Below are 141,625 nucleotides of genomic sequence, written 5' to 3' on the forward strand. Positions count from 1 at the left end.
GGGAATTAAGGAAATTAAGTGGTCAGGGCAGAAACAAAAATGCATTATACTGCTCCAGAAGGCGAGAGAGGGGGGGGATCTATGAGAGAGCAAGAGCTCAGGGAAGTGAAAGATAGCAAGTGAATGTGCAGGTATGAGAAAATAGGTGGCGGGGATTATAATAGGTTTGTGATTTGTTTGTTCATCGCAGGTCTGCTTTAAATGCTCCGGCTTTTCTGGGTATAGCTGTTCTCATGTGTACTTAAGCACTGCTTTAGCACACAGTTTAGTTGTCTGGGTGCCTTTTTTGGCAGCCTTTTACGTTCATAAAGACATTTTTGTACTGAATCGCCTATTCATAAACCTGCCCTAGGAAGCAAGAAGGAACTTGGTTTGCTACATTAGCACCTTGACTTCATAATAAAGAGAAGTTTCTCAATGTATACACAACCTTTTAAAGATACATTTAAATTAAATAGAAATAATAAACAAAAAAATAAGTAATAAAAAAATGGAAAGGGAAAACATTACTTAGCTCTAAAGCTCTAAATCTCAGTCCTATACATTTGTCTACTTAGGGACACCTAACAGAATTTGGTTGGGAAAACTTGCTACAGTTACGTCACACTGGAGTGACGTTAAACAATGAATACAACCCTTTAAAAAGTAAAGAAAGAGAAAAAATGAGATTTTTGCCACAAGCCACTGGTGTTAGTCATGAGTGTACCATGAGTGATGTTTAAAAGAACCCTCGGTGTGAACCTTAAAGCCTTCTTCATCTTTAAAAGAACCCTCATTGAGAACCTTAAAGCTCTCTTCATCTTTATAAGAACCCTCATTGAGAACCCTAAAGCTCTCTTCATCTTTAAAATAACCTTCTTTGAGAACCCTAAAACTCTCTACATTTTTAAAAGAAACCTCATTATGAACCCTAAAGCTCTCTTCATCTTTAAAAGAAACCCTCATTGAGAACCCTAAAGCTCTCTTCATCTTTAAAAGAACCCTTATTGAGAACCCTAAAGCTCTCTTCATCTTTAAAAGAACCCTTATTGAGAACCCTAAAGCTCTCTTCATCTTCCGTTCTCTCTCTCCCATGTAGAGCCAGGCCCACTGTTAATCACTTAAACGTAAGCAGCATTACAAAGCCACACACTTCACAGGGGCATACATAAACATTAGCCTTGCCCCAGTCTGAAGAGACAACAGCAGCCCTGCCGGCTAAATGGCTTCGCACATACAGTCATGTGTGCTGGGTTGTGTGTGTATATCACAGGCCATGATATGAGTCAGTGACAATCATGTGTGCTGACTGCATATAGCATGACGCATTGCTATAACGACCTCCTGTGCTTCCCCTCGCCTTGCAACATGTCCATGTCATGGAAAGTGTGAGCGTGACCAAACGTGTGCTGCGCTCCATGGCGCCCCCTGGAGAATCCAGGCACTAACTGCAGCTGAGGAGCTTTCACCTTGGCCAGCCAGGGCTGAAGGTCATGACTCAATTTGACCACATCCCCTGATGAGATCACAGCCCTTTTTTCCCCCACCCATCACCGTGGTAAGGGAATGTAGGTTACAACGCCGGATTCAATACTACAATTTCCATTTCAGCCCAGATGTAGCCATTCCCCGTGACCTCGACATGGTAGCTGACTCAAAAACACCTGTCCCTGATCAAGCATAGATTGGGATTCAGAGTCAGTTATGTAATCTGAATAATGACAGTCCACACAATTAATTAGGATGAATGGCGCATTGGCCAAACCTGTCTGCGCGATGGACTGATTAAAACCCTTCAAAGCTGGTCTTGTAATTGAAACTGCATTTAAAGCCCTCGCCATCCATGCAACAATGAGTCATCACGAGGGCTGTTGCTAAATTTGTCTCCATCTCCATCTCACAAACACGCGGAACCTAAAAGCAGTACCAAAACAAAGCGTGTTTTATCTGTTACAAATTCACTAGGTATTGTTGAAAAAACTGTTTTCATTTTTAAAAGGTCGGTTTGATGATACACCGGAGACATTAGCTCTGTAATTGTCTTAAAGGTGTAGTGTACAACCAATGCCTCTAGACTCCCGGTATCTCTATGTTTTTTGTCTTTTTAGTTGCATGTGTTTGCATTTTCTGGCCCTGAAATGTAATGTATAGAACCCCTTTTGAGAATCTGTAACTCCACTAAGGTGGTATGATTTCTTGCATGACTGAGTACCTGACTCAGTGACTGACTTGTTGACTGACTGGTTTAATTAATTGCTTTATTGTCCATGTGATGAAAAGAGACAGTCATCATCAGTTTTACAATAAGATTTTCACTGAAAAAAAAAACACTTTTTGCAAGAATGGTTTAAAGATTAACTTTTCTAATCTCCTCAGAAGCAAATCAATCAACCAGTCAATATCAGTCAGTCTATCACCACAAAGGTCTATGTCACCACACAAGTACGTCATGAATAACAAAACATGACAGTCAAGGAAGGAAGATGACCTGAAAGAATCACGTGTTTTTAGTTTTTTTGGAACTTAATGTGTATTGATCCAAGGTAGTCAGCACAAGACAATCAAAAGAAAAGAGTTCTAGTTACATTAACATCCATTACAGACACAGCAAATGGAAAACTCCTCAGCACACATATCCATACATATAACACAAAAGAAAAACATAGACCAAAAACAAAGACAAAAAAAAAAAGGCAAACATTGGTTTTAAAAAATAGATACAAATTCAGTGTGAAAACATCCAGTCACGTGTTTGAACTGTACGGTTGCATGAGTTTTACTGCAACACAGAACCCAGCCTAGTCTGCTGCTCCACAAACAAGCCTGAATGGATAGATATTCTCCGCAGGTCCCAGCGCAGCACGACTACCCCTACGCACTGTATGGTAATGGCCCAGACCGCAGTTGAACGGCGTCCAGGAGGGTATCCTCTGATTGGCCTTTAAAAAGGATTCCCCATGCGGTCCATTGGAGGAAGACTAAATATGAGCGTATGACCTTGATAAAGAGGGAGTTTGATTAAAAACAAGGCAGACTATGAACCGTTGTCAGCGCAGCAACTGGCACTGCTGCTACTGCTACTGTTACTGCTACTGCTGCAGAGGTGGAGAGACGGTAATGACTACTGAGTACTGTAGCTGCAGTAGTGTGGCTGCAGTCTTTTTTTTTTTAGGATGCTGCACCTTACTCCTTCTCTCGCCAACACCCCCTCCCCTCCCCTCAACCCCCCCCCCCCCCCCCTCCCCTTATCTCTCCTCTCCTCCACTCCTCTCCCTCTGCCCCCCCCACTCCCCTCTCCTCCCCACCTCTCCCTCTGCCCCCCCCCACACACTCCCTTCTACTCCCCTCCCCTTCCCTCCCGGCTTCCCACGCAAAGGTCGCTGAGTGCACGGTGGCAGTAAACAGGGGAAGAGAATCACTGGCTTTTTAAAAACCTTCACCAGGCTGCCACTGCTGCCTGCATCATTACGCCCCCCTCCGCCTCCACCACACACACACACACACACACACACACACACTGCTGTCCAGTCTGCCTGCTAGCGCTCCCGCCCCCCCCTGCCCCACACACACACACACACACCACAACCACCACAGCCCCTGTGTCTCTGTGCGAGATTAATCAATGCGCATATCCGTCCGCCGCCTAAGAGTAATTAATTGCGCTAAAGGGCAATAAGCAACGGATCTCTCTCAGGCCCTGGAGATCCAGCCCACAGCTCTGCCCTTGCATGCTCATTAGAGGCACTGCGTCGCTGGGCGAACCGCCTCAGTGCACCTGCTTGGAGCACATCGGCTGGGTGTAGGCGACAGTGGTACAGTGGTAGAGAAGTTGTTTAGTAATCAGAAGGTTGCTAGTTCGATTCCCTGTCGAAGCGTCCTTGAGCAAGACACTGAACCCCTAATTGCTCCTGATGTGCAGTGTGCCATCAGTGAAAATGTAAAATGTGTATACATTGTAAGTCGCACATATGTAAGTCGCTTTGGATAAAAGCGTCTGCTAAATGACTAAATGTAAATGTAGGCCTTCGTATAAAATGTGCGTAGACCACTGTGTAAAGCTGTGACGTAAACCTGTGGGTCTGGTGGTCCCTGCATCGTGGTGGAAAAGTGAACCACAGTACCGAAGCAGTGGGCCTTTCCTGGAAACATTCGAGCTGTTTGAAAGTCCAACAAAAGGAACCTTGTGTGTCTATAAGAAACCGGCACCCAGAATCCTCTGCTCTGTTCTGCACCACCTGGAGTGAGAGAGAGAGAGAGAGAGAGAGAGAAAGAGAGAAAGAGAGAGAGAGAGAGAGAAAGAGGAGAGAGAAGAGAGGGAGAAGAGAGAGAAAGAGAGAGAGAGAGAGTTGGTGCGAATTCCAGCCAGAAGCTCACTGAAGGGTGGCAGGCCTGTGTATGACTTTCAAGGACAAACACTGGGGGCCCAAAATTTGATCGATGCGCACTGTGGGTTCTTATGTGCAATTGCGTAAAACTATTCATGGGTCATTTCATAACAGGCGCACAGACCTAAGCAGGCCAACCAACGCCTCATTTGTGTGTGTCTGATCAAAAATAACTTGTAACTTATAACATAGACTATAACTATAATGTGTGACAAAGTGTAGTAAAGGCAGTGGAGGTCGGAGTGGAAAGCTTCGACTCCCAACCCGTCTCCGCTGGACCCATATCTGCCCAGGACGTCTTCTGTCTGTCCCGGTTCTTCATACCTCACTGGACTAATCGATCGCACTCCTGATTAGATGAGCCCACTTGATCCAGCTAATCAAGATCATTTAAAGCAGTGACTCAGCCTGGGAGCAGATAGAAGGCGGTCAGTGCTGGGGAGGGCGGTCAGTGCTGGGGAGGACGGTCAGTGCTGGGGAGGGCGGTCAGTGCTGGGGAGGGCGGTCAGTACTGGGGAGGGCGGTCAGTACTGGGGAGGGCGGTCAGTGCTGGGGAGGGCGGGGAGGGCGGTCAGTACTGGGGAGGGCGGTCAGTGCTGGGGAGGGCGGTCAGTGCTGGGGAGGGCGGTCAGTGCTGGGGAGGGCGGGGAGGGCGGTCAGTACTGGGGAGGGCGGTCAGTGCTGGGGAGGGCGGTCAGTGCTGGGGAGGGCGGTCAGTGCTGGGGAGGGCGGTCAGTGGGGGGGAGGGCGGTCAGTGCTGGGGAGGGCGGTCAGTGCTGGGGAGGGCGGGGAGGGCGGTCAGTGCTGGGGAGGGCGGTCAGTGGCGGGGAGGGCGGTCAGTGCTGGGGAGGGCGGGGAGGGCGGGGAGGGCGGTCAGTGCTGGGGAGGGCGGTCAGTGCTGGGGAGGGCGGTCAGTGCTGGGGAGGGCGGTCAGTACTGGGGAGGGCGGTCAGTGGCGGGGAGGACGGTCAGTACTGGGGAGGGCGGTCAGTACTGGGGAGGGGGGCGGTCAGTACTGGGGAGGGCGATCAGTGCTGGGGAGGGCGGTCAGTACTGGGGAGGGCGGTCAGTGCTGGGGAGGGCGGTCAGTACTGGGGAGGGCGGTCAGTGGGGGGAGGGGGGAGGGCGGTCAGTACTGGGGAGGGCGGTCAGTACTGGGGAGGGCGCTAGGGTGACCAAGGTGCAAACAGACCAAATGTGGGACGGGGAGTAAGGGTCTGTGGGACATGTTACCAATGCCAGGAGGTGACCTAAAACTAGTATAATGGCTATTTAACTGAATAAGAAACCACCTGATTACCCTAGTGGGAGGGAGGAGAGAGGCAGGGAGGGGCAGAAGTAGGACTGAGACCACCTGCCCTACAGGAATGTTAAAGTGGAACTTGTGATATTTCAAAAGTACATGCCTCAAACAGGTGCAGTGACAATGCTTCTGAGTGAGTACATAAATTCTTCACAATTCATTCAATCAATCAATCAATCAATCAAACTGTATTTATACGGCGCATTTCATACCAGGAGGTAACAAAATGCGCTTCACAGAAGGAAAAAGGGAGGGGGTTACAAACACTCTGGAGATAAATAAACAGGAAATGACGTACTAACCACACTGGCACCGTAAAGGACTGCTCAGTATGGTTATCGTCCAACTAAGAGACAGCTGCTGGGGGGGTGGGGGGGTGTCGGGGTTAACAAACACTTGTAAAGACATACAGATTTTATAGAGATAAATAAACAGGAAATGATTTACTAGCAACACTGGCACCGTAAAGGACTGCTCAGTATGGTTATCGTCCAACTAAGAGACAGCTGCTGGAGAGAGTACAACACTGAGTCTGAATCATGTAAGCCAAATTGTCTGGGGTGATTATAAATACAATAGTTGTGGTTTAATTAAAGGGCATTGAAGATGTCTGTAGCTGATTAATCCAAGCTAACCAGTGTTGCATTGCAGCAGCTCAGAAGGCTTTAAGGCTCTGTAGTGCCCCTGCTGTCTTGGAGTATACTACTGGTTTGTCAAGTCTGAAGGCTAACACAGATGTAAAGGTAGGATCATCCACAGCCATATCATTTCAGGACAACAGTTAATTTTTATAAAACCAAGAATTTCGTAACACTGCAACAGAAGGCCTTTGGGGGATTTCTGAGGTCAGGGCACTGAAATCCACTGACTTGTAGGTGAATTTGGATTTTAATAATCTCCTCTAAAGTGGCTTAACTCCAAACGTTTTCTTTTCTGGGCTATAAACAAATTAACAATAATGATATATGGCAATGTGGGGAATCAGCAGAGTTTCCCTTTAAGTGTTCAATATTGTACTTCAGCCCGAGTGGCAAAAGGCATTTATCTGAGTCGGCAGGCCCTGTGCCATCTACAATCTCAACACTGCTGTCGCTGGGCAAAAGCACTGCCATGGCCCAAGACAACAGGCTGCTGTGGGCAGTAGTCCTCCATCGTCAGTGTTGGGAAGTGCGCCCGCCTGTTGTTGTGTACTCGTTTTACTAGACACTGCTGTTAAATTAAGTTGGACCTCTGTTCGTTGTGTATTGGATTATTTATCTTATTTGTTATATGTCTGTTTAGTTGTGCTTTAAATTATTTTGAATGCTATTTATTGCATGTGACACTTCTGAAAATGAATCTCCCATCAGGGACGCATGAAGTGAATCATAATATTAACTAGTAGGGTGTGGCCAGAACTCAAATATTTTTTTGCTTGGATTATTTCATTATTATTATTATTATTATATAAAATAATAATAATCTGGAAACTTTCAAATGAGAAACAACTGGTCAGATACATGTCTGTATTACTAGTATATGAGGAGTGGTGTTGGTCATTTTTCTAATACCAAAAATCAGTCAGAGAAAGATCAATCAGGAAACGGGCTCAAGGGAAAGAGGAAGATTTCAATCAGCAGATTCACCCGTGTCTCTGATTAGACATTGAAACAGTCCAAGTTTAAGTATCTTAAACAGCAGAATGGGTGTCAACCAATAGCCCCGACCCTCCATGAATATGAATCAGTCTTCTCACTTTGATACGGGAACTGCCACAATGTTGGTTCACGGGGGAAGTTGAAGGATCCAGCTGTGAGCAAATGTTTCAGAGGCCTGTATTCATGGGTGGGGGTATAAGGAATACAATGACACTTCAGTGGTTTATACCATGTTAATATAACACTCATTTACCACACCCTTAAGACCTAAATGGAGTGTACATGTGTATCCAAACCATCCAACAAAAGACATGAAATACAGCTAATCTGAAAATGCTAGCCTTCTGCTCTTTTTCAGAATGCAGAGCGGTAAGTGGTGTTACAGTTCCGTGTCCTCTTGCCGTGCTCCAGATACCTAGTACTGCTAACAGTTTAGCAGAAACTATATTCATCTAAAAACCTGATGCAGTGGCCAGGATTTTTGCTTTTCTGTGGGGGTGTATTTGCTATTTAGTCAGTATTTTACAGTCACCTACAAGTACCTTCATTGCCAACGACCGCTTGTACGGTCAATCTTTTGAAAGTGTACCACCTGGTGGCCAAAATATACACTGTTTTTTTACCACCATGTTGGTTGGGTGGAGCTATCACACAGAAGGGAACTGTAACGTATACCCCTCTCATAGTCTTGAATGAGCAGCTTGTGCTCATATAGGGGAACTGGATTTACCAGCTATAGAAAATAAGAACAAAAAGTTTAAAGGGTGTGATTTAAAATGACCCGTTCCAGTGCTAGGGCGATTTATTTCAGATTACCAGTGCAGTTGATTTCAGATTATCAGTGACATCAGATCAACATAATGATTACTGCAGAAACACAACATTATAACTGCATATAAAACAGTGTATTGAATCATAATTCTAAAAAAAAGGACATTCTCATACTAATTACTGGGGAAAATAAAGTTTGTAATGGAACCTTTAAATGGACTATTCACCAGAAGCCACAAACTCTCCATAAAAATGATGGCTTTTTGATTTTATAGACATTTTTTGGGGTAAATAAACAATGATCTATTGCTATGACAACTACATACTAAACAAAAGAATACATATGGAATAACATACAGTATTCTAAGATCAGACTTTTTCTCATTGGGATCACTGGGCTAGATCTTTCCTGGGAACTTACAGTTGCTGAGGGTGGCAAACACCAGTGCAGTATACGCATACTGGCCGATGTTGCGGTTAAGTGCCTTTCTAGATAAGGGCTCTGTCGCGAGCATAATGGAATACAAGGAGCCAGTCTTTAGGAACCTGGCAAGATGCCAGCCCGCCCCTTGCTTCTATGTGTGCATTAGACAATGTGTGCATCTGACAAAAACAATTCTCCTTCAGCGTGCTCTGCACACCAAGCTGAGGCCCTCGGTGACAATGGGGCAACCACGCCAACCATCTCGCACAGGGGGTCAGGGGGGTGCATTTGAGGCAAGCTTGACTGACTTTGAAAGGAGGTGTTGGGTAGATGCTAATTCTGCACTCTATCTGATCAGACAAACCTTTGAACAAATTCATGATGTACAATAAGCTTGTCACCTCTGTTTTGCACAGCATTTGTCTCATTTTACACTGCAGGTAATTAGTGGACTTTATAGACGTGTTCATTTGCGCTGTGCCACCCGGTCAAGTGTGCTTACCCAAATAATATTGACACACGTTTCTTTTCAGGAAACAGGAAACATAAAAATGTGTTACAATGTACTTAAATTCACACAAACTTTCCCTGAAACTCGTAAGGAGCCTACATTTGTAAACATGCTTGCTTAGTTAATGGTTAATTAGTAGTCAACCCCTTAATTATCCTGGAATCCATAGGCTATGCAGATCTACTTACTATTATTTAAAAAAACTGCCTATAAAATGAAAGGCATGTTTCACAGTGTGTTTGCATAATTGTAAATAGCAGTCTGTAGTCTGTAGTTAAAGTGCCCTCAGGCTAACCCACAGTGATGCAGCCCTGAAAGTAAACAGTATGAGCCTCACTTTCTTTTTCAAGCATTTCATTGCATTTGTTTATAACACCTTGAACCAAGGAATTTGGATGTGCAGTCTGCAATCCTTTCACTTGGAGATGATGGTATTAACCTGCTTTCTGTAGACAAGCACCAGCATCAAACTCAAACTCTCAACTTCGGGCACGGGAGGCAGGTGTGCTAACAAGGAGGCTAAAACCCATGGGTGCTAGCTTCTGTCACTAGCATGTCTCTTAATGTGTCTCTTACTCACTGCACACACACACACACACACACACACACACACACACACACACACACACACAGACACACACACACACACACACAGACACACACACACACACACACACACACACACACACACACACACACCTGTCTCCAGCATGTCTCTTAATGTGTCAGGGAGCGAGGTTCTCACTGCACACAGACACACACACACACACACAGACACACACACACACACAGACACAGACAGACACACACACACACACACACACACACACACACACACACACACACACACACAGACACACACACACACACACACACACACACACACACACACACACACACACACACACACACACACACACACACACACACACACACACACACACACACACACCTGTCTCCAGCATGTCTCTTAATGTGTCAGGGAGTGAGGTTTATTCACTGCACAGCACTGTACCTGCTGGCTACTGTTACATTACCACCGAAAAGACTAAAAACTATGAGAATTAACATAAACCAGGAGGCGCCCATTGTTGTTGAGGGGGCAAGCACACATTGTTGTTGAGGGGGCAAGCACACATTGTTGTTAAGGGGCGAGTCCTAGAGCATGTAGAGACATAGAGTAGTTTGCCACCTTGGGAGCATTGTTAGCAAGACCAGAGGAACAGATGAGGATGTGAAGGCTAGGATTGCAGGAGCACACCATGCCTTCACTACTCTAAGGCCAATCTGGAGAAACAAAGAACATCCACTGGAAAACAAGACTGTTCAACACAAATGTCAAGTCGATGTTGCTCTATGGAGCAGAGACATGGAGGCAAACAAAGGATTTAGGATGCAGGCTGCCTGCAGGCTTTCACCAATAGTTGTTTGACACAGATTCTGCCAAACCAAATATCAAACCAGGAGTTGTGGCGTAGAACCTCTAACTAGTACTTAACACGCTCTTACAGTAGTTACATTCCTGCACTTCTTTCTCATTATGTAAAGTAGTATTTATTGTTACACTAGGTCTCTAGTGCTCGTAGCTTGATTGTTTTCTCTTTTGTACGTCGCTTTTGGATAAAAGCGTCTGCTAAATGACTAAATGTAAATGTAGAACACAGCAGAAGCCCATTTCTGAGACTATTAGGGGGCATAAAGGGATATGGAGTCGACGTATCTTGCGCAGGGACTGGCCCAGCATCACACACCAAGCCCTCGACTGGAAAAAGAGAGGCTCCCCAATTACAACTTGGTGAAGAAGATTCAGAACTGCATTTACATGTCCTGGGAATATCAAAAAAGAGATTTAAAAAAAATTGAGATCGCTGGAAGAAAGCAGTGGCGACCCTATTGTTCCCATGGAACTAAAATGACTCACATGAAAATGATTCACAGAACCTTCAGAATTACACCTTTATAATATTGTAATATATTGAAATATCTTACATTTCTCTCTCCCTGTAAACAAATGATACATATTGTACCAACATCAAATCATTTTCTAATCAGATTTATATAATTTTTTGAATGGAGGAGCCTTGGCCTACAATGACCCCCGTCCAGAAGTTAGTGGCGACCTGGCCTTGATCAAGCCCAGAGCCACTGAATCCACTCTCAGCACTGAGCAGCTGGCAGGAATGCTATAAAAATGGTCAAATCTACAGAGCTATTTTGTGACTCATGCATTGTCCAATCAAGTGTGTTCCAACTATGGCTATTTGATTGGTGTTCCCACTGAGAAAATGGGTTCAGTTTGAGGTTTGGATCTCAAGGGGTATAGGCCACAGACCAATCACAGATGCACTATGTTTCTGTTTTGGCATCATAACATCAAAGGATACATCACAATGTAAATACAGGCAGCAAAGCCACACCCCCTTTTGATATCACTATTTATGTAGGCTATGTTATAAGGAAGAACAGAGTAGTTTGAATCCTGAAAACAATAAAATGCTTTTAAGGGGAATTATAAATAGCTCATGATTGTGCTCCAAAGAATCAGCCTTTCCTAAGAGGAGAAATATGCAACACATTCTTGTTCGTAAACAAGTTTAAATTGGTGTGGCAGTCGGCTGTGGTTTTGAAATTCCGCTCTTGTGCCAGTCGTGCTTCTCCTTACCACCATTACTTTCGGTAGAGCGGCAGCTGCCAAATTTTAGGTCAGTTTCGCTCTCCTCACTTAATCCCCTAAAGCAATTTTCTAAGTCCACCTCTTTCAGACCAAATTAATTAAGGCAACAAAAGCTTGTCACTCTGCATCACTCGTTCGTGCACGCGTGTCGTGGCAACAACCCATTTTAATACAACAGTGTAACGGGCACACGCATCCTGTTGCATAACAGAAATGAATTAGGATGAAGCCCACATGCATTCCATGCAAAACGAGATGAACTAAAGTGCAGAAATGTTTTTGGTTATGCGTTTACACATAATCCCCCAGCGAGCTCACATTCAGAGTGCCACAGAACAAAGACAGGCGGGTGCAATGATCTGCCATGATCTCAACCCCGCTTTCCGGTTAGCTCGTGTTGAGAACGCTGCTTTTACCGTACACGAGTGTCAAGCGCGCACCAAAAATGTTGGTTTCTTGGAGGGGGGAGTGTCCCTTGAGCCGTGACCAAGCCGTGTGAGAACGAATGCAATGCCTATTGGAAATGATTTAAACTACTATCGCAAATAATCCTATGCATGGTATCCGTGATCGTAAACTAGAAGTCGTTGCTGCCAAGTGGGGGAGAATTTCACAGCGTGGCAGTCTTCAGCTGGTAACACTGCAGTCTATATTTACCACGCCTCTCCACCAGGAGCTACAGAAACTGCTCACCTAGCCTACCTTACTTACCATTACGTTAGTTACTTAACTATTACATAACCCGCGCCTGCTATCGATCAGAAAATAGTTACGTCAAATTACACAACCATGTGATGGCAGCGGCATAGCCGCGCGTGTCATTGAGGTTTAGCAAGACGTCCGGTTACTTTAGCAATTGCGATTTTTACCACAGAAGAGGCATAATCTGGACAGGCTAAGCGCTGTGTGCCCGAGGAGTAGAGTAGGAAGGTCATGATAAGTTTATCAAATTCTCTCCGGAATGCAAAGGATCGCTACAATGTTGTAGCCTACAACAGTCTATGTCTGTTTATTTTATTATGAGAGTCCACTCAGATTAGGCTATGTGTATTTTATGTTTTAGCGGATTGTCACGATGACCTGGGCAAACAAAAATGGATTCGTTAAGTTAATGATGGATCATCCGACCTAGTTGCTGTGGCCTACCAATTTCCACTTGGCACACAAGCCAATGTTATTATTGTTGATATTATTAATAATAGCCCAATAATACAGTACTGTACAAAATAGCCTACCTACATGGGCTGCACGCCATGGCATTTCATTTAGAAATACCTGACCATATGCATTCATTCTCGCTCGCTTAGACATGTTACTCTCTGCTCTGTATAAAGATGATTCGTTGTAAAAGAAAGTTCTCTGTTGGAGCAAAATGGCGTACAACTACTGGTGGCCCATGCTGCAGAAAGCTTGAAATTGGTAGATGCCAGGAATAGTGTTGCGTCTTCACAAGGGACAGTACGGTAGCATCCAAGGGGTGTACACATGATGCGTTGAAAGAGGAGGTAGTTCTTCATTTCAATCAGTTGTGTGTTGAGTTCTGTGTATTTTCCATTTCTTTTTCGGGGAGAGGGGGGAAGAATGAAAGAGGTCTTCCAACAAAGCGGACGACATCATGAACGGCGCACTGTATATTTCGTTTTTCCAAGGCCAGCTCGAATCTGCGCTGGAGCAGGTAGTGCAACTCGCGGTTCAGGAAATAAGCAAGACTGTTGGTGCCACCTTGAATTCTATGTTGCTGGAAACGGCTGCCAAGGACCAAGAAAACCAACGACTGAGAGTGAAACTTCAGTCGACGGAGTATGAATGTAATAAAGGACATGGCAAAGCTGGCACTTGTAAAGGCGGGAGAGAAACGAATGTGGCCAGCGGAGAAACAAAGCCAGAGCAACACACCCCCAGCCCGAGTCGAGAGCGCAGCATGCAGGCAGACACTCTCAGGATCGAACAGAAAGGGCGAGCAGTGGGTAAGGTTATTTGCACGCACTTCGCTCGAGACCCTTCTTTTCGTATTCAGCTCAGAAGTGTTGTGCTATCACGCAATCCAGATGTGTCAGCTACCACGGACACATCCAAAATATTTGTTTGCGTCTTTGGGCAAATGCTTCTTTTAAAGGGAACCTAATTATTTTTTTGCCTAGCCTAATGACTAAGCCTAGGAAACAGGACAAAACCCACCAACGGACAGAAAGAAGTCACCACAAGTATGCTTAGATTATTGCTTATTTGTTATTCCATCATTAGTGCTTGTTAAACGCCATATTAAACACGGTCGAGTGAATGACGCATGGCTTTTCTGTGCCATGCAGATACTTCGTTTTATGAGTTCATGGTAAATCAAGGAGCTAAGTGTTTATTACTCATGGTAACACCCCCCTCCCCCTTTAAGCCCCCATTATCTGCTTACAATGCATTTTTACTCTTCCTTTTTCTTACGACACAGTGACCAGACCAGTATAAACAACAAAATTAGAAGCACAAGTAGGCCTATGAGTTGCTCACGATTCAAAACAATCATCATATCAAAACATTGAAGCCTTGCGCACAGGGCCATAGGGTGTAATGGTTTTGGGACGGAAGTAGCTATCTCTTGTATTGTCTGTGAGACAGCATTCACCATGGTCAGTATTATTGTGTTTTGTATGTGACCAGGGGGTCATTGAGCAGTATGGAAATAGTGTTTCAGCTAGAAGGCTGTTTATTGTGGCGGAAGGGTGCTCTGAATAGGAACAAATCAGCCAGGCTCACTTTGGTCTATATTAGACATTCTTTTGTAGTCTCTCTCTCTCTCTTTCTCTCACACACACACTCTCACTCTCTCTCACACACACATACACACATAGAGGCTTACACTCACACAGAGGTCTCGCACACATACACACACACGCACGCGCGCAGACTGCAGTGCAGATTAGGGGGCATGTTGTGACGGTTGTCAGCGGTGGGTCGGTGCAGTGATGGCATTGTTGTTGAGCGTCGCTTAAGCACTGCCTCTTACGCCGTGGTAACGGTATCCAAGGAAAGGGTGACTTTCCCCCCCATTAATCAGCCAATAAGATTAATTTGACGAGGCCACACCTACCCATGCATGCAGAGATTATCGGCCGAACAGGGTGGGGTAGGGTGGCTCGGGGAGGGTATGAGGGTGGCTCGGAGAGGAGTGTGTGTGTGTGTGTGGGGGGGGGGGGGGGGGCGCACCTTCAGAGTCCGTAAATGTCATTGTCCTCCAGTGGTGAGACACAAAGCACTGCACACAAAAGTTTCTCCACGAGCCTGGATGAGAGAGGTCTTATGTTTAATTAAAGCCTCGGATGGTTCCCACACACACCATTGAGATAAGTGGCATCCATTTTGGGTTCCACATAGCAACTTTCGGGGAGTGGCCATTTTTGATCATGGCCGTCTATCCTGTGCAATGTCTGAAACGATTGTTTTTGTGACTTGAGCAATTCAGGGTACTGACCAACCTTTCCTGACACTTTTTGAATCTGTGAATCAACACACCTTTTAACCATTACAAACTCAGGAAATGGCAGTGCATGGTCCAGCAAACCCTCCCTTGTTCCCTGAAGTCCTTGATGATCAGTCACCCCCGTGGCGAACCCAGACAGCCCCTTAATTATTTCCTAGTTCCTTTGGGCCACTGAGCCAGGAAGGAGTTAACTGCCTTAAACAATAATAATCTGATGTGTTGTTTTCTAGATTCACAAGCCAGTCGTTTGAAATAATGTTCACACGATGCCGCCATTGTTTTTGGTGTTGTTTGAGTGCTCCAGGGCAAGCCAGTTGAGAGAAACACACACACACACACACACACACACACACACACACACACACACACACACACACACCCACACACACACACTCAGACACTCCCCATGCAAAGACTTGTTCAGGGTGGCAGTGATCTGTCAATAATCCGATCAGGCAAGTATGCAGATACTCTAAGCCACCTTGGCACGATTGCATCAGACCAGTGGTTTCAGGCTGCTGGAAGAGGAAGGCCTCGGCTGGCAAACCCACAGCCCATCCGTGCCAGTCTGCTTTGATTGTCACGAACAGGCCAAACACAGAGGGAAGTAGCATAAGCTCATGCTATGAAAGGCATCTAAACAACAACAGATGGAAAAAGCAAGCAGAAAAGTTCCCCCCCTGAAAACAAAGACAAACGGAAAGAAAATGAATTGATATTCTGGTATTCTGGTGTGTGTGTGTGTGTGTGTGCGCCTGGTGTGTGTGTGTGTGTGTGTGTGCGTGCCTGCGTGTGTGTGTGCCTGCGTGTGTGTGTGCCTGCTTGTGTGTGTGTGCCTGCTTGTGTGTGTGCCTGCGTGTGTGTGTGCCTGCGTGTCCCACAACACATTTACCAGTGTGCTGTTGGTTTAATGCCTGTTGTAAAAAAGGTGTTGAATCTGACAGGTTTTAAACATTTAAACCTCCCATTTGTTTCCTTTTTAAAGCATCACAGTAGAACTCTGTAGAGAGGGAGAGAGAGAGAGGGAGCGAGAGAGAGAGTGATAATGTCCTATAATTTTGCCCAGGGTTTCACTTAACATTCCAGCAGGGACTGGCTACTCTTCTGCGTCTCTCTCAAGTGACTGGTTTGGGCTGTGCTCCCTAGAGAGAGAGAGAGTGACTGGTTTGGGCTGTGCTCCCTAGAGAGAGAGAGAGAGAGAGAGAGAGAGAGTGACTGACTGACTGGTTTGGGCTGTGCTCCCTAGAGAGAGAGAGAGAGACTGGTTTGGGCTGTGCTCCCTAGCACAGATGGCTGCCATGATCCCTCAGAGATCAGGCCTCACTAACTGTCCTGCCTATCTCGCTCTACTGTAAAATGCAACACAACACAAGTACGGGGGTGGAATAAACTTGACTAGTATTTCGTTATAATATTTCCCTAGGCTAGATGTTCGTCTTGAAACTCCCACACATTACCTAATTGATCACATGAAGGGGATTGCCGAACTGTTAGTTTCATATAGAGTATAACGGATGCCAATTCGGCCTGCTAATGGGGTTATCAGTGTTGTAACTGCATGTTGTTGAGAGAAACTACTTGGTCGGCAGTTGAGTCTGAAGCAGGTCTTGCGCTGACCTGGAGTGAGTTTGTTGAATTTTTGCCCAGTCAGAACTAGGGATAGGCATTGCAAACAAAAATACTGTTTAATAATCGCTGCAAACTGTTTGGCATTTTTTTTCGAAACCCACCGCCGAATGCACACACCATACCTGTTAAGTCTCACGTCTTATCTGTAAGACTCACAGATACTCTTCATTTCTCATGTAACACAAATGTGACACTGAATGTCACGGATCTCACCGATTTACACACTCAGTAGCATAGAATAATAATTATAAGTCCAATAGACCGCCGCACACAAGAGACTGCCGTGTTTGCGCTGCGGCGCTTGGTACATCTGCGTAGCAGTTCCAGCCTATAGTCAACTACGTATACTTCAGTATTCAGCAGATCAGTTCCAGCCTATAGTCAACTACGTATACTTCAGTATTCAGCAGATCAGTTCCAGCCTATAGTCAACTATACTTCAGTATTCAACCTATAGTCAACTATACTTCAGTATTCAGCAGGTCAGCACCTTCAACACTGAACCACTTCTTATCGCTGTGGGGCAGACAGACCTGTTGTTTAGGAAATGCTATGGAAATGGGTCAAAGTGCTTGCATATGTTGTTGCATTACCGCCATCCTCTGTCTGTAATAAATGCGTTACTCACTAGCAGGCGTCAATTAAAAAACAAGGGAAAATATATTTTTTTTACCTCTGGGATAGCATGTGAGGTCACATCATATGTCAACATGCTTTTGTCTTATGTACACATTCGCCTCACATCAAAATCAGACTGGGTATTCAGTGTGACTGCATTTCTTGTCTTTTCTCTGGCAACGCGGATGGTTTTACATGAGGTGGTGGTTCTGCGGTTTATTTTTGACTTTGAAGTTCTGTGTGTGATGTGAGTTCAGACGAAGCAGGAAAAGAAGGGGAAATATGTTCTGTCAAGCAAGTGGACCAAAACTAGTGTTTTTTTTTCCCCATGCGACTTTCGTCGAGCCGTCTATAAATTGTATGATGTACTCCATGTATTTTCAATAGATTTTGAAAGTTTTGCACTTTATCTAAACTGTTCTCCCCTTCTGTAGGGCAGCTTAAAGCAGTGATGGAGCAGGTGCTGGAGTTCGCTGTGACGGAGCTGACTAAAATTGTGGAGGACAGCTTTGACGACCTGCTCCTGGAACTGACCAAGGTGGACCACGAGAACGAGGTCTTGAATGGCCGCCTGTGGGCGGTCAAGAAATGCCACGATGACAACGGCAACAGAAGTGATACCACAACAGTTGGAAGGCATGGCGTTACCATGGTGAAGAGGGAGTCCGACAATGACTCTGACTCGCCGGGCAGCTCAGAGGGCGTGCGGCAAGAGCCGCGTCGGGGGCGAGATCGGGCTGCCAAAATCACACGGGCAAAACAACAGACATCGAATGAAACGACAAACGGTGGGTACCATGCCGTGCTTGTGTCACATTGGTAACTAATTAGTAACGAATCGTAATTAGTGGTGAAATGGTGTCAATGGTGGCCAGCAGGTATGGAGCTGTACAGAGAGCAAACACACAAGCAAAGAGCTTAAACCCCTCTTCACTTTCGAATGCGCAGAGAGATCTTGGTTTTAACTTCTTGGCAAGCATGCTCAGCTCGATGTCCAAAGGCTGTGGGTTTGAGACCAGCGTGGGAATGCGCTTTACACAATACAGGTTACACTCACGTCAACCAAGGATCCCCAACCGTAGCTTCCACGGTTTGATTACATCACCTCACCACAGGCATGGACACCTTTTGACCTTTGGCCTACACAGATAGCAGGGACGGGGCTTTAGAGCATGAAGACACTACCTGGTCGAGTTTCCACAGCTCAAGCAAACACTAGTGTGTCTACTGTGTTTTCAAATGCACCAGTCCATGGCCTGTGTGACACATTTGAAGATGTGAGTGCTGGTTCTATAAACGGGACCTTGATGCACTTTCATGGCCAATATTAGTCTTTGTGTGTGTCTGTGTACCACGGTGCATTACTTATGGAGAAATGTATAAAAGCTTAATAAGCATTATTAGTTAAGTTGCGGCCTGTAGGCAGGAATTTAGCCTATGCCCCAGTTTACGTGTGCCTACAAAGTGTCTGAATAAGAGCCCTTTGTCGCCTTGAGATGTTCAGGTAATGTATAGTTCGCCGACACTCACCATTTAAGGTTAACAATTAACTATGCTCTTGCCATATAGCTGACCTAGTTGACGTTCTGCAAAAAAAAAAACTGTGCCCTGTGCGTCGTCATGCAAAACGTCTTGTCTCTGTCTTCTGTTTGGTAACAGTGGAACCAGTGTCACCCTGTTACATTGTTTTTCTCCTTCCTATTTTTATTCCCGCCGAAGCGCTCGGAAAAAGCGAACAAGCCCACGAGCAAACTGGCTTTGGCACTCCTTTCGCCTTTGTGGTGTCATATCTCACAGCCATGTTACCTAAAGCCTTTGGTGTGACTCCAGGAGTGCATACTACAGCGTCTGGCCTCTGTTCTATATGGTGTGTCTGTGTGTGTCTGTGTGAGTTTGTGAGTTTTTCATGCCGAAGGTGATGGTTTAAGAAGAATGTACTCAGCATTTTGCCTGTGTGGAGAGGACGAGGGTGAGTGTGTAGAGAAGGAAACTGATGACTGAACATCTCAAGTTTAAACCTGTCTGAGAACAATGTTGACGGGTAAACCAGTGTGCATTTTTAGCCTAGGACACAATCAGGCATTCACTGCGCGCTGCCAAACTGCCAGAAAATACACTCTCATATGTCAAAAGTGGTTATGCCTGTCGGGGAAATGTGTGCCTAGTAGTGTAGTGTGTTGTGTTGTGTAGTGTGTTGTGTGTAGTGTTTGTAAATGTAGTCATTATTCATGTGATTTATGTATTGCGTTTTTGTGTTTGCTTTTTCCATCAGAGACGGACAAGCAGAAGGTCTTAGCCGTGGCCCAGGACTGGGTCCCCATCCTGGACAAGGTCTTCGGTCAGAAGTGGTGCAGCGACGCGTGGCACATCAAAGAGGTGGCCACGGTGGTGAAGACCGAGGCCAACGCGGCGGACCACGCTCTCAGTCCGCTGGGCTCGGGCCACATGTCCCACGCGGACGCCCTCATCCGGGAGACCCTGGTGCCGACCCGCCCCCCAGGGGGCCAGAGGGAACCGGACACGGGCCAGTCCGACTGGCTGCAGCCGGAAGACCTGGAGGTTCTGTCTCCACCTTCGGTGGTGAGCCCCACAGGTAAGGAGAAACCGCTGAGCTCCACGAAGTGATGTTTAGGTTTCCCTGTTAATCTTCCCTGGGCTGTTTTGGAACAACTGTTTTTTGGCAGCATTGTGTGCTATGTCCCTTCAACTGACACAACATGTTCGACTGGACAGGTTGCTGCATCTGCTTCAGTACCAACAACATGTGAAGACTTGATATTTGCCAGGATTACTGTCACCATATCAAAGGCAGCATTGTCATCTGACTTTCTGTCTGTCTTAAATTCTTTCCGACTGTCTGTCTATCTATCCTTCTTTCTTTCTTTCTTTCTTTCTTTCTTTCTTTCTTACTTTTCTTTTTTTTTGCTGCTTTGTTTCCTCCAGGTGGTATTTCTGACATCACTCACCGTTCCATGCTGCACAGGCTTCTGACACTCCCCTCGCAGTTGCTAGAGGGCGATGAGGAGTCGATGGAGGCGCCGCCTATCTTCTTAGAGGCTCCTACCGACTCCTCTGAGACAGCTCTCGCAGCCACCTCTCCCAGGCTAGCCTCCCCGCCGGCCCTGATGGCGGAAGAGGAGGAGGAGGAGGAGGAGGAGGTGGTGGCGGAGGAAGAGGATGAGGAAGAGGAAGAAGACAAAAGCTCCGACACGGACCACGGGTTCTCCCCACGGGGCGCTCGGAGCTCGGGCAAGAAGATGCACGTCTGCAAGCAGTGCGGGAAGCGCTTCAGCCGGGCGCACCTCCTCAAGGCGCACCGGCAGACGCACGAGACGGGCTCTGCCGTCCGCTGCCCGGAGTGCGGCAAGCGCTTCACGCACCCCTCACGCCTGCAGGCTCACCTACGCACACACCGCGAGCACCACGTGAGGAGCCGACGAGAACCTCAGGAATGAGGAACCAAAAAGGGGGAAGAGAAAAAAAAACGAAAAATGGAAAATAGAATACATATAGATGAACTTTACAGTGTTTTGTTTTTTTATATATATATCTCTGACTGTGAGTGATATTGTGTGCATCTCCACACAAGTGAAAGAAAAAGAGATGAAGAGAGGGAGAGCAAGTTTAGCAAGATTTCAATTCATCACTCCCATGACTATGAAATGAGCCTTACATCATTCTGTGCTGGGAGTTTAGAAGACCACAAAAATGTTTCCTCTTCTGTTAAGGTACTCTGGGCTTTGAACCAGAGCAGTGTAAGGAGCTTCATACTACCTGCTGTTTCTTTTTCAATTTTTTTTTTGTTTTTTTTGTTTGTTAAATGTGTTTTTAAAACTTTTTTTTTTTTTTTTTGCCTCAGAAATTGGAGCCAGCTGAAAAGCTCTCACTGAATTTTGGGTGCAGACTTTACGGATTGGAATGGCTATGTGAGACAAAGCCGCCATGTCAAATTCACGTACACCCAAGCGTGGGGATAATGTAGCCTAGCGTAATGTCACGATAGGCAATGAAGTGAACTTTTTTGAGAAAAGGAAGAAAAGCACCTGAGAATACGCCCCTGAGAATACTCCCCTGAAACCCGTCATACCCCACCCCAAAACAACGGGGCACTTAGGGTGCCCCTGCGTAGTGCATTATTTGAGCAGTTGATTTGCCTTTTGGGATCAAAGAAGAAATCCCTGTAGGCAGAACAGGTTTTCTTTGGTAAAAGAAACAGAAAGCCAGCCTGGTTCACGAAGAAGTTGGCGGAAGAAGGGTAAAGTAGCACAGTGTGAAAATGAATGTGAATCACTTTTGCCATCTCCAGCCAGACAGCGCTAGCTGAGACTGACATTTGAAAAGGCCTTAGTGCCTGTGTAGGGAACGTTAGCATTGAAGCTACCATTAGCCATGGTCAGAGGCATGGCCTGATTGATTTTTTTTTGCCCACCTCTGAATGTGATTTAAAATATATATATATTAAATGAACCAGGGATTTTTAATTCACAATCCACTTTCTACAGGCGTTAATGACACAAATCTTCTTTTTTGTCTTGTATTGAGCCAAAATACCTCATAAGTAACAGAATTTCAGATGCTTACTCGGATAAAAGGGAACACCTTTTTTTTATTTTTATTTTTTTTATATATATATATGTAAAGCTCTTGGCTGCACGGCACAACTGCATACTGGCCATGGATTGGCAGATGGTCTGTGGTTGCTCTGTGACTTGGCCATTCAAAGACACCACATCCACTGCTGGGGCCGACAACAGTCACGGTCGTTTGTGTACATTTGACAGAAGTCAAAGCCCCAAACAAGAGGCGCAAGGAAGGTAGAGGGGTGAAAAAAAGTGAACGTGACTACAAGAAGCTCGAGGAAATGCTACTGTATCTCCTGCAGTTGTCATGGTGTGTTGCTGTCGTAGACAGTCTTGTCAGTATAGTGTCAAGAATTCAGTCCTCTTATTTTTGTTCGTTTTAGGTGTTCAGCATCCTTCTTGTTTTGTATTTTATATTTGTTTTTCTTTTGTTGGGGTGGGGTGGGGCGGGGCAGGGTGTTTACTTTGAAATCCTGACACCTTCAGGATTCCTGTTTGCCTTTCCACTGGTATTTCCCAGAGGCATGCACTCTTTTTTGAAAAAAAAAAAAAAAAAAAAAAGACAAAACAAAATCTCTTCTGGGCAGCCTCCTTGGGTTGCGTAGTGTCTTCCTATACTCTCTCAATATGCTTGGTGTCACTATGGATGTGTGTAGTGTGTTGGCTACAGAGATTGAGGACCACAAGCAACACTGCCTACTTTGAAGGCCATGGTTAAGCCAATTGCACAAGGAAGCTGAAAATATATCTGAGCTGTACATGTAGGCAGTCTGATTCAATGTAGGCAAGGGCTTCCAATAACGCCCATGTTTCTCAGAGACCACTGGAACATTAGAGGCCATTTGTTTTTGTTTTCAAAACACACACTTCCCATATATTGATGTAGTAAGGGATTCAAACAATGGATTCATCTGGGAATTGATTTCCCATACACTTGTACAAACAAGTGAGTGTTTTTAAGTCGTCTTGGAGTCAGACTTGATAACGCGTCAGCCATGTTCTGAATAGAATAGAATAGAAGTGTGTGATTTTGAAAAAAACAAAATGGCCTGATCCCTGATTTATTTTTTCTTTTCTTTTCTTTTTCTGTACTCTTATCTCCAGTGCACTGGGGCAAGCAGTGTACCTTCCGTAGTTCTCAGCTGCACGGGGTTGCGTCCTAATCCACTGTCACAGGTGCCCTCCTCTCTTACTCTTTTACCTACAGAGCTTTCGTTTGCTAGCATAGGAGAAACAGGAAGGATGAAGTCAAGTCCGCTCAATACCTCATTTTCAGGGAAAAAAATAAAACGTCAACAGTGGCGTGCAATAACGAGAGGAGTCGCATTTGTTGGTCTTGGTTGGGAAAAAAACTGAACACCTCTATCACAGTTTACAAGGGCACTCTTTGCAGTGGATTGAATCGAAACCTCATTTTTCTACCGGTAAGCTAGTGTATAATGTGCACTGACTTAATATTACCTACTTTTCTATAGGTCGACTGTGTCAATAGCGAGATAAATCATTATCAGCCTTCTTTTGTGTCAGCACTGGCATTAACAGACAATAACTCACAGGGCTTAGATGCTTTTCACTCAGTCAAAGTGGTCACCTGCAACCTTAACCTTGCAAATAGCTGAGTTGTGCATCACTATTGCTAGGAGCAAGCTGGATTTTCAAACTTTGGATCAGTGTAGTAGTTCTGCTGCTGAACAGCACTTGTGCTGTGTCCTCAATGTCTCTGTGAGGCATGATTGCCGATCTACTTCTTTTTACATGTTCTTGTAGAGCCTGAGGCATATTAGCATGTACGTCTTGGGACAACCATGGCTAAGTTTTGAGGCATATTAGCATGTACGTCTTGGGACAACCGTGGCTAAGTTTTGGGTTGTATTAGCATGTGCGTCTTGGGAGAACCATGGCTAAATTTTGGGTCTAAATGTGGAAAGAAATGACACGTGTATTTTAGTTTGTTGGACATTTCTAAATCAATCCAGCACCTTGAAGTAGTGGTATATAAGGTGTGTGGTGCCTCAGAGAATCTGTGAGTGGGTTTTAAAAGTGCGGTCCGTGATTTCTAATTCACAACACTTTTTTGTTAAGTTCAACTAATTGCTCCTCTAGCTGTCTGTTTCGTGTGTGAGCTAAAAACAAGTCTTTTGGACCAAGCCATACACAATTCCAGCCAATCAGCTTCAATGTTGCTTCAGGAACACAGAGGGGAGGGGTGTAATTTGATTGGCTGTTGAGCTCAAACATCAACAACCTTTCACCAGAATCACAGACCTCACCTTTTAAAAATAAAACTAGTGCTGTTAGCCAGATTCTCACCTCTCTCAATACCAGCATTGCACTGAGTTGTCCCCAGATGTCCACTCTAATGACAACGTTATGCCTGCCCCCCCGCAAGACTACCCTTACTGCATCAGGACAAATATATGGACCAGTTTTACGATTCCTGTGATTAACTATTGTACCATGTCAACAGTTCACTGTAAATAACAATTTTACTTTTATTTGATAACATTTGCATTTAGAGAGTATGCGTGGCACTATAATGGCGCAGAACACAAGTGCAGTACGCCCCGTCATGTTTCCGAAATCTACACGGAATCTATGCTTGAAAAAAAAGGTTCTTTGAGTGTTGACTTATCCCCATGGAAACACCGTGAAGGGACTTCTCTCAGATCACTTCATGCCAACAAAGGGTTCTGTATGTGGATGAGATTCTACACAACCTTTTCTTGTGCCATGGTTTTTACACAGAACTCTTTCTTGGCCAAGAGCGGCCTCTGCCAGAACGTTTATGGTTCATATATGGTATGGTATGGTTCCCTAAGTGGTTCCTAGAGGAATTCTAAGGTTCTCGCGTAAGGTTCTCAAAGGTTCTCTGAGAAGGTTACTAAGAACCTATTTTTTCCAAGAGCACATTTCAGCACCTTTAACTTTAACACCTGGCCTTGCCCCTGGAGGTCCTACCATAATGCTATATAGATGAGACCACAAACTCCACTCCAACCTGGTGGTTTTAAATAGAACCATTTAAGGTTTCTTCATCTAGTCTCCATTGATGAACCATTTGAGGTTGTACCTAGAACCTTCTGATGAGACGTTCTGTAAAGAACCATTGAGCCATTTCAGCTTTTAAAGTTCTAGGTAGAACCTAAACATTCTTCTATTGGCATAAACGGCAGAACCTTTTCTTGTAAAGGTGTCCCACATCTCTGTGTGGCTTATGTTGGGGACATCAGTGGGTGTCGGTGCTTGTTGATGAATGTTCCTATCCAGTGGTGGGTTTTTTTTCTCTGTATTCCATGGTGCCTTCAATGGCAACTAGAGGGAAGCTCTTGCCTGTTGTTGTTCATATCATTTGTTGCCTCAGTGTTATGTATAGAAATATGTATGCCTCAGACATCAGTGATTTTTAATGCCTTTTTTTGTAGACGAAATGCATTCATGGCTGTGAATTTTGGCAAAACTGCAACGTTGCTTTTTATTTACTAGAGATGCTTTGTCTAATGCTGTAGCATGCAGCTCAGCTCATGTAACTTACTCTACATTTTTTCAGATCTTAGTTAGGGAGCAATAGTGTTTTATATATTGCTTGTGTGTGTGTGTGTGTGTGTGTGTGTGTGAGTGTGTTTTAGTCAAGCTTTTTGTCTTTCTCAAGCCAAGCTGATCAGCTTTTTGAGTTTTCCTAACTGCCCGCTTTTCAACAAATGCCAAGTATTAATGCTACACTTAAAGTCTTTTTTTTGTTTTACAGTCGACAAGTTGCACTTTTCCTTTTTTTTCTGTTTCTCTCTCTCAAACCGCATTACCTCATGAGATGGGTAAGCAAGATTTTAATGTGGAATTTGATTGTTAAACAGACATTACCTCAGGATGTGTTGATGCATATCAGCACGTTTACATTTTGACTGGTTGATGGAGCATCCGTTTGTCATTATTACAACGGATGCTACTTTTCAGTCGCATTGACGTACAGACTTGGACCGCAATAGGTTTCTCGTTCATCAGAGAGTTATGATTTTGTTAAGTAACGGTAAACTTTAATTGTCTTAATATTATGATAAGGCTGCATTGATCTGGTGTCATTAGGTTGGGTTGGATAGGACAACGGCAAGCAAGCTGATACACTTTTCTTGTAAAATATTTTGAGGGCTGTGATGGAAATCTCAATTATCTGATTCCAGACATGTGACATATTCATTTTGGCTATTCGCTGAAAATGGGCTGAAGATGATAGTTCTATAAATATGACTTTGTTCGGAATAATTCAACCCTTGTATACCAAATTTGCACATTGGACAGAAAATCAGGGAATCAGAATTAAAATGAGGGAATTTTTTTTTTAAGCAGTCATACTGTAGGTTTAGATGAAATTATGTTTTGGATTTGATTTTAAATATGTATATTTGTTTTTATTTTGTCTATTGTTCTGAGAAATATTTCCTCCGCAAAACTCTACATTCAGATTTGTCAGTCTGATTGAACCTGGTTTTTAAATCAATTTAAGTCAATTTATTTCATTTCTCATCAGGAAGATGTAAGCAATTTAATTTGTATGCCCCCAATAGGTAAATTGCCTATGCACACATTCGATTGGATACTTTGCTAGATTTTGCCAAATCTTTGATCATGAATGAATGTTTTACGCCCGAATATGAGAGCTCCTTCCAAGCTTCTGTTTCCCATTAAGAAGTGCGGGAGTGTTCTAAATTCTCCCCCAGTCATGTTACAGGTAACATTGCCAGAACAATGTAATTACATAAGCCTTGTCTTCATTTTATACATGTTAGATGATGAAAATGGGTACTTACTGTAAGGAAATTAAACAAAAATAAACCAAAATATGTTAACAATCTCCTTGTACAAAAAAACCTTGTATTATTTCATACCAGTCCTGGCCTATCCGAACATTTTAATTATATTAAAGCTGTGGATGATGTATTTGGTATAATGCATGATTATTAAATGTAAATTAAAGTTAAATTTGAAAAATAGTTAAGATGTTGTTCAGATATAAACAAATGCCTCTAAATGACCTCTTGGGACTCTTCTTTTGTGCTGATGGGATCTGTTGGGCTGGGTTTTTAACCCTGACGCCATCGCCCAAAATAAGCATCCGTGCAGGGACCTCACTATTCACGTAGGGTGCACAGATCTTCACACTTCATGGATGCATTGAGATGCCTTTTGCCACTAACATGACTTATTTGGTTCGTTTAAGTAGTTAAAGCCAAAACATAGGATCCCCATGCCGATATGTTGTGTCTAGGCAACACTTTGCATTGATTTAATGCTGTGATTTTTAGATTAGCTTTGACTTCAGTACGACTATAGTAGCATTACTATATGTTTGCCAATGCTCATGTTATTGGTTTATTCATGTTGCTAAATGAATTGAGTAATAGTTTTTTGACATACGATTCAAGTTTGTGTTTTGTTAAACAACATACTTTAGGTGTTACCAGTGTGTTTATGTTTTTGTGCTGATTAACCCTTCCCTGTTTGTGTTGTGCTTGCTTGCCCCATCCCCTTACATTACCAAGAATCAGCTACACTAAGATGCCTCCACACAACTATATTGGTGGAATACAGGTTTATAGAGAATATTGCACCGAAGAGGCTTTCACAAAAGTTTACTTTCTAAATTGTATTTATATAGCGCCAAAACAATGAAAGTGTCTCAAGGTGCTATACAGAGCCCATGCAGTGCCTGAACCCCCTGGGGGTGGGGGTGGGGGGGGGGTCTGCTTGAGGCTGGCAAGGAGGGGGGTGGGGTCGTGTGGCAGTAGGGGAGGGGGAACAATCAGCAACATGGTAAATAATTGTAATGTAAAGTATGAATAGAAGTGTGTTCAGTGTACTGTGTGCCACATCTACGATGCAGCTGGAGAGCTTTGGTCTCATGTCCTGTCCTGCTGGTTAGATCATTTCCTGTCCTGCTGGTTAGAGATGGCATGGCTGGGATCGACCCGGACGTGAAGACTGGGGCCAAACTGGTTGTGGTGATGTTGGAGGAAGGGAACATCATAATGTCCATCTACTGAAAGAGGTCAAAGAGGTATCCACGACCTGTCTATGCAAAGGCCCCCATCAGACCAGCTCTTGGTTTGGAGTAGTAATAGTAATAATAATAATGATAATAATAAACTATTATTATAATAATAAGTGGAGTAATAATAAAAATAATGAATTATTATTATTATTATTATTATTATTATAGTAATAATAATAATAAATGAGCAACTCACTGTAAGAGTCCCTCTGGTAAAATGAGTGTCCTTTGCCAAAGATTGTCTGATAATATTTCCACTGGCCACCTGTAAAGTTTGCCATGGAAATAACTAATTAATCAATATTATTGATTATAGATAGTAATACCCCAGGATGGACAAGAGTCCGATGGACCAGTGCCTCTTTTAGAGAGGAGAATGCAGGTTATAAACACTTAAAACCTTTGCTCTGTCAATCTGGAAAACCATTAGGAGACACTTCAGGTGCCAAAGGTCTGCGAAGAAACAACCAGTGTGAAAGGTTTAAAACTCAAGCAGTGTGAAAGGTTTAACACTCACACCATCAGTCAACCCAACAAAATCTCAGATGAAAATGCATCATCAAACTGAATAGATGTAGGAGGAAAAAGGAATTGTGGCAAACTAAGTCTAAATGCATTCAGACCAATAAACGGCCCCTCCCCCCTCACCTCAACTGTGGTTTTACGCCCCTGAGCTGCCTTTACCTCATCCTGAGCCTAACTGCACTCTCTCTGTCTGAGTGCACCACAAACTAACGTCTTAGAAGATGACTTGAGAGAGAAAAGCTCATGTCTGTCAGCTGACACACTCACAGAAGGCCTCCGTGACATCAGCCCTGGTGACAGCAGGTGGCGCAGGCCTACTCTCGCTAGTCCAACATTCACAGCTTTTACAGATGAGACGCCATGTCCCTGTGACTCAGAAGGATGGAGCAACCTGCGAAACCGACGAATTTTCCCCCCTTTCAAAATCAGAGTGGCCAGTATTCGTACACAACATTTCACCAGTAACCCTTTTTTAAATCGATCACATCATTTTGCGCTTAGAGGCATATGCTGTTATTTCCTTGGAAATCCGGTGCAAATTGGGGCCTTCTACATTGACTGCAGGTGGCTGGAGAGAAGGACACGAGGCTGAGGAAAGTCTGTTGCAGTCCCACGGGGTCACACAGGCAGCTGACAACCGAGTCATACAGTATTGTGGACTCAGCACAGTGCATTCAACTGAAGGGACATTTTGTGTAAATCAGTCTGTCAGGACAGCTTTTTTTTTGTTGTTGTTGTTGATGATGCACGTTGCTGTTTGTGTGATCGCAACCTGAAAGGGCAGATGGACAAACAACGTTTGTTTAAACAAATAAACAATTTTTTTTAACTAACTCAAACAAAACAAAGGCATGAAGAGAGCGTCTAGGGAAATATGAAATCATGCATGTTGGCAGGGGATGTATGGATGTCGGCATGGCATAAATGTTGTGGATGTGTGTGTGTGTGTGTGTGTGTGTGTGTGTGTGTGTGTGTGTGTGTGGTGTGTGTGTGTGTGTGTGTGTGTGTGTGTGTGTGTGTGTGTGTGTGTGTGTGTGTGTGTGTGTGTGTGTGTGTGTGTGTGTGTGTGAGTGAATGAGAAGGATCTGAGGGTGAGATTACACATCCCTGTCCCAGGCGCGGGCAATTAACCAATCATCTCCCCTGTGCTGCCTCCAGACCACACGTGCCCACCTGCCGTGTGGACTAATGGGAGTGCCCTTGAGCAAGACACCGAACCCCCAACCACTCCAGATGTGCAGGTTGGTGCCACGCATAGTAGCCTCCGCCATCGGTGTGTGAATGAGTAGATGTCTGAGGCATTAATCCGTAAAGCTTTTTGAGTGCTCTATGAGTAGAAAAGCGCTATATAAATGCAGTCCATTTACCATTTAACATACATCATCTGACCCTGGAGCAGATGTGGGCATTAACCCACAAACATGATGACATGAACCCACAAACCAGTATCAGTATAATTAACCTGTAAAACATAGTCTGGTTCATTTTTCCCTGTTGAGACAATTTCCCGTTAGCACTAACCTGGGACACACACCCGGGTAGCCCCCTGCCTAGACCTCTGTGTGTGAATCTCTTGGTTTCATTTGTGGTGCAGGCAGAGGGGTTGTTAGGATCTTGATCATTGCAGGGCTTAGCCCAGCCCAGTAACCTTGAGATTTTCACCCGATAATTGCACCATTTTCAAGTTATTTCAGAATAACAAATAGTACGAATAATGAATATAAGATGTCAGAAACTGTACTCGGGCAAGCCGTCTTTCACAATTTGAGATCAGAATAAACCAAAATGAGAGAAATCTGAGTTCTCATTCAACTTCTCAGCAGCAGGAGTAAAACCCTAAGACAAAATAAGAGCCTTGAGGTCAATGAAGTAGTCATAAACTAGATTGCATGTTGCCAACGCTTTTTTCAATTTTGAAAATTGACCAACCTCAGTCTCAAACCTTTGCTGCTGTGGTGTGAAAAGGCCTCCTTTTGAACTGTGACAATCTGTGCCTTCCCAGTCGATCTGATACTCAAAAAAAAAAAGTGACACTGACTGAGTAGACTCATTTTTTTTGCTGTAGGATGTAATTAAGTAATTTATTTTGTAAACAGTTTAATATTAAAATTACAACAATAGTAATAATAATAAAATGATTACAAGCATTGATTACCTTTCTAGATACTAGTATAATTATTAGCTACATACAATATATCAATTATGTTATCAAATATTAGGAGAGGATGGATGGGGACAATCCGGGGGTTTGAATAATGAATGGCTGTTGATGTAAATTGTACTTTATCCCTTCAAACTGGCATGTTACAATTGTCCTCGGACACTGTTACAACTGTCGCAGACACGGGCAGTTGTAGCTAAGGCACTCACTGCATTAACATGAAATTTAGGGGAAAAGTAAGGCACATGTGCTTGAATTAGTGAAGTAAATATAGAGACGACAGGTGTTTGTTAACATGAAAGCAGTGACTGCTGTTGATTTTTTGCATCAAGGCAAAGTACAATGCAAAACAAAGTGTTACAACTGTACCTGGTCTCCCCTTGTGGCCTGCTGCAAGCTTGACGTGTGTGCCTCTTTCGACAAGGGAGCAACTGGATGCCACTTCTGCTCAGGTAACTGGGAACGCCGTCAGCGTGCCCATAATGGACAGAGGAAGACGCCAAACACGGAGCTCCAGGACAGACACCCACTCCTGCCAGCTGAGGATCACAGCCACGACAACCCAGATGCCATGCCGAGGAACGCCGAGGCTGCCCCTTCACAGTGGAGAAGGCCTGCTCGAGACCTACCCGTGTGAGTTCAGCTGGCAGCAAGCTTTAACGCCTGGTCGGCTGAAGAGACTAGTCCAGGTCTTGCTCGCATTGGAGGGCGAGGCACTTCAGGTGCTGGTGGATCTGCAGCCGACAGAGCAGGCCAGCTGGCTGGCCATTGAGCCGGGTTGGTCCTCCACTGCTTCTTTGGTCCACAGGTGTTTGCCAACGACGCCCACCTGCATGCTTGCTGAGGCTACCCCACTTTAGATGACAGCAAACAAGAGAAGCTTGCACATTCGCCTCAGTGCACCTGGGTTGACTGGCAGCAGCCCTGGACGAGCCAGAGCGAGTGGAGCCACCAGTCCAGAGTGCCTCTACTCCGGCCACTGGAGAGGAGCCACCGTGAGCTGGAGAGAGACCATCACGCCAGTGCAGATGGTACTTGCTAGACCAGTGGTTCTCAAACTGTGCTGTGGCGCACTGGTTTACCTAGGGAGCTGTCCAGGAGTGCCTTGGAATTAATCTTCTTTTTTTTTTATATAATCATCTGTTAAGGCGTACCTTGGGCATACTTGTTTTCCTAAATGGTGTGCACAGAGTTAGACCAGCTGAGGAGCCCTCTTCACCATCCTGAGCTTGACAGTGACAACAGGCGACGAGACGAGACAGTGACAACAGGCGGCAAGACGAGACAGTGACAACAGGCGGCAACGCCTACACCTCTTGGCTTTGCCTGCGCCTCGTTGCCTTCATGGACTTATTTCTTTAAAAAAAATTGTTTCTTACATCTATAGCTAGCCAGGTAACATCAGATGCCAACAATGACAAGCCCTGTAAACGGTGCGCCCCTTTCCCCTCTCGTGCTTACACAGAATGCTTGTGTGCCAAGTACTGTGAAGTGGATCTACCGCTTGGACGTCGTGCAGAGAACTCGAAACGTGCTTGCTTTTTTGATTATATTATTTCAGAGAGCTTTAAAGGCAGATTTTTGGTAAAAAAAAAATGTATTAAAAAAAAAAAGAAGCTCCGGGCCATTCATTAAACATTCGGTGCTCAGGACGCCCAGGCCTAACAACGCCGCTGTGCGTAGGGGTTTCTTCAGACGTGGCCTGATTACAACCAACAGCATACTCAGAATGCAGAGGGTTGACCGTGTTTGTTTCGATATACGGATGACACAATCAATTCAACAGCGTTCAAAAAGCAGCATCTGATCAAAACAATTGGGTATTCTGGTTATGTGATTCATTCATTAGTTATAGAGCCATGTGACTGATTTCATTGTTATACAGTCTTATTTAAAAAAAAAAAAAAAAACACTGGAGACTATTTGGCATGGAGTCAGTCTCTCTGTTCTACGGAGATGTGAGATAAAGATTTGTAACTCAGCGTACAGTTGACTCTGTAACAGATCAAGGCCAAATCCATCTCAGCTGCTATGTGTGCTTAAGGCCTAAACAGTGATCCAAGCAAACAAACAAACAGCACCATTTTTTTTTTTTTTTGCACACACCAAGAATGGAAGCCAGAAGAGATGGAGATCAGAATCAGCTGCCAAGTATGTTGACACACAACGAATTTGGCTCGAGTTGTTGGTGGCTCTTAAAGCATTGAAAATAGACAAATGATATACAAGACAATAGACAGTAGACAATAGACAGTATACATATAATATACAGATGATAAAAAAAAAACGTGCCAGTCTGTATGGCAGTGCAGGGATCCTATTGTCTCAGCAGCCTTCAACTCATCTGTGTCATGGCAACAGGAAAAACACATTTGTTTTAACGTGAGGTGGCCGCTGTTCAGATCTGGTGCAAGTCTGGGCCAGACCATTCAATGCAATTCAATTTTATTTATATAGCGCCAAAACAATCAAATTGTCTCAAGGCCGGACCATGGCCGGATCCGGTCTGTACAAGGCTGTCATCTGTGTCGAACACACACCTCATTGTTAATCATCATCCAGGAACAGAGGAGCGTAGAGAGAAATGATGGACCCCTTGAAAAATCTCAACATCTATCTATTCTAAAGCTCTAAATCTCAATACTGCGTGGCATGATCCAGGGTGCTTGTCCAGGTCTGGGTCTTGCTATACCTCCTGCAGTGGCATAGTACTTTCTTGACTGTCAAAAACTTGATCTTATATCAGTGATTATCAGTGAGCATTTGGGCATTAATGAAAACAATATGCCATGCAGGATATTCACACTGGTGTTGATGTGCCTGCCACGTTTAATATAGACTGATAGTATTAACTGAAAAATTAACAAAAGAGTGATCTTTTGCAATAGTCACCACAAGAAAGTATCTCAGATAGGCCTATACACACATAATATGCATTGGTCTGTAACGCTGCTCTGGAAATTACCGTTTGTGTGGTCGTCAAGCACGCGCAATAATGAGGTCAAACCCTAGCTTGTCAGTCATCAAGATCTGCAGAGCGCTGACAACCATGATCTCCCTCGCATAGAGTGATGGAATGCCTATAGTCATCAGGTATGAACTAAGGTGGAACCTTGACTTGCATATGAGAACCACCAGCATTGTGGCAGAATGGTACACTGACACAGATTGATTCCACACTGTTGACACAAAACAAGTATCCAGCGTCTGACACAAATCAGTTTCATATTTCCATAGCAATGGCTATCGATGGTGAACGTAGATCATCAGTAGTTACAATGTAGCAAATCATTCTCTATACATCGGAAGTGAAATGCCGCCCCGAGAGAATGCATGCTGCGCGCGCAGTTTACATTTTACGACGGAAGTGCACAGCAGAAACACCGAGGAAAGCGACAAGGGAGTGAAAACGAAGCGGAATTAGTCAATGAGAGAGAGAGAGGGAGGAGAGGAGAGAGGGAGAGGGGAAAGAAAAGGAGTGCGCGACACGGAGGCTGCTGGACTCTTGGGCCGAAGAGGACGTGGCGGGTCCGGCACAGGTTTTCCCTTTCAATCACGACGGCGAGCCGAAGACGTAAAAAAAAAACAATGAACTGGGCAAACAGCAGGTAGCTGCAGCTGGAAAGCTATATTTCATGTTTTTCACCTCTTTCTGCTCGGTGATGTAAAATGTGCATGGCCCAGCGCAGGTAGCCTATCGTAATTTGATAGGTCGTCTTTTGTTATGGAAAATTCTCCCTCCAACCGGACGGGATATCAAAGAAGCAAACGTGCGAGGCAAAAAGTTGTTGCTAGCGATGCTGCGCTTTATAGGCTACAACTTTCCTCTCGTGCTTGTAGGCTGGCTATGTGGTTCGCTGTATCAGCGACGTTAGCAATAAACAAGATGGCCACTGGCTAGCTGGCTAGATGGCATTTCGCCCCGTCTTTGTATATTATCGTACCCTCTGAGATCATAAGAACACTTTTGATTGATGTGCGGATTAACTTTTACTTCTGTAACGAAACGGAACTCTCCTTTTCTACATTCCCCAACTATGCTTCACGTATTAATTTAAGTACGAATACAGAGGAAGAAAAACACCAGATTGGAGCTGCCAGCTAAAAGTGCATGATGCGTGGCGAACTGGCAAGCTACCTAGCTGCAAAAAGGTAGTTCGACACATAGGTAGGCAAAGTTATGCTTGCCGAATAGCATTTCAAATGCAAAATTAGTGTTGAAATTCACAAGTTATAACAGTGATATTGATATACCATACTGGGAAATGCAATATATTGTAGAAAGCAGGCGCGTAACTTTTTTTTAGGTTACCAACAGATTTTAACTCTTTGATGTAAAATAAATCGCATGCCTGACATTTTCTTATTGAAGTTAGTGCGGTTGCCTACAACGCATAGCTCAAGGATGTATTCCCTTGAACTTTAGCCACTCAAATTATGAGCTTTTTGCACACAACATATGTGCCCTTATTTGACAGTACTTGATTTCTATAATTTTGTCACGTTATGGATGTATGTCATGCGCTTATAATAGGCTGCATGCAAAATGAGGTCATGGGTGAAAATCGGTGTATCATCTTCAGAACACAATGTGTCTGCAAGAAATAAACAGTTGCACGTTAAATACTTAAAGTTAGGAAATAATCTTCTACTTTTAAAACAATGACTATACGGAGCTCACTTATCCTTCACTTTGTAAAGATCAAGGTGAGCTGTGTTTATCCACAAACGGACTGTTAGCATTTGAAAAACATCAGTCATTAGTGTTAATGATGTGGAGCCTCTTTGCCAATTCTAACACTACGAGTGAAGTTGTGTATTAGCCCGAGTCCTTGTTTGCTTTGCAAGTTACCTCCAAAAAAAAACCGAACAACACAAATATTTGTATGCCACAACAACAATAACAGGAGAAGTACTAGTAGAAGTACTACTAGTAGTGTATAGTTGTAGTCATGATAACAATAGTGATGATTACCTACTACCTAAAAGCATATAATAAAGTAAAAAATCAGCAAAAACAGATATTATAAAATAATAATAATGCATTTGTTACTGCTATTATTTGTGTCAACGCCTTTATTAGCTCTTGTAGTAAAAATAGTAATAGTTGGCAAATAGTTTTCAATGTAGTCACAGCAGTAGAAGTAGCAGAATTACTGTTCATTATTAGATTGTACCAGTTCGCATTGCCTGGTGCATGGACTGGGATTATTCGCTGTGAAATCAGACACAGGGAGAATAGCTGATTGTAGGCCTAGTCTCTGTACGTGTGAATGCACTCAGACTTGCTCTCAAGAGGCAGATAATAATATATAAAAATTAACTTTAGCTTTATGGATTGTTTAATATATTAATAAATGGCCACCAAAGGCGCTGTAGGTTGTGAAGTGAGGCCCTTCACAATTGGCAGCCATCATGGGAGCCTTACCAGCTGCAACATGAGTCACGCTTGTGACTCACTGAGTTTGCCTGTGCCCACATACGTACCAGAAGTAGGTAGGTGCACAATGACAGGCCCTTGAAATGTGTTAGAGGCCTGTAGGGTAAATGTCAAACTATGGAATTAGCTGCTTTTTTCTATCTATGCACAATAGCAGTTGAGTGAATATTGATCTGTTTGGTGCGCAGACTTTGTCTGTATTTAGGTTTAATGGGTTCACATTGCTGGCTTCGTGTTGCAGGACCTTTTAGCAGGATTATTTTTAAACACTATACAACAATTTGTTCTATTTTTAAAATATTTATAGGCTGCTAGTTTTGGTATCATCTTCAAATCCTCTTTGATGGTATATGGTCATGAGAAGGGCAGATAAACGCACCTGTCGTTCACACTATCCACCCAGGATATGCACTATTTCGTTATTTTCCGAGCCAGGCGACCAAGCGAAAATGTTAAACAGCTTTCACAGCATGAAACAGAACAGCTATCCTGTTGTTGGTCTTTGCAAGGTATCTGAATGCCTTTTAGGTAGTTCACTTGCTAATTATAGACCAACACTCCTTATTGCTGCTTTGATACTGATGCTCATGCTGATACAATGAAGTTGTCTGACGTGTGGAAGCACCCTGATACACGCTGAACTGCATGTGTGTTGCTGTGTTTTGGCTTGGCATGAAGAAAATATACAATGTACTTACACCTACAGTATTGTCACAACTGTACTGATCTGTATCTCTTATGTGTTCAAATATGCAGGGTCTTTGGCGGCCAGCACTTACCCTAACCCAGGGAACAAGGCTTGGCACCTATCACAGGAAAACAGAACGTGGCTTCTTCTAGTTTTCTCAGGTGTGAGGCCACCACATTTTTGTCACTTTTAAAGCACAACCTCTGCCCCCATAACGGAAGCCACCGCCCCCAGTGTGGACAGGACTCCGCCACCATGGCAGAGCTAGACACTGAGTGCATCCCTCTGGGGCTGAGCACGCTGGCGTCCGAGTGCGCTCGCCACCCTTGGACCCGCTCCGACCCGAGTGCAGCACCCCTGCTCTCCACCTGCTCTCCTCCTCCGACTGCCCCTCGCCCACCCTAAACACGCTGGCGTCTGAGATCGCAGAGCCCATGGTCATGCTGTCGTGCGTGAAGAGCGAGCCGGACCTAGACCCAATATGCACGGTGGACCTGTCGGAGATCCAGCCGCTCAGCACGGCCGAGCTGGGCTCGGACCAGATCAAGATGGAGATCAGTGGGCTGGACTATATTAAGTCGGAACACCACGGCGACCTGCACTCGTTTCACAGCACCGAGCTGGACTCCTACAAGAATCACTATGAGCCCAGCTTGGTATTCGACTACATCACACACGTCTCGGACAGCTTGGAGTACATCAAGTCGGAGCAGCACACCGACCTGCAATGTTACTACGCAACTGAACTGAGCGCAATCAAAACAGAGTACGAACCCAACCTCATGTCCAGCCACCTGAGGTCCGAGATCACCGGCCTTGAGTCCATCCACATGGCAGAGCTGCGGACTGAGCTTAATAAGCTACGGCCGGACGCCATCATCGATGGCATGGGAAAACTGGACTCCGACTTCTCCCCGGGGGGCCTGTACGACCTCGGATCGGGCCAGGCAGAGGGGAGCCAAACGGGGACCAAAGGTCACAGCGCGGGTCCGCGCAAGCCTCGCAACCTTAACGGCGAGAGACCGTTTTCCTGCACACTGTGCGGGAAGACCTTCAGCACTCTGGGGAACCTCAAGACCCACCAGCGCATCCACAGCGGGGAGAGGCCCTACATCTGTCCGCAGTGCGGCAAGAGCTTTGGCCAGGCAGGCAACCTGAAGCGCCACCAGCTCATTCACACGGGGCAAAAGCCCTACACATGCGCACACTGCCCCAAGGGCTTCACCAAAGCGGACGACCTCCGCTCCCACCAGAGGCTGCACACAGGCGAGAAGCCCTTTGGCTGCCTCACGTGCGGAAAGAGCTTTAGCCAGTCCAAGGAACTCAAAACTCACCAGCTAAGCCACACTGGGGAGCGCCCGTTCTGCTGCCCGCACTGCGGCAAGACCTTCGTCAAGGAGACCAGCTTCCGGAACCACCAACAGATTCACACGGGCGAGAAGCCCTACACCTGTTCCGAGTGCGGCAAATCTTTCAGCAATTCAGGAGTCCTCAAAACGCACGAGAAAATCCACTCGGGTGTGCGGCCTTTTGGCTGCACCCAGTGCGGCAAGAGCTTTGGGCGCTTGGGACATCTTAAAGCACACCAGCAGATCCACACGGGGGAGAGACCTTACGCATGCTCCCACTGTGGCAAAAACTTCAGCCAGTCAGGCCACCTCAAAGCACATGAGCAAATCCACAAACGAGACCAGTCAGACCTTAGCAGTGGCAGCAGTCTCAGTAATGATAGTAGCTAAACACCTTTTAACCTCTCAGAGTATTATTCCTATTTGTTTTTTTTATATAAATACTACAGTATATATATAAATATATATGTTTCCTTTATGTTTTTCATACCTTTTATGTCCTTATTTTGCATTATGTTGTTTGGGGTCCATGTTGTGACTGATTTGCTCTTATGCAAGTGTCTATGTTTCTGGGGTCGGTGGCGTCACAGGGATGCGTAGAGAGCTTTGTACCTTGTCTGAACTGTGTTGTAGTGGGTGCCATTCCGGTTTCTTTCTTCCAGTAAAATACTCACCATGTACACATTTATTGATAACATGTAATTCCTAAACCATGTACTGGAATGAGTTATTAAAAAGAAACTAATGTTAAACTTTAATGATGCTTGTTCATTTATCTGAACCATTATATAGGTTGTGCGTTTTAAAACTTTGACCACAGACTTTACTTTACAGTAAAGCTCAAGAACCGTAACATAGCAGGTATGTTGTCATTTTGTTGGTCAAACGTAAGTTTAAGATGGAGAATTGAGATGCTCTCAATTCTAACCGTATAGCTTAAGTCACGCTGGCGTGGATTGGTTTACAGTTCATTACAGTTTTTTACCCTATGGCTGTATATTGACAGCTGTTTCATGTTTAGTATCTGATGATGAATGTTGTTCAGAGTTTACAGTTTTTTACCCTCATTAAATCCCTTCATCACCATATGTCAATATATTGCTACATACAGTATGTGCTACACCTTGCTAATATTATAGACCTGGGGTTTGATGGCATGTCTCCACGTCCCACATTTACCTGTGGTTTTAAGTTCATTGTACTGCACCTTTTCATTAATGATAACCTGATCCCAAGAGATTAAAGACTGGAATAATACAGTCTAACTGAGGACCATTTGAAGCAGGGTTTGATTGTTTTGTTTTTCTCACCAACTCCACATAAATAATGAAGCTCAAACAGAATGTAGATTTTAGTGGACTCTTGCTTTATTGGAAGTTTTTGTGACTTGATATTAAAGATGACCTGTGGCAAACTGCAGGGTTAAACCTGCCTTGTGCTCAGGTGAATCAGCAACAGGTAAGTCGTGGGTCAGGGGTTCCACTTTAGTGACGGCACCACCTTAGGAACCGATGATGGAGGAGGTAGTGGAAGAAGACACCACCTGTCCATCAACCACCTCTTCAACCACTGTGACCACTCTGGTTCGCGTGGCGGTCGTGGAAGCTGCTTCAACTGCCGCTGACTCGATCACTGCTGACTCGATCACTGCTGACTCAATCACTGCTGACTCAATCACTGTTGACACAGCCGCTGCTGACACAGTCGACGCTGAATAAGTCGACCCGCTCCTGGCAGAAAGGGGAGAGAAGAGAGGCGATGTATGAACACGAGATTAATCATCGAATTTCAACAAATGTTCATGTTCCTCAATCTCCCAATTCAAGCTCTGTACTTACGAGATGTGACTGTGAGCGTATGCGCCACCGCCGAGCAGTCTACTGTATTCGGCGATCTCCAGCTCCAGTCTGGTCTTGATGTCGAGCAGGATTGCGTATTCGTGGCCCTGGTGCTCAAGGCCGCCGCGGAGAGCGCCAAGCTGCTCCTCCAAGCTGCTCACCTGCATCTGGAAGCTGGCCAGCATGCCAGCATAACGGGTCTGTGTCTCAGCCAGAGTGGCTTCCATGGACGCTTTCTGAGACACAAACAGAGGAAGACAAGTCAGATTGTCTCATGTTGATTGGTGATTTGAGCAAAATTGTTCTTGTTTCAGACATCTAGGAGTTACGTCTGTGGAAGTAATAGCTTTTTTTATCTTTGCTTATGCAGAGGTTAAACACATAAGGACAGGTAGAGAAAGCAACATTAATATGAAATATAGATAATAACAGTGATGGTACTGATATTTACATTGTAGATAATTATAATTGTGGAGCAGTTGGGGTTTGGCTGCCTTGCTCAAGGGCACTTCAGCCGTGTATGTTTAGGGAGGGGAAAGTGTTGTTCATTCAGTCCCTTCACTGTATGGCACCGTTTTATTCTGCACTCACCATGCTGAAAAGGCCTTGGAGCTCGATCTGGAGTGCCTGTGCAGTGGTCCTGATGGATGTGACTTCTGATGTGGACGTCTGGAGGGTGGCTGTGCTTGTCAGGACTTCTTTGCTGAGCGCTTCGGACTACAGACATTGAGAAGAAGATGCAACAAAGTTGACGGGTGACAAGTTGCTAGTGCATCTTTTCTGGTTGTAAATATGTTCTTGTATTTAACAGTAAATGGCCTAACCCAATTGTGCCATAACAATGACTGTACTAATATTAGGCTATTCACGTTTTTGTTAGTGGGTCTTTCTTTGTTAACCAACTCTCGATCTATTACACCAGACATTAGTTTCTGTTTGTTCCAAGGTTAGCAGCTCTGTGGGATGGCTCATGTAGCCTACTCACCTTTGCCTGGAACCAGACCTCCAGCTCCTTTCTGTTCTTGGTGGCCACAGCCTCGTAGTGCTCACGGATGCCGGCCAGGACGATAGTGAGGTCCTCCTGAGGAGCAGCGTCCACCTCCACGTTTACTGTTCCGCCGATATGTGCCCGAAGAACCAGGAGATCCTAAGGAATACATAATGATGATGATGATGATATGTAAAGGTTCATGTAAAGTCCGCCTGTCACTATCGCAAAATAAATCCATCACGATGAAGAGGACCCCGATGCGCAGTGGGGCATTCCTCAACAACAAATAAGTAAAAAAAAAAGAAAGTGTGTAGCTCAAACAGCTACAAAAATAAATAAAAACGGCAACAACAAAGACTACAGGGACATATGAATGAGTACAAAAAAAAAAAAAAACCTCCTGGTGGTTCTTCTTCAGGTAGGCGACCTCCTCCTGGATGCCTGTGATCTGCATGGCCAGGTCGGATTTGGAGAGGGTGAGGTCATCCAGCACCCTCCTGAGTCCAGCGATGTCAGCCTCAACGGAGAGGCGCATGGCCAGCTCTGCCTCATATCTGAAATTTTAAAAAGCATTTAAAATCAACATGTCAAGAGAAAAGTACAGGATATGATGAGTGCAAGATAATGTGCTAGGATGTGTATCTGTGTCTGGGTTGCATGTGTTTCTACATGCGTACTTCCATTCCAGTAGAGGGCATTGTGCACTACCTAAACCTTCCTTTTTTCTGAAGTGCCTCGCAGGCGAAGCTCTTTGCTGATAACCAATTCAATGAAATTAAGTTCAAAGAGGGCTGAAACTTACTTGACTCTGAAGTCATCGGCAGCCAGTTTGGCGTTGTCAATACCCAACACAGTTCCTCCTTTAACACTGATGATGGCCATAATCTTAAATAATAAAATAATAATAAAAAAAAAACAAGTTTAGATTCTGTACAACAGGTAATACTTGTCATGGTTCTATAATCACATGAACTGTACAATAATTCAGCTAGTCCATACATCTCACAACAACTATGTAAAGCCACATAAGAAGCCTTTAACTTTAAATAAATGCATTTTTACTGGGCGCCTCCCAACACTCACCCTGGCCTGGAGGTCGCCGATGGTGACCATGAAGCCAGAGAAGTCATGGCTGGCAGGGCCGATCTTAGCCGCCAGAAACTGTCTGATCTTCAGCTCCAGCTCGGCGTTGGCCTTCTCCAGGGTGTGCACCTTGGCCAGGTAGGAGGCCAGACGGTCGTTCAGGTTCTGCATGGTGAATTTCCCGTTGCCAATGACGGCCTCGAAAGCTCCCCCACCGGTGGCCATGCTGAAACCGCCGCCACCACCACCGCCAGCAGCGAACCCGAACCCTGCGCCACCGCCACCGCCTGCTCCAAAAGCGCTGGAGATGCGAACTCCGGATCCTCCTGCACCGCCGTAGACACTACCAGCCCGCATGACGCTCATGCGAGCTCCACCTCCGGACAGGGAGAGCCCAGACAAACCCCCTGCGATGGATGATCCGGAGGACATGGACACACGGCTGGAGTAGGTTGTTGCCATTGTGAGTTGAGGCTGCTGAAGCTTCTTCGAGCTGCTCAGGAGTGATGAGAAGACGGGCACAAGCCTTTTTATACAAATGCAAAAGCCGTAAGGTACACTGGCATGGCTTTGAAAATATTCCAGCGATTCCGCCTTGGGTGATTCGGCCAGTTTGCATTAGTGAGAAATGTTCACTCAGGGGTTGCCATAATCGTTAAAAACCACAAGCGCTCTCCAGGGGAAAAGGCGTCATTAAATGTCGAATGCCGTAGGCTCCCGTTTGATCCCCTATTATCTTGTCATGCTTAATTATTTTGGGACATCAGACGGTGTTTCAGTTGGGAACATGATGTTCTAATGTCATATGATGTTAACATGATGTTTTACTGTCATAAAATGCAAAGGTCGTTAAAAATGCCGACAAATTGGTCATAATTTATCATTAGTTTGCTGCAGCGAAATTCAGAATTAGAGTAATTTCAACGCACTGGTTCAGCTATTTCAGTAGGTTTTAACTTGTGGAATACGACAGAAAATTATTTGTTCAACAAATACAACCACACAAAGTCAGTCAAGCAGTATTTTCAAAACATGCTACAAAAAGAACGCTATGTTAGTTCAGCAAGGCTATAGCCTAGCCTATAGACGGATCCTTTTCACCGTCACGTGTAGAATAAAATTTGATCTTTATTTTTTTTTGGTTTTCAAAATGAAAATGTCTCTGGATTTACGATGCTGCTGTAACTCTAACGGCACTTTCAACCTGACACATTTTCTGCCCTCTAAGTTCTGAACAAATGCATAAAACAACACCTTAAACAAAAAACAACATACTGATGATTATCTTTCAGATATGTGCCATGATTTTACGTCTAGAATCATTTATATTCTTTCAAACAGACTACACCTTTACTTGTTGGTGTGGAACCAGTGACTCTTTGCAAGATTAGGGAGTGATCTATTATTGCATCAGGTGCTGGTGCCTCCAATTTTATTTTCTACCTCAAACATTCTCAATTAGTGGTCACAGAAACAAAGTTTAGTCCTTCATCATACGTATCTGTTTCAGGTCCTTGCGGATTGACATTGTATTTAGGCATGCTAATATTCTAATCGATCCTACTTCCATTTCTTATTAAAAAGGTCCCTGTAATGTTGCATTATTCAAAAGGCAAGTCTACACGTTGTAAGTCCACACTAGGTTTACGTACTGTGAAAATGAAATACTTATGGTATAACTGGAAATGGGGAACATATCATTAGTGTAGAGGATTAGATGAAAGATTAACTCTGATTTGTAATATGTGGTACGTGGTCACAACCACAAGTATGTGGAAGACGGGGAAGGATCATCTTGGGTGCGTGTGAGAGTGTCTGGGATCTGATCATTTACCCTTTAGAAAATGTCAAAGCAATTTCAATCCCCCCTCAAGCTCAATAGAAGACTGTAGGCTTATAACCTGTTGGTTTGGTACTGCTGGCTAATGTAGAAAAGTAAACTCTCCTCTTCAATTTGCAGTGCTTATTACTTACATATCTTTATCATTATGCTATAAAATTAACTTATCACTTAAAGTTAAGGTAACTGCCAGATATATTAACTAACGGACAGAACAGTTAAGCAAGTATGTGATGGAATGATATGTATTTTGACCCAAACAGGCAACTGTAAGCTCTTCCATACTGGATAATCAAACTCCATTTTTCTCAAAATTCTACAGTTGGGTTTTAAAGTATTTGGCAAAATAGACGCCATTTACAACACACTAACCTACTTCACACACAGATCCAACAACATCTATAGATGGATAGATACATGGATAGATAGATATATAGAGAGATAGATAGATACATACATACATACAAACATACATGCGGTACATACATACAGACATGCCAATCAGTGGCAGAAGTGAGAAGTGAGTTTGTTGGTATTGGGCGGGTATGAATTAGGTTTACAGAAAGTTTGTTTGGTTGAGTCTGAGAGAAGCACCCACTGCTCCCCCCCCAACCCCATTAGCGTAGCCAGAAATATTAATTTGTGTGTGTCTGTGGGATAGGGGACAGTTAGTTAAAATGTCCCACCACCTGTATCTGGACAACCATATATAATTCTTGTCATGTGACCCTAAATTTAGATTGTATTTTCCATTTTCATCCTGCTGTTGAAGTGGAACTGCTGCATAAAAGCAATGTCAAACCTGGAGTGCAACATACTCACTCAATGGACATCTGTAGCATTGAACATTCAACTAAATCACATCAAATTTTCTATTAGCAAGGGTAACCACAGTGACAGCCACAAACCTGGACAGCTCTTTTCTGACAGCTGTTGTCTGCCTATCTGTATGAACCTGTAGGTGTACTTATTGGTATGCTTTACAAATTGCAAATCTCCTTCTGAGAAAAGAACATACTTGTATTTATGCTAGCTTTGATAAAAGATTTTTTATGTTTATTGTATACTTTGTCAACGCTTCAGATATCAGGATGTCATTTGAGCGGCAAGCTTTTTATTCCGCCGTAGTGGAATCACATACTATACACTAGCCTAATATGAACATCGAGTTAGACAACGAGTGCGACACAGGTGTGTCTGTGTCTAGCAGCACTGAAAGACCGGAGCCACTAGGTGGACACGTTTCTTCTCGGCGTGTTGTAATAGGCATAAACCACCACTAGGTGGCTCACTAACCACGTAGAAACAGTTGTGAGTATATGGATACCTGACTGGTGACAGAACCATCAATGTTTATAAAACAAACTGTTTATAAAACACCAGTCTGTTATGAGAGTAGAATACTCTCATACTAAATTGTGCCAGAAATTACCTAAATGTTTGAGTCTATCATGGCCTACTTATGACATAACAAGGAACAAGGAGCAATTCATCAGTATTTTGTTTCTGCACTTTTAAAATACCGTTGTGTGTGTGATCGTAGACAGAGATCATATTTGTAGATTTTCACTGCGAGGAGCTGCATTTTCATGTATTAGGTTGAACATAGATTTATTTTCCCTGTTCATCTCATCCATATGCAAGTTGTTTCTCTGCTAATTACACCAGAACTTAAAGTTTGTTAAAGAGAATGAACCCTCTGGTTCGTCACATTGTGTACAGATATGTACTTTCACCCCTAAAGCTACAGTATTTGATGATTGATTTAGTTGTTGTGTTTTGTCTTTGTTTGAATTGAGCCTGAAAGGATATGTTAATGTGGGCCTATGCCCCCTTCTGTAAGGCAGACTTGTTATACAACAATGTTGAAACTAATGTTAAACCGTAATGATGCTTGTTAATTTATCAAAACCATTATATAAGTTATGTGTTTTAAAACTTTGACCACATAGACTTTACTTTACAGTAAAGCTCAAGAACCGTAACATAGCAGGTACGTTGTCATTTTGTTGGTCAAACGCAAGTTTGCGATGGTGTATTAAAATGCTCTCAATTCTAACTGTGTATCTCAAAAGTCATGTCAGAGTGCTGGTGTGGATGGGTTTACAGTTAATTACAGTTTGCTGGAAGGATGGGTTTACCGTTAATTACAGTTTTTTTTTACCCTGCGGCTGTATGGCTGTATATTGACAGCTGTTACATGTTTAGTATCTGATGATGAATGTTGTTCATTAAATCCCTTCATCACCAGACATATGTCATTATATTGCTACATATGTGCTACACCTTGCTAATATTATAGACCTAGGGTTTGATGGTATGTCTCCACATCCCACATCTTTCTGTGGTTTAAGTTCATTGTACTGCACCTTTTCATTAATGATAACCTGATCCCAAGAGATTAAAGACTGGAATAATACAGTCTAACTGAGGACCATTTGAAGCAGGGTTTGATTGTTTTGTTTTTCTCACCAAATCCAGATAAATAATGAAGCTCAAACTGAATTTAGTGGACTCTTGATTTATTGAAAGTTTTTCTGACTTGATATCACAGATGACCTGTGGCAAACTGCAGGATTAAACTTGCCTTGTGCTCAGGTGAATCAGCAACAGGTAAGTCGTGGGTCAGGGGTTCCACTTTAGTGACGGCACCTCCTTAGGAACCGATGACGGAGGAGGAAGTGGAAGAAGACACCACCAGTCCATCAACCAGCTCTTCAGTCACTGTCACCACTCTGGTTCTTGTGGTGGACGTGGAAGCTGCTTCAACTGCCGCTGACTCAATCACTGCTGACACAGTCGCTGCTGACACAGCCGCTGCTGACACAGCCGCTGCTGCCACAGTCGACGCTGCCACAGTCGACGCTGACACAGTCGACGCTGAATAAGTCGACGCGCTCCTGGCAGAAAGGGAAGAGAAGAGAGACGATGTATGAACACGAGATTAATCATCGAATTTTAAACAAATGTTCGTGTTACTCAATCTCCCAATTCAAGCTCGGTACTTACGAGATGTGACTGTGAGCGTATGCGCCACCGCCGAGCAGTCTACTGTATTCGGCGATCTCCAGCTCCAGTCTGGTCTTGATGTCGAGCAGGAGTGCGTATTCGTGGCCCTGGTGCTCAAGGCCTCCACGGAGAGCGCCAAGCTGCTCCTCCAAGCTGCTCACCTGCATCTGGAAGCTGGCCAGCATGCCAGCATAACGGGTCTGTGTCTCAGCCAGAGTGGCTTCCATGGACGCTTTCTGAGACACAAACAGAGGAAGACAAGTCAGATAGTCTCATATTGATTGGTGATTTGAGCAATAATTATCTTGTTTCAGACATCTAGAATATACGTCTGTGGAAGTAATAGCTTTTTAATCTTTGCTTATGCAGAGGTAAAACACATAAGGACAGGTAGAGAAACCTCCCCCCGTAATTCACCTAGATATCTAAAGCAAGATCATTATTGCTCAATGCAACAATAACTATAATAGACAGCCAAAATAGGATTGCAACATTAATATGAAATATTGATAATAACAGTGATGGTACTGATATTTATATTGCATATTATTATAATTGTGGAGCAGTTGGGGTTTAGGTGCCTTGCTCAAGGGCACTTCAGCCGTGTATGATGAGGGAGGGCAAAGCGCTGTTCATTCAGTCCCTTCACTGTATGGCACCGTTTTATTCTGCACTCACCATGCTGATGAGGCCTTGGAGCTCGATCTGGAGTGCCTGTGCAGTGGTCCTGATGGATGTGACTTCTGATGTGGACGTCTGGAGGGTGGCTGTGCTTGTCAGGACTTCTCTGCTGAGCGCTTCGGACTACAGACGTTGAGAAGAAGATGCAACAAAGTTGACATGTGACAAGTTGCTTTAGTGCATCTTTTGTGGTTGTAAATATGTTCTTGTATTTTTGAGTTTGTATGAAAACTGTTAATGGCCTAACCCAATTGTGCCGTAACAACTACTGTACTAATATCTGGGTATTCACTTTTTTGTTAGAGGCTTTTTCGTTGATTACTAACTATAAGACTAAAACCAGACATTAGTTTCTGTCCTGACCTGGAGCAAATTTGTTCCAAGGTTAGCAGCTCTGTGGAATGGCTCATGTAGCCTACTCACCTTTGCCTGGAACCAGACCTCCAGCTCCTTTCTGTTCTTGGTGGCCACAGCCTCGTAGTGCTCACGGATGCCGGCCAGGACGATAGTGAGGTCATCCTGAGGAGCAGCGTCCACCTCCACATTTACTGTTCCGCCGATTTGTCCCCGAACAACCAGGAGATCCTAAGACAAAATAATGATGATGATGACGATGATGATGATATGTAAGGAATCATGTATAGTCCGCCTGTCAGTATCGCAAAATAAACATGTCATGATGAACAGGACCCCGACGCACAGTGGGGCATTCCGCAGCATTTTGAGGAGCCCAATAATAATGAACTTTATACGTGCACCACTTTTCATGCAAGTGTGTAGCTCAAACAGCTACAAAGAGAAATAAAAACGGCAACAACAAAGACTACAGGGACATATGAATGAGTAAAAAAAAGAACAAACCTCCTGGTGGATCTTCTTCAGGAAGGCGACCTCCTCCTGGATGCCTGTGATCTGCATGGCCAGGTCGGATTTGGAGAGGGTGAGGTCATCCAGCACCCTCCTGAGTCCAGCGATGTCAGCCTCAACGGAGAGGCGCATGGCCAGCTCTGCCTCATATCTGAAATTGAAAAAAGCATTTTAAATAAACATCTCAACAGAAAAAGGACAAGATACTGTGCTATGATGAATGCAAGATATTGTGTTAGGATGAGTGCAGGATACTGTGCTAGGATGAGTGTCTGGGTCTGGGTTGCATGTGTTTCTGCATGCGTTCTTATTCATTCTAGTAGAGGGCATTGTGCATTTCCTAAATCTTAATGTGGATTTTTTCGGTCATGATGCATGTTGTGTTGCATGTAGATTTTTCATGAGTATGGCTTCCCTATGCAACCCTTAGTCTATATAGGCTTCCTCTTTTCTGAAGTGCCGCTCTAGTGAAGCTCTTTGCTGTTAACCAATTAAATCAAAAGATGTTCAAAGAGTAAACAAGGGCTAAAACTTACTTGACTCTATAGTCATCGGCAGCCAGTTTGGCGTTGTCAATACTCAGCACAGCTACTCCTTTAACACTGATGATGGCCATAATCTTAAAGTAAAAAAAAAAAAAAAACAGGAAAAAGAATTTAGATTTTGTACAACAGGCAGTACAATGAGGCTATATACTTGTTATGGTTTTACAATCACATGAACTGTAGAATAATTCAGCCAGTCCATACATCTTACAACAACTATGTAAAGCCATACAAGAAGTCTTTAAATAACTGAATTTCTGCACTGACACTGGGCGCCTAGCTACACTCACCCTGGCCTGGAGGTCGCCGATGGTGACCATGAAGCCAGAGAAGTCATGGCTGGCAGGGGCGATCTTAGCCGCCAGAAACTGTCCGATCTTCAGCTCCAGCTCGGCGTTGGCCTTCTCCAGGGTGTGCACCTTGGCCAGGTAGGAGGCCAGACGGTCGTTCAGGTTCTGCATGGTGAATTTCCCGTTGCCAACGACTGCCTCGGAAGCTCCGCCACCGGCGGCCAGGCTAAAACCGCCGCCACCGCCACCGCCAGCAGCGAACCCGAACCCTGCGCCACCGCCACCGCCTGCTCCAAAAGCGCTGGAGATGCGAACTCCGGATCCTCCTGCACCGCCGTAGACACTACCAGCCCGCATGACGCTCATGCGACCTCCACCTCCGGATAGGGAAAGCCCAGACAAACCCCCTGCGATGGATGATCCGGAGGACATGGACACACGGCGGGAGAAGGTTGTTGCCATTGTGAGTTGAGACTGCGGATGCTTCTTCGAGCTACTCAGGAGTGACGAGAAGACGGACACTGACCCTTTTTATACAAATGCGAAAGCCGTAGGGTACATTGGCATGGCTTCGAAAATATCCCAGCCATTCGCCCTCAGGTGTTGCAGTATTCCCGCGGGTGCTTTTAAAGGTCAGTTTGCATTAGTGAAAAATGTTCACACGGGACTTTCCACCTGACATATTTTGTTCCTCTGTTTCAGCCAGTTTTATACCCTCTAAATTCTGAACAAATGTATAAAACATCATCTCAAATAAAAAACGACATACTCAGAACCCCGCAAACAGGGGACGTCAGGGGCGGCGCCAGGGGGGGGCTAATCCCCTGGATTAGCCATAGCACCCCCATAGCACCCCCAAGAAAATAATGGTTTATTTATTATTGTTATTTAATTTCATTCTGCGTTATTTATTGTGTGATAATAATATTTAACTCACTAAAGAAAATAATAACAGATTGAAATGAACAGATTGTTGTAGAAACAGAGCAATCATTCTGTCATAACCTTTGACCCAACTTTCACGTCGCAGGCTTGAATGTTGACGTTACCGGACGGTTGAAGGAGAAAGCGAGCTAGTGCGTGGTAGTTTCAAGTGAATATCAACAATGCATCGGTTTTTGCTACCTAAATGTCCATGTTTGGAAGAACCATTAAGAAACAAGAGTGACGTAGAAGAAGAAGAAGAAATGCCAGGGGTATCTGGTGTGGATTTTTAAGGAGAGGAACGTTGTGGTCAAGGAGGTCAACCCTTCACCACTACTGAGGGTGCTAACCATGGTGCTAGCAGTGACATTAGCATGAACGCTCAGAATGTCCAACAAAGGAGTTTTTGTAAAAGCTGGTTGGGACAGTTTGCGTGGTTGGAGTACAATGCAACTAAGGTATTGTTAGCTGTGTAACATTAATGAAAGCTGTCTGATTTGTTGCATGCATTGATTGCCCTGTGTCGCTGAAGACTCGTTTCGGTTGATTAGCAACGAAGATGCACTTTTTTGCCGAAGATTTTAACTTTTTGCCTTTTTCCTCTTTTTTGGATTAAAAAAAATCGCCTTAAAAAAATCAGAGACTCTTTAGCCTAAGACAAGCAGTCTGTATGTGTGCTAGGTATACATAAGGTTCTATGTGATTACTGATGATTGTGAACTGAAATAATATATACCTTTTTAACGCATTTCTGACTCGTTGACTGTTTTATTTAATTCTATCTGCTATTCCAAGATTCATTTCACTCTATCTGACATGGTAGTGGTCACCTGTCGCCCAATTTGAATCCTCACTACCACAAGTGTTTTAAAGTAAGTTATGTATTTGGGATTGCGGACTCTATAACATGCTGCCTTTTGTCAGTGACCGTCGCAGATGTGCGCGTCTGTCGGAATAATAATACAATCGGTTTGTTTAGCGCTTTTCATGGACCACAGAGAGCAAACATGTAAAGTTGTTGTAGTAGAGAACCATGTGACGCATAGGCTATCATCCTCATTTCATAGCACCCTCACTAAAACGCCAAGCTCCCCATAGCACCTGCAGAAAAAAATGTCTGGCGCCGCCACTGGGCGACGTCCCCAGGACCTCTAGAAAACTTTTCCCAGACGTCACCGCAATGTCCTCGGGACGTTCTTGGGACGTCCTGCAGAACGTGTCCAGGACCTATAGAAAACGTTTCCCAATTGTCACCGCAATGTCCTCGGGACGTTCTTGGAACGTCGTGCAAAACGTCCTAGGTTTGTCAAGGGAACCATACACATTTACGTTTTTGGAACGTTCGGAAAGACCATTAGAGGACGTCGAGGGGACATCATTTTGCTTACAGGGAACACTGTCAGTGATTATCTCTCAGATACTGTATGTGTCATGATTGTACGTTGGGAAGCATTTATTTTATTTCACAACATAAAATAGACTGCACCTTTACTTGTTGCTGTGAATCTTTGCGAGATTAGGTTGTGATCTATTTCTGCATCAGGTGCTACTGCACATCATGGTTCTCGAGAAAATAAGAGGATTTCTGGCGATGGCCAGCCACTGTACCATAAAACGTGGAGCACGTTTTAGATTTCAGATTTCAACTGTCATTTTAGTCTCGTGTATTAGCGTCTGTCTCTGCCCTTGCCCTGTGGGTTGTATTGAAATATGAGGGCATAGGCAGGGGCGTCGTTAGGCCTATTTTAGGGGGGCTGAAGCACCTCTTAAATGTTCTTCAGCCCCCCCAAATAATTACATTAGATTAGATTACATTTTATTGTCATTGCACAGAGTACAAGTACTGAGGCAACGAAATGCAGTTAGCATCTAACCAGAAGTGCAAAGCAGAAGAGTGCAGAGTATGTGCATATGTATAGTGGTAATATAAAAATAGATAAATAGGATATATACAGTATGATATAAGATATAAGTGGTATGAACAGTAAGAACATGAGCAGCAACAATGGTGATTAGTGCAGATGTGATATAGATATATGTAAAGTGCAGGTGAAGTACAGGTGAAGGTGGCAGTAGAAGTTATAAAGTTATAAATGAGGTAGGAGACATGATAAGATATAAATACGATGAATATGGATATGGACAACAATTTTAAATAAATAGATATAGACAAATGAACAATTTTAGTGCAAATGTTCATTGGCTGGAGGGAGGTGTGTGGCAGTCAGGCCAGGGTAGAGGGGGGAATACAGTCACTGTAGGAAGGAGTGTGATGGGGTAGCCAGGGGGGCTATCACCGTGGTGCAGAGTTCAGCAGGGTGACAGCCGCAGGGAAGAAGCTGTTCCTGAGCCTGCTGGTCTGGGAACGGAGGGCCCTGTAGCGCCTCCCTGAGGGGAGGAGGGCAAACAGTCAGTGGTTGGGATGGGAGCTGTCCTTCTCGATGCTGCGCGCCTTCCGCAGACATCTTTTGCGCTGGACAGCCTCGATCGTGGGGAGTGGGGAACCAGTGATGCGTTGGGCAGTTTTCACTACCCTCTGGAGTGTTTTGCGGTCCGCAACAGAGCAGCTGCCATACCAGACTGAGATGCAGTTGGTGAGGATGCTCTCGATGGTGCAGCGGTAGAAGTTCACCAGAATCTGAGGAGACAGATGGGCCTTCTTCAATCTCCTCTGGAAGAAGAGACGCTGGTGAGCCTTATTATTAAAGCATTATTGGCTTTATTTTGTGATGTCATTAAATTAAACTATTGTTTCTCACATGGACAAGTTATTTATAACTCTAACATGCTACATATGAGCGTGCGTTCTGATTTGTATGTTTTCTCCCCCTTCAATTTACAATCCAATAGCCTATCATCATACTATTTTGTTAGAAACTATCTCTAGTTAGCAAGAATGTGAACTGGCGAATTTGAAATACAAAATCACACTCTTTCTGATTGAACTAATCTATGAACTGTCTTAAACAATGGATAACCGCGGCCCCAAATGCAACTACCCTTGTGGCTAAGCAGCCCCTTTCTTTGAATCCTAGAGACACCCCTGGGCATAGGCCTAATCTTCTATGCACTGATAAGCTTTGACTGACTGTGACCTTTCTCCAGCTTATCATTCCAGTATAGAGGTAAGAAACGCGCCTATGGAAATGCTTTAATTTTTCAAGTGCCGCTCACATAACAGGCTCACCTGGTAAGATAGTTAAGGTGTCTGGGTTCTCATGACATTCTTGCTCTCCGTGCTATTGCTGCTGAAAGTTATGTGCTCTTGTTGCCCTGTTACAGTCAGTTAGGCTTAACCCCAACTCCTCTCCCCCTCTCCTCTTTAGAACAGTACAGAGAGTGTTGCAGCTGTTCTACGGGGCAGGTCGCCGGATCTGAGTCATTTTTCTTCGCGCACTGCATGCTGTATTCCAAGTGGTAATGTGCACCTCACCATTTGCTGTGATCCCTTTTTGCAGTGTCTGTGCCTAGGTGTGTTGTGTGCAGGTGTGGACGTGTGTGGACGTCTGAGTAGGCACCAGAGTCAAGAGCACAGGTGGTGTGTCGGTCTCACTCCTTTTCCAGGACAGGTAACCCCCTGCAACAGCTGCTCCCTGTAAACCCCTCCACTTTTCTGGTGGCAGCCATTACCCTCCCTGTTGCCGGATGGCTATTTATGTTGTGGTGGCCCTACGTGGTTCTAGCCCAGCTGCGAGTGGTCTTTTTAAAATATTTTGTTGCAATTTAGCCATGTATTAATAAATATTTTTCTATTGAAATACTACGTCTCTGTCATTAGTGGAGCGTTCCTGTGTGAGAGCCTGCTTGTCTCTGTTAAGGTACAATTAGACATTTCTGTATATCTTGGTGTGAAAGGCCCCAGGTGGTGTAGTCGAGCACTTCAGAGCCAAGACCTTACAATCAGTGGGTCACATTGCATTACCATGAAGGTAGAAGACCCATGAATGCTTACTGGCATCGGCCTTTACTCTTACATCAAGGGCCAACATATTGCCTACATATCGCTACTGTAGGTGTGATGCTCGGTCTATCATTCTCGATGGTCAGCCTGGACACATGGTGGTTGCGGTAAAACGTTATTGCTTTTAAAAAATTGGTTGAAAGGTTTGCAACAGGGCTCTTCGATTACTTTGGAGCTGGGGCCGGTTCTTGAAACTGAGGCAAAGTCAGAGGCCGGAGGATTCGTTTCTAAAAACAACCACTTAGCATTGCATGTTTAACTGTGATGGAAGCTACGTTAGCTTATGCTTACTTATAGGAAAAATTCCATACAGACCGCGCTAGTGATGAGCATATTCATCAAAGTAAACAATTCGAACAAACTTTGGTTCATTACAAGTGGTTTCCACAAGAAGTAATGTTTCTAAGTAATAACTGATTAACTGTTTAAGAAAATACTTGCAGGCAAACGTTTTCTGGCCATATATATCAGAGTAGGAAAAAATATACCGCCACCTACTGCACGTGAGAGTGTACAATAAGCCATAGTCACGAACTGAATGAGGCTACCGGAGCACACTCCGGGGGCCAGTCCAAAGCAGCTCGAGGGCCGGATCTGGGCCTATTAAAGAGCCCTGGTTTACAACGTCCCCTCTGTTGAAATCCCCAGGAATAATCTCGTTGTAAGAGATTTCACTTGCAAATTTGCAGCATTTCAAACAGTCACACACCATATAGCCTAGGTTACTAAATAGTGAATTCATAATAACAACATTTATGTGGTATCTGTTAGGCCACACAACATAGATATAACATCAAAATAAATGAAAATCATTGGACTCCTCTTCATTTTTATATAAGGTAGGCCCAGTTAGATATGTCACTATGAAAAATTGTTTTCTTGAAGTTATTTGTGTGGTCCTGTTCCGTGAAAAATGTGAGCATTGGCCTCTTTTATGCACTGGGAAGTTATGACTAACTAAAATTCATGCACTTTGTCAACGCTTCAGATTTCAGAAGAGTCGTTTGAGCGGCATGCTTTTTACTCAGCCAAAGTGGAATCACATACTATACACTAGCCTAATATGAACATCGAGTTAGACAACGAGTGGCGACACAGGTGTGTGTCGGTGTCTAGCGGCACTGAAAGAGCGGAGCCACTAGGACTAGTGGAAAAGTTTCTTCTCGGCTTGTGGTAGTAGACATAAACCACCACTAGGTGGCTCACTAACCAGGTAGAAACAGTTGTGAGTGTATTGATACCTGACTGGTGACAGAACCATCAATGTTTATAAAACAAACTCTTATACCACCTTCTCTTCACTCGCGCTCACCATTCTGTTATGAGAGCAGAATACTCTTTCATACTCAATTGTGCCAGAAATATTTTCATGTATTAGGTTGAAGTTACATTTTTGAAATTAGATTTAGAACATAGATTTATTTTCCCTGTTCATCTCCTCTATATGCAAGTTGTTTCTCTGCTAATTACACCAGAACTTAAAGTTTGTTAAAGAGAATGAACCCTCTGGTTCGTCACATTGTGTACAGATATGTACTTTCACCCCTAAAGCTACAGTATTTGATGATTGATTTAGTTGTTGTGTTTTGTCTTTGTTTGAATTGTCTGAAAGGATATGTAAATGTGGGCCTATGCCCCCCTCTGTAAGGCAGACTTGTTACACAACAATGTTGAAACTAATGTTAAACCGTAATGATGCTTGTTCATTTATCAGAACCATTATATAAGTTATGTGTTTTAAAACTTTGACCACATACACATTCCTTCTATGAAGCTCAAGTACTGTAGCATAGCAGGTACTCTCTCATTTTTTTTTCAAAGGTAAGTTTAAAGCAACACTATTCAACAATTTGACACTTTTTGCGGTACTGTCTTATAGGCAATTCGTTTTGGTACCATCCTGAAATTCATTTTGATAGCATATGGTCATGTGAACGACAGATAAACACCTGTGTCTTTCACACTTGCCATCCAGGATGTGCTCCATCTAGTTTTGTGTTCTGGGCTGGTACACCATGCAAAAAAATAAAGAAAAGCTTTCACAGCATGGCATTGCCAGCTATACTGCCAAAAGACATAAGTTAGTGTGTTGGCAAGTTTCTATCAGTGCCAAGGTAGTTAGCTTCTATCAGTGCCAACTGGGCTTTTAGCATGCCTTTGAGATAGCTTTTAGCATGCCTTTTAGGTAGTTAGCTTGCTAGTTTTGGAACAGAACTACTTCTTCCTGCTTTAAGGTGGTGTATTGAAATGCTCCAAATTCTAACTGTATAGCTTAACAGTCATGCCAGAGAGCTGGTGTGGATGGGTTTACAGTTAATTACAGTTTGCTGGAAGGATGGGTTTACAGTTAATTAAAGTTGTTTGGCCCTGCGCTGTATGGCTGTATATTGACAGCTGTTACATGTTTAGTATCTGATGATGAATGTTGTTCAGAGTTCACAGTTGTTTTACCCTCATTAAATCCCTTCATCACCAGGCATATGTCATTATATTGCCACATATGTGCTACACCTTGCTAATATTATAGACCTGAAGTTTGATAGCATGTCTCCACATCCCAAATCTTTCTGTGGTTTAAGTTAATTGTACTGCACCTTTTCATTAATGATAACCTGATCACAAGAGATTAAAGACTGGAATAATACAGTCTAACTGAGGACCATTTGAAGCAGGGTTTGATTGTTTTGTTTTTTCTCACCAACTCCACATAAATAATGAAGCTCAAACAGAATGTAGATTTTAGTGGACTCTTGCTTTATTGGAAGTTTTTGTGACTTGATATCACAGATGACCTGTGGCAAACTGCAGGGTTAAACCTGCCTTGTGCTCAGGTGAATCAGCAACAGGTAAGTCGTGGGTCAGGGGTTCCACTTTAGTGACGGCACCTCCTTAGGAACCGATGACGGAGGAGGAAGTGGAAGAAGACACCACCTGTCCATCAACCACCTCTTCAGTCACTGTCACCACTCTGGTTCTAGTGGTGGACGTGGACGAGGCTGCTGCCACTGCCGCTGACTCAATCACTGCTGACACAGCCGCTGCTGACACAGTCGACGCTGAAATAGTCGACGCGCTCCTGGCAGAAAGGGAAGAGAAGAGAGACGATGTATGAACACGAGATTAATCATCGAATTTTAAACAAATGTTCGTGTTACTCAATCTCCCAATTCAAGCTCGGTACTTACGAGATGTGACTGTGAGCGTATGCGCCACCGCCGAGCAGTCTACTGTATTCGGCGATCTCCAGCTCCAGTCTGGTCTTGATGTCGAGCAGGAGTGCGTATTCGTGGCCCTGGTGCTCAAGGCCTCCACGGAGAGCGCCAAGCTGCTCCTCCAAGCTGCTCACCTGCATCTGGAAGCTGGCCAGCATGCCAGCATAGCGGGTCTGTGTCTCAGCCAGAGTGGCTTCCATGGACGCTTTCTGAGACACAAACAGAGGAAGACAAGTCAGATAGTCTCATATTGATTGGTGATTTGAGCAATAATTATCTTGTTTCAGACATCTAGAATATACGTCTGTGGAAGTAATAGCTTTTTTATCTTTGCTTATGCAGAGGTAAAACACATAAGGACAGGTAGAGAAACCTCCCCCCGTAATTCACCTAGATATCTAAAGTAAGATCATTATTGCTCAATGCAACAATAACTATAATAGACAGCCAAAATAGGATTGCAACATTAATATGAAATATTGATAATAACAGTGATGGTACTGATATTTATATTGCATATTATTATAATTGTGGAGCAGTTGGGGTTTAGGTGCCTTGCTCAAGGGCACTTCAGCCGTGTATGATGAGGGAGGGCAAAGCGCTGTTCATTCAGTCCCTTCACTGTATGGCACCGTTTTATTCTGCACTCACCATGCTGATGAGGCCTTGGAGCTCGATCTGGAGTGCCTGTGCAGTGGTCCTGATGGATGTGACTTCTGATGTGGACGTCTGGAGGGTGGCTGTGCTTGTCAGGACTTCTTTGCTGAGCGCTTCGGTCTACAGACGTTGAGAAGAAGATGCAACAAAGTTGAAATGTGACAAGTTGCTTTAGTGCATCTTTTGTGGTTGTAAATATGTTCTTGTATTTTTGAGTTTGTATGAAAACTGTTAATGGCCTAACCCAATTGTGCCGTAACAACTACTGTACTAATATCTGGGTATTCACTTTTTTGTTAGAGGCTTTTTCGTTGATTACTAACTATAAGACTAAAACCAGACATTAGTTTCTGTCCTGACCTGGAGCAAATTTGTTCCAAGGTTAGCAGCTCTGTGGAATGGCTCATGTAGCCTACTCACCTTTGCCTGGAACCAGACCTCCAGCTCCTTTCTGTTCTTGGTGGCCACAGCCTCGTAGTGCTCACGGATGCCGGCCAGGACGATAGTGAGGTCATCCTGAGGAGCAGCGTCCACCTCCACGTTTACTGCGCCGCCGATTTGTCCCCGAAGAACCAGGAGATCCTAAGACAAAATAATGATGATGATGACGATGATGATGATATGTAAGGAATCATGTATAGTCCGCCTGTCAGTATCGCAAAATAAACATGTCATGATGAACAGGACCCCGACGCACAGTGGGGCATTCCGCAGCATTTTGAGGAGCCCAATAATAATGAACTTTATACGTGCACCACTTTTCATGCAAGTGTGTAGCTCAAACAGCTACAAAGAGAAATAAAAACAACAACAAAGACTACAGGGACATATGAATGAGTAAAAATAGAACAAACCTCCTGGTGGTTCTTCTTCAGGAAGGCGACCTCCTCCTGGATGCCTGTGATCTGCATGGCCAGGTCGGATTTGGAGAGGGTGAGGTCATCCAGCACCCTCCTGAGTCCAGCGATGTCAGCCTCAACAGAGAGGCGCATGGCCAGCTCTGCCTCATATCTGAAATGTATTAAAGCATTTAAAATAAACATCTCAAAAGAAAAAGGACAGGATACTGTGCTAGGATGAGTGCAGATATTGTGTTTGGATGAGTGCAAGATACTGTGCTAGGATGAGTGTCTGGGTCTGGGTTGCATGTGTTTCTGCATGCGTTCTTATATATTCCAGTAGAGGACATGTGCACTACCTAAATCTGATTTTTTCGGTCATGATGCATGTTGTGTTGCATTTTTATTTTTCATGAGTATGGTTTCCATATGCAACCACTCAACCTATATAGGCTTCCTCTTTTCTGAAGTGCATCGCTGGTGAAGCTCTTTGCTGATAACCAATTAAATCAAATGACGTTCAAAGAGTAGACAAGGGCTAAAACTTACTTGACTCTATAGTCATCGGCAGCCAGTTTGGCGTTGTCAATACTCAGTACAGCTCCTCCTTTAACACTGATGATGGCCATAATCTTAAAGTAAAAAAAAAAAAAAATCAAGTTTTAGATACTGTACAACAGGCAGTGAAATGAGGCTATATACTTGTTATGGTTGTAAAATCAAATGAACTGTATGAATGAATTCAGCTATTCCATATATCTTACAACAACTATGTAAACATATATAAGAAACCATATAAGGCGCTTTTAACTTTAAATAACTGAATTTCTGCACCGACACTGCGCGCCTCCCAACCCTCACCTTGGCCTGGAGGTCGCCGATGGTGACCATGAAGCCAGAGAAGTCATGGCTGGCTGGGGCGATCTTAGCCGCCAGAAACTGTCCGATCTTCAGCTCCAGCTCGGCGTTGGCCTTCTCCAGGGTGTGCACCTTGGCCAGGTAGGAGGCCAGACGGTCGTTCAGGTTCTGCATGGTGAATTTCCCGTTGCCAATGACGGCCTCGGAAGCTCCGCCACCAGCGGCCAGGCTGAAACCGCCGCCACCACCACCGCCAGCAGCGAACCCGAACCCTGCGCCACCGCCACCGCCTGCTCCGAAAGCGCTGGAGATGCGAACTCCGGATCCTCCTGCACCACCGTAGACACTACCAGCCCGCATGACGCTCATACGAGATCCACCTCCGGACAGGGAGAGCCCAGACAAACCCCCTGCGGTGGATGATCCGGAGGACATGGACACACGGCTGGAGTAGGTTGTTGCCATTGTGAGTTGAGGCAGAGCTGCTAAGGAGTGATGAGAAGACGGACACTGACCCTTTTTATACAAATGCGAAAGCCTTAGGGTACGCTGGCGTGGCTTCGAAAAATCCCAGCGATTCGGTCACCGATGGTCAGGTATTCCCGCGGGCGTTTTTAAAGGTCAGTTTGCATTAGTGAGAAATGTTCACTCAGTGGTTGCTATAAACCTTACAACCCTTAGGCGCTCTGTAGGGGATAAGTTATCAAAAATGAAAATGTCTCTGGATCTATGAAGATGCTGTAACTCTAAAAGCACTGCACTTTCCACCTCTCATATTTTGTTTCTCTGTTTCAGCCAGTTTTATGCCCTCTAAATTCTGAACAACACCTCAAACATAAAACAACATACTCAGAACACAAGGAACAACTGTCAGTGATTATCTTTCAGATATGTGTCATGATTGTACGTCTAGAATTTTTTTCCCCCCTTTCACAACATAAAACAGACTGCACCTTTACGTGTTGCTGTAGAACCAGTGCATCTGTGCAAGATTAGGGAGTGATCTATTTCTGCATCAGGTGCTGGTGCATATCATGGTATCGTGGAGCAAATGAGGGGTTTTCTGGCGTTTGCCACCCACTGTAGCATAAAAAGTGCAGGTAATGACAAGCAAGTTTTAGATTTCAGATTTCAACTGCCATTTAAATCTGTGTATTTTATGTAATGCCCTGGTGTATTTTTGGCCGTGTATTAGCGTCTGTCTCTGCCCTTGCCCTTGCCCTGTTTGTTATATTGCAATATGAGGGCATAGGCCTAATCTTCTATGCGCTGATAAGCTTTGACTTACTGAAATGCATGTACTTTGTCAACGCTTAAGATATCAGGATGTATTTTAAGCTTTTTATTCAGCCGACTTGGAACCATATACTATACACTAGCCTAATATGAACATCGAATAGACAACGAGTCGCGACACAGGTGTGTGCCTGTGTCAAGCGGCACTGAAAGACCGGAGCAACTCGGTGGACGAGTTTCTTTTCGGCTTGTGGTAGTAGACATAAACGTCCACTAGGTGGCACACTAACCATGTACAAACAGTTGTGAGTGTATTGATACCTGACTGGTGACAGAACCATCAATGTTAATAAAACAAACTCTTATACCACCTTCTGTTTACTTGCGCTCACCAGTCTGTTTTGAGAGCAGAATACTCTTTCATACTCAATTGTGCGAGAAATTACCTTAAGATTTGAGTCTATCATGGCCTACTTATGACTTAACAAGGAACAAGGAGCAAATCATCAGTAATATGTTTCTACACTTTTTAAATACCATTGTGTGTGTGTGTGTGTGTGATTGTAGACAGAGACCATATTTGTAGATTTTAACTGCAAGGAGCTGTATCTGAAAAGCATTTTCATGTATAAGGTTGAAGTTACATTTTTGAAATTAGATTTAGAACAAATATCTATTTTCCCTGTTAATGTCCTCCATATGCAAGTTTTTCGTCTGCTATTTCAACCAGAACTTAAAGTTTTTTTAAAAGTAAACGAAGCCTCTGGTTTGTCACATTGTGTACAGATATGTACTTTCACCCCCAAAGCTACAGTATTTGATGTTTGATTTAGTTGTTGTATTTGAATTGACTGAAAGGATATGTGAATGTTGGCTTATGTCTCCCTCTGTAAGGCAGACTTGTTACACAACAATGTTGAAACTTTAAAATGGCCTTTGGGCTGCCTGTGGGCAGACTTGTTATACAACCTGAACAGGATTACAGAGACGGTCCCTTCTAATGTTTCTCAGCCAGAGAGTACAGATTATGTAGTTTATGTAGAGTACAGGGGATGGATTACTGCCAGATCCTGCCAGATAGATAGATAGATAGAAGGAAATTCTATCTATCTATCTATGTGTTCATCTATCTACTGTATCTATCTATCAATCTTTATATCTATCTATCTATCTATCTTTATATCTATCTATCGATCTACCTACCTACCTACCTACCTACCTACCTACCTATCTATCTATCTATCTATCTATCTATCTATCTATCTATCTATCTATCTATCTATCTATCTATCTATCTACCTATCTATCTATCTATCTACCTATCTATCTATCTATCTATCTATATATATATCTATCGATCTATCGATCTATCTACCTACCTATCTATCTCTCTTTCTATCTGTATGTTATAGTCATAGTTTAACATGATTAGAAGCTATGGCGTGATGCAGGTTTCAGGCTTAAATGGGGCAGTGCTACTCCAGACAGACAGTATGTGAGATATGGAGAATGCTGCCAGAGAAATGCTCGACAGCAAGCACCGTAACCAGCTTCTTACCTGCATAGTCTTGTTTGAATACCTGTTTAAACCAGGTGGGCGGGTTTGGCCGGTTGTGGGCTAGCTTCAATTAGCCTCCAGGCAAATGTTGAAAAGGAATACTCCAGTAAGAGGAATGGTACCCATGAATTTCCCTTCAAAAGTGGTGATTTCAATTGATGAAATAAACAATTGTACAATGACATTTAAATGTATAATATTTCTCGTGTTGAGATTTATCTGCCACTAATGATTAAACATTTTGTTGATTGATTGATAGATACCTCAGTGATCCCGAAAGGAATTTAGGATTTGAATTAGTCCAATATACACAAAAAAATACTTAAAATTAGAGTTGACTGTAGTTGTATTTGGCTTGTAAAAAAGGAAAATGAACATTACATTCGCCCTTCTAATGAAACTTATTTGTCTTATTTGTACAACTCAGGTCAGTCACATGACACGTCTGTTTCAGGAGATTGGCTCGTAGTTTTATGCCTCATAACAAAATATGTTATTATTACACTAATCTCCGAGCATCAGCAATTAATCCAGCATCTAGTGAATACATTTACTCTTTGATTTAGCAGATTTTATTCAAATTTCAAGTGTTCCCACACAGGATTTCCATTTGGATGGTGGAAATGTGTCACCCTTAACAGTAGGTGGGGGTATTACATCAGTACATATGACCATCATCGGAGCAGCCCAGCTGCACTTGATTCTACTGTAATAGAAATAGTAATCTTTTTGCAGACACTGTTATTGAGTCAGACCCAAGTTCTTAAAGCAATTAGGTATTGCTGCACTTTCCTTTATGTCACCAAGGCTTACAATCTCTTTTCCCAAACAGAATTCCTTGTGGTTTGGGGAGGTACGTTTTTCATTTCAAAGCTCTGCTTGATATACACATTTTCCAAATACTCCTAAAAACAACAACAACAAATCATTTATTTGAATGTTCATTTAGGCCCACAAACATGGAGCCTGGCACTAGAGTTTTCTCGTTTGGAGTGATATCCCTTAGCGATAGCGATGGACTGAAGATGAGGAAAAGGATGAAACAACCCTGCCATCAACCACCTCCTCCGTGACTGTGACGTACCTGGTGTTGGAGGAAGATGAGGACAAGCTGCAGGGAAACAGACACAGCTGATCACAGATGAACTACAATAAATAAACACATATTAATACTACTATATACTACACAATTACTGCTGGCATTCACAGTTTTCTCACACTGACAGACTGTTTTGGAACTTTGGGGTTTTGAAAATGTTTTCCCACACACTCAACAACTTACCCTGTGGTCAAGTAACACAGACGTAAGTATTCAAGCTTTCACATCTTTTGAAACTCGTCACTAATTAGTCCTATTACTACGATTATTGTTGTTTCACCAGAAGCTAGTTAAACTGCAGAGGCAGCTGGCACTTTGTCAGTCTATTATATTACACTCCCAGATGGTCAAAGGTATTACTTTGCCCACATCTGGACAAAGAATCATGATCTAATAGAATAGACTGTTCATAGTTCTCTGACCTTGGCCTGGATCCAAGCCTCCAGGGGGGTATTCGTCGTAGCTCGCTAAGCGGTTTAGCGAGCTAATTTTCAGGCTAAGATAAAAAACGCCCCTCTTTTTGGTTCGTGGAAGCAACTTTTGATAAATCGACATAGTAACATATCGATTAGCACTAACCTGCTCCAGCGCAGGCTAACTTAAGTGTAGCTGGATAAGCTTGCCACACCCCCGGAACAGGGAGGGATCCCATTGACCAAGGACTGATATTACATAGTTAGATTAGCGGAGGGAGAGAGTTCTTTGCGATCGCCAAGATCCATTATTCTTGTATGAGCGCTACCGATTCAGCCGACAAGGAATCATTAATTTACAAGACCTTCTCGAGTCATTTATTGCAAACACCACAGTCGAACATTGACTGTCTTGCGCTTTTTTGCAAGTGGTACATTTTTGTGTGTGTCGGTGATGCGGAGAACAAAGCACTCATAATTATATGAGCGTTATTAGTACACCATAGCATTATTGTAGAAAATGATTAAGGTGGACTCATGATAAGAATAGAGAGAAATACAGACAATTTATTTTCACTGCTTCAATTTATTGCATTTGTTATTAATACATTTAGTCATTTAACAGACGCTTTTATTCAAAACGACTTACAAGAAAATGTAAAACTATATCAAGAAAGGAGACGAGGGGATTTGAACTAGCAACCTTGCAGTTCAGAACCGGTAGAGGGATCCTCTGTACCAGTTGACACTTGCCATCAGGAATTCATACATAGATATCACCATATAAACATCCCAACACACCTTGCTGGTGGCGGTGTTGAATTTTGCCGTGATTATGGTCTTGTATTCTTCATAAGCGTTCATGTTCATCTCCTGCTCGCCAGCGGAGAAAAAAAGAGCCCTTTTCTTTGAGTTTAGAACCATTATACCGTTGGAAAATCATGGTTTTGGTGATCGACCTTTCCTGCCTTCTGAAGTAGGACGTGCACGCGCAATAGCCCTCATAAGTTTAGCCTGGTTGAAATTAACCACATGATTTGGATGCGGATCAGCCGTTAACGAACCGATATTTGCTGTTCTCAATCAGCTCGCTAATCTTAACGGGCTAAAAGGCCAATTGATTAACTTAGCTTCAACCCTACGACGAACGGGCCCCAGCTCCGTTCTGTTCTTGGCGGCCACAGCTTCGTAGAGTGAAGGGCTTCTGGAGACGCTGTCTGCGCTGGAGAAGCTGTGCAGAGAAGTAGTCGGATCCTCTAGTATTTAAGGTGGATAAACAGCCCAGTTTTCAGGGGCTTCAGCCTGGCAGCCGCGAATCGAGCGGTTGTTAGCAACATTTACATTTAGTAATTTAGCAGACACTAGTGACGTACAAGGGAGTCATTTGTGTAGTCATTTGCCCAGAATAACAACAGTCTAAAGAAAACACGTTTATAACATTCTCACGCCTACCGGTGATATTTAGCAACTGGATTGTTAAATAAGTGTTCAACTGGATCGATAAATAAGTGTTCAACTGGATTGTTAAATAAGTGTTGCCAGAATATTCCTGGGTGAAGATATGATCAGTCAGTGTTGAGCTGTTCTCAGTTGACTCTGTTTCATTGCTCGTCTCTTTCCCAGTCTTTCAGCAGTCATCACATAGTTGTGAAGGTTAGACAAATTAAAATAATTACTGTATGTGAGGGCGTAAATCACTGTCAGGAAACAACATCTTGCCAACAATCCTTCTCTGACCTAATTGTCCTTTATTTGTGGTTCCGTGTGTGTGTGTTTGTGTGTGTGTGTAAATCTCTGTGTGTGTGTGTGTGTGTGTGTGTGTGTGTGTGTGTGTGTGTGTGTCTGTCTTTCTGTCTCTGTGTGTGTGTGTGTGTGTGACTATGTGTGTGTCTGTCTGTCTGTCTGTCTCTCTCTCTCTCTCTCTCTCTCTCTCTGTGTGTGTGTGTGTGTGTGTGTGTGTGTCTGTCTGTCTGTCTGTCTGTCTGTCTGTTTGTCTCTGTGTGTCTGTCTGTCTGTCTCTCTCTCTCTCTCTCTCTCTGTGTGTGTGTGTGTGTGTGTGTGTGTGTTTGTGTGTGTGTGTCTGTGTGTGTGTGTGTCTGTCTGTCTGTCTGTTTGTCTCTGTGTGTGTGCGTGTCTGTTGATAGAGTCTGCACTAGCCCCATAGAGCTGAGTCCAGAGAGAGGCCCGAATAGAGTTTAGCCTGAGAATAGAGCCTAAAAACAGGCCCGCTGTTACGGTCCTCTTTAGCCTCCGGGTGGCGTAGTTCTTTTCTTTAGTTTGTGCCTGCTCTTTTCTGTTTGATTAATAGGTTTCAGGTGCGACCTATGATCGGGGGTGGAGCCGTTCCCTTAATAAACCGCGTCCTGCTGTGGATGAGGGCGCGTTATCCTGCCGTTAACGAGTGGCCTCACGTCCCGCTCTGAACGTCGAGACGACTATCTACTTTTGTCAACCGCTGTTGGAACGTAATCTTCTGCCACACACTACTTATGAAAAGGTCAAATTATAAAAAAGAGATAAAGAGATAATGAACTTAAAAACATCTAACCGTATCCCTCCTTATCCCTTAATTAAGCGTTTGGGTGTGGAGCAGGGCTTGTGCATGCACTTGCATTTTCTCACAAACAACTCTGTCTACACGGACACACACATAAACAATTACATGCACATGTGCTCACATAAACACAAACTAACACTGTTGCACACATTGCACACAAAACTGTACATGGGCAGTTATGAGTCTGATAGGGTGGCTATGAATCCGGTACTGAGGTACTCGTTCTCAGACCTCTTTTGTTCAGTGACTATCGGCTGCCTTTGGGCCAAATTCTACAGAACAAACAACATCGATTACCATACTCAGGCAGATAATATACAAAACCAACCAAAACAGCCTTCTTTCATTTAAAAAATATAGCCAGAATCAAGGGTTTGGTGCCCCAAAAAGACCAAGAGTAGGTTTATCCATGCTTCAATCTCCAGTCGGTAGGACTGTAGTGGTCTCTTAACTGGACTTTTAGTTTAACTGGACAATTAATCATCTGCAGTTCATTCAAAATGTTGCCTCTAGAGTTTTACTGAGGACCAAGAGACCAGAGCACATTACTCCAGTTCTTAAAACTTTACTCTGGATTCTTGTTAGTTACAGAATATATTTTAAAGTGCTGCAACTAGTCTATCACTGAATGATTTAGGCCCAGCATACATCTCTGATATGTTTTAAGAATATAGACCAAGCTGGATACAAACTGCCGCAGGCTCTTAGGTGTGTCCCAAATGTAGCAGTTTCAAATGGACATCAATTCTGGAAGGAGACCACTAGTCATTACCGATAGGGAAGTGGCGTCTCTGGCTTACAGCAAAGCTCTATTGGCGGGCCTGTTTTAAGGCTCTATTCTCAGGCTAAACTCTATTCAGGCCTTTCTCTGGACTCAGCTCTATGGGGCTTTATCAGGCTCTAGTGCAGACTCTATCAACAGACACGCACGCACGCACGCACACACACACACTGACAGATAGATACACACACACTGACAGATAGATACACACACACACACACACACACACACACACAAACACACACACAAACACACACACACACACACACACACACACACAGAACCACAAATAAAGGATAATGTTAGGGATATTTCACCCTTTTCAGGACTGTATTAACCTCAGAATTAAGACTCACACAACCAAGAATATAATAAATAATAAACTTTTACTCTGGCGAAGAGGAGTGAATGGCGTCAGACCGCTTCTTCAACCTACACTCCTTCAAAAGGAATGCAGTGCTTTCAGAACGCTGTTCAAGCCATCACTGACTTCCCTGGTACCATGTAACAGATTTTATGCAAAGACAATATCACAGAACAAAGACATGACACTCCCATCTTGTACCATCCCGTCCTTGGTTCCAAGAGATGAGAATGTTTACCTAAGACCCCCAAACCCAGACTTTAACACAACAGTCCAGAATGAGTTCACATAAACACATGGTCTCCTAATTCAGTCCTACCCTAAACATCAAATGACAGGTCTGAGTTTAACATCTCTGTTCTCACAGATAGAATTCCTCTCATCAGAACAAAGGAACAGCTTAGACTTCCATTTAACAACCTAATATCAACTTCATGATAATAATTAAAAAGAAACATTTCTTTCACAGATAAGTAGGTCAGAGAAAGGTTTGTTGGCAAGATGTTGTCTCCTGACAGTGATTTACGCCCTCACATTATTATTTTTATTAGTCTAACCTTCACAACTATGTGATGACTGCTGAAAGAGTGGGAAAGAGACGTGCAATGAAACAACGTCAACTGAGAACAGCTGAACACTGACTGATCACATCTTCACCTAGAAATCTTCTAGCAACACTCAATTAATGATCCAGTTGAACACTTATTTAACGATCCAGTTGCTAAATGTCACCGTGAGGAGTGAGAATGTTATATACTACAACAATGTTTAGTTGTATTGCCATGTATTGTGATTATTTTGAAGTACTGCTAGTATTATGATTAGCTGTGACAATATTTGAACAATTTAAGCTTCCTAAACTGAAAAAAGTTGTCTGTATGAACCTAGCACTGACAAGGTCATTAGGATATGGATCTTGGGTTTCTGCACATAGCTAGACTGTATATCTTTGTATTGGTATGCTTTTAAAAAGAAGAAAAATGCTGAATCAACTTTTAGCCAATGTGACAATTCAAGAGTTGTTTGTGTCAAGAATCCAGACTAATGTGTAAATTGTAACTGAATAGTTTTTCCCTTCCCTTTCCTTCAAAGAGGAATTCTTTGAGGCGGTGCACAAGTGATCACTCACAATCTTTTTTCTTTCAGATAAATGTGTCTTTTATTTTTGCCTTCATTCTCAAACACTTTGCCGGAGGCTCTTGCAGTGCACTCAGCCGAGACGAACCAGGTTAGAGGAACTGGAAGACGAGGAGGACACGACCCTCCCATCAACCACCTCTTCCACAACCGTGACGTACTTGGTCCTGGAGCTGGACGAGGAGCTGCTGGGAAAAAGACAGATGTAGACAAGATGGTCAGCTTCGATCAATTAAAGACAACACATCTACAAGATGTTACACTCACAGGTGTCTTGCACAGACAGACAGCTTAATAACTATCACTGATCGACTATCACAACATTTACATTTAGTCATTTAGCAGACGCTTTTATCCAAAGCGACTTACAAGGTATACACATTTTACACTGATGGCACACTGCGCATCAGGAGCAATTAGGGGTTCAGTGTCTTGCTCAAGGACGCTTCGACAGGGAATCGAACTAACAACCTTCTGATTACTAACCGACTTCTCTACCTCCTGTACCACTGTCGCCCACAAATAGTAGAAGAACAGAAGACAGAATAGAAGACAAGATAGTAGACAAAAATGAATCTGCTGTATGAGACGTTTTATTTCTTGTTGTTGTTGTTGTTGTTGTTGTTCAGGGAAATGTGTTTCATCTACCTGCTAGCTTGGCCATTCAGCAGTCTGTTGTACTCTGCGATCTCTATCTCCAGTCTGGTCTTGATGTCCAGGAGGATGCTGTACTCCGAGCTCTGAGTCTCCAGGTTTGCGCGGAGCTGAGTCAGCTGAACCTCCAGGCTGCTCACCTGCGCCTGGAACCCGGACAACATGCCAGCGAAGCGGGTCTTCGTCTCGGTGAGTGTGAACTCCAGGTTGGCTTTCTGTAAACACACAGAAACACAAGATAAACGGATACATGCACACATACACATGTTCACACACACACACACACACACACACACACACACACACACACACACACACACACACACACACACTCTCTCTCTCCCTCTCAAACACACACACACACGTATACACACACATAGAAACACACAAACTACCCCCAGAAATATAAATATAAAAAAGAATTTGAATCTGAATTGTTATTTTCACTAGCCTTAAATAAGCAGCCCATTTGACTAAAGTGTCTGTGGACCTACCATGCTGGTAAGGGACACAAGTTCGATCTGGAGAGCCTGAACAGTGCTCTTCATGGTGGACACTTCAGAGCTGCTGACTTGCAGGGTGGTTGTGCTGGTGGTGACCTCTTTCTTCAAGCTCTCCGTCTGTAAAATGACACATTCCACAGCAGATTATAATATCAAACTATATTGTAGCCAGGATAGTACTCTAACAATACATCTTTCTGGTTGGTGAACTTGTCTCCTTTCCCCATCTGATTCCATATAATACATACACGCGTACAGGGGAGGAGTATAAAAATAGTGTTCTTTGAGTCGAAATAAAATTTGAAATGCACCCGAAAGACGTCATACAGTTATGTCTAAATCACCTGAGGACTATTGCAGAATTTGATTTCTGCGGTCAAGTAGTATTCAAGCTTTCACATAGTAACACAGACACAAGTATTAAAGCTTTCACATAGTTACACAGACATAAGTATTCAAGCTTTCACATCTTTTGAACGTCGTCACTAATTACTCCTATTACTACGATTCTTGTTGTTTCACCAGAAGCTAGTTAAACTGCAGAGGCAGCTGGCACTTTGTCAGTCTATTATATCAAACTCCAAAGGTGTTGCTTTGCCCTCATCGGGACAAAGAATCATGATCTTTTATTAGAATAGACTGTTCATAGTTCTCTGACCTTGGCCTGGAACCATGCCCCCAGCTCCGTTCTGTTCTTGGCGGCCACAGCTTCGTAGTGCTCACGAACTCCAGCCAGGACCACAGAGAGGTCCTCCTGGGGTGCAGCGTCCACCTCCACGTCCACCTTGCTGCCAACTCTGGCACGCAGGACCAGCAGATCCTGTCAAAGGCAGAGTGAATTCATACTGGCACTTAGTCATAGAGATCAAAGCAAATTACAGGTCTAAAATTCACTGGGTGTGCTGCTACTACTGCTACTACTGCCACTACTAATACCACTACTACCAGCAACAATACCTACTACTACTGTTACTACTGCTTATACTACCTACAATACCTACTGCTACTGCTACTACTGCTACTACTACCTACAATACCTACTGCTACTGCTACTACTGCCACTACTACTACTGCTAGTGCTACTACTGCCACTACTACTACTGCTAGTGCTACTACTGCCACTACTACTACTGCTAGTGCTACTACTGCCACTACTACTACTGCTAGTGCTACTGTTGTTGCTATACTGAGGGCTGTGCTACTACTACTGCTATACTGAAACCAGCTACACAAGCAGAGCCATGGCAGTAGTGAGTCTTAGATCTCTGCATAGATAAAGATAAGGCCTCTGAATTGGGTAATCTACCTCCCCATGGTTCTTCTTGAGCACGACCAGTTCTTCCTGCAGCCCAGACAGACGCATTGCCAGGTCATTCTTGGCAAAGGTCAGGTCTCCCAGCACAGCTCTCAGGCCGACGACATCAGCCTCCGCGGTCTGGCGCATGGCAACCTCGCTGTCATACCTGCAATGCAAATACAGTGTTTCTCTCCTCTAAGACATGGATGTGTACCTGACAGGTTTATCAGGGTCATCAGTTCATCAGTTGAACACTTAGGACAGCTAAGTGGAACAGGAGGAAGCCTACATCCTCTTAAGGGCATAGTAAATTACATTTTAACAGTTAAATCACAGTACAATTACTGCAATAACCATCACACCAATGTACTAATTTACAGTTTACATTTACAGTTATTTAGTAGAAAAAGAAAAGTCTGCTCTGTTTCTCACATTGTCCTGGTAAAAATAGTCTCTGATTCAACAGCGATCTACTGGACTGAACCAGAGAATGGAGACGTAAATGTAACTTGCCATACTTGTCGATCTAATGAGCAAGCGAAGGACCTCCACTATTTCTTTTCTTTTTTTACCTAAACAGGTTGTAACGTGACATCAGACTTGTGTCCCTGTGAGCGATGCTGGTTTTTATCTCCCTCTTCTATCTCTCCATACCTATCCTTCTCTTTACACAGCAGTGAAGTTAGGGGGGGCAAAGCATGAGGGTCTGAAAGCTCACTTGAGTTTGTAGTCATCCAGAGCCAGACTAGCATTATCAATGCCAAGATTAATGCTGCCTTTTGAGCTGATGAAGGCCTGTATCTGCATAAACATAAACAATAACACAAAACATGTTAACATATGCAGGATCAGTAACTGACATTTTCAGTTCACACAGAGGATGCGTCTTCTTTTTAACATACCTTGCCCTGCAGGTCGCTAATGACAGCTTGAAAGGTCCTGTAGTCGTGAGCCTCAGGACCGACCCTGGACTCCAGGAACTGTCTGATGTTCAGCTCCAGGGCGGCGTTGGCCTTCTCCAGGGTCTGAACCTTGATCATGTAGTTTGCGAGTCGGTCGTTGAGGTTCTGCATGGTGAACTTCTCGTTGCTAACAACAGCTCCATTCGCTGCTGCCAGGCCCCCACCGAAGCCACCACCGAAGCCACCACCGAAGCCTCCGGCAGAGGAGAAGCCGAAGCTGGCACCACCACCACCACCACCACCACCCAAGGACAGCGTGCGGGACCCACTGGACATGCGCACCCCGGCGCCGCCTGCACCCCCGTACACACTGCCGGCCCTCATGATGCTCATACGAGCACCACCCCCAGAGAGGGAGAAGCCAGACGATCCTCCACTGATGCTGGATGTGCCAGAGAGCGACATGCGGCTGGAGAAAGTGGTTGCCATCTTACAAGTAAGAGAGAGAAGGGCTTCTGGAGATGCTGCCTGCGCTGGAGAAGCTGTGGTGAGAAGTAGTCGGATCCACCAGTATTTAAGGTGGATAAACAGCCCAGTTGAAATTGCCCCTCAAAATCTGAATGGCTGCCAAGTTTGCTAATCCTCTCAGGGATTACAAAAGGGCAAATGTAATATATGTGAGGTTGATCTGGTCTTTGAAAATGCCACCAGCTAAAGGCATGCATTACACCTCTACCTTTATTTTATGACTAACTGTCAAACTCTATGCAAATAAGGTAAAAAGCAACACAGGGAAGAGCCATCGGGCATTCAGGGACAAATCCCCAGTAGTAGCGAGGTTAGCTAGGCTGAATTTTTTCCTCAGTTCATCCCTGCTGCAGGGAGTCTCACGTAAACGTAAAAGCTATTGCGCAATACTCCAACATGTAGTCTAATATACATATACACTTAATAAAGTTTAAAACTTGAAAATCAAGTTTTTAACCTTTTTAACATGTCCATTTAGTGTTTTTTTATACGATACAAAACTGATCATGAGCGAAATAAGCAGTTAACTCCATGGCCGGGTATTTTCACCTTGGAACTGCTGTGTATGAAACACGGAATCAGACTGGCTCTGCGGTGGCAGTGCAACAGCCTTTGGGTGGTAAATGGCATTAATTGGCTTGAAAGTCAAGCTGTTGGCCCTCAGAAAGGGCCTTGCATTCTCACCATGCTTTTGATGCTGGTGCACACTATGGGTTTTTGGTGCTTGGCACTTACTATTTTATCCCATATTTTTGTATTGCAACTGTCACCAGCCAACTAAATACTAAATAAAATCCCCATACACCCAGCCAGGCAGCCTCTCTCTCTCTCTCCCTCTCCCTCTTCTTTCTTATCACATTGCTAATGCCTATAATAACCCACTCACTCTGTTCTTTTTCTTTCTCTCCTAATCTAGACTATCTTCGCCATGGGCTGCTGTAGTCTCTCCACCCGGTCTACCTGCAGAAACCCTCGACCAATTGCACCCACCGCCACCGCACTGCCGTACACTTACTCTACCTCATACCCTATGCTAGCATTTATATACAATATATATTATTGCCACCATCGACATGTTTCTCTGTTCCTACTCCCCTTACCCCTGTAATAGTAACCCTATCAGCACAGTGTATATCCACTAAACTGGCCTTGTCTGTATCATGTATTTACCACTTGATGTCTGTATATATATTATGTACATCTACCAAATGCAGGCTATGTACAACACCTGTTGTTTCCCTTCCCCTTCTGCCACACAACCCTCCCCCTTCCCCCCTTCCTATCTCCACCCGGCCGACCTCAAGCAGATGGGTTCCCCCTTATGTGCCGTGGTTCTGCTTAAGGTTCCTTCCTGACTAACAGGGAGTTTTTTCTTGCCCGTGTTGCCATTGTGCTTGCACTAAGGGGGTTTCAGGCTCTGGGCTCTGTAAAGCGCCTAGAGACAATTGTATTGTTATGGCGCTATATAAATACAATTGAATTGAATTGAATTTTTATTGGAAATAAGCCCCTATTTTTGTGTACTCTGTGGTCTGTCTCCAATTTATGTTGCGGCTCACGAGCCGGGGTGTAACGTAATTGGGGGCTCATCCGGGATATTTTGGATCTTTTCTTTGTAGAGACCAGACTGCAGAGTTTTTGTACAGGGTGAGTGAAGAGGCACTGTGTTGAGCAAACTCTCATAGTTAGAGTGCTTCAGCTGGGTGGCTGTGCTGCCCTTCCATCAAAGCACTTGTTTGTTATTTTGCTTTGTTGTTTTTGTTTATTGTATAGGGTGGTTATCCCGGGTGGGGGTACGCTTCGGAGTTGGGCAGTGGACTATATCTGTGGTCTGCTGTCTACTTGCGAGTTTAAAGTCGCCTCGAGCACGGTACACCTCGAAGACTAGGAAGAGTATAGTTTCGTTTTTTGGGGAAGTCCGTCCACTTTTTGTGAATCTCATGTGAAGGTTATTAGCCAGGTGAAGGCAATATCTTAGTTTGTGTGGTAGTGAGCCTTGAAAGTCTGTGAACCCCTTGAGCAGTTTAGAGTTTTCTGTTGTTTTACCTATTTTATCATCACCAGTTTACCATATATGAAATGTTAGGTTTATGTTTATCAATTGCATGTACTTGTTTAGAGGGAATTGTGTGAGTAGCCAAAAAAACACATGAAACATGGAATTAGTGTATGTGCAAAAGTAAGTGAACCCCCAGCTGCATTGGTAAAGTCAAGTAGGAAACAGATTCGGTGAAACACATGCACACAGATAGAAGCATGCAAATTCACACGTACCCAACATCGTTACAAGAATGTGCCAAAGATTTGTCAGAATTACAGTACTCATCCAAATGTCAACTAAAAGGGCAACAGTCAAAACATTCTAAAAATCTCCTGTCACTCAAAGCCCTTACTCAACCAGTTCAGTAATTACTAGTTTAGTGACCCCATATGTAATGAGAGTTTATAATTATAATGTCTGTTCTCACAAGTATGTAAAAAGCTCTTCTTTACCATTTCATGCTTAAGAGCAACTATGCAACTAATAAAACTTTGATTTCTTTATCTCCCATTTCTTTATATGCTGAGTTTATATAATTTATAATGTGGCATTGACAGTATCTTTTCAGTATCAATTAGTTTCCTCTGTGAATGTGCTTCAATCTCAACATGATCTGATAATACAGATAGATGGATAACTTTTAAAAAACAGGTAGTGATAAGGATTCTATGGCCAAATGTAATTACAATGTTTCACCTGTAGCGGCTGTGATGGCTCAGTTTAATGTGATGACAAATGACAAAACATGCATGCAGAAGTTAATCAAGACTACTTGCAACACAATCCCCACAGGCGGGCGCCCATATTAAACACAGTGTGGTATGGATTGGTGTTGAAGACAGTGGAGTATTGATCAGTGTTAAACACAGTATGGTATTGGTCAGGGTTAAACACAGTGTGGTATGGATCGGTGTTGAACATAGTGTGGTACGGATCGGTGTTAAAGACAGTGGAGTATGGATTGGTGATAGACACACTGTGGTACTGGTCAGTGTTAAGCACATTGGGGTATGGATCGGTGTTAAGCACAGTGTGATGATCATCTGTTCAAGAGTGGGCTGCCAACATGCCTTTCCTCGTTTGGACTTTGACTCTAGAACTGAGGTGGTCCTGATATGATGCAGATCCACTTATACAGTCAGTCCTGATATGATGCAGATATACTTATACAGTCAGTGACTTGTTGACTGAAACTCATATATTAAATGTCACTTTCAGGGATCCAAACACATTATGTCGGTAAAAGTGAAATGCAAAAGAAAAACCAAATACAATAGTTTGTGTTACATGTTAGTGTGTGTCTGTTTTATAAGTGTGTATATATACGTATACATATGTGTATGTGTGTGTGTGTATTTGTGGTTGTGTTGCTTTTAATTTACAAAAAAAACAGGTTTTATGAGTCCACAAGATCAAGGGATTCAAAGTTCAAGAAAATGCAGCTCCCTCACGGCTAACTGGAGGAGTGCTTGTAATTCACTGAGGGAGGAGAGCCGCCAGACACAATAACCCTCCTCCTTATCTTTAATCCTTTTCTGCTGCAGACACCTGCTTAAAGCCAGTGCATTTGTAAGGATGACATGGCTGAAGGTTAAAGCCTGTAAAGAAAACCCTCCACCCTCCTCACCCTCCTCAGCCCTCACCCTCCTCACCCTCTACCCTCCTCGGCCCTCACCCTCCTCACCCTCCACCCTCCTCAGCCCTCACCCTCCTTAGCCCTCCTCACCCTCCACACCCTCCTCAGCCTCACCCTCCTCACCCTCCACACCCTCACCCTCCTCAGCCCTCACCCTCCTCACCCTCACACTCACCCTCACCCGCCTCAGCCCTCACCCTCCTCACCCTCCTCACCCTCCTCCTCACCCTCACCTTCCTCACCCCTCCACCCTCACCCTCACCCTCCTCACCCTCCACACCCTCACCCTCCTCAGCCCTCACCCTCACCCTCACCCTCCTCACCCTCCTCACCCTCCTCACCCTCACCCTCCTCAGCCCTCACCCTCCTCAGCCCTCCTCACCCTCCACACCCGCCTCACCCGCCTCACCCTCCTCACCCTCCACACCCTCCTCAGCCTCCTCACCCTCCTCACCCTCCTCAGCCCTCACCCTCACCCTCACCACCCTCACCCTCACCCTCCTCACCCTCACCCTCACCCTCCTCAGCCCTCACCCTCCTCAGCCCTCCTCACCCTCCACACCCGCCTCACCCTCACCCTGCTCACCCTCCTCACCCTCCTCACCCTCCACACCCTCACCCTCCTCAGCCCTCACCCTCACCCTCACCCTCCTCACCCTCCTCACCCTCACCCTCCTCAGCCCTCACCCTCCTCAGCCCTCCTCACCCTCCACACCCGCCTCACCCTCCACACCCGCCTCACCCGCCTCACCCTCCTCACCCTCCTCACCCTCCTCACCCTCACCCTTCTCACCCTCACCCTCCTCACCCTCACCCTCCTCACCCTCCTCACCCCCTCCACCCTCACCCTCCTCACCCTCCACCCTCACCCTCCTCACCCTCACCCTCCTCACCCTCCACACCCTCCTCACCCTCCTCACCCCCTCCACCCTCACCCTTCTCACCCTCCACCCTCACCCTCCTCACCCTCACCCTCCTCACCCCCTCCACCTCCTCACCCTCACCCTCCTCACCCTCCTCCTCACCCTCACCCTCCTCACCCTCTCCCTCCTCACGTCCTACTCCACCCTCACCCTCACCCTCCTCACCCTCACCCTCCTCACCCTCCACACCCTCAGCCTCCTCACCCTCCTCACCCCCCTCACCCTCCTCACCCTCACCCTCCTCACCCTCACCCTCCACACCCTCACCCTCCACACCCTCACCCTTACCCTCCTCACCCTCACCCTCCACCCTCACCCTCCTCACCCTCACCCTCCTCACCCTCCACACCCTCACCCTCCTCACCCTCACCACCCTCACCCTCCTCACCCTCACCACCCTCACCACCCTCACCCTCCACCCTCCTCACCCTCCTAAGCCCTTCAAATATCTTTATATTTAACTTCATGAAAACTTGGAAAGGACTGCTCTCTTTGGAAGGCATTCAGAGCGGCAAAACATAGAGGGCAAGCAGGGCTGGGAGCCCCCAGATCTCAGCACCCACAGACTGTAGTCTAGTTTGGTACCACAAGGTGTGTCAAACAAGAATTACACTGAACAAGTGAACCGGACAACTAATTTAATATTTCAACACAGTTGAAGCTACAGCATGATTCAGCTGATTGTGGCACTATTGGACTACACTACACTGATCACTTCTTAACCCAGACAGTTTGATGAATTATTATTATTTATTTTTTTAAATCACTTTCATATTCTGCTCGACAGACATAGGTCCAGAAATACAACAGTGGACAGAAATTCACAACAGTTGGAACAGCAGTGAATTGAAGGGAAGTAGTTTAATTCAAATCTGACCAGATGTAACAGCCAATGAACTAACCCGTTTGCCTCATCTGCATTGCATGTACCTGGGTCCTGTGCACACCTTTATGCTAGGCTCAAAGCTTGTGTTCTGGCTGCCTCCGTCTTCAACGTACGGGAGGGAGGTTTCCAACCGTACACCTCATAACATGCTGTCTCCTGTTATGTACAGACAATGGGATACACTAAACACTGGAAATATCATTTCATCGTGGTGTTGATGAAGCGTGATGTTTTGTGACATGCTTGACCCATGGTGTCTGTCCACGCAGTTCCAGTCAGTAATCCTAAACAACTAACCCTCCCTCTCTTAGTTTAAGAGTGTAGATTCTGTCGTTATCTATCTATCTATCTATCTATCTTTATCTATCTAGCTATCATCTTTTTTCTCTATGAGTCTAAAAATGTCACCTGTTTCGGGAGTTTTTCCCCACCGGTCTTAGGTTTTGTACTTGAAGCACAAGCACAAGACAAAATATGTTTTCATGTAAAACATTGCCATCCATCACGTTAACTTAATAACCTCTGATAATTTGGTGCAGGTAAAGGCCTATATGCAGTTATGGGCAGCTTTATCCACTCACTGAATCCTCTGATTAAAGATTAGACATAAATAAATTATCAAAATTGGAAGCAGATTATAGAGACAACTTGTGATTAATATTTTGTTATCTTTTAGTAATAGACACATACACCTTGAGGTCATCAAAATGTCTTTGCTCCATAGCAAATCATACCATCAGGAAGAATACAAAAGTCAGACATTCTTGGTTTGATAAAGCATTTACTTTATTGTGTCATTCTGAGTGAAACACGCCACTTTCCAGTGCCCGCAGATGCAGCTTCATTAGTACCTGCGTGTCATGGCAGATGAAGATGAAGACGAGGATGACGACATCACCTTACCATCCACCACTTCCTCCACCACCGTGACATATTTGGTTCTGGAGGTGGAGGTGGAGCTGGAGGATGATGAGCTGTTGGGTGAAAGAGATAAAGCAGGTTAAGATTTTGAGATATACAGTATATGCAGAACTGCTGCTCAATTTGAAATTTGTTTTTGGCGCCATCTAAAGGGAGGTTATGGAACCCTTCACTGTGAGCCAGTTGAGGTGGATAATTATCTCTCAATTTGAAATGTTGTTTTGGCACCATCTAATGGGCAGTTATTGTACTTTATAATGTTGGATATCCAGTATATATGAACTTCTGCTCAATTTGAAATGTTGTTTTGGCGCCATCTAATGGGCGGTTATGGAACCCTTCACTGTGAGATACAAAAGTGCACTCTGAAAGAGATGGAGCCAGTTGAGATGGATAATTATCCGTCACGCCTTTCATGCTATGCTATCGATAGGCTATGGGTTATTATTAAAGGCAAGTTAAGCTATAGCTGAGAGAGAGCGAGAGAGAGAGAGAGAGAGAGAGAGAGAGAGAGAGAGAGAGAGAGAGAGAGAGAGGAGATATGCTACTGTAGGGGACTTTCATAAATATCTGTCAGTGAGTGGGAAGCCCTTTTTCTAGCTTGAGCACCTGCCCCTCAAAATGTCTGTGCACGGCTCTACCAGACCCTGCTGCCTTATGTATGCGTATGCTAGCAAGCTCACTAAAACTCCTGGGTGCTAGAGTCAGTCACTAGCTCATACATTAAGGCTTTGTGGAGAGAGAGAGAGAGAGAAAGCAAGAAAGAGAGAGAGATAGAGATAGAGACAGATATAGTAGGAAAACTGCAATTTCACACTAGACCTACCTGACAGCTTCTCCGTCCAGGAGTCTTCTGTACTCTGCAATCTCCATCTCCAGTCTGGTCTTGATGTCCAGAAGCATCTGATACTCGCAGCTCTGGCTCTCCAGGTCTCCGCGGAGCTGAGTGAGCTGGACCTCCAGGCTGCTCACCTGAGCCTGGTACCCGGCCAATATGCCAGCGTAGCGGCTCTGTGTCTCAGCCAGTGTGGTCTCCATGGATGCTTTCTGTTGAGAAGAAGGAGAGGATGTGAGTGGTTACGAGACAGCTGGGGCGACAGTGGTACAGGAGGTAGAGACAGCTAGTAATCAGAAGGTTGCTAGTTCGATTCCCTGTCGAAGCGTCCTTGAGCAAGACACTGAACCCCTAATTGCTCCTGATGTGCAGTGTTCCATCAGTGTAAATGTAAAATGTGTATACATCCTTGTAAGTCGCTTTGGATAAAAGCGTCTACTAAATGACTAAATGTAAATGTAACAGCCGACAGACGGCAGAGGAGAGTGGGTGTCTATTTCGCAATGGATGATTTCTGTTGGGGGGATCTGGAGGAAGAGAGGATATGAGTTCAGACATAAGCTGGCCGAGTTGTAGTTGAGTGATACAGGACACTGAACTCTATTCTGGTGCTTGTTTCAAATTTCAATTCAAATGTTTCCGATTCTAGAAAAAGACACTGTTGGATCCGGAACATGTTTTTTATCAATGTAATAAGAATATCACATTTCTCCCCATTTATTTCTGAATGTAAGAGGTTGCATATGAAGAGGACATAGGTCACATATGAAGAGGTCATTCATCAAGAGGTCATATATGGGTGTTGTTACCATGCTCAGTAGTGACTGCAGCTCGATCTGCAGAGACTGGACCGTGCTTCGGAAGGTGGACGTTTCCGATCTGGATGTCTGAAGGGTTTCTGTGCTTGTCTTAACCTCCTTGCTAAGAGCCACCGTCTGCAAGATAACAGAGCAGAAATTGTGCTTGTAAGTCACAGTGCAGTTAAATGTGTGAATGAGCATATCCAGAACTTGATTGAGAATAATATTTGTCAGCAGTTACCACATAAAAATGGACACACCTTTGCCTCGAACCACGACTCAAGATCTTTCCTGTTCTTGGCCGCAACGGCTTCGTAGTGCTCACGGATCTCGGCCATGACCTTGCTCAGGTCCTCCTGAGGTGCTGCGTCGACCTCCACGTGGACCTGCCCGGTCATCTGAGCACGCATACCCACAAGGTCCTGAAACAGCACCACAAAAATGGCATCGGTTATATGAAGGACCATAAGGCAATCTTCAATCAGAAGTCTGAATTCAAAAAGGTCTTTATGTCATCATAGGAGTACCTAAAGCTTAATAAACGTGCACTGTCTTCACACAAAAGTTTTGACATATGCACCACACACTGCATCACTCAGAGAGCTCAAGAGAGTGTGAATGTGCCCTACCCTGTGTGGTTTGAGGTTGTGCTTCAGACTAGAACTCAATACCATAACATCCTAGATAACGCTATCTGAAGCTGAGGGGCACCGTTCCTGAATCAACCACTATTGTGTTTCACATTAGCGGTGATACGTATGAATGCATAATATGAAAACAGTGCCCTGAGGAGCAGGCGTGTGCACAGACTAGCTACTATAACTCTGCCATACCTCCTGGTGGTTCTTGTTCAGGTAGACAAGTTCATCCTGCAGGCCTGTGATCTGCATGGAGAGGTCACCCCTGGCCAGATTGAGGTCATCCAGGACTCTTCTTAGGCCAGCGATGTCCGCCTCCACAGACAGACGCATGTTCAGCTCAGCTTCATACCTGAATCAATCAATCCAGCAATCCATCCATCATTATTTTTGTATCTATCTCTATATATCTATAGTATACAATATATCAATTCATTTGTCTATCAATCAATCTGGATTTTCTGATCCTCACTTATCTGAAAACAGGTATTTATAGTTGGATATATGCTTATCGTCATTCTTTTCACTGCAGATGCTTAAGGTGTTATTGTAAGGTTAGCGTTCTAATGACAAAACAGATAATTTCGTTATTGTTGATTACTTCGGTTATCAATGACCTATTTTCAAGTATTTACATGTTCCGTTCTGTGAATATTGTTCTGTCTGTTCTTCCTTTTACATTGTTCTTCAAAGTTCAAACAGCAATGCTTATTGTTCAAAATAAAAATGAAATTGTTTGGAACCACGTTAACGGTGAAAATATGTGGGTTGGACTAACTTGACTCTGAAGTCATCCACTGCCAGAGTTGCGTTGTCAATGCTGAGATGGATGCTGCCCTTAGCCAGGAGGGCTGCCCCTATCTGTGGCCATCAACAGTAAGACATCAGGTCATTACAACATCAGCAATCTTAGCAACACTTTAGAGATCAACTTTGTTAGTCAAAGTCATACTCAACTTTTGTCCATCATTATAGATACACATACATTATATACATCATACATAATGTCAACATTAAAAGCAGTAATATTTTCCAATTTAAGAAACAGACGGTCTTCTCTATGCATTTTTCTGCGTGTTTGCTTGTATGTTTTTGTTCCTTAATGTTAACAAAGAGCTTACCTTTGCCCTGAGGTCATTCATGGTGAGAAAGTGACCCTGGAAATCATGACCTGCCGGAGTGGTCTTTCTCTCCAGGAACTGTCTGATCTTCAGCTCCAGCTCGGCGTTGGCCTTCTCCAGGGTGCGCACCTTGACCAGGTAGGAGGCCAGACGGTCGTTCAGGTTCTGCATGGTGAATTTCTCGTTGCCAATGACGCCTCCATCCATGGCGCCAGACATACTGAATCCCCCTCCGAATCCTCCGGAAGAGGAGAAGCCGTAGCCGCCGCCGTAGCCGCCGCCGCCACCACTGCCGCCGCCACCCATGGACAGCATGCGGGACGCACCGGAGATGCGCACCCCGGCACCGCCGGCTCCTCCGTACACGCTTCCGGCCCGCATGATGCTCATGCGAGAACTGCCCCCGGAGAGGGAGAGGCCAGATGAGCCCATGGAGGCCCTTCCGCCCCCTCCGCTCATGGAGCCAGCAGAGGACATGGAGACGCGGCTGTAAGAGGTGGCCATTGTGAAGGCAGGTGGAGCAGCTGATGCAAGGATACAAGCTGGGCAGTGGAGCGCGGAGTGCAGACAGAACACTTCAACGCTCTTTTTATATCTTAATGCGGCGGCACAGAAATGCATGGGTGCAGAATGCTGGGTTGAAGCCAAAGGTGTAGGCGGTTGAAATTAAGTGATAATTTGGTCATGATAATACAAAGCAAGCTCGACTGACAGGTCATGGCTTGTTTGGGTGTTACGGCAACCCAGCTTTGTTACAGTTATACTCTGACATTTTACTTCAATCACCAAGATAAAAATGAAGGTCAACCAAGCCCCATGGCGTTGTGGTTTCACCTGAATTCTTGAGGGAATATGAGGGCATTAAAATGCCAATGCAGACAAAACTCCTCCTTGAAGTATAAACAACTTGCACCTGAATTCTTGAGGGAATATAAAGACAAGGTTTGTGTTTATGAGTCTGATAATTGGAGTGTGTCGTAATGAATAGTTTTGAGTTCATACAATGTTAATGGCACAGTAGAGGTAAAGGGCATATGTTTGGATTCTGCTGTTTCAAAAAAACGGTTGGTCTTTCTCTTAATACAAATAAACAAATTCCCTCCCAAAACATCTGTACATATGTGCTGCAGGATGCACTGCACAAGGTTCCTTGAAACACTTGTTGTCTTGGACTTTTTTCAGCGGTTTAAACAACGCATCTCAGATTATGAGAGAGCGACAGGGTGACTGGGTGACTTGTCTGTCTGTAATTTTTGTTACGTGATTTCTGGAACAAACATTATGAATGTTAACATCAATGTTATTAGTGCTATGGTCATTAGTATGAAAACACCTTTTTTTTTAAATCTTTTATTTTTATGCAGTTTTATGAAAGCTCTATAGTTTAGCTCCAACACTGTAGAAAATACACATAGTTTTGCAGGAGAAACATTATGTGGCTTTTCCAGTGATGGTTTGTGGTTATTATGATTTAAGAACTGCAATTGTATTGGCCTGATAATCAGTTATTTCTTCATATATGACCTGTTTCCTGTAAAATAGAGCCATTTGTCTGAAAAGTCCATTAACATGCCCATGTATATGACACTGGAACATTGTTATCCACCTCTGAACACACTAATTACCTATTTACCGTATCTCAAGAAACCGTGTGCACTGGATTGAAGGTATATATCTTTGTATCTGCACAAACATGTACCCTACAGTGCCCTCCGCAATTATTGGCACCCCTAGTGAATATGAGCAAAACAGGCTATAAAAAAATATGTCTTTGCTGTTTATCCTCTTGGTTTGTCACTCAAAATATTCACAAAAATCTTACCTTTTCATTGAAGTAAAATTATTGAAAGAAAAAAAAACTGTTGACGTTTAATAAATATTTTCCCCCAAAACATGTGTGCCACAATTATTGGCACCCCTAGAAAAATCTTATAATTAAAATCTAACTGAAGTATATTTCCAGTCATGTTTTACATTTTTAAGTTCACCTGTTTGATAAGGAACTCTTAAGAGGTCAACCATGACTTCCTGTTCCACTGGCGTACAAATATGAGGTGACACAGGCCAAATTTCATTAGTCATTCATCACTATGGGAAAGACCCAAGAACACAGTGACGTTGTGCGACAGAAAGTTGTGGAGCTGCACAAATCAAGAAATGGACACAATAAAATCTCTAAAGAGTTGAAAATACCCATTTCCACTATCATGGAAATAATTAAGAAGTTTAAAGCGACAGGAGATGTTAAGAATCAGCCTGGAAGAGGACGTGTGTGTACATTGACCCCATGCATCATGAGGAGGATGGTTCGACTGGAAAAATAATCTCCAAGGATCACAGCTGGAGAATTGTAGAGGTGAGTTGAGTCTTAGGGTCAGAAAGTCTCCAAAACTACCATCAGACGACACCTACATCACCACAAGTTGTTTTGGAGGGTTGCCAGAAAAAAGCCTATGCTGTCAATCAACTACAAACTAAAACGCCTACAGTTTGCCAAATGTAAGTCAGACTTTCAATGGGGCCGAGTTATATGGTCAGATGAGACCAAAATAAAGCTTTTTGGCAACAAACATCAACGGTGGTTTTGGCGTAGACAGAAACATAGCCATACAGAAAAGACCCCCATACCCAATGTGAAGTATGGTGGCGGATCTTTGATGTTGTGGGGCTGTTTTTCTTCCAAAGGCCCTGGACATCTTATTAGGATACATGGTATCATGGACTCCATCAAATACCAGCAGATATTAAATGAAAACCTAACAGCCCCCTCCAGCAAGCTTAAAATGGGCTGTGGTTGGACCTTCCAGCAGGTCAATGATCCGAAGCACACCTCAAAATCAACACAAAAATGGTTCACCGACCGCAGAATAAAGGTTTTGCCATGGCCATCACAGTCCCCCGACCTAAACCCCATAGAAAATATGTGGGATGAGCTGAAGCCGAGTCTACAAACGTTGACCTCAGAATCTGAAGGATCTGGAGAGATACTGCATGTAGGAATGGTCTCAGATCCTGTGCCATGTGTTCACCAACCTCATCACGCATTATAGGAGAAGACTCAGAGCTGTTATCTTGGCAAAGGGAGGCTGCACAAAACATTAAATTAAGGGGTGCCAATAATTGTGGCACACATGTTTTGGGGAAAAATATTTATTTAATCTCAACAGTTTTTTTTTCTTTCAATAATTTTACTTCAATGAAAAGGTAAGATTTTTGTGAATATTTTGATTGAAAGACCAAGAGGATAAACAGCAAAGACATATTTTTTTATACCCTGTTTTGCTCATATTCACTAGGGGTGCCAACAATGGCAGCTAACTCTTATAACAGTTGAAATCCACATAGCATGACAAGTTTTTATGACAAGTTTTTATGAACCCAAACAGACTTGCTTTCAACTGAATGAGTTTCGATCTCAGCCTCGCCCTTGTCTGCCCCTGTAGCAGGTCATTAGAAGGCTTTTAGAGGACAACCTGAGTGACAATAAAGACCAGTAAAACAAGCTCCAGTCTGCAGCCAGATTTAGGAAGGATTTAGTAGAAATATTTGACATTTGAAGATAATCCCCGCCAAGGGCTTAAAACTCCCAAAGGGCACTTTGTCATTTCACTCAAAACGATAAATCAGCCAAAGAGCAGTTTTACTTTGTGATACACATTTTTTTTAAAGGACTCTTCATCTTCCCATTTCAAATGTTTTCTTCTTTTTAGTTGCAAATTACTTATTTGTCCACTTTCCACAAGTGCATTTTGTACAATTGTTTTGAGAGGTGTGTTATAGAATGATATTCATACTTCAGGTTGTGCTTGTACATCCGATCTACAATCAATAAAAACACTACTCCTATCTATAATCAATAAAAACACGCATTTGTGATGCTGCTCCCAATCTATAATCAATAAAAACTTGGGTTTGTGAAGCTGCTACCAATCTATAATCAATAAAAACTTGGGTTTGTGACGCTGCTTCCAATCTTTAATCAATAAAAACTTGTGTTTGTGATGCTGCTCCCAATCTATAATCAATAAAAACTTGGGTTTGTGATGCTGCTCCCAATCTATAATCAATAAAAACTTGGGTTTGTGACGCTGCTCCCAACCTATAATCAATAAAAACTTGGGTTTGTGATGCTGCTCTCTTACCCTTCCATGCATCAAGAGATGTTACCGGAGATGACCTCATCAATCGAGTCATTTGGCATTTTGTAATTACAGAGCAGAGCGTAAAGATGGCTTTAGTCTGAAAAGATGGTTTTGTTTTGATGACATTTTAAGAGTCACTGGAAATTTGTCTGACAGGAATAGGTGTGAGGGATTGGTGTCACAGCAAAGGTCACAGGTAATCTTGCTCTGTAAACCTGCATCAGAAACGACTGCGGTTTCCGTGTGGTGGTTGAGACATGATCCGCCTATCCCTAAGACTGGTTCTCGCTGCAATTTGATCTGGGCGATTCCCCCTAGGTTTTCTCTCACGCCAGGTAGCCATCCTGTGACAGAGCGAAATATAAATATAAACAATACCCCCACCCACCCTCCTTATACATCCAGAATACATGTTACGTGACTATGGAGAAATATCACTATAAAATCTCACTAATTGAAAGAGATATCCTTCTGGTGTTTTTATGGCTTCATATTATTTCCAAGTACATATTGTTGTTATCTATAACATTTGGAATAAAGAACTATTTCTGTTATCAAGAATAGTAACAATGTGATGATATTTCTAATATATTTTATATAATTAAAACACCTATGCGTACAGCATGTGTACAGGACATTGAAAACATATATCATGGTAATTTTGTGTTTCCCCAGTTTTCCCATTAAATTAGGAAAAGTAATTAAATATGAAGCAAAAAAAAAAAATTATGTCAATCATTTATTTAGAGACGTTAAACATTCAATGGGGTCAAATTGACCCCAAACATAATAGGAGGGTTAAATAGCGCACTGAAAGACGTTGGGAAATTGTTTACTTTAAATAAGTGTGCAGCGGAGCGCGAGTGCTTCGTGGACTGTTTGACCAAAGTGAAACGCAATCGCGGGTGAAACAGCATGGCGCCGTGCTGTGAGCCAGTGATCCGAATCACTCATGGACATTGTGAATAACTTAAATCATGGAAGCTTACCTGCAGCATAACCGGCGTTGGTCAGAGCCGAGTGCATGTAACAAGGACTTCCTAATTCACGCTGGAGCGCCAAACAATGGACTGTTCCATTTCAGTTAGGGGTGTTTGGTCCATAAAGGATAATGTTATTATATCTGGCTGTCAGAAGCCTTATTAGTATAGTTGTGCATGTGGGGATGACAACTATGAATTATTGTATGCATGATACATGTTTAATAGTTAAAAAGTATGTCTGTTTAGATAACTGCATTTTGTATAATGGTTAACTCCTGGGAGGAGGAGTTATGGGGGAATATAACCTGCATCCAGGTAATGGCAGGGCAGTCTAGCTTGGGCCTCTGAGCCGAAATAAATCTGCACCCTTTTTGGGCTTATTGAACAACTTCTACTGGTTACTGCCTCTGCCGCTCAACACCCTACCTCACACACCTGCACCCTCCATGTCACAGGAACCAGATCTTTCCAGGCCACAGATATGCCGAATCAGAGATGGTTATAGCTATTTTTATTTACCCAAAGAAACACAGGACTGTAGGCTCGGAGCTGTTGTATAAAGAAGCCCACTAGGGGGCAGGCATTAAAACCAACCATGTCTAATATGAGAGCCCCCCATGAATGTGAATATTACAGAAAAATGCACGTCTTCCCCGAGGATTTAAACAGAATGCAATCATAAATCCAAGCCCCACCAAGATTGATTCTACAGCAAAAGCCTCTAGGTATTAACATGCAACCCTAGCAGTTCCAAGTCCTTCCCCAACAGCCTGTAGTAAGAAACAAATAAATCTGTACTGGTCTGTCTGTCCACACCAACCAGTACTAAGGTCCAAGACTGAGGAAATTCTGATAAAACAATAAACTCAACTGATTCAGACACTGTCACGTTTAACCGCAGAAGCGGTTCTTTGCAGTTCCGTCCACCAGGAGGAGCAGTGGCACTCCGATGTCGGTGTCATGACCAAGGGATTCCTGACTACAGAGGAACACAACACACACAACAGCCAATCAGAATAACCTACGTCTTCATTAAGAAACATTGCTAAGGTGCAACCGTTTCTCTCTCAGGCTGACACTGAAAGACTGATGCACGCTTTTATCACAAGCAGGCTAGACCAGGGTTTCCCAACCCATGGGCCGCTCAAACCTTCAAATCTGAATCGACATTTGGAGACGCGACATCCAGCACTCACATACAGAACCAGGTCCTGGAAAGGATGAAAGGTAGTCCGTTCCTTTTAAAACAAGTTAGACGAGTCGACGGACGTCTATGAGGGGCCGCCTAGGACATAACTATTGAGACACTCTCACACTCACTACTGAGACACTCTCACACATACTAATGAAACACTCTTACATTCGCTACTGAAACGCTCTCACACTCACTACTGAAACACTCACACATACATACATACTCTGTAAACCTATGCACGCTCATATATAAAGCATTATACATACTCATCTGAAACACTTACACATACAGTACATATGAGAAACACACACGCATACATACATACCTCTGTGTCATATACACATACATATGAAATGCTTACATGCATACAAGTGAAACATTTATACGTATCTATCTGAAACACTCATGCATGCACACATGAAAATGCAGCCTGTGATGCCCTTCAGATGGGTCAACACCAGTCTTTCAAAGGATTTCATGACCACAGACGTCAGGGCGACAGGCCTGTAGTCATTCATGTCGAGTGTTTCTTAGGGCTGACCGGCACTGACGGTTGCCTACCGGGCAAACAGGTCAGTGGATGATGCAGTCAACATGGGGCTGCACTACATCCTGCAACACCTCGACTCCCCAGGGACCTATGCAAGGATGCTGTTTGTGGACTTCAGCTCGACGTTCAACAACATCATCCCAGAAGTCCTCCTCACCAAACTCACCCAGCTCACTGTGCCCGCCTCCACCTGTCAGTGGATCACAAACTTCCTGATAGACAGGAAGCAGCAGGTGAGGCTGGGTGAAATAACATCCAGCACCCGGTCAGTCAGCACTGGTGCACCTCAGGGATGTGTGCTCTCCCAATTGCTCTTCTCCCTCTACACAAACGACTGCACCTCAGGAGACCCATCTGTTAAACTCCTAAAATTTGCAGACGACACATCAGTCATCGGCCTCATCCTTAATGATGATGAGTCTGCATATAGGCGGGAAGTTGAACAGCTGGCCCTGTTGTGCAGTCGCAACAATCTAGAGCTGAACACGCTTAAAACCGTGGAGATGACAGTGGACTTCAGGAAGAGCCCCCCAGCACTGCCCCCCATCACCATACTCAACAGTACTGTGGTGGCTGTGGAATCCTTCAGGTTTCTGGGATCCACAATCTCCTGGAACCTGAAGTGGGAACCCAACATCAACACAATCATCAAGAAGGCCCAGCAGAAAATTTACTTCCTGCGCCAGCTTAGGAACCTGCCTCAGCAGCTGCTGATTCTGTTCTACACTACAGTCATCAAGTCTGTTCTGTGCACTGCAATAACTGTCTGGTTTGGATCGGCCACCAAACTGGATAAGAATAGACTCCAATGGACAGTCAGGTCTGCAGGAAAGATCATCAGTGCCAACCTGCCCACCATCCAAGACCTGTACACCTCCAGAGTCAGGAAACGGGCAGGAAAAATCACTGCAGACCCCTCACCTATTCAAACTCCTCCCCTCTGGTAGGCGCTACAGATCTCTGTTCGCCAAAACCTCCAGACACAAAAACAGTTTCTTCGCCCTTGCCGTCTCACTACTGAACAGCTAACCCACTGTGGCACTGTGCAATAACCCTGGATCAATATAATAACCAATGTACAATTACTCCCGCACGCACTCATATTTATTTATTTCACCCTTACTTTATAATACCCATACCATCTAATATTTATCCCTGCACTTCTTGGACTCTCCACTTCTTTGCACTATTTTCGTGTTACAATTCACAGCTGCTGTACATAGGCATTCCTCCTTGTATATACTTTTTGAGACTTCTTAGACCGTTGCACTGTTTGTAATGTTTTGTGTTGTGATGTATATTCTATTTAAGCACACTGAGAGCCACTTTACCAAGTCAAATTCCTTGTTTGTGCAAACTACGTAACTTGGCCAAAAAAACCTGATTCCGATTCTATAAATCACTCCATAGTCATGCACCTGAAAATATGTCAGACATGCTCTCATGGGTACACACCCAGTAGATCCCTGAGGTCTTCTGGCACTGAACTCTTAACAGTTCCAAAAGCCAGGGCAAAGAGACATGGAGAGGCAGCTTTTAGTTTCTATGCTCCCAGCCTTTGGAATACTCTGCCAGAATACCGAATGGCGGAAACCGTGGAAACCGTGGGAACCATTTTCATTTTTTTATCAAAACAAAAATACATATACACGATAAATACGATACATTTTTTTTTTCAAACTCAGACTGATTGGCTTTGGCTCATTTTCTGGGAAGAACATACATCAGACCACATTTTCAATGATCGCACATCGTAACCCCCCCTACAAATTTATATTACATACAGGGTGTCCGGGTCAAATAACAGTGTGGAAATTGTAGGTCCTGTGTACTTTCAGTCTGTCTTCCTCCTGTCTGGGCCTGCTGTAAGTGTGCGTGTGAGTGTGTGTGTGTGTGTGTGTGTGTGTGTGGGGGGGGGGGGGGGGGGGGTTGTGTGTGTGGGTGTGTGTGTTTGTGTGTGTGTGTGTGTTTGTGTGTGTGTTTGTGTGTGTGTGTGTGTGTGTGAGAAGGTGAAATTTTCTTCCCCTTCTCACTGTCACATGAGGAGTTTGGCCCTGGTGTGGGATGGACCACCACAGTGGCTGGACCCGGGAGGCCAAATTGCTTCAACTGAACTCAGCTGGCGGCCCCTTTTTGAAGGGCGCCTCATGTTCATGAAGGGAGACTTTTTCTGGAGATGGCCATGAGAGAACTTTGCAGAGAGCTTCTGAGCAGAAAAGCATTGAGAAGGCATTTGTGAGCAACCCTTACCTGTTGTGAGGTGGAGGGGAAGCTGTGTCTAGCTGTGTGGACACCTTGTGCCTGATCATGTGTGCTCTGCTAAACTGTGCTAAGTAATAATTGTGCTCAGGTAGAATCTGTGACTATAGTTAACATATGCGTAGTGAATTGTGCCTAGTTTGAGTCTGCGTAGTGAATTGTGTCTCATTTAAGTCTGCGTAGTGAATTGTGTCTCATTTAAGTCTGCGTAGTGAATGGTACCTAATTTAGGTCGGCATAGTGAATTGTGCCTAGTTTAAGTCTACGTAGTGAATTGTGCCTAGTCAAGTCTGCGTTGTTAATTGTGCATAGCTGGATTCTGCTCAGTGAATTGTGCCTAGTTAAATGAAACACTGTGAGTGCATTTTGTCTCTGTGATTGATGTTTGTTTATTGATGTTTGTTTATCTCCTGCACCCTTCTTCCCAACTACACCACCCAGTCCAGTCGCGACCTTCCAAAACAACGTGGGGTGACCGCCCGGTGATGCCATTTAGGGGCCGCTGCCCCTTTAGACAGTATATACCGAACCATCTAAACCTGCTAAATATGGTATAAAGATGCCTCTGATGTGACTTCCTCATATGCTTGGAACTTACAAGTCTACATAGGGAAACCTGATGAGGATGCCCTGAGAGAAATCAAGGAATGAGAGTTGTCCTGGACATGGCTCAGGGACTTGGTGGACACAACATCACATGCAACAATTTTTTTACGTTGTGCAAGCTGGGACAGGAGCTCCTAAAGAGGAAGCTGACCATGGTGGGAATGATAAGGAAAAACAGGTCTGAGCTCCCACCCCAACTGCTGCCTACAAAGAACAGGCCTGTCAACTCTTCCAAGTTTGTGTACATGGCTGACACGTCCCTGGTATCCTATGTGCCAAGGAAACGCAAGAATGTGGTACTCATGAATACACTGCACAGGGATGGGAGAATCTGTGGCCTGGAACATCATAAACCAGAGATCATCATGGATTATAATGCCACAAAGGGAGGGGTGGACAACATGGACAAGCTGGTGTCTGCCTACAGCTGCAAAAGGAGGACCCTATGCTGGCCACTGCCGATTTTCCGTAACATATTGGATATCTCTGCGTACAACGCCTTTGTCTTCTAGATTGCACTGAACCCAGAGTGGAACAGAGGGAAGCTCAAGAGGAGACGCGTTTTTCTCGAGGAACTGGGAAAGACACTGGTGAAACCTCAAATCCTGAGAAGACAACATGTTCCAAGAACCTCAGCCTCTGCAGCCACCGTGAGGAGGATTCAGGAGGACAATGCTGGTGCCCATGTTGTGCTATGTAAACTGACCTGATTTCTAATGACATTCAATGAAATTCGAATAAACAAAAGTCAATTTGTAAATGTGTTGAATTTTGTCCACTCATATCTTGATTATGATTGATTTTCTTGATTTTATAAAAAAAAAAAAAAACGAGTAGCACTTTAATTCATAAATGTGATATAACAAGTCAACAAGTTAAAGGGCAAATATTAACCATATTTGCTGTTTAAATTGCTTCTAATTGGCATGAAGTAAACATCTGTTGAGTATTTTAACATGAAATTGTTTGATTGTGTTCAATTAAAAACCAAAAATAGTCCACCAGACCCACAACCCCGGCTGAGTAACAAAAAAAAGAACACCATACAAGGGTTAAGACATACCTCTTTAATCTTGCCTATCACTCTCTGTAATATTTATCTGTTCTCAGTGGTCTGTAAGGTGGCAGGTGTACATGTGTGCGTGCTTTGTAATATGTTTGCACTTAAATTATATGGTTTTTCATCCCTTTGGAAAATCTGTGTCTCATACAAGTGTTTGAAACCCTCCCCCCATTTCCTTCTGTGAGGCACAGTGTGTTACCTCCTGGTATGAAATGCGCCGTATAAATAAAGTTTGATTTGATTTGATTTGATTTGTAATATTCATGTTCATGGGGGGTTCTAATATTAGACATGGTTGGGTTTAATGCCTGCCCCCTAGTGGTTCTTTATACAACGGCTCCATGAGAACAGCCCTGTATTTCTTTGGGTAAATAAAGAGAAATTGCTATAACCATCTTTGATTTGGCATATCTGTGGCCTGGAAAGATCTGGTTCCTGTGTCTTGGAGGGTGGGGGTGGCTACCTGGCTTGACAGAGAAAGCCTTGGGGCAATCGCACAGATTGAATTGCTTGTGCAGCGAGAACGAGTCTTAGGGATAGGGGGATCATCTCTCAACCACCACACGGAAACCACAGTCATTTCTGATGCAGGTTTACACAGAAAGATTACCTGTGAACTTTGCTGTGACGCCGATCCCTCACAACTTTTCCTGTCAATCAAATCAGGACTGTTTTCCAGTGACTAAAATATCATCAAAACAAAACCATTGATGGAGATAATTTCCAAACACTGTTAATGACTTAAGAATATAATAATCAAGTGCCTTGTATTATTAATGACCTTATATGAATCATGTGCTTATGTTAACAGGAACATGGCTTTTCTGTGTTTCTGTGAGTGTGTAACGTAGTATATTAGGTGCGAACTGTGCTTCTTCCGACCTTGTGCAAAACTTCCATCCTTGCCTCGGACGTCAGAAATCCACCACGTGGTTTTCTCTGTTGAACGCTCAACTTCTGTCTATATAAACCTTGTGCGATGTGTTTAATATGGCTTCACTTTCAGCCTTGTGCTGGGAGTGAGCCCGATTGCAATTGTTGTTTGTCTAATAAATATACCTATATGCAGCTCAGAGTCCTGAGGTAACTAGGGTGAATTTTCACCTAACAACCATCATTTTCAGACTAAAGCCATTTTTACACTCTGCTCTGTAATTACAAAATGCCAAATGACTCTATTGATGAGGTCATCTCCGGCAACATGTCTGATGCATGGAAGGGTAAGAGAGCATCGTCACAAACCCAAGTTTTTATTTATAACAGATTGGGAGCAGCATCACAAACCCAAGTTTGTTTTGATTATAGATTGGGAGCAGCATCACAAACACAAGTTTTTATTGATTATAGATTGGGAGCAGCATCACAAACCCAAGTTTGTATTGATAAAAAATTGGGAGCAGCATCACAAACCCAAGTTTGTATTGATAAAAAATTGGGAGCAGCATCACAAACCAGTGAGTGAAGTAAAAGAAAAGGAAGGGTATATTGCTGAAGGGTATGTGTAAAGGCAGGAACCTAAGCCCTCCAATTCATGTTTTGAAGACATGCAGTCAAGCCGGAGAGTCTGCACACCCCTTTCACCTTCTCCACGTTTTATTACGTTACAGACATATTCTACAATAGATTGAATTCAATTTCAGTCTCAAAATTCTACACAAAATAGCCCATAATGACGAAGTGAAAACAGGTTTTCAGACATTTGTGCTAATTTATTAAAAATCTAAATGTAAAATATCATATGCACACAAGTGTGCAAGCCCTTTGATATGACACCCAAAAGTGAGCTGAGGTGCATTTTGTTTCTCCTGATACTGCTTGAAATGTTTCTACAACTTAATTGGAGTCCACCTGTGATAAATTCAATTGATTGGACATGATTGGGGATTACCAACACCTGCCTATATAAGGCCCCACAGTTGACAGTGCATGTCAGAGCAAACCATGGGGTCAAAGGATTTATCTGCAGACCTCAGAAACAGGATTGTGTAAAGGCATAGATCTGGAGAAGGGTACGGAGAAATCCTTTACAGGTCCCAAAGAGCACAGTGGCCACCACCATTTGTAAATGGAAGAAGTTTGGAACCACCTTTGGAACAAACTGAGCAATCTGGGAGGACGGTCCTTGGCCAGAGAGTTGAGCAGGAACCCGAGGGTCACTCTGACAGAGCTCCAGCGTATCCTTGTGAAGATGGGAGAATCTTTCAGAAGATCAACCATCCAGGTAGCACTCCACCAATCAGGCCTTTATGGTAGAGTGGCGAGACGGAAGGCCCTCCTTAGTAAAAGGCACATTACAGCCTGCTTGGAGTTTGCCAAAAGGCACCTAGAGGACTCTCAAACCATGAGAAACAAGATTCTCTGATCTGATGAAACCAAAATTTAACTTTTTGGCCTGAAGACCAAGCGTCACGTCTGGAGGAAACCAGGCACCGCTCATCAACTGGCTAATACCATCCCTACAGTGAAGCATTGTGGTGGCAGCATCATGATGTGGGGATGTTTTTCAGCAGCGGGATCTGGGCGACTAGTCCTGATAGAGGGAAAGATGAATGCAGCTAAGTACACCAAGATCCTTGAAGAAAACCTGCTCCAGAGCGCTCTGGACCTCAGACTGGGGCGAAGGTTTACCCTCCAACATGACAACGACCCGAAGCACACAGCCAAGAGAACAAAGGAGTGGCTTCGGAGAAACTCTGTGCATGTCCTTGAGTGGCCCAGCCAAAGCCCAGACCTGAATCCAATTGAACATCTGTGAGAAGCGCTGAAAAGGGCTGTGTACCGACACTCCCCATCCAACCTGAGGGAGCTTGCAAGGGTATGCCAAGAGGAATGGGAAAAAATGTCAATGAACAAGTGTGCCAAGCTCGTAGCGTCTTTCCCATGACGCCTTGAAGCTGTAATCACTGCCAAAAGTGCAGAAAACCAAGTATAAGGCTAAGGGTTTGTAGATGTGTAACCTCTAAATAACCTATTTTTGTCAGTAAAATAAAGTTATATATTTTCTAAAAACCTTTATTCACTTCGTCATTATTGGCTATTGTGTGTAGATGTTTGAGGCAAAAAATTATCCCAATCTATTGTAGCATAAGTCTTGTAAGGTAATAAAACGTGGAGAAGCTTAAAGAAGTGTGCAGACTTTCCGGCTTTGTTTCCGTGTTTCCGTATTTATTTGAAGGTCAGTGGGAGAGAGAGGAGATGCTCTGAACATTAAGCTCTCAGTTCTGTCACACACAGTCACACACAGATCCACTAAGACTGAAATGTTGTATTCAAACATTGTTGTATTCAAATCCTCACATGAATGGCAGTCATTGTGTGTTTGCCAGTGGACGTGCTGGAACATACACAACAGCCAGCGTCGGGACATGCCTCATGGCGATATTACTCGCATTGTTTGGAACCTGTTCACATGTGGGCTGGGTAGACGCGGGGGAGGGTGAAGGGGGTTACAGGAGCTGAAGCGTCTGTGTGCCGAGGATAAAAAGCCCCTCGCAGTGCCGTCTCAACACTCACTTCTCTCCCGTCAGAGCCAGAGTACCCTTCCAGCCTCTTCGTCATGGCAACACTCTTCGCCAGCCGTTCTTCTTTCGGTGGAGGTGGAATCTCCGCAGGCTCCTCCCGGCTCTCCATGTCGGCAGGGGGCGGTGGCCGCATGATGAGGGGCGGCAGCGTGTACGGTGGTGCCGGCGGTTCCGGGGTGCGCATCTCCGGACTGGGTGGCGCAGCTGGATTCGGCGGGGGGTACGGAGGTGGTGCCGGGTTTGGAGGTGGTGCCGGGTTCGGCAGCGGGTTCGGCGGCGGAGCGGGGTCTGGGGGCTTCAGCATGTCTTCCGCCGCGGAGGGAGGCGTCATTGGCAATGAGAAGCACACCATGCAGAACCTCAACGACCGTCTGGCTGCATACTTGGTTAAGGTGCAGACCCTGGAGAAGGCCAACGCAGACCTGGAGCTGAAGATCAGACAGTTTCTGGAGAGCAGGACATCCCCTTCTGGCCACAACTACGACAGCTTCATGGTCTCCATCAGTGACCTCCAGGCCCAGGTGAGCTCCTCAAATTAGCCTCCATCTGCAGCAGAGAGATAACACTGAGTCATCTGAACAGTGAAGCCCATGGCAGTGTCTCATGGAACATGAAGTTCACACTGTGCTTTGCTCTCATGCTAAACTTGTGTTTCTCAAACCAAGGGTCGTTTCTCCTGCAATAGCAAGCAATAAGCAAATGATGCATTTGTTTGTGTGTTTCCTGATGAGTTCCTGATGTGTTCAGATCCAGGGTGCCATTCAGCAGAAGGGTTTTGTGCACCTGGCCATCGACAACGCCAGCCTCGCCATGGAAGACTTCAGGGTCAAGTAGGTTTGCGCCCAAGAACATATAAATCCGGTTGTTAAGTTTACTCCAAAAGATAGAAATTCTGTTTTTAGGCTTACTCCAAAACATAGAAATCCTGTTTCTAGGTTTACTCCAAAAGATAGAAATTTTACAGCTAGGTTTACTCCAAAAGTTTCAAGATAGATGTGACCATTTTGGCGTGGAAATTGTTTTTAATAGCATCTGTGCATTGCAGCAGCAATTAAGGATTAGATAAAAGATATATGTAATCTGTCACCTGTAATCTGAATCCACTGCATCCCAATGTGTTCAGGGCCTTCAGGCCATAGAGTTTAGAAACAGCTCACCAACAGCTCATTGGCTACACCATTCCAGTTAAACAGCTTATTTGACATTGAATTAAAATGTAATGCGTGTAAAATATTACATACAAATGATTCAGCCTGATTTGTGTAGCCTATATGCCATCAAAATTGTGTGTGTAAACTACCTAACTTTCCACTGTTTTGCTCTGGATGTTCTCTATAGAAAGCATTTTTTTTTAGCGGAATGCATAATGGCCTAACTTTTCTACTCATATGAGTTGGGTATGTATTGCATGTTTTGTTTGTTGATTATCCCATCAATTGCCATCTCTGTAAGGTATGAGACAGAGTTGACCATGCGGCAGTCAGTGGAGGCAGACATCGCCGGGCTGAAGAGGATGCTGGATGAGCTGAACTACTCTAGGAACGACATCGCCATGCAGATCACCGGCCTGCAAGAAGAGCTTATCTACCTCAAGAAGAACCACGAGGAGGTGAGAACTGCTAACAAGAACAAAACTTATACACAGGAATTAAGTTCTCTTCTTACTCAAGAAGGGCCACGAGGAAGTCTGGATGCCCAAGCCTAACCTGCTATGAGGCCTTAGGGCACAAACAAGACTGGCTTTCTGTTTTAGCATGCCGTGCAGAGCAGATGGAAGTGACAGATTAGACATAGTTTCCAAGGCTCTCTGTAATGCACCCTCCCCGGGCATACTTGTAGGTCTCTCATTCACTTACTTACACACTGACTTACAGTACATGCACTGGCAGAAGTGGCTTCAGTTGAGCCTGGGTACAGTCTTGAAAGGAGTGACGCAACTAGTGCACATCGTTGTGAGTTATTTTTGTGATACTGTCTGTCTCACAGTAGCACAGTGTTAATCCTGGTTGTAAAGCTACATTCCAATTTTTAAGAAATTTTTTTCTGTCTTAGGAGCTGTTGTCCCTGCGCGCCCAGATGACCGGCCAGGTCAACGTAGAGGTGGACGCTGCACCTCAGGAGGACCTCACCAAGGTCATGGCAGATATCCGTGAACACTACGAGGCTGTCTCATCCAAGAACCAGAAGGACCTTGAGTCTTGGTTCCAGGCTAAGGTAGATGACAAACACATATACGCACACACAGAAACACAGTCATCAGGCAAGCACAGACTGTTACAGATTTAATTTCTTGCCAGATCAGATCTTGCTATATCAGCATAGAGAACTATGCATTCATGAACCTCAACCAAATCAATTAAATTCAATATTATTCATGTATATAGCGCCAAAACAATAAAAACGGTCTTCAACGGTCTCTACTCCAATGGTGACCTGTTTTCTGATATTGTGCAATAAATCAGTTCTTTCTCACATACTCTGTTCTCTTTTTGCTGCTCTTTTGCAGTCAGAGATCGTGAACAAGGAGGTCGTTACGAGCACAGAGACCCTTCAGACCAGCAGGTCCGAGATCAACACTGTGAAGAGCTCAGTTCAGTCCCTGGAAATCGAACTTCAGTCCCAAATGAGCATGGTGAGGCTACCCATCAGCTCCAAAACACAGAACCATTGCACACAGTCACATGTCAACTCTGTTACATGTTGTCTCATTGGAGATGGCAAGTCAGGCCATGCAGTAAATCAGTAGCAATTGCAAGGGAATCCTACTGTGTCCCACCATTGCGAGCCTTGACCTTCGACCTTCACTCCTGTTTAAATCAATGTAGTTCATGACATTGTTGTTGCTGGCCACTGCTCGACTTTCTTCTACCATGGAAACACTTCATTCATTTTTTTTTTTAAATATACCTGTGATACACTAGTTAACACCAGTTTAAAAAAAATTAAGCAAACATTTTACTCTAATACCAACTCTCTTCACTCCCGAATCCTTACAGAAAGCATCGCTGGAGGGCACGTTGTCAGAGACGCAGTCACGCTACTCTAGCATACTCTCAGGCTACCAGATGCAGGTCGGCAGCCTGGAAGGTCAGCTGATGCAGCTCCGCGGGGACCTGGAACGCCAGGGACAAGAGTACTCCATGCTCCTGGACATCAAGACCAGACTGGAGATGGAGATCGCAGAGTACAGAAGACTCATGGACGGAGGGGCAGTTGCAAGTGCAAGTGCAAGGTATGCTAATCAGTTAGCAGCTGTCGGCGAATTCACCAGTAACTCCACAACATGAATTAATAAAATCTGAGGGGAAAATGTATGAAATACCTACAATTGTCAAGAACCAAATAAAGATCTGGGATGATCTTTGTCAGAAAAAGTCAGTATAAACTGTGACGTGACGCCATGTCAGCATTGCACAGATAAGAGACTCAATGTGAATGGTCTTCTCTTTTTCCCTTACAGCAGCATGTCAACCTCATCCTCTTCCACCACCACCACCACTAAGGTCATCACCGTCGTGGAGGAGGTGGTCGACGGGGTGGTGTTGCCATGTTGTCTTCCTATTCCTGATCATCTCAAGCCATCCTAAACTAAACCATCTACACATAGCACACCTGACAGCTGTCTGCTCTGGGACCGATCTGGCCCGATTTCGGTGTGGGTCCCACGGGTCCAAACCCAAAGAGAACCTCATCATCTCCAGAGCCAGCCTCGGTCTCGAGCAGAGGCCCCTGCTTAATGGGAGAATCCACCTCCATTTTTGAAGTCCTGTACAATGAGAGCCCTCAGTGTGTGAAACAATAAAAAAAGGACATGAATAGCACTGTAAACGTGTGTGTATTTCTTTCAAACTCATGCACAGGTACGATACACATAGGTGCAAATGTACCATCACATACAGAAAATAGGAAATGCCCAGATATCTGCACTGGATTCAAGTGTAAAACTGTAGGCGCCTACAGTATAAAAGGCTGCAAAACATGGCTGCACAGACCAATTAAAGTTCATGGCACTACTAAGTACTAAGTTTGCATGTTCTCCCCGTGTTCACAAGGGGTTTCCTCCACTAAAAACCCCAACAGAAAAAACATGCAAAACAACAGAACACTCTCCGTCAGTCCCTGACCAAGACAGACGGTTCATCTCACCTGGTCCCCGGGCGCTTAAAAAAGCTGCCCACTGCACCTGGGGTCCTGGAGAAAGGACAGTCCGGGATGGGATAAATGCAGAAGCTAAATTCACAAACGACCTCAGGCGTGCGTGTGTGTGCGTGTGTGTCCTGTGTCGCCTCCATGTGTTCACGTGTGTTGCAGTGTGTCGCTTGTGCGATTAAATTCTGACAAGACAAGACAACTGACAAGTATGAATGACAACTATGTATGAATGACAATCTGAGGTTTTTGCTCAATAATTAACCTTGATGACCAATATTTTTTTATTGTTAAGACATGCCACCTGGTTTAAGCAATGTACCCATGAGCTCTTGCAATGCCACATTAAATCATCTATAATCTTGCCCATCCAGTATTATGGATTCAGAGGATCCATATCTGATTTGGGGCCTAATCCAGTCAAACACAAAGCGATGAGTAGAGGTTCCATCTTTATTCATGGCCGATGGTGGCATTCTGGACCAGGGAATCTTCCTCAGAGCAATCTCATGTATAGGTGCCCAAAACTCATTCTTCATAGACACTCAGTTGCAATCTGTTATCTACTCGATACCCATAAGAGTCATACGCACAGTTTAACAAACCTTTTGTAAGCAGAAACCATCTATTCCATGGAAAGTTCTGACTTGGTTTGCACTTTGCACAAAACATGTCATAAAACACTTTATGTCCTATGCTCCAGTCCACTGTCATTGTCCTTCTTTTTATCCTGTGGTGTCAATTATTTGTGTCAGCAACCATTTCTGCAGATGTATGGGTAAGGTATGTCACATGCTGGCGCAGATCTGCCTCAGGGAAATCTCCATAGTCCTGATATGTTCTCCATGTTACTTATTAGAGAGAGGAACTGTACACCAAAATGTAGGTTGCATTTATAAGAACTCAGGGACAAAAAGGAAGAGCATATCTTTCCAAACATACACACGGTAAAAAGAAAACTCATCTTGATTCATTTGTAAACCACAAAAATGATCCCACCCCCCAAAAAATGAATACAAGTCTACAGCCACCAATAAAACAGTAGGTAACAGAGTGGCTAAAGGGACCTCTCTGATGGTCATGCTATGTCTATGTCCCACTAATGTATTTACATGATAAGTACATGTAACCTTCCTACATCCATATTGTGAAATCTAATAATCAGCTCGGTCAAAGCAACGCTACAAACATTGGGAATGTTACACGGAACTCTTCCATAATACTGAGTGGCTGTTGTGTGTGTTGTGTTCCTCTGTAGTCGGGAATCCCTTGGGGGTAGGCGCTGCCTGTCATGACACCGACATCGGAGTGCCGCTGCTCCTCCTGGTGGACGGAACTGCAAAGAACCGCTTCTGCGGTTGAACGCGACAGTGTCTGAATCAGTTGAGTTCATTGTTTTATCAGAATTTCCTCAGTCTTGGATTTTAGTACTGGTTGGCAGGGACAGACAGACCAGTACAGATTTATTTGTTTCTTACTACAGGCTGTTGGGGAAGGACTTGGAACTGCTAGACAATGCTGCCAAAGACAATGATGGTGCACTTCTACACCTGCATCATCGAGTCCATCCTCACCTCCTCCATTACCATCTAGTTTGCTGCTGCCTCTGCCAATGACAAAGGCAGACTGCAGCGTATCATCCGTTCTGCTGAGAAGGTGATTGGCTGCAATCTGCCATCTCTACAGGACCTGTTCGCCTCTAGGACCCTGAGGCGGGCAGGTAAGATTGTGGCTGATCCCTCCCACATGGGTCACAAACTCTTCGAGGTTCTTCCCTCCGGCAGGAGGCTGCGGTCCATCAGGACCAAAACCTCACGCCACAAAACCAGCTTCTTCACGGCTGCAGTTGGCCTTATTAACAAGGCCCGGGACCCCCACCTGACTTGGACTCTTATCCAGCCCCCACGCCTCAAGTCTGCGTTACATTAACACACATTACATTGCACATTGCATATTCACATTGCACTTCTGTTTTGCATTCGGCATTTTACTTTTTATGTTTTTTTTATATATTTGTATCTTATATATATTGTGGTTTTATTTTTTTTCTCATGTGTAGGCTAGTACTTTTTCTTATGTGTAGTAATTGTGTTTTTATGTTTTATGTTTACTGTATGCACCTATACACCAGAGCAAATTCCAAGTAGGTGTAAGCCTGTACCGCAGAAGCGGTTCTTTGCAGTTCCGTCCACCAGGAGGAGTAGTGGCACTCCGATGTCGGTGTTGTGACGTGCAGCTCCTACCCCCAAGGGATTCCCGACTACAGAGGAACACAACATACACAACAACAACAACTCAGACTAGCCTACGTCTTCATTAAGCGGTGGGGTCCAATTGCCACGAAATTCAATTCAGTTAAATTCAATTGTATATAACGCCAAAACAATACAATCAGTCTACCCTCTCTACTTATAGAGCGAAGGGAGGCATCCCAAATGAAAGCCCCTCTCAAGCCCATCAAGCCAATTGTGGCATAATTGGTTATTAGACAGGCATCCCTTACCATGTCATTGCAGACCAGTGTTCAGTTCATAAAAAACACAATTCCTTGCATAGCAAATAGCCCACACACACACACACACACACACACACACACACACACACACACACACACACACATATATATATATATATAATACACACAACAAAATTAACATTGTTCCAAATAATCCGTCTCAGCATGGTGCAGAGTATAAATGAATGCAGGCAATATATAACTATTAATCTATGGCGCAAGGCCATAAAAAAAACCCTTTGATTTCGAACAGTCTATTAAGATAGCATGTACGGCAACATGACGCTGTGTCATCACGCTGTGTGTGCTTACCTGCTTACAGGTTGATTCCCCAGCAGAGGCATCGCTGTACGTATCTTGTTATAACTAAGTTAATTCATTAGTATGTTCATTTCATGGTTTAAAAACGAAGTTATAATGCTAAAACCTAAGTGGTAATGTTAAAATATGGATGTTAGTTCTAACACGTGGATGCTATTACGATAATGCTAGCTCTAGGAAAGGTTAACAGTTAGCTTTACATGTGATTTATATACTTCATGGAACTAGGTGACTTAACTAATTGCAATATTTTGCTGTTGTTTCCTAGTTTCACTCTCTTTCATCTTTTGATCTCTTGGATCTTATCAATGTGGATTCAGTACAACGTGAAGAGTGAAAATAACGCTGCAAACAAGAATTGAAGGCATTCTTCATGATCCTGAATGGAAGAGAGTTTAGCTCGCTGTCTAGTTGGAGTTAGCACACCTCAACGAGGACAGTGCAATGACCATCAGAGAGGTCCCTATAGCCACTCTGTTACCTACTGTTTTATTGGTGGCTATAGACTTGTATTTTAGTCTAATGAAGTTTTTGGGGGGTGGGATCATTTTTGTGGTTTACAAATGAATGTGCTTAGTCAAGAGTCAAGTTTTGGCCACCTATACATGAGATTGCTCTGAGGACGATTTCCCTGGTCCAGAATGCCACCATAGGCCACGAATAAACATGGAACCTCTGTGTGTTTGACTGATCTTTAGGAATTTTTTACCAAATGGGCATCTCATTTTTTGCTGTTGTTTATCTATGATTTACTCATATATGCTTTATCTATTTGTCTATATGAATTATAGAATTGCGCACACTTCTGAACTATTGAATTGTAGACTAAATATACACATTGATTCTATTCTATTCAATTCTACTCTATTGTCTCACATACTAATTGAGGTTCTGAATGTATGGAAGAGGTAGAGTCTCCTGCCATTTTTAGGCCAGTGCTTCACCATGACAACCTGGGATTGGGGTGGATTAGGCCCCAAATCAGATATGGATCCTCTGAATCCTTAATACTGTATGGGCAAGATTATAGATGATTCAATGTGGCATTAGAAGAGTTCATGGGTACATTGCTTTAACAAGGTGGCATGTCTTAACACTTAAAAATATTGGTCATCAAGGTTAATTATTGAGCAAAAACCTAATATTGTGTTATTGTCATTCATCCATAGTAATCATTTATTCATAGTAGTGCCATGAACTTTAGTTGGTCTGTGCAGCCATGTTTTGTAGCCTTTTATACTGTAGGCGCTTACAGTTTTACACTTGAATCCAGTGTAGATATCTGGGCATTTCCTATTTTCTGTATGTGATGGTACGTTTGCCCCTATGTGTATCGTATCTATGCATGAGTTTGAAATAATTACACACACGTTTACGTTCTCGTCCTTTTTTTATTGTTTCACACACTGAGGGCTCTCATTGTACAGGACTTCAAAAATGGAGGTGGATTCTCCCATTAAGCAGGGGCCTCTGCTCGTGACAGAGGCTGGCTCTGGAGATGATCAGGTTCTCTTTGGGTTTGGACCCGTGGGACCCACACCGAAATCGGGCCAGATCGGTCCCAGAGCAGACAGCTGTCAGGTGTGCTATGTGTAGATGGTTTAGTTTAGGATGGCTTGAGTTGATGAGGAAGAGGAAGATGACAACACCACCCCGTCGACCACCTCCTCCACGACGGTGATGACCTTAGTGCTGATGGTGGAGGTGGAAGAGGATGAGGTTGACATGCTGCTGTAAGGGAAAAAGAGAATACAATTCACATTTAGTCTCTCATCTGTGCAATGCTGACATGGTGTCACGTCACAGTTTATGAGGACTTTTCCTGACAAAAATCATCCTAGATCTTTATTTTGTTCTTGCCAATTTTATATATTTCTTTCATTTTCCCTCAGATTTTATGAATTCATGTTGTGGAGTTACTGGTGAATTCGCCGATAGCTGCTAACTGATTAGCATACCTTGCACTTGCACTTGCAACTGCCCCTCCGTCCATGAGTCTTCTGTACTCTGCGATCTCCATCTCCAGTCTGGTCTTCATGTCCAGGAGCACGGAGTACTCTTGTCCCTGGCGTTCCAGGTCCCCGCGGAGATGAACCAGCTGACCTTCCAGGCTGCCCACCTGCATCTGGTAGCCTGAGAGCATGCCGGAGTAGCGTGACTGCGTCTCTGACAACGTGCCCTCCAGCGATGCTTTCTGTAAGGATTCGAGAGTGAGGAGAGTTGGTATTAGAGTAAAATGTTTGCTTAATTTTTTTAAACTGGTGTGAACTAGTGTATCACAGGTATATTTAAAAAAAATGAATGAAGTGTTTCCATGGTAGAAGAAAGCCGAGCAAGTGGCCAGCAACAACAATGTCATGAACTACATTGATTTAAACAGGAGTGAAGGTCGAAGGTCAAGGCTCGCAGTGGTGGGACACAGTAGGATTCTCTTGAAACTGTCACTGATTTACTGTCCAATGAGACAGAGTTGACATGTGACTGTGTGCAATGGTTCTGTGTTTCGGAGCTGATGGGTAGCCTCACCATGCTCATTAGAGACTGAAGTTCGATTTCCAGGGACTGAACTGAGCTCTTCACAGTGTTGATCTCGGACCTGCTGGTCTGAAGGGTCTCTGTGCTCGTAACGACCTCCTTGTTCACGATCTCTGACTGCAAAACAGCAGCAAAAAGAGGACACAGTAAGTGAGAAAGGACTTTAACTAGTTTATTACACAATATCAGAAAACAGGTCACCATTGGAGAAGAGTACTTTGAAGCGCCCTGAAACAATTGTATTGTGTTGGCGCTATATACATAAATAATATTGAATTGAATTGAATTGAGTGGAGGTTCATGAATGCATAGTTCTCTATGCTGATATAGCGTAGAAATTAAAACTGTAACAGCCTGCGCTTGCCTGATGAGTGTGTTTCTGTGTGTGTGCGCATGGGGTGTATGTGCATGTGCGTATGTGTGTGTCATCTACCTTAGCCTGGAACCAAGACTCAAGGTCCCTCTGGTTCTTGGATGAGACTGCCTCGTAGTGTTCACGGATATCTGCCATGATCTTGGTGAGGTCCGCCTGAGGTGCAGCGTCCACCTCTACGTTGACCTGGCCGGTCATCTGGGCGCGTATGGACAACAGCTCCTAAGACAGAAAAAAAATTATTAAAAATGGGATGAAGCTTTCTTTACACCCAGGATTAACACTGTGCTACTGTGAGACAGACAGTGTCACACAAAGAAACTCACAACGATGTGCACTAGTTGCGTCACTCCTTTCAAGACTGTAACAAGGCTCAACTGAAGCCACTTCTGCCAGTGCATGTACTGTAACTCAGTGTGTAAGTAAGTGAATGAGAGACCTACACGTATGCCCGGGGAGGGTGCATTACAGAGAGCCTTGGAAACTATGTCTAATCTGTCACTGCCATCTGCTCTGCACGGCATGCTAAAACAGAAAGCCAGTCTTGTTTGTGCCCTAAGGCCTCATAGCAGGTTGGGCTTGGGCATCCAGACTTCCTTGTGGCCCTTCTTGAGTAAGATGAGAACTTAATTCCTGTGTATTAGTTTTGTTCCTGTTAGCAGTTCTCACCTCCTCGTGGTTCTTCTTGAGGTAGATAAGCTCTTCTTGCAGGCCGGTGATCTGCATGGCGATGTCGGTCCTAGAGTAGTTCAGCTCATCCAGCACCCTCTTCAGCCCAGCGATGTCTGCCTCCACTGACTGCCTCATGGTCAACTCTGTCTCATACCTTACAGAGATGGCAATTGATGGGATAATCAACAAACAAAACATGTGCGATATATATACCTAACTCATATGAGCAGAAAAGTTTAAATGCATTCTGCTAAAAAAAAAAGCTTCAGCTCAACTTTCTATTAAGAACTTCCACAGTAGAACAGTGGAAAGTTAGGGTAGTTTACACACACAATTTGATGGCATAGGCTACACAAATCAGGCTCAATCATTTTTATGTAATATTTTACACGCATTAAATTTTTAAATTCAATGTCAAATACGCTGCTTAACTGGAATGGTATAGCCAACCTACTTGACTCTGAAGTCGTCCATGGTGAGGCTGGCATTGTCCATGGCCAGGTGTACAGCACCCCTCAGCTGAAGGGAACCCTGAATCTGAACACATCAGGAAACACACAAACAAATGCATCATTTACATTTACTTAAGGAACTGCTATTGCAAGTGACACAAGCCTTATTGGTTTGAAAAAGTTTAGCATGAGAGCAAAGCACAGTGTGAACTCCATGTTCCATGAGACACTGCCATGGGCTTCACTGTTCAGATTACTCAGTGCAATCTCTCTGCTGCAGATGGAGGCTAATTTGAGGAGCTCACCTGGGCCTGGAGGTCACTGATGGAGACCATGAAGCTGTCGTAGTTGTGGGCAGAAGGGGATGTCCTGCTCTCCAGAAACTGTCTGATCTTCAGCTCCAGGTCTGCGTTGGCCGTCTCCAGGGTCTGCACCTTAACCAAGTAGGCAGCCAGACGGTCGTTGAGGTTCTGCATGGTGTGCTTCTCATTGCCAATGACGCCTCCCTCCGCGGCGGAAGACATGCTGAAGCCCCCAGACCCCGCTCCGCCGCCGAACCCGGCACCACCTCCAAACCCGGCACCACCTCCGTACCCCCCGCCGAATCCAGCTGCGCCACCCAGACCGGAGGCGCTGGAGATGCGCACTCCGGAACCGCCGGCACCACCGTACACGCTGCCGGCCCTCATCATGCGGCCACCGCCCCCTGCCGACATGGAGAGCCGGGAGGAGCCTGCGGAGATTCCACCTCCACCGAAAGAAGAACGGCTGGCGAAGAGTGTTGCCATGACGAAGAGGCTGGAAGGGTACTCTGGCTCTGACGGGAGAGAAGTGAGTGTTGAGACGACACTGCGAGGGGCTTTTTATCCTCGGCACACAGACGCTTCAGCTCCTGTAACCCGACTCCCCCTCCCACCTGGCCTCCCACCTGGCCTCTCACCTGACTCCCCCTCCCCTGCCCCAGGCCAGCCCACATGTGCATCAGGTCCCAAACGATGTGGGATATCGCCATGAGGCATCCCCAAGCTGGCTGTTATATAAGTTTCAGCACAGTTGATCTGTGTGTGACAGGACTGAGAGCCCGCTGATGAAAACCCTTGAGCCATCTGAACGAGGCACGCACATTCAACAAGGGCCTCAGTGGTTCTCTACGTGCATTAGATATTAGATATTAGATAACTCTCACTGACAGAAATGGCACAGGATTCACTCACATCTTGTGTTCACACACACTGAGAGGATTCAGCAGGCTCTCCTAAGTGGGACTCTGCTCACATAGCCGGTGGGTTAAATTCCATGTAAACAAGTGAGCACAGGCAAGGGTAACCTAAAAAGAGCCCATCAACCTCGCTTGAGCGTCGTCTCTCCTTTAAAGGGCAAAGCCTGTGGCTATACCTTGCAGTTACATGTTCAGAGCAATTCCTCTCTCTCCCACTGACCTTTAAATAAATGTCCTCAAAACATGAATTGGAGGGCTTAGGCTCCTCTCTTTACACTTTTCTTAAAACTTCACTCACTGGTTTGTGATGCTGCTCCCAATCTATAATCAATAAAAACTTGGGTTTGTGATGCTGCTTCCAATCTATAATCAATAAAAACTTGGGTCTGTGATGCTGCTCCCAACCTATAATCAATAAAAACTTGGGTTTGTGACGCTGCTCCCAATCTATAATTAATAAAAACTTGGGTTTGTGACGCTGCTCCCAACCTATAATCTATAAAAACTTGGGTTTGTGATGCTGCTCCCAATCTATAATCAATAAAAACTTGGGTTTGTGATGCTGCTCCCAATCTATAATCAATAAAAACTTGGGTTTGTGATGCTGCTCCCAATCTATAATTAATAAAAACTTGGGTTTGTGACGCTGCTCCCAACCTATAATCAATAAAAACTTGGGTTTGTGATGCTGCTCCTAATCTATAATCAATAAAAACTTGGGTTTGTGATGCTGCTCCTAATCTATAATCAATAAAAACTTGGGTCTGTGATGCTGCTCCCAATCTATAATCAATAAAAACTTGGGTTTGTGATGCTGCTTCCAATCTATAATCAATAAAAACTTGGGTTTGTGATGCTGCTCCTAATCTATAATCAATAAAAACTTGGGTTTGTGATGCTGCTCCTAATCTATAATCAATAAAAACTTGGGTTTGTGATGCTGCTCCTAATCTATAATCAATAAAAACTTGGGTCTGTGATGCTGCTCCCAATCTATAATTAATAAAAACTTGGGTTTGTGATGCTGCTTCCAATCTATAATCAATAAAAACTTGGGTTTGTGACGCTGCTCCCAACCTATAATCAATAAAAACTTGGGTTTGTGATGCTGCTCTCTTACCCTTCCATGCATCAAGAGATGTTACCGGAGATGACCTCATCAATCGAGTCATTTGGCATTTTGTAATTACAGCGCAGAGCGTAAAGATGGCTTTAGTCTGAAAAACATGGTTCCTTATCGCAGTTCACTGCGATATAACAGAATGGTACATGACGTCAGTCATGGACCCAAATCGAAGCATTTATCCAATCACGATTGAAAGGCCGCGATTCGTCTGCGCTTACTCCTGGGCCCGCCCCCTCAGGAGTCTATAAATTCATCAGCGCAGAACGAATTCATCCTCTTTGAAAAACTTCGCAAGACGAAGCCCTAGCTCCGAGTATATCCTCTACGCTACCAAAAAGTTTTGTGTGCTTTTGCTCTCTACGGGTTGGTGAGTCATTCGGGTTAACCCTCACCAGCTCAGGGTGCTGCAAAATTCATTGACTCAACTAAATTTTGGAAGTAGTAGCCACTATCCTAGCTGCCTAGCTGGCTAAGTTTCTGACTAGCCTGCTAGCATTGCTAACAACGTGTTCGTTGCTAATAGTGTGCTTGTGTATTAATACTTTCTTCTACTTTCAGAACAAAGATGTCCAGGCAATACCCCGACTGTGGGCATGTGAGGGTCAAAGGCGACCGCCACCGTCGGTGCGTGACCTGCCTCGGCAGGACCCACGCAGAGGCAGCGCTCTCAGGCGTCGACCCTGCCTGTGGCATCTGCGCTAGCTTGACGCTAGCCAAGGCTACGAAGCGCCTTGCGCTATGGGAGCGCATGGACGCTGAGAGGGCTGCACCGGCTCCATCCGGGGTTATTATCCCCGTAGGACCGAGTGCACCCTCAGCCTTAGGCAACGTGTGTGCTAGCAGCCGCTTTACCGCCGCAGCTTCACCTGTGAGCCTCTCCCCATCGCCACCACCTGCCAGCCCAAGGGCCGCGGGCCGCGGACACGTCCCCCCGCCCCCCCCGGGATCTCCGCCTATGGTGCCAGTTCCGACTGGGACAGTCAGTCTCGTCGCTGTGGGAATGATGGCGTCAGCCGCTATCGCGCTCCCGCTGGGGATGTTGCGTATGCGGCCGTTCCAGACATGGTACCTGTCTCTGAGGCTCAACGCAGTCACAGACAGGCACCGCAGGGTAACGGTGTCCTCCAGATGCAGGAGGGCCCTGGTTCTCGCTAGGGGGCGACAAACCCCACTGGGCATAGACGCGCTGGGCCACCAGTGGCCAGACCTGCGTCTATATGCTTTTCCCCCGATCCCGCTCCTCCAGCAGGTGCTGTGCAGGATAGCGGACGAGGGCAGGGAATTAATATTGATAGCCCCCCACTGACCCAATCAGACGTGGGCGGCGGATCTATTCAATATGTCAGTGCAACAGCCCTGGGAGCTGCCTCTACGGAGAGACCTCCTAACGCAGGCACACAGGACAGTGTGGCACCCCCATCCGGAGCTGTGGCGTCTCAGGGCCTGGCACCTGAAAGGTGCAGGCTCATAGCGTCAGGCTTATCGGATGCGGTGGTGGCTACGATACAGAGTGCCCGAGCGGTGTCGACACGGGCTCTGTATACGCTGAAGTGGCGCAGTTTTGAACGATGGTGCGCTGCGCGTCAGAATGACCCCGTTAACTGTGCGCTGGGCGTTATTCTAGAATTCCTACAGCAGTTTGATGAGGGGAAGGCGGCTTCCACTCTCAAGGTGTACCTGGCAGCCATTTCAGCCTGCCACGCAGGCATTAATGGCAGTTCTCCTGGCAGTCACCCGCTAGCGTCACGCTTTATGGCGGGGGTAAGACGGCTGAGGGTGCCAGAGAGGCACCTCATACCCTCTTGGGATATGCTGGTTGTGTTACGTGCTCTCACAGGGCCTCCGTTCGAGCCCCTGGAGACGGTGGACATAAAGTTTGTCTCTTTAAAGACCGCGCTGCTACTGGCGTTGACGTCAGCAAATCGCGTAGGTGACATGCAAGCCCTGTTAGTCAGCCCATCGTGCCTTCAGTTCTCGATCGCTGGTGACAGAGTGGTTTTGCGACCTAATGCTGCTTACACATCTAAAGTGGTGGCAACCCCATTCCGCAATCAGGTGATTGAATTAGCAGTTTTCTCGCCTCCTCCTTTTGCGTCAGCAGAGGAGGAACGTTTGAATAAGCTCTGTCCAGTACGCGCTCTCCGCTGTTATGTAGAGCGCACTGGAGCTCTCAGACAGTCAGATCAGCTATTTTTGTGCTTTGGTGCACGTGCAAAAGGCAGACCTCTATCAAAACCGAGCCTCTCCCGTTGGATAGTAGAGGCTATCGTGTTGTCTTATAAGAGCTTGTCTTTAGATCCCCCGGAGAAGTTGCATGCGCACTCTACGCGGGGGGTCTCGTCTTCCTGGGCCTTACCAAAGGGTGTCTCAGTGGAAGATATTTGCAAAGCTGCGATAAGGAACGTCTCGGTTACTTACGTAACCTCGGTTCCTTAAGCAGGAACCAGATATAACAGAATGGTACATGACGTCAGTCATGGACCCAAATCGAAGCATTTATCCAATCACGCCTGAAAGGCCGCGATTCGTCTGCGCTTACTCCTGGGCCCGCCCCCTCAGGAGTCTATAAATTCATCAGCGCAGCACGAATTCATCCTTGGAAAGAAAAACTGAACAAGAATATCAAACCAAGGTAACACTGTACACGCCAACTTTGTTATATCTGGTTCCTGCTTAAGGAACCGAGGTTACGTAAGTAACCGAGACGTTTTGTTTTGATGACATTTTAGAGTCACTGGAAAACAGTCCTGATTTGATTGACAGGAAAAATAGGTGACGAATCGGTGTGAGGGATTGGTGTCACAGCAAAGTTCACAGGTAATCTTGCTGTGCAAACCTGCATCAGAAACGACTGCGGTTTCCTCATGGTAGTTGAGACATGATCCGCCTATCCCTAAGACTGGTTCTCACTGCACAAGCAATTCAATCTGTGCGATTGCCCCAATGCTTTCTCTCACGCCAGGTAGCCACCCCCACCCTCCATGTCACAGGAACCAGATCTTTCCTGGCCACAGATATGCCGAATCAGAGATGGTTATAGCTATTTTTATTAACCCAAATGTAACCTAGTGGTAGTTAGGTCTTGGCTCTGGATGCGACTACGCCACCTGGTGACTTTCACACCAAGATATATTGTTGTGTGAATTGTACCTTTCGACAGAGACAAGCGGGCTCTCACCCAGGTACGTTCCAGTAACGACAGAGACGAGGTATTCCAGTATAAAAATAACAGTATTTATTAATACATGGCTAGACTTTGTTGAAAGATGGCGAGAGAGTTGGTAATGGCTGCCACCAGGATAGTAAGGGGCATAGGGAGCAGCTGTTACAGGGGGTTACCTGTCCTGGAAAAGGGGAGTGAGACCGACACACCACCCGTGATCTTGGTTCTTATGCCTACTCACACACAAACACCTCTGCACACAACACACATAGGCACAAGCACTGCAAACAGGTATCGAAGCAATGGTGAGGTGCACGTTACCACTCAACATGACATGCAGTGCGCGAAGAGGACTCCGGCGACCTGCCCCGTAGACAGCTGCAACACCCTGGTGAGGAAGGGGGAAGGAGTTGGTGTTAAACCTAACGGGCTAAAGCCAGGCAGAGTTCCAGCTTAAGAAAAGGCTTATTTCAACTAGGGAACAATGCTGGGGCAGCCAATACAACATATATCGCTCTAGCACGGCGGGGAGGAGAGGGGACCAATAATAAAAGTAATATAAAAGCAGCACACTAAACCTAGCTCACACCTAGGTTTAGGCTAGGTCAAACAAACAAAGACAAACCAACCAAAAACTACAATAGATAAAAACTGAAATGAAACTAAATTTGTAACAAAGCAAAGCAGCAGTGGCAAATCTCCTGAAGAAGGAAATACAACGATCTGAATCTGTTATGTATATAATCATACATAGTAAACATGTATTTATGACAGATCAAGACATTACATTGTCTCACGTTACCTTCATGCAGCACTGACAGAACAAACACTGACAATTTGCTCTCTGGTCTCACAACCAAAACCTCGACCAGTCTTCTCAATGTACCACAGCGGGGTGTTCTCGCTCAGTGTCGTCCGACCAAAACCTTCAGTAGCGAACTCGCACGCTACCCAGAAGCGTTTGGTGAATTGTCAACACCTGTTGCCAGACAGTAAACTTAAGAAACGTATGGTCACACCGCTACACAGTAACCTTAAGATACTTAGGTCATACAGCTAGGCGCCAACAGTGGAAATACCCAACACAGCACATACCTTTTAGAAGCAACAGCATGGAGAGAAAGAATGTAGAAACCCAGCAACAGGTAGATGCTAGCGGGTGAGCCTGTTATATAGGTGCATTCATTTTGTGCTAATGAATGCACCGCCACCGAGTGCTACTTGGGGGCGTGGCAGAGCAAGACAGGATCTACGGTGGCTGCTGGTTGACAGGACCATGATTCTGCCGGTTACCCAAAAAAACACAGGACTGTAGGCACGGAGCCGTTGTATAAAGAAGCCCACTAGGGGGCAGGCATTAAAACCAACCATGTCTAATATGAAAGCCCCCCATGAATGTGAATATTATCTCCCAGGATTTTAACAGTATCCAATCATAAAACCAAGCCCAACCAAGATTGATTCCACAGCAAAAGCCTGTAGGTATTAACACGCACACCTAGCAGTCCCAAGTCCTTTCCTAAAAGCCTGTAGGAATTAACAAGCACCCCTAGCAATCCCAAGTTCTTCCCCAACAGCCTGTAGTAAGAAACATATAAATCTGTACTGGTCTGTCTGTCCCCACCAACCAGTACTAAAATCCAAGACTGAGTCAAGTCTAATAAAACAATGAACTCAACTGATTCAGACATTTAGGCGAGGCATCAAGTCTCTACCAGGCAGTGTGGCAGGCACTCGCGTTGTCGCGTTCAACCACAGAAGCGGTTATTTGCAGTTCCGTCCACCAGGAGGAGCAGTGGCACTCCGATGTCGGTGTCATGACATGCAGCTCCTAAGGCTGTTTACAGAGCCTCTGAGAGAAAGTACTATGAAAGAAAGGACTTCCCTTTGACTGGCAGCTTTGAATAGATAAACCTGCAACTAGTCCATGCACTGCACTCCTCAGTAGTTTGTCGTGTTGCATTTGTCAGACCCTGCTTGTCAGCTCAGTCTACCCTCTTTCATTTGGGAGGCATCCCAAATGAAAGCCCCACTCAAGCCCATCAAGCCAATTGTGGCATAATTGGTTATTAAACAGGTATCACTTACCATGTGATTGCAGACCAGTGTTCAGTTCATAAAAGTGTAGTAATCAGTAACTAACATTTGTAACTGGCAAAACGGAGCCTTATTGTAAAGTGTGAAACACATCACCCTTCACCCACATCACCCAACTGATTAATAAATGATGATATGTTTCACACTTTACAATAAGGCTCTGTTTTGCCAGTTACAAATGTTAGTTACTGATTACTAAAGGGTGATGTGTTTCACACTTTACAATAAGGCTCCCTTTTGCCAGTTATAATAACAATAAGGCTCCGTTTTGCCAGTTATAAATGTTAGTTACTGATTAATAAATGATGATATGTTTCACACTTTACAATAAGGCTCCGTTTTGCCAGTTACAAATGTTAGTTACTGATTACTAAAGGGTGATGTGTTTCACACTTTACAATAAGGCTCCCTTTTGCCAGTTATAAATGTTAGTAACTCAAAAGATTAATGAGTAGTAAGCAGTAACTTGATCTTGGATGGATGGATGGATGCTTTATTAATCCCGAGGGAAATTTTAGTACATCCAGTAGCATCCAGACACAACATACACAAATCACATACACATAGGGAGAACACGTTCAAAAGGAGTGGGGTAGTAACCAGTATCGTAATGGAAACCCCCCCCCCCCCCCCCCCCCCATATAGGCAAGATATCAAAACTCAAGCTCCCTATTTACTGGTGCCGCGCAGGTCTGTGACCTTCTGACCTATGTCGTCACGTCACTAGGCTACCTAACAAAGAAAGCACAATTAAATATATTTGTCTTTATTTCTATATCAACTCTGGAAACACAGACAAGACAATAAGACCATAGTGTGCATCCCATGTAATAACGGTGAGGGGGTAATTTCTACGGGTCTGGTAGTAACAGATACAAGAATGGTAGGGAGTGTGCAATGGGCTAGTATAGCCAGTTAAGGGATAGACAGTGGGTTGCCGAGATGGGGATCTTCACAAATAGTGAGCCCGCATCGATGTATAAGAACTGTGTTATAACTCATTTATAATGGCTTATTAATGACTTAGTGTTTACAACCTAATTAATAACATAATTATAAACCATTTATAAACCTGTATAAATGGAGCCTTATTGTAAAGTGGTACCGTTTCCAGAATATGGATGTAGGAAGGTTACATGTACTTATCATGTTAAAACATTAGTGGGACATAGACATAGCATGACCATCAGAGAGGTCCCTTTAGCCACTCTGTTACCTACTGTTTTATTGGTGGCTATAGACTTTCGACTATAGATCATTTTTGTGGTTTACAAATGAATGTATTTTGTCTAAGATACGTTTTCTTTTTACTGTTTGTAAGTTTGGAAAGATATGCTCTTCCTTTTTGTCCCTGAGTTCTTATAAATGCAACATACATTTTGGTGTACAGTTCCTCTCTCTAATAAGTAACATGGAGAACATATCAGGACTATGGGGATTTCCCTGAGGCAGATCTGCGCCACCATTAGACATACCTTACCCATACATCTGCAGAAATGGTTGCTGACACAAATAATTGACACCACAGGATATAGAGAAGGACAATGACAGAGGACTGGAGCATAGGACATACAAGTTTTTTAGGACATGTTGTGTGAGGTGCAACCCAAGTCAGAACTTTCCATGGAATAGATGGTTTCTGCTTAGAAAAGGTTCGTTAAACTGTGCGTATGACTCTTATGGATATCGAGTAGCTAACAGATTGCAACTGAGTGTCTATAAAGAATGAGTTTTGGGCACCTAAACATGAGATTGCTCTGAAGACGATTCCCTGGTCCAGAATGCCACCATCAGCCATGAATAAAGATGGAACCTCTGCTTACCACTGCGTGTTTGACTGGATTAGGCCCCAAATCAGATATGGATCCTCTGAATCCATAATACTGGATGGGCAAGATTATAGATGATTTAATGTGGCATTGCAAGAGCTCATGGGTACATTGATTAAACCAGGTGGCATGTCTTAACAATAAAAAATATTGGTCATCAAGGTTAATTATTGAGCAAAAACCTCAGATTGTCATTCATACATAGTTGTCATTCATACTTGTCAGTTGTCTTGTCTTGTCAGACTTTAATCGCACAAGCGACACACTGCAACACACGTGGACACATGGAGGCGACACAGGACACACACACACACACGCACGCCTGAGGTCGTTTGTGAATTTAGCTTCTGCATTTATCCCATCCCGGACTGTCCTTTCTCCAGGACCCCAGGTGCAGTGGGCAGCTTTTTTAAGCGCCCGAGGACCAGGTGAGATGAACCGTCTGTCTTGGTCAGGGACTGACGGAGAGTGTTCTGTTGTTTTGCATGTTTTTTCTGTTGGGGTTTTTAGTGGAGGAAACCCCTTGTGAACACGGGGAGAACATGCAAACTTAGTACTTAGTAGTGCCATGAACTTTAGTTGGTCTGTGCAGCCATGTTTTGTAGCCTTTTATACTGTAGGCGCTTGTCAGTTGTCATTCATACATAGTTGTCATTCATACATTGTCAGTTGTCTGGTCTTTAAGAACTTTTACTACATAGGCATCACATTTTTTGCTGTTGTGTATCTATGGTTTACTCGTTTACTCTAGAGTTTAGCTCGCTGTCTAGTTGGAGTTAGCACACCTCAACGAGGACAGTACAATGACCATCAGAGAGGTCCCTATAGCCACTCTGTTACCTACTGTTTTATTGGTGGCTATAGACTTGTATTTTAGTCTAATGAAGTTTTTGGGGGGTGGGATCATTTTTGTGGTTTACAAATGAATGTGCTTAGTCAAGAGTCAAGTTTTGGCCACCTATACATGAGATTGCTCTGAGGACGATTCCCTGGTCCAGAATGCCACCATAGGCCATGAATAAACATGGAACCTCTGTGTGTTTGACTGATCTTTAGGAATTTTTACCAAATGGGCATCTCATTTTTTGCTGTTGTGTATCTATGATTTACTCATATATGCTTTATCTATTTGTCTATATGAGTTATAGAATTGCGCTCACTTCTGAACTATTGAATTGTAGACTAAATATACAAATGTATTCTATTCTATTCAATTCTACTCTATTGTCTCACATACCAATTGAGGTTCTGAATGTACGGAAGCGGTAGACTCTCCTGCCATTTTCAGGCCAGTGCTTCACCATGACAACCTGGGTTTGGGGTGGATTAGGCCCCGAATCAGATATGGATCCTCTGAATCCATAATACTGGATGGGCAAGATTATAGATGATTTAATGTGGCATTGCAAGGGTTCATGAGTACATTATTTAAACCGGGTGGCATGTTTTAACACTTAAAAATATTGGTCATCAAGGTTAATTATTGAGCAAAAACCTAATATTGTGTTATTGACATTCATACATATTTGTCATTTATACATAGTAGTGCCATGGACTTTAGTTGGTCTGTGCAGCCATGTTTTGTAGCCTTTTATACTGTAGGCGCTTACAGTTTTACACTTCCAGTGTAGATATCTGAGCATTTCCTATTTTCTGTATGTGATGGTACGTTTGCCCCTATGTGTATCGTATCTGTGCATGAGTTTGAAAGAATTACACACACGTTTACAGTGCTATTCATGTCCTTTTTTTTATTGTCTCACACACTGAGAGAGGCTCTCATTGTACAGGACTTAAAAAATGGAGGTGGATTCTCCCCTCCAGCAAGGGCTTCTGTTCTTGACAGAGCCTGGCTCTGGAGATGATCAGGTTCTCTTTGGGTTTGGACCCGTGGGACCCACACCGAAGTCGGGCCAGATCGGTCCCAGAGCAGACAGCTGTCAGGTGTGCTATGTGTAGATGGTTTAGTTTAGGATGGCTTGAGTTGATGAGGAAGAGGAAGATGACAACACCACCCCGTCGACCACCTCCTCCACGACGGTGATGACCTTAGTGGTGGTGGTGGTGGAGGTGGAAGAGGATGAGGTTGACATGTTGCTGTAAGGGAAAAAGAGAAGACAATTGACATTTAGTCTCTCATCTGTGCAATGCTGACATGGTGTGACGTCACAGTTTATGAGGACTTTTTCTGACAAAAATCATCCCAGATCTTTATTTTGTTCTCGCCAATTTTATATATTTCTTTCATTTTCCCCTCAGATTTTATGAATTCATGTTGTGGAGTTACTGGTGAATTCGCCGACAGCTGCTAACTGATTAGCATACCTTGCACTTGCACTTGCAACTGCCCCTCCGTCCATGAGTCTTCTGTACTCTGCGATCTCCATCTCCAGTCTGGTCTTCATGTCCAGGAGCACGGAGTACTCTTGTCCCTGGCGTTCCAGGTCCCCGCGGAGATGAACCAGCTGACCTTCCAGGCTGCCCACCTGCATCTGGTAGCCTGAGAGCATGCCGGAGTAGCGTGACTGCGTCTCTGACAACGTGCCCTCCAGCGATGCTTTCTGTAAGGATTTGGGAGTGAGGAGAGTTGGTATTAGAGTAAAATTTGTACTTCTTTTTTTTAAACTAGTGTTTACTGGTGTATCGCAGGTATATTTAAAAAAAATGAATGAAGTGTTTCCATGGCAGAAGAAAGTCGAGCAAGTGGCCAGCAACAACAATGTCATGAACTACATTGATTTAAACAGGAGTGAGGTGGAAGTTCAAGGCTTGCAGTGGTGGGACACAGTAGGATTCCCTTGAAATTGGTACTGATTTACTGCATGGCCTGACTTGCCATCTCCAATGAGACAACATGTAACAGAGTTGGCATGTGACTGTGTGCAATGGTTCTGTGTTTCGGAGCTGATGGGTAGCCTCACCATGCTCATTAGAGACTGAAGTTCGATTTCCAGGGACTGAACTGAGCTCTTCACAGTGTTGATCTCGGACCTGCTGGTCTGAAGGGTCTCTGTGCTCGTAACGACCTCCTTGTTCACGATCTCTGACTGCAAAACAGCAGCAAAAAGAGGACACAGTAAGTGAGAAAGGACTTTAACTCATTTATTACACAATATCAGAAAACAGGTCACCATTGGAGTAGAGAACTTTGAAGCACCCTGAGACAATTTTATTGTTTTGGCGCTATATACATAAATAATATTGAATTGAGCGGAGGTTTATGAATGCATAGTTCTCTATGCTGATATAGCAAGATCTGATCTGGCAAGAAATATTATCTGTAAAAGCCTGTGCTTGACTGATGAGTGTGTTTCTGTGTGTGTGTGTGTGTGTGTGTGTGTGTGTTTGTGTGTGTGTGTGTGTGTTTGTGTGTGTGTGTGTGTGTGCTCTCATGGAGTGTATGTGTATATGTGTATGTGCGTGCGTTTATGTGTATGTCATCTACCTTAGCTTGGAACCAAGACTCAAGGTCCCTCTGGTTCTTGGATGAGACTGCCTCGTAGTGTTCACGGATATCTGCCATGACCTTGGTGAGGTCCTCCTGAGGTGCAGCGTCCACCTCTACGTTGACCTGGCCGGTCATCTGGGCGCGCAGGGACAACAGCTCCTAAGACAGAAAACATTTTCTTAAAAATTGGAATGTAGCTTTACAACCAGGATTAACACTGTGCTACTGTGAGACAGACAGTATCACAAAAATAACTCACAACGATGTGCACTAGTTGCGTCACTCCTTTCAAGACTGTACCAAGGCTCAACTGAAGCCACTTCTGCCAGTGCATGTACTGTAAGTCAGTGTGTAAGTAAGTGAATGAGAGACCTACAAGTATGCCCGGGGAGGGTGCATTACAGAGAGGCTTGGAAACTATGTCTAATCTGTCACTTCCATCTGCTCTGCACGGCATGCTAAAACAGAAAGCCAGTCTTGTTTGTGCCCTAAGGCCTCATAGCAGGTTAGGCTTGGGCATCCAGACTTCCTCGTGGCCCTTCTTGAGTAAGAAGAGAACTTAATTCCTGTGTATAAGTTTTGTTCTTGTTAGCAGTTCTCACCTCCTCGTGGTTCTTCTTGAGGTAGATAAGCTCTTCTTGCAGGCCGGTGATCTGCATGGCGATGTCGGTCCTAGAGTAGTTCAGCTCATCCAGCACCCTCTTCAGCCCGGCGATGTCTGCCTCCACTGACTGCCTCATGGTCAACTCTGTCTCATACCTTACAGAGATGGCAATTGATGGGATAATCAACAAACAAAACATGTGCGATAAATACCCAACTCATATGAGGGGAAAAGTTTAAATGCATTCTGCAAAAAAAAAGCTTCAGCTTAACTTTCTATTAAGAACTTCCAGAGTAGAACAGTGGAAAGTTAGGGTAGTTTACACACACAATTTGATGGCATAGGCTACACAAATCAGGCTGAATCATTTTTATGTAATATTTTACACACATTAAATTTAAATTCAATGTCAAATAAGCTGTTTAACTGGAATGGTGTAGCCAATGAGCTGTTGGTGAGCTGTTTCTAAACTCTATGGGCTGCAGGCCCTGAACACATTGGGATGCAGTGGATTCAGACTACAGATGACAGATTACATATATCTTTTATCTAATCCTTAATTGCTGCTGCAATGCACAGATGCTTTTAAAAACAATTTCCACGCCAAAATGGTCACATCTATCTTGAAACTTTTGGAGTAAACCTAGCAGTAGGATTTCTAACTTTTGGAGTAAACCTAGAAACAGGATTTCTGTCTTTTGGAGTAAACCTAGAAACAAGATTTCTGTCTTTTGGAGTAAACCTAGCAACAGAATTATTATGTTCTTGGGCGCAAACCTACTTGACTCTGAAGTCGTCCATGGCGAGGCTGGCGTTGTCGATGGCCAAGTGCACAGAACCCTTCAGCTGAAGGGCACCCTGGATCTGAACACATCAGGAAACACACAAACAAATGCATCACTTACATTTACTTAAGGAACTGCTATTCGTGGACATCAACACTTTACCAATCTATGCACTATGTACCATAGGGTCAGATCCATTCCTGTATCTGTAAACACCCCACTCCCTGTGAACATGTTCCCCCTATGTGTATGTGATTTATGTATGTATGTCTGTGAGTAAGTGTATATGAGCTACTATGGATGACCTAAATTTCCCTCGGGATTAATAAAATATCCATCTATCTATCTATCTATCTATCTATTGCAAGGGAAGTGACCCTTATTGGTTTGAAAAACACAAGTTTAGCATGAGAGCAAAGCACAGTGTTAACTCCATGTTCCATGAGACACTGCCATGGGCTTCACTGTTCAGATGACTCAGTGTTATCTCTCTGCTGCAGATGGAGGCTAATTTGAGGAGCTCACCTGGGCCTGGAGGTCACTGATGGAGACCATGAAGCTGTCGTAGTTGTGGGCAGAAGGGGATGTCCTGCTCTCCAGAAACTGTCTGATCTTCAGCTCCAGCTCTGCGTTGGCCTTCTCCAGGGTCTGCACCTTAACCAAGTAGGCAGCCAGACGGTCGTTGAGGTTCTGCATGGTGTGCTTCTCATTGCCAATGACGCCTCCCTCCGCGGCGGAAGACATGCTGAAGCCCCCAGACCCCGCTCCGCCGCTGAACCCGCTGCCGAACCCGGCACCACCTCCAAACCCGGCACCACCTCCGTACCCCCCGCCGAATCCAGCTGCGCCACCCAGACCGGAGGCGCTGGAGATGCGCACTCCGGAACCGCCGGCACCACCGTACACGCTGCCGGCCCTCATCATGCGGCCACCGCCCCCTGCCGACATGGAGAGCCGGGAGGAGCCTGCGGAGAATCCACCTCCACCGAAGGAGGAACGGCTGGCGAAGAGTGTTGCCATGACGAAGAGGCTGGAAGGGTACTCTGGCTCTGACGGGAGAGAAGTGAGTGTTGAGACGGCACTGCGAGGGGCTTTTTATCCTCTGCACACAGACGCTTCAGCTCCTGTAACCCGACTCCCCCTCTCACCTGACTCCCCCTTCCCTGCCCCAGGCCAGCCCAAATGTGCATCAGGTCCCAAACAATGTGAGGGATATCGCCATGAGGCATCCCCCCGCTGGCTGTGATATAAGTTTCAGCACGTTCACTGGCAAACACACAATGACTGACATTCATCTGAGGATTTCAGTCTCAGTGGATCTGTGTGTGACAGGACTGAGAGCCTGCAGCTGATTCAGGTGTTCTGATGAAAACCCTTGAGCCATCTGAACGAGGCACACACCTCACCTCCAGCAAGGGCCTCAGTGGGACTCATCTACCTGAATTAGATACAATATAACTTTCATTCACACAAATAGCACAGGATTTACTCACATCTTGTGTTCACACACACTGAGAGGATTCAGCAGGCTCTCCTAAGTGGGATTTTGCTCACATAGCCAGTGGGTTAAATTCCATGTAAACAAGTGAGCACAGGCAAGGGTAACCTAAAAAGAGCCCATCAACCTCGCTTGAGCGTCGTCTCACCTTTAAAGGGCAAAGACCATGGCTATACCTTGCAGTTACATGTTCAGAGCAATTCCTCTCTCTCCCACTGACCTTTAAATAAATATGTCCTCAAAACATGAATTGGAGGGCTTAAGTTTCTGCTTTTACACGTACCCTTCAGCAATGTACCCTTTGTTTCATTTCACTTTACACACAGTTATTTAATCTGTGCAGAAAATCAAATTAATTTTAAATCGGGCCTCTGTAGAAATAGTAGCTTAGAGTAGTGAACTGCGACCATGCTGAGTTTTAAGAGTCTGCCTCAAGAAGAATACAGTTTCCCAGACTTTGGAGGGCTTCTTCGTGAAGATTTGCATTTTTGGCACATCTACTATATGCAAGCCCCAACTTGCAGAGCACTACATATACACTCAGCAGAGTTGTGACTGTGTTGAGTGACATGCTTTTTTACATCTGGGTAAAAAAAGCAAGCTTTTAAAACAAGGGGAGAACCCCTATAACACATTGGTGGATCTTTGTAAGACTGTCACTGAGTGCAATTCCTCCACCTCATGTATTGACCCTGTACCTACAGCATTTTTTAAGCGGGTCTTCGACAGTGTTTCAAGTCATGTCCTGAAGATTATAAATACATCTCTTCAAACTGGCATCTTCCCAGATGCCTTCAAAACAGCTGTTGTAAAACCCTTACTAAAAAAAAACAACCTAGATGGTAATGCACTGATCAACTATAGGCCGATTTCCAATCTTCCATTCATTAGTAAAGTACTTGAAAAGATAGTTTCAGTGCAAATAAACTCCTTTCTCAAAGAAAACAATATCCTGGAGAAATTTCAATCAGGCTTTAGAACATGCCACAGCACTGAAACTGCTCTTACTAAAGTAATCAGCGACCTCAGACTAAATTTGGATGCAAATAAGGTCTCAATCCTGGTCCTCTTAGACCTAAGTGCAGCATTTGAATCCTAATTCATCGTATTGAAAAGTTAGTTGGGCTTTCTGACTCTGTATTAAACTGGTTCAGAACATACGTCAAAGGGAGAAAGTTTTATGTCAGGCTTGGAGATCATGTCTCTAAGACACATGACTTCTGCTTTGGGGTTGCACAAGGGAGCTGCCTTGGTCCATTATTATTCTCACTGTACATGCTGCCACTTTGGGACATCATTAGAAAACACAATGTATGTTTCCATAGTTATGCTGATGACACGCAACTGTACATCTCTGCTGAGCCAAATGATGCTGCAGCAATAAACTCCATTATTACCTGTCTTTTGGCGATAAATGAGTGGATGAGCAATAATTTCTTAAAGTTAAACGAGGACAAAACTGAGATCCTACTAGTCGGCCCTAAAACAAAAAGAGAAATGCTGTTTAATAATCTGGGGAAATTAACTCCCTTGATTAAATCGGAGGTTACAAGTCTTTGTGTTATTCAGATTTAAGCTTCAAGTCTCACATTAACAAGGTGACGAAAACATAATTTTTCCACCTTAAAAACATAGCTAAAGTCCTGCCATTTATAAATCAAAAAGATGCTGAAAAACTGATTCATGCCTTTATTTCAAGCCGGCTTGATTATTGTAATGCAATCCTTACTGGCCTCCCAAAAAAAACAACTGAGAGACTTCAGCTCATTCAAAACTCTGCAGCTCGCCTATTAACCAGAACCAAGAGGAGAGAGCACATTAGTCCAGTTTTAGCTGCTCTGCACTGGCTTCCAGTAACTTTTAGAATTGACTTTAAGTTCCTTCTCCTAATATACAAAGCCCTTAATGGGCTAGGACCAAGTTACATTGCAAACTCCCTAGTCAAATACTTGCCTTCAAGAACACTGCGATCATCGAATGCTGGTTTATTGGAGGTTCCCAGCAACAGCCTTAAGAAAATCGGGGACGCAGCCGTTGTCAATTACGCCCCAGTGCTATGGAACATACTGCCTATAGACATCAGGGAAGCCAGCTCGCTTAACATCTTTAAAAGAAAACTAAAAACGTACCTCTTCACATTAGCCTTTAACTAGCTACCACTTTGCACTATATATATATATAGTGCAATATATATATATATATGTATATAAATTTGATTTAATTTAAATCTCCACTTGTGATATTAAGGGGTTAGATTAAATATATCTCTGCAGTTTTATTTTCTATCTTATGCTATGCATTTTATGTATTCAATTTTATAATTTGAATTTTATAATTGTTTTTGCACTATATCTGAGTTATGTTTCTTTGATGTCTATTTTTATGTGCATGTAATTTCTTTGTGCACGTTATGTATTTGCTGTAAAGCACTTTGAGCTGCATTCTTTTGCATGAAAGGTGCTATATAAATAAAGTTTGTATTATTTATTAATATTTATTATAACCCTAGAAAAACCTTTAAAAATCATTCAGGATTTTTGGGGTCAGACATACTTTTTTCTAGCTGTTTGCTGTTAAGGCTGCTTTAGATTGGATATGTCATGAACAGATTCCTCATCAGCCTTTCTTATTGAGGGCACTGGTTGAATTTGTGGACAAGATGACAGTAAGTATAGTAAATACAGTTTAAAGCTGTCAAAGGAACCTCAACCATTGTCACAAGACCTTGTAGCCAAGACAATATATTCTTTCATGAACTTCATACACGTCTGTCTTAAAAATCAACCCTTTGCACACAGTGCATGCAACTTTTGATTAACTCATTGCAAGATTATTTGATTTAATCCACGAAAGTACTTGCTTGTCCTGCGCCGATCTGCAGCTAAGAGATGTGAGAGTAAGAGGAATCCTTCAAATTCCATAACAGATAGTAATCAAATTAGTATTCATGAATGTTTGTCAGGCATCCTGAAGCAATAGGCTTGATAGATTGATGCCCTCAGGCCAAATTAGCATATAATATCGTGTGTTGGCTCACCACAGTCAATAATTGTGTTACTCAAACAGCTATAGTTTAACATGGTCGAATGATCACATTTACATTTACATTTAGTCATTTAGCAGACGCTTTTGTCCAAAGCGACGTACAAGGGAGAGAACACTCAAGCTAAGAGCAATAAAAAAACCTGGTGTAACAATAAATACTACTTTACATAAGAAATAGGAAAACGACATAGAAAGAAAAAGAAGCGCAGGAATGTAACTGCTGAAGTGCAAGTTAAGCACTTGTCAAGGTGCCAGTTAGGGAGGGAGGTGCTCTCTGAAGAGTTGGGTCTTCAAAAGCTTCTTGAAGGTGGAGAGGGATGCCCCTGCTCTGGTAGTACTAGGCAGTTCGTTCCACCAACGTGGAACTACAAATGAGAATAGTCTGGATTGCCGTGCTTGCACAGATGGCAGTGCCAAACGACGCTCACTAGACGAGCGCAACGTCCTGGGTGTAACATTTGCCCTTACAAGAGCATTTAGGTAGGTGGGAGCAGAACCAGCAAGCACTCTGTAGGCAAGCATAAGTGACTTGAACTTAATGCGAGCAGCTACTGGCAGCCAGTGGAGCTCAATCACATAACCAAACTTTGAACTCTGTTAAATCAGGTGGTTTGGAGGTTTTAGACATTAACATAGCTGGCAGGTTACATTCCTTCAAATGGGTAAACAGAGACATTATGACCCAATTATATTGTCTTATTGCGTATCACCTGTCCTTTATACTAGGCATGAGCAATGCAACTTATTTAGCTTGCAGCCACATGATTAGAGCCACAATTATAGGAGAGACTTAGCATCCTGACCTTTAAATAATCACCTCCGCAAGAGAGAGAGGTTGGAAGGTATGTGTTCAGGGCTGACTTGTCAAAAAAAACCTTGCAACCTTGTGTTTCTCTTCCCTTTCAAGTGGATAGGTCAGGAAACTAAAGTCCTGAGATAAGATATTTAAGTTAAAGTTTAAGTTCTAGAGCTTTCTAAAGATTCTAAATCTAGTGATAAGGATTCTGTGCGACATGAGCCATGACTTTTATTTATGTTTCTCTGTGTTTAGAAGGGAATATTGATAAGGCATATAGAAACGTTTAGAGATGGAGCACACACAACTTAGAGTTTGCTGATTTTTTTTTAAAGAATTATGGGTCACACTTTATTTGGATAGTCCCCTATAGACCACCTACAGATGCTCAGATTCTAAACAGACTATCTGTTGACACTCTGTTCAAAACAATGAATGGTTAAGGTTAGGGTTAGGTTATTCACTGAACTTGAATTTCAACAAACCATCTGTAAAGTCTCTGTGTCTTATCCAAATAAAGTGTTACCAAATTATGAATTAAAAATGTTTTAAAGAATTTAGAAATTGAGTGGTTTTCCTATTTGGGTTAAGCAGTGTAAGTATGTGATAATGATAGTGTGAATAGATTCCCACACGTGTATTTGCATACAGTGCTGCAGTGTGCAAGTCCCAACACATACGGAACAATTTGCATAATGTTTTCTGACAAGCTGTTTTTGGTTTGCATTCCGGGGCTGGATAGAGGTATGTATTTTACTGAGAATCATTATTTTTGCACCCATAGTAGATATTCATTTTCAATAAATATTCCAAAACATTTGACTTCAGTTCACATCAGCGTTCATGTTATTCCTGCTCTTTGTGACGTTCACAAGCAGTGTTGTTACCACAGCAGACCATTGCGGGTGGCATTCAGCATTGCACTGTAATTCAATGGAGGAAATGTAAGTGTCAGAAAAAGGTAAAGATTCATAATTTCCTTCAGTATGTCAATGTTTCATAAATGTTTCTCTCAAATAAATGTGCCATGCATATCTAAAATGTGCTTGTGTTGTGCATCTTCAGAGCCTTAGGCAAGCCGAGGGCAGTGAACGTTGCCAGGTTTAGAATTACTACATTTTATTACGTAAGTTTCTCAGGAAGCTTCCTTTGGCGTTTAACCAGAGGCTGACAGGTGCACACAGCCAAGACTTGTGGCTCAGCTACCTCAATTACACACTGAAGCGTCATCATCACTGCAGTATAAGAATACATGCAATTGTTCACCCACTAATACAGAACGTGAGCCGGGTTTAGACCGTTGTGAGCATAGACATATATAGATGATGACATCTATATATGTCTATGGTTGTGAGAGAGGTTCGTTGTCCCCTACTGATGATGTGTCGTTGCAATGGTAATCCTGCTCAGTACGAGAGGAACCGCAGGTTCAGACATACACACTCAAGCTTCTTTAAAATATTCACTGCAGTATAAGAATACATGCAAGTTGCAGTGTGTGTTAAGCCACATAGAGAATTCGACGCTTAATGTTTTTTTTTATGAGAATATTTCAAAAGTGAAAGATGAAAGTTTGTTGTGTATACTTACTGGCCCAAAGCTACTACTTGACCTTGATCACATGGTACACGGTGCTTATGATTAGTGTCGTGTTTACTGCATGTTGTTTTGATTACGGTGTCAGTGGCATCACGATCACTGCAGGTTTTGAAGTGGAGTGGATGTCCTTCTCAACGGAATGGGTAATTTGTGGCAGGTACGGGAAGATCGCCACCGGGTGGCGACGTGGGTGTTGTCAGTGTTTCACTATATATAGTACAGTGTGGTCCAGTGCTGAACTATCCCAGACTGGTATTTCATTCTTTTTTTGGTGTAAGTCAAAGCTTTCTTCATAAACTGTCAGTAAGCAGAATAGAGCAAATATATAATTCCTGGATTATTTTGTAGAAAACTAAAGAATAATGTAGCCTACTATTATACTACTGACTGCAAGAACAGCTGGATTTTCTCAGTGGGTAAGGTATGAGTGGTAAGTACTGAACATGGCCACAAAGTGGCAATGTGTGCCTCTCAAAAACTTGCTCCAGGTGTTTTCACCTGTTTACTCTCCTGCCCTCAGGTACAGGTCCTCCAGAGCAAGGACCAGGCGTCTAAAGCAGGGGTTTTCAACCATAGACATATATACATGTATATATGTCTATGTTTTCAACCGGGGGTCCGCGGCCCCCTGGTGGTCCGCGACGGCATTGCAGGTGGTCCGCGACATGAGCCTATGTTGATTAGTTCACCATTGACTTTTTTATTGTTATAAATTCGCTTTGATATTTCAATACATTTCCAGATTACTCTTGAATATTGTGAAAAATATCTAAAATAAGAAAAATATGTCATTCTAAATAGTCTGAATAGCCAAGTCGCATTGCCTGAAATATACTGATGTAGACCCATATTCAGCGAAGAAATTACACTGACAAGTGCTACAGGCGGAATATGTGTGCGGGGGAGGGGGCGTGGCGGCGGCAGTTACAAACAGTGGGCCGCGAATTACTTTCTAGTTAGTATGGTGGTCCCTGGGACAAAACCAGTTGAAAACCCCTGGTCTAAAGGACAGTTTTTTTCCCCCGACGGCATTTTAAGAGTTTTTGAACAGAGCCCTGGTGTCACCAACTGCTCTCTTCTATGCTGCTGTCGTATCTTTGTCTTTTCTTCACTGGCGATGGCATCATCTCAGCCTTTAACCAGTATCAAAATCGCCGTATTTCCCAAAAATATTAAACTTAATCGGAAACGCATCCATAGTTGCCTGATATGTAGGCTAAGTTTTTTCCCCGGTAGGCTTCAGATCAACTGACGTCGCTAAGCAACGGAATACGCTGGGGTTGATAAGTTACCGGACTACTTCCCTTGACAGCGGTCAATTGACCTATGGCTAAGCCCCGCCCCCCTTAGTTACTGTTGCTAACTCGGACAAGTTATCGGAGCTTACTAGAGTTTACAATGGCAGCTATCAGTGTCAAAACGATATCCCAAGAGGCTCTAGACAACTTTTGGAGACAAAAGAACCTGATTTCGTCTAGAAGCCTTCAAAAGGGACTTCATTATGCAATGGAGGAATATGTATAAAATTTAAAACTAGATATGGTGGATAACAAGCTTAAATTTGAGGCGAAAATGTACAGATCACTATGCAAGAGGGAGAAGCCTCATCTCACGGTCATCACGATTGCAGATAAATACATCCAATACCAGCATTGTTCATGCACCGCAGGGAAAGATTACATTCATTTACCTTCAGTTAATTTAACTAATCTGGAGAGGCACTGAGATGTAGACCTACGTTTATTATAACTAGCATTAACCTGCCCCTGACAGGACAGTGTCGTAACTGTCTAGCTAGCTATCGTAACTGGCATGCGTGTGTTATCGGCAAATGTTCACGTCGTCATGTTAATTCATTATTAAACTTATGTATACTTGTGCATATCGATTGTTTAATAGAATGGCTGATTTTTAACAAACTGTCCGATAACTGACGTAGCTACGCTAGTGCAGCCATTTGCCATTTGCTCTATTTTAGCTATTTGTACTGTTGTTGTGTTATATGTTGTTTTTGTGTGACAATAAGGGTTTTCTATTCTATTTTACTCTATGTTCCCTATATTTCTATTTTATATTTGTCATTCTTTTTTTGTTATTGTTTGGTTATGTTAGTGTTAATCTCCGATGTCACAATAACTACAATTATGCAGAGTCATATTTATGTCAAATCTTGTGATTTTACTCTACCTTGTCATGCTATATGCTTCTTTGGCTTCTGCCATTGTCTTTGCCAGTTTCATATCCTTCAACTTGTCAAAAAATATTTGTGTACACTGTCCATCAGGGGGTTTTGAAGCACGATTTGTATTTACAACAGTGGTGTAAAAGTAAGCAACACTCCGCAACTTTAGGGGGAGCTAAGTAGCAAAATGCACCAGTTTTCCCGGAATGGGACTTTACAGTAATAGATGGATAGGTGTGATAGGCAGATAGATGGGGAGATGGATGCAGATACTGACTGGCGTCCCTCATTCTCTAAAGTTCAGTACTGGTGTGTTTTCAGTGTTGGCACATGGTTGTATTTCTATTGTACAGTGCTGAACCATTCTAAAACTGGTATTTCATTCCCATTTGATATAATCAAAGGCCTACACCTTCATGTCTCATGTAGTGTGCACAGTAGAATAAATACAATTAATTTAGTTTATTCAATTTTATTTCTCATTTAGTACAAGAGGTAGGTACAGGGATGTGTGGACTTTTCTAATGTTGACTTCCAGTTTGATCTCAGTGTTTCACCTTCATAAAATTAACTTGGTAGTGTATGCAATGGAATATTACAAGTCACAAATACATTTGTATGGCAAAACAGTGAACATTGTCTATCAATACAGCTGCTTCTCCATTTGCAAATTGAGAATCGCAAGTGACATTTCATAAATACACCACAGGGAGGCACTATTGTATGTTCCCAACATGCAGCTTTATTGTTGTTTGCAGTTTTTGTTCAATAGTCCATTGCTCTCCTCATTCAGTGTAGGTCAAGGCTCACTTCTCATTGGCTGTTGTGGAAGAGGACTTGACCACTGTTCCATCAACTATTTCCTCTGTGAGTATGATGATCTTAGCCTTGGCCGTTGATGCGGTAGGTGTATAGCTGTAAAAAAAAAAATATATTATCAAAAGATGGAATGGGTCAGAAATGCACCTCACTTCACCATTTATGATATCAGATTTGTTTTCCAGGATGGAACGGTAAAATCTGAGGTGTACTGGAAGGGAGTTAGCCACATGGCCTGTTCTCATGCAAAGTGCCTTTATTCGTCCTTCTGCGCATACAAAATGCTATGTTTTGACCGAAGGTGTTACAACATTTCCGCAGGATTTCTCATGTGTATGGGATTCCTGCTGTTTCTCTAGCGACACTGTTTTCACCCTGTCTGCACACAAGGTCTGGATGTAAACATCATATAGGTCATAGGTCATATAAACAGTAATGAAGATTACACTGGAATATATGCACTCGTTTTACTGGCAGTCACAGTCACGATTACTGGAAGGCCATCTATAAAGTTCCCTGTTGAGTATAAAACATTCTGCCCAGATAACAGCAGACTTAGTATAGGATACAACTATGATCAGACTTGCATCGAGCCCATTCATTCTAGATAAAAACTACACACAGAATCATAGAATTAGAAGCATGCAGAGTGAATATGTAAGGGATAATGTATAGTCTGCCGGTCAATATCGGAAAATAAATCCAGACGGGACGAACAGGACCCCAACATACATTAATTATATGGAGATTTGCCAAAACGATAAAACACTTTCCTCCAAAATATCTCTTTTTGAGTGATTTTGCAGTTTTGTGGCTACAGTTGAGAAAAAATTGTTCCTCGCGTAAATAGAACTTGTGAATATTGGTGGTGTGCTCGCTGGTCGTGTGAATATTGATGGTGTGAACGTGATGCATCCTTACTTGATATCTCCCTCAAGGAGCCTCCTGTACTCGGCGATCTCCAGCTCCAGCCTGGTCTTGGTGTCCAGCAGCCTCTGGTACTCGTTGCTCTGGCCCTCCATGTCGGCCCTCAGCTGGGACAGCTGGTCCTCCAGGGTCAGCACCTTCTCCTGGAAGCCCCCCAGCATGTAGGTGTACTGGGACTGCACCTCTTGCAGTGTCCCCTCCAGAGAGGATTTCTGGGGTCAGGAAAGACGGGAGGACAGGGATGGTTGGATGGATGGATAGATAGATAGATAGATAGATGGATATATGGATAGATGGATGGATGGATGGATGGATGGATTGACAAATAGGTGGATGGATAGATAGATAGATAGATAGATAGATAGATAGATAGATAGATAGATGGATGGATGGATGGATGGTTGGATAGATGGATAGATAGATGGAGAGGAAGGAAGAGGCTTGGGGTGAGGTTAGTCTAGGCCAGACACCTCCATGTTTGATGAGTGTGGCAGGCCTGTGGACTTACCATGCTTAACTGGGACTGCAGCTCAATTTCAAGGCCCTGAAAGTTGCGGCGAATGTCTGTAGTCTCTGACTTCGATGTCTTGAGGGTTTCTGTTTTGACGATGACTTCCTTGTTAATTTCTTCAGTCTGTAAGCAACAAGAATGAACTGAAGTGAGGTGAGGCACTAGTATTCTAGATTAACAAGCAGTACAGTTTAGCTTTTGAAAGGTGAGTTAAATGTTAGAAGGAAAGGTGTCTCCAGTATGTTCTTCCCATACAACAACTCTGAAGATTTGTACCTAACACTTTGTAACCATACATGATGAACCCTTAAAAGTTAAGCTCAGATCAGTTTTACGAGCAAAATATTTTAAGTATAAAAACACGCAAACAGAGAAACTTATAGACTAAAGTTCCTCAAAAATTCTCCCTGACAGTTGGACAATCCAATCAACCCCCTGCAAATACTCTCCCCTCCGGAGGGGTCATGGTATAACCTTACCTAAGAGTTCAAAATGTTTTACCTTGCTCTGGAACCAGACCTCAAGTTCTTTCCGGTTCTTGGAGGTAATGGTCTCGTAATGTCTGCGAATGTCTTCCATGATTTTGCTCAGGTCCTCCTGTGGTGCAGCATCCACGGCCACATCGACCTGACCGCTCATCTGTGCTTGGATGTCTGAAAGGTCCTGAGAGGAGAGAAATACAACATTGTTATTCAGAAAAATAGACACATGTAGTTTCATGTCAGCTTTTTGTACGGACTTCTATGAGCATTTTATACAGCGACAATAGCTTATCTTTTAACTCCTATTGAGAAAAATAGAATCTGATATATTCATATCACATGTGAGAGGTCAAGGACTGATTCCTTCTCAAGTTGTTGATGCCACAGGTTCTATGTGTCTCTCTACATTTATGAAGATCTAAAACAACTTGTGTTTAACAACAGCTAAAATGCTAAGCTCCATGAGTCACCTATAGCTCATGAGAGGTTTCCATGTGCATGAAGCCATCTCTGCGGGGTGTGCTCTGACATGACCCCATAGGGCCCCAGGTCATGGTACGTGTGTTTGTGATAACTACTGCAGGTCTACAACAACGTGTGTTCGTCAGCAGCACATCTGATATGTTCCGTTCAGTCAACGCCCGCCTGCCCATTTGTGCCCTTACTTCCTCGTGGTTCTTCGTCAGGACGATCAGCTCCTCTTGGAGCTCCTCGATCTGCGTTTCCAGGTCGGATCTGGCTAACGTCAGGGTGTCCATCAACCTCCTCAGCCCTGCAATGTCTTCCTCCACTGACTGCCTGAGGGCCAGTTCGTTCTCATACCTGCACCATCACAGAGAGGCAATTGAGAGCTAATAGGCAGCGGATTTATGCTCAGAACATTATACATGTCACTTGGATAAGGTTCTGACATTCTCATGAAGTTACTCATTACATGATGAGTCGTTTCTGACCTTTTTCACTCAGCTATGTAGCTGATCCCACCTCTACGAGTGGTTTGACTGGTTTTAACCACTGATGTTACTGTAAAAGTCATACTGATATCCAAATCCAACTGTATGACACTTTGTGTAACTTTATTTCACTTTATGCCACTTACTTGACTTTGAAGTCCTCCAGGGCTAGTTTGCCATTATCAATGCTGAGGAATAACGCTCCGTTTTCTTGCGAAGACTGACGAATCTGTAACAAGAGATGAAGCGAGTCCTCTTATGACATAGTCTCAACCAAATTACGTGAACCCATTATTCTACCCATTCCAGGTGATCCATTGTTCTTGTGCTCTGCTGCAAAGTGCTGTATTTTACATCATCCTCAGGGAAGAATTTGGGTTTGGTCTGGCACCACCTTTCACATTGTACCGAATAAAAGCATGAATGTGATAAGCTGGATAAGATTTCAAGGGCCAGGATAAAAAAAAAAATTGTAGAGCTGAACAACAGCTATTGATATGGCGAATCTCATAGGAGTAGCCTTGAAAAAAAGAGGTGCTTTCACAGGAATCCCAGAAGATCAAGAGAGAGAGGGACAATAGCAAGAGAGAGAGTGAGAGAGTGAGAGAGAGGTGGGAGAGAGGTGGGAGAGACCACTGGCCCTCCTATTGATGTTGACTTTAGACAAAACATAATGGCTGACCTCATTTAATCTGTGGTTGACCAAAGTCACAACCAATATTGATATTAGCGAAGTAAAGAATCTAACCCAATGTAGCACACAATGGGGCCAGGGGAAACTGAATAACATAGACAGTAAGAGCAGAGGACTATGTCCTGAAAGCAGTGTATTTATTCTCTGTTATTACGTTCTTAAGACTCTTTCAATGCCGGATATGTGTGGTATACATAATAGGTTGAGGCTCTGTTAAATGTTTTACTTTGCTTATTGTGTATATATAAATACATATATGTGTGTGTTTAACCAAGCTAAAAGCAAGCTTTGCTGAAAGCTAACCATTCCATAGTGTCAGCTTACCCCAGACTGTATATCTGACTTATGTCTGGCATGCTAGCAATGTCTAAGGTCGTTGTCCTATCTTTGACTGTCTCACAGTGACACACAACTTACATTTAGTAATTGTTTAGAATATATAATAGGTTTAGGATCAATTTGACTGTGTGCTCGTCTGTTGTATGAGCAAACATGGCCAATGTGTGTTTAAAAATGGTTTACATTATATTCTTATCGGAAAAAAATGCATCTGTAGTAGTGAAAGAGCATTACACTGACCTTATTGATTGATATAAAGTGTAGTCAAGCATTGTCATTTCTTCAGTCACATTGGCATTACATAAATTGGTTGGTTGTAAACAAATCATATGAGGCAATTTAGTGATACATAAAGAGCAGCGGACCCTGTTAGAGTCTGACCCCTGAGCCAGGTGTTGTGTGTGTGTGTGTGTGTGTGTGTGTTGTGTGTGTGTTCTTGGGCTCACCTGGGCCTGTAGGTCACTCATCACTGCAAGATGGCCCCTGTGGTCCCGAGAGGCAGGCGAGGCCTTGCTGTCCATGAACTGTCTGATCTTCAGCTCCAGCTCGGCGTTGGACTTCTCCAGGGAGCGCACCTTCTCCAGGTAGGTGGCCAGACGGTCGTTGAGGTTCTGCATGGTGGCCTTCTCGTTGGTTGTCACGTCCATAGTGTCCGAAAGGCTGGAGCGGCGGCTGTATGACAGCGGCATCGGGCAGGTGGAGATGCGCACCCCGGACCCACCTGCGCCCCCGTACACACTACCGGGCCTTATGCTGGTCAAGCTCCCTCTCCTCAGAGACCCACCTGGGGAGGTTTGGAAGCTGCTGCGGTTGGTAAAGAAACATGCCATGGTTGTGGAGAGTCTTCCGGTTGTTGTTTTAGGGGAGAGGGACTAGGTGCTGAGTGAAACCTCAGGGAATACTGGAGGTGCTTTTATGTGGAATGAGGGAGGGGAGAAGTACAGGGTTATTGCTACCCAGACAAAGACTTCCGGCACCACAAACCCCAACATTAGCCTCGAGGGAAATACCTCAGTTGAACAAAACCTGTCTCGACACCAACAGCATCATCCAGTTGAGTAACTCTGGGTCAGTTATACAATGCAAGGAATCTCCTGTCACAATGATCAAGTGGCCGGCACTATCTCAGATCAGTGTGAGAGGCTATTGATCACAATAAATATTGACCAAGACCGGACTGAGGGGTTTTAACATCAAGACGAACAGGTTTCTGACAGCCATTAGGTGATGGTTGCAAGGGCGTAACCACGCATTCTTTGGGGGGGGTCGTTTCCCCCTCAATACTGAGAAAATACCAATCTGTACCCCCCAATATACAGCAGAAAATATGTTAAATATATGTTCTCCTTTTATGAACCCTGTCAATGGATCGGTCTCTTGTTATGTCCTGTTTATTTACAATGTATTTGTGTGTGACTCCCCCCTCCTTGGTGGAGAGGAGGTAGAGTAATGGAGGAATTAAGGTTACTTAAAAAGCGGAGAAAACTGGACAAACAGTAAGCAACTCACCAAAACAAAGTGGAGGGGCAGTCACTGTCTCGGAGAAATTACACTATTCCTTTAGATGTGAATTCAAATGGTTAATGTAGTCCTCGAAACTATGTTCTAAATGTGCACATTTTCATAAATATAGAATTGTAGGCAATGCAAGGAAGGGAAGGGTATTCATTTGGACCCTCCTGTCCAGACCATGGTTACGCCCTTGGATGGTTGCATAGAAACCAAGGCTCTTTTGAAACCTAAGTGTCTCTAAGACACTATAAGACACTCTTAATAGCTGCTCAGTTGTAGTGTAGATTTTGCTAGTATGCTAGTCCATTTTTCTTGTCATTTTGCTCAGGTGTTGAGTGTTGCTGGGTGACAGTAAGGATGCCCACATATCCTCTGCTTATATCGACATGTTGTTAGTGAGACAATGTGGGAGGTTCAAACATCAGAGACTAAAAAGCTGTTGTTCTGAAATCTAGCCCATGGACAATCTTACATACCTTACATTACAGTCAAAGTCTGCTTAGTTAGCTATCAGCATAGTTAGCTTTTAACATGGTTACAAAATGCAGTCTTAAATTATAATCTACAAAATACACATTTGAGCTAATTTGTTCTGCTGAATGAATATAAGTTGAAATAGAAAATAGCATCCCCAGTTTCCATGCATAATTGCACAGCTCTCCCATGTATGACAATAAAAGCAGTCAAAGTACATTGTCATTATAGTTAACTTAATGTTTACTAGTCATCGTTCCTTCCTCTTGTACAGGTTACAGCATATTACGGTTTATATTGTAGTGTCAGAATGTGTACAGTTCTGACAGGGAGTACATGAGAAATTCAGTTGCCCCAGGGAAATCAAAATCAAATATTTTTTCCAGTCCATTCCAATAACAAACCAGTGACCTTCTGACATTCTTGTGTGTGGCTGTTCCTATGGCCAATTAGAATTAGCTCCGTCCTTTAACTCTTACTCAGTCAGAACTTGTTGCGTGTTTGGTACCACTCCCATTTACTGGGGAATTGTGGTGTAGTCAGTTAATCTTGTTTAAAATATGGCTGTCCGCCTCTCAGCAGTCAGCCTTTTCGGTATTATTTGTCAGCCATCTTGAGTGAGGCTATTCATACTTTTCATAAGTTGATCCATGTTCACCATGTACAAAAAATATTCCCACACAGTCCAATCCAATATTAAACCTGTGACCTGTCTCCTGCCTCACTGTACTTTCCCCATTATGTATTACTAATTCAGCTTAATTCAATGCAATGTTATTTATATAGCGTCAAAACAATAAAATCGCCTCAAGGCGCTTTACAGAGCCTGAACCTGAACCAGTTATTACTAGGCAATGTTGTTTCCATGTGTCCAAAGAGCGGCAAGTGAACTAGAGACCTTGGAAGTGTTAAAGTCCTGACACCTGGACTGGGAGTGGGGCTTAGGGTGTGGCGGTCACAAAGACCAGTAGATACGGAGCTGTGCCGTCCCGGTGCCTTACGAAACATGCTAGCGGATCATTCTAGCGCTCCTGGGTTTTAGCCTCCTTGCAGGCTGCAGGTTGGAAACCAGTGTGTGGAGATCAGCATGTCTTTCAATGTAAATTACATTGGATGTTTTCCGGCCCACTCTTAAAGAATGAGCTGCCTTCTGACCACTCATGAGGTGTCTAGAGCTGAATACAAAACCTCAGACAAAACACAAACATACAAAACCTCACAGAAAACAAAAACAAATCTGACCGCTCGTGCGTCCAGAGCTACATACAAAACCTCAGACAAAACACAAACATACAAAACCTCACAGAAAACAAAAACAAATCTGACCACTCGTGTGTCCAGAACTACCTAACAAAAAAAAAAAAAAAAAAAGACATCTTGCAGTCATTTGGCAAATCAGCCCTTTTTTTTCCAGCATCAGCAGCCCTCTTAGATAATTTTGGTGTAACCACACAGATATGTAACTGCAGGAGTACAAGGATGAAGATGTCATGTCTCTCCCTTTAAAAAGCACAGAGGACACAGAGCCCAGTGAGAGAGTCCTTCACTACAGGGTCCGGCACTTAGTTACTGTTCATCAGAGGCTAGAACTGGACAGACATAGACAAATCACTATAATCATCCACAAGCAACAAATCTGTCCGACCTCTGTTAACTTCACTGCAATCCGAACCTGCCTGAACAGGTCTACTCATGATAAGTCCCAGTGAGGCTCGTAAACCTGAGTTATCTCAGGATGGCCTCTCACCCTAGCCATCTCCTCTCCTTATTAGGACTCTGCTGGGCTTCTCAGCCAGTCGAGGGGATTATAAAGCCCCTAGCTAACTACTTAGCTGAAATAGTTCAGTCAGGTATAGTCAGGGACAGGCCCAAGAACAGGATTTAGGAACCAGAATATATGCCTTGGCACAGGGGCCCTTCCCCTAGATTAAATCAGTGGGATGAAATGGTGACGCCAGTCAGGGGTGTGTTTCAAAAAAGCATTGTGCAACAACCATGGTAGCTAGGAGAGAGTGTTCAAAGTCTCTATCAAGTAAACACAGTTGTTCAACAACATTTTCGAACAACTCATCCTATGGTAGGGCCGGGCGCCTAGGGGTAGTGTGGTCACCTTTGCATTGCAACAACTGGGAGCTCCAAAAGAACCTGCATATCCCCCACCCCAATCTAGGTGTAGCCGGTTCCTTGGCCGGTTCCAGTCCAGAGGTGAGCTTGACTCCTAATGAAACTTTCAACCTTTGACCTTTTCTGTATTGAGAATGGGCACAGTAGCTGCAGGACCATATTATTCTCTTCTGTGTACGTAATGATTGTACAGTTACCTTGTATATAATATAAGGTGTGTGTGACCTACAAATACTTAGGAGTTCATCTGGACAATAAACTGGACTGGTCAGCCAACATTGATGCACTCTACAAGAAGGGTCAGAGCCGGCTCTACTTCCTGAGGAGGTTGAGGTCCTTCAATGTCTGCAACAAACTCCTTTGCATGTTTTACCAGTCTGTTGTTGCCAGTGTCCTCTTCTTCTGCTGTGGTGTGCTGGGGAGGCAGCATAAAGAATGGGGATGTGGGGCGAATGGACAGGCTGGTGAGTAAGGCGGGGGCTGTTGTTAGCACTGAACTGGATTGTCAGACAACAACTCCTTCTGGGTGGAGTTGTATAGCTGAATGGCCCTGGGGACAAAGGACCTCCCCAGCCTGTCCGATGAGCTTGACAGTGACAGGAGTCTGCCAGTAAATATGCTCCTCTCTCTATTGAGAGTTCTGTGTAGTGGGTGTGGTGGTCATTGCCCAAGATAGTCAGCAACCTGCAAGGGTCTTCTTTGCATGAGTCTACCTCAGTCTGCCCACCCCATCTCAATATACCAACCCACTGTCCATCCACTTACTGGCTAAACTAGCCCCTTGCACAGACTTAACCTCTTAAAATTCTGCACTATCTCTTTGCACTATCCACAAAAGCACAAGAACACTGTCTTTTTGCACTATCCACACAAGCAGCACAAGAACACTTTCCTCCTGGGCATCTACACTGTCACAATCCATCATGCATATTCTACCATAGGGTCAGACCCATTCTTGTATCTGTTACCACCCCACTCCTTGTGAACATGTTCTCCCTATGTGTATGTGATTTGTGTATGTTGTGTCTGTGAGTTGTATGAATTGTATAAACTACTGGATGTCCTAAAATTTCCCTCTGGATTAATAAAGTATCCATCTATCTATCTATCTATCTATCTATCTATCTATCTATCTATCTATCTACCACCCAATGTGTTGTGAAATAATCTTGAAATGCTCATGTATAATTTGGTGTCTTGCATGAAAAAACTTTTTTTTACTTTTTTAAATCATAGTGGCCATTGTCACACCAGTTTCAAGATGTACAGATTAACCCTTTACTACCAGGTTGTATTTTTACATTTTTGCCTCTTTTCTTTCTCTTTCTTTCTTTCTTTCTTTCTCTTTCTTTCTTTCTTTCTTTCTTTCTGTCTGTATTTACTTCTTCCCTTGTTGCTTCTTGATTTCTTTCACAAAACCTTTGGCCAACCAACCAGTCAGCTAACCAG

At 44.0% G+C, this 141,625-nt stretch overlaps 10 protein-coding genes, 1 long non-coding RNA gene and 1 pseudogene across 11 annotated transcripts; 3 read left to right on the forward strand and 9 right to left on the reverse strand.

Annotated features, from left to right (window-relative positions):
• The first annotated feature begins 11,005 nt into the window (after window positions 1-11,005).
• Window positions 11,006-24,082, forward strand: si:dkeyp-113d7.10. The gene is made up of 4 exons (XM_031564455.2): window positions 11,006-13,651; window positions 17,838-18,191; window positions 19,676-19,996; window positions 20,347-24,082. Exons 1-4 carry the CDS (start codon window positions 13,300-13,302, stop codon window positions 20,856-20,858), a joined length of 1,539 nt encoding a protein of 512 aa, XP_031420315.1. The 5' UTR covers window positions 11,006-13,299; the 3' UTR covers window positions 20,859-24,082.
• A 9,856-nt stretch (window positions 24,083-33,938) lies between these two features.
• Window positions 33,939-38,947, forward strand: LOC105913040 (annotated as a pseudogene).
• A 587-nt stretch (window positions 38,948-39,534) lies between these two features.
• On the reverse strand, window positions 39,535-43,115 carry LOC116219972 (keratin, type I cytoskeletal 13-like). The gene is made up of 7 exons (XM_031564475.1): window positions 42,102-43,115; window positions 41,821-41,903; window positions 41,416-41,572; window positions 41,013-41,174; window positions 40,619-40,744; window positions 40,028-40,263; window positions 39,535-39,919 (listed from the first exon to the last, which is right to left on the reverse strand). The coding sequence occupies exons 1-7, from the start codon at window positions 42,561-42,563 to the stop codon at window positions 39,691-39,693; spliced, it is 1,455 nt and encodes a 484-aa protein (XP_031420335.1). The 5' UTR covers window positions 42,564-43,115; the 3' UTR covers window positions 39,535-39,690.
• A 3,343-nt stretch (window positions 43,116-46,458) lies between these two features.
• Window positions 46,459-50,103, reverse strand: LOC105913032 (keratin, type I cytoskeletal 13-like). Its single transcript, XM_031564485.2, has 7 exons — window positions 49,334-50,103; window positions 49,035-49,117; window positions 48,493-48,649; window positions 48,055-48,216; window positions 47,629-47,754; window positions 46,951-47,186; window positions 46,459-46,841 (listed from the first exon to the last, which is right to left on the reverse strand). Exons 1-7 carry the CDS (start codon window positions 49,793-49,795, stop codon window positions 46,598-46,600), a joined length of 1,470 nt encoding a protein of 489 aa, XP_031420345.1. The 5' UTR covers window positions 49,796-50,103; the 3' UTR covers window positions 46,459-46,597.
• Window positions 50,104-56,955: 6,852 nt separating this feature from the next.
• Window positions 56,956-60,963, reverse strand: LOC105912994 (keratin, type I cytoskeletal 13-like). Its single transcript, XM_031564495.2, has 7 exons — window positions 59,788-60,963; window positions 59,476-59,558; window positions 58,942-59,098; window positions 58,508-58,669; window positions 58,082-58,207; window positions 57,404-57,639; window positions 56,956-57,294 (listed from the first exon to the last, which is right to left on the reverse strand). The coding sequence occupies exons 1-7, from the start codon at window positions 60,247-60,249 to the stop codon at window positions 57,108-57,110; spliced, it is 1,413 nt and encodes a 470-aa protein (XP_031420355.1). The 5' UTR covers window positions 60,250-60,963; the 3' UTR covers window positions 56,956-57,107.
• Window positions 60,964-68,955: 7,992 nt separating this feature from the next.
• On the reverse strand, window positions 68,956-72,774 carry LOC116222017 (keratin, type I cytoskeletal 13-like). The gene is made up of 7 exons (XM_031574228.2): window positions 72,286-72,774; window positions 72,102-72,184; window positions 71,393-71,549; window positions 70,745-70,906; window positions 70,078-70,203; window positions 69,578-69,798; window positions 68,956-69,117 (listed from the first exon to the last, which is right to left on the reverse strand). The coding sequence occupies exons 1-7, from the start codon at window positions 72,772-72,774 to the stop codon at window positions 69,003-69,005; spliced, it is 1,353 nt and encodes a 450-aa protein (XP_031430088.1). The 3' UTR covers window positions 68,956-69,002.
• A 6,324-nt stretch (window positions 72,775-79,098) lies between these two features.
• LOC105888685 (keratin, type I cytoskeletal 13-like) lies at window positions 79,099-87,771 on the reverse strand. The gene is made up of 8 exons (XM_031574301.1): window positions 87,746-87,771; window positions 82,615-83,101; window positions 82,272-82,354; window positions 81,689-81,845; window positions 81,116-81,277; window positions 80,865-80,990; window positions 80,047-80,267; window positions 79,099-79,273 (listed from the first exon to the last, which is right to left on the reverse strand). Exons 2-8 carry the CDS (start codon window positions 83,089-83,091, stop codon window positions 79,144-79,146), a joined length of 1,356 nt encoding a protein of 451 aa, XP_031430161.1. The 5' UTR covers window positions 83,092-83,101; window positions 87,746-87,771; the 3' UTR covers window positions 79,099-79,143.
• A 9,075-nt stretch (window positions 87,772-96,846) lies between these two features.
• Window positions 96,847-102,444, forward strand: LOC105888678 (keratin, type I cytoskeletal 13-like). The gene is made up of 8 exons (XM_031576986.2): window positions 96,847-97,454; window positions 97,681-97,763; window positions 98,386-98,542; window positions 98,986-99,147; window positions 99,440-99,565; window positions 99,930-100,165; window positions 100,394-100,482; window positions 102,341-102,444. The coding sequence occupies exons 1-8, from the start codon at window positions 96,969-96,971 to the stop codon at window positions 102,442-102,444; spliced, it is 1,443 nt and encodes a 480-aa protein (XP_031432846.1). The 5' UTR covers window positions 96,847-96,968.
• A 2,645-nt stretch (window positions 102,445-105,089) lies between these two features.
• Window positions 105,090-108,864, reverse strand: LOC105888684 (keratin, type I cytoskeletal 13-like). Its single transcript, XM_042709009.1, has 7 exons — window positions 108,256-108,864; window positions 107,953-108,035; window positions 107,496-107,652; window positions 106,887-107,048; window positions 106,445-106,570; window positions 105,865-106,112; window positions 105,090-105,649 (listed from the first exon to the last, which is right to left on the reverse strand). The coding sequence occupies exons 1-7, from the start codon at window positions 108,736-108,738 to the stop codon at window positions 105,520-105,522; spliced, it is 1,389 nt and encodes a 462-aa protein (XP_042564943.1). The 5' UTR covers window positions 108,739-108,864; the 3' UTR covers window positions 105,090-105,519.
• Window positions 108,865-113,564: 4,700 nt separating this feature from the next.
• On the reverse strand, window positions 113,565-114,306 carry LOC116222033. The gene is made up of 3 exons (XR_004164412.1): window positions 114,261-114,306; window positions 113,780-113,846; window positions 113,565-113,639 (listed from the first exon to the last, which is right to left on the reverse strand). It is a non-coding gene; the product is annotated as an uncharacterized LOC116222033 (long non-coding RNA).
• Window positions 114,307-119,232: 4,926 nt separating this feature from the next.
• On the reverse strand, window positions 119,233-123,334 carry LOC105888677 (keratin, type I cytoskeletal 13-like). The gene is made up of 7 exons (XM_031574437.2): window positions 122,747-123,334; window positions 122,218-122,300; window positions 121,435-121,591; window positions 120,830-120,991; window positions 120,306-120,431; window positions 119,710-119,945; window positions 119,233-119,481 (listed from the first exon to the last, which is right to left on the reverse strand). Exons 1-7 carry the CDS (start codon window positions 123,239-123,241, stop codon window positions 119,349-119,351), a joined length of 1,392 nt encoding a protein of 463 aa, XP_031430297.1. The 5' UTR covers window positions 123,242-123,334; the 3' UTR covers window positions 119,233-119,348.
• Window positions 123,335-131,599: 8,265 nt separating this feature from the next.
• On the reverse strand, window positions 131,600-136,770 carry LOC105888676 (keratin, type I cytoskeletal 13-like). Its single transcript, XM_031574517.2, has 7 exons — window positions 136,513-136,770; window positions 135,180-135,262; window positions 134,746-134,902; window positions 134,100-134,261; window positions 133,596-133,721; window positions 133,082-133,299; window positions 131,600-132,256 (listed from the first exon to the last, which is right to left on the reverse strand). The coding sequence occupies exons 1-7, from the start codon at window positions 136,753-136,755 to the stop codon at window positions 132,148-132,150; spliced, it is 1,098 nt and encodes a 365-aa protein (XP_031430377.2). The 5' UTR covers window positions 136,756-136,770; the 3' UTR covers window positions 131,600-132,147.
• Between the last annotated feature and the right edge of the window lie 4,855 nt (window positions 136,771-141,625).

This window comes from Clupea harengus, chromosome 1 (genome assembly GCF_900700415.2).
Source record: "Clupea harengus chromosome 1, Ch_v2.0.2, whole genome shotgun sequence".
Taxonomy (NCBI): Eukaryota; Metazoa; Chordata; class Actinopteri; order Clupeiformes; family Clupeidae; genus Clupea; species Clupea harengus.

Coding starts and splice junctions, on each gene's coding strand:
- LOC105888676 (XM_031574517.2), bottom strand. CDS start 136,755: ATGCCGCTGTCATACAGCCGCCGCTCCAGCCTTTCGGACACTATGGAC. Junction 135,263..136,512: donor TGAGTGACCTACAGGCCCAG/GTGAGCCCAAGA, acceptor CTCTTGTTACAG/ATTCGTCAGTCTTCGCAAGA. Junction 134,262..134,745: donor TGACGAAGAACCACGAGGAA/GTAAGGGCACAA, acceptor CTCTCCTCTCAG/GACCTTTCAGACATCCAAGC.
- LOC105888685 (XM_031574301.1), bottom strand. CDS start 83,091: ATGTCCTCTGCTGGCTCCATGAGCGGAGGGGGCGGAAGGGCCTCCATG. Junction 82,355..82,614: donor TGAATGACCTCAGGGCAAAG/GTAAGCTCTTTG, acceptor TGATGGCCACAG/ATAGGGGCAGCCCTCCTGGC. Junction 80,991..81,115: donor AGTCGTGGTTCGAGGCAAAG/GTGTGTCCATTT, acceptor GTTATCTTGCAG/ACGGTGGCTCTTAGCAAGGA.
- LOC105888684 (XM_042709009.1), bottom strand. CDS start 108,738: ATGGCAACACTCTTCGCCAGCCGTTCTTCTTTCGGTGGAGGTGGAATC. Junction 107,653..107,952: donor ATGGACGACTTCAGAGTCAA/GTAGGTTGGCTA, acceptor CATCTCTGTAAG/GTATGAGACAGAGTTGACCA. Junction 105,650..105,864: donor AGTGCAAGGTATGCTAATCA/GTTAGCAGCTAT, acceptor TTTCCCTTACAG/CAGCATGTCAACCTCATCCT.
- LOC105912994 (XM_031564495.2), bottom strand. CDS start 60,249: ATGGCAACAACCTACTCCAGCCGTGTGTCCATGTCCTCCGGATCATCC. Junction 59,559..59,787: donor TCGGCGACCTCCAGGCCAAG/GTGAGGGTTGGG, acceptor TTTTACTTTAAG/ATTATGGCCATCATCAGTGT. Junction 57,640..58,081: donor TCCAAGGCCTCATCAGCATG/GTGAGTGCAGAA, acceptor TTTGTGTCTCAG/AAAGCGTCCATGGAAGCCAC.
- LOC116222017 (XM_031574228.2), bottom strand. CDS start 72,774: ATGGCAACCACTTTCTCCAGCCGCATGTCGCTCTCTGGCACATCCAGC. Junction 72,185..72,285: donor TTAGCGACCTGCAGGGCAAG/GTATGTTAAAAA, acceptor ATGTTTATGCAG/ATACAGGCCTTCATCAGCTC. Junction 70,204..70,744: donor GGGCATGGTTCCAGGCCAAG/GTCAGAGAACTA, acceptor GTCATTTTACAG/ACGGAGAGCTTGAAGAAAGA.
- LOC116219972 (XM_031564475.1), bottom strand. CDS start 42,563: ATGGCAACAACCTACTCCAGCCGTGTGTCCATGTCCTCCGGATCATCC. Junction 41,573..41,820: donor GCCGATGACTTCAGAGTCAA/GTAAGTTTCAGC, acceptor TTAAAATTTCAG/ATATGAGGCAGAGCTGGCCA. Junction 41,175..41,415: donor TGAAGAAGAACCACCAGGAG/GTTTTTTTTTTT, acceptor TGTATTCCTTAG/GATCTCCTGGTTCTTCGGGC.
- LOC105888678 (XM_031576986.2), top strand. CDS start 96,969: ATGGCAACACTCTTCGCCAGCCGTTCTTCTTTCGGTGGAGGTGGAATC. Junction 98,543..98,985: donor TCAAGAAGAACCACGAGGAG/GTGAGAACTGCT, acceptor TTTCTGTCTTAG/GAGCTGTTGTCCCTGCGCGC. Junction 99,566..99,929: donor TTCAGTCCCAAATGAGCATG/GTGAGGCTACCC, acceptor GAATCCTTACAG/AAAGCATCGCTGGAGGGCAC.
- LOC105888677 (XM_031574437.2), bottom strand. CDS start 123,241: ATGGCAACACTCTTCGCCAGCCGTTCCTCCTTCGGTGGAGGTGGATTC. Junction 121,592..122,217: donor ATGGACGACTTCAGAGTCAA/GTAGGTTTGCGC, acceptor CATCTCTGTAAG/GTATGAGACAGAGTTGACCA. Junction 119,946..120,305: donor TTCAGTCTCTAATGAGCATG/GTGAGGCTACCC, acceptor AAATCCTTACAG/AAAGCATCGCTGGAGGGCAC.
- si:dkeyp-113d7.10 (XM_031564455.2), top strand. CDS start 13,300: ATGAACGGCGCACTGTATATTTCGTTTTTCCAAGGCCAGCTCGAATCT. Junction 13,652..17,837: donor ACAGAAAGGGCGAGCAGTGG/GTAAGGTTATTT, acceptor CCCCTTCTGTAG/GGCAGCTTAAAGCAGTGATG. Junction 19,997..20,346: donor TTCGGTGGTGAGCCCCACAG/GTAAGGAGAAAC, acceptor TGTTTCCTCCAG/GTGGTATTTCTGACATCACT.
- LOC105913032 (XM_031564485.2), bottom strand. CDS start 49,795: ATGGCAACAACCTTCTCCCGCCGTGTGTCCATGTCCTCCGGATCATCC. Junction 47,187..47,628: donor TCCAAGGCCTCATCAGCATG/GTGAGTGCAGAA, acceptor TTTGTGTCTCAG/AAAGCGTCCATGGAAGCCAC. Junction 46,842..46,950: donor TACGCTCACAGTCACATCTC/GTAAGTACCGAG, acceptor CCTTTCTGCCAG/GAGCGCGTCGACTTATTCAG.